This window comes from Solanum pennellii, chromosome 1, assembly GCF_001406875.1.
Source record: "Solanum pennellii chromosome 1, SPENNV200".
NCBI classification, from domain to species: domain Eukaryota; kingdom Viridiplantae; phylum Streptophyta; class Magnoliopsida; order Solanales; family Solanaceae; genus Solanum; species Solanum pennellii.
The window spans coordinates 108,745,044-108,886,585 of NC_028637.1; the positions used below are offsets into that span (position 1 = coordinate 108,745,044).

Genomic DNA, 141,542 nt, shown 5'->3' on the forward strand with positions numbered 1-141,542 from the left:
GTTTGGAAAATAACTACTCTATACACCAGGGTGTCAGGTTAGGCATAAAATTATATGCTAAAGACTTTAGCCACACAAACGTTCTATTATCTTCTCGCTAGACAGAAGGACGATTAATTTATTTAAATATATATATTTTTATTCGTTTCATTTTATATGATACATAGATATTTTAATTGTTATTATAAAAAGGAATAGAGAAAACGGGAACGAGTCCAATCAGAACTCAGAAGGTAGGCCTGTCTTTTTTTGTGTTGTGGTGGACCTTTAATCATGTGATACATATATATAGTGAAATATAGTAGTCCTACTATTGTTTTTTTTCAAGTTAGGTAAGTGGACATATCTACTTTACTCTTATCCATTTTCATCCATCAATTTATTTCATGTCCTTCAACCATTATCTTATACGAGTTGTTTAATTTCTTGTTTGAGGGGGTGGTGGTTGGGTATGTGATGATTGAGGTTTGCACGAGGACAACTCGTAGAGAAATGACAAATAAATAGATAGGATTAAATTTTGACTAATTAAATATTTTTAAATTTATTAAATAAAATTTTTAAATTGAGTCTAATTTTTTTTTTAAAAAAAAGTAAAAAAATATGGATTATATAAGTGTCCAAAATTATTATATGAAAAGACAAAATATCATCAATACAATACCATCAAGACAAAATACCATCGATATACATATGGGATTACGAACACTCTACTTTCTAGGTTTGATAACTAGCTAGAGAGTATAGTGTGGACAAGAAAAATGAGGGCTTAACATCAAATAAAACAAAAATTGGATGAGTATGTTTCGATCTGTTATTATAATAATAAAAAAAAAAGATGAATATTGACTCTAACTCAATTTGAGTGTGAGTTACGCTTATTATTGACTTTAAATTCTAAAATCTCTTTCTTAGTTACTTTTCTCATTATTATTGCTTCAATTTTTCTGTAATTTACCACTAGTTTCAGATAGTCGTCAAAGAATTCTATTTGCTGTGATTTGGTGTAGTGTTTGTTACATCGATGCTTTCGTTGCTCGTACTCCATGATCGACGGAATCATTTTTCGAAATTTAGATCCAACATAATTATCGAGTAGTCATCAAATACATCACACCTTGTTATATATATTGAACTTATTCTCTTAGCATGCATGTAGTATGCATGATGCCCATTTTTGGAGTGACAATACTATAGCTAGACCAAAATAACGTAACGTAATGTAACGTGTTACACTAACAAAATTTTTAAAAGGTAGAAAAGAAGCCACTTTAATTTGTACTTGTAAAATTTGTATGTTGGAGAATTTAATTTGTACTTGTAAAATGTGTAGTGTGTACTATATTACAACAAGTACTTAATAATCATTACATATATACGTCCTCGACCTCAAGTGGACCAAACAAAGATCACGATATGTTACTCTATTAATTTTTAGAAAAGAAAAAAAAAACAGGAAATTTAATGGAAGTAAAAAGATGAATTTAAGGCGTGAATAGTTGATTTTTCTTAAATATATTATATAAATACAAAGCAATTCTCTTTAGGATAACAAAGTTTTTTTGTATATACGTACGGATTTTCTTTTGGCTACTTGATTGGAGTTTTTTATATTATAGAATATAAGAAATGATTATTTATAATAGTGTATTTTAATTCATAAATAAATATGTATATTTAAATTGAGATTTTCTATGTATTACGTATAATATAATTAACATTAACCAGGACTGCAAATAATGTAGAAAACATAAATTCATGAAGAACACAAACCTTAATGATTATGTACGATTTGTATGCAAATGGTGTGATCACGGAGAAGAGTTTCACTTCGGATTAAAAAGAATTCTCTTTTCATGAGTTAATTTTTAAAATAAAATAAGATTTAAATTTTATTTATTTATATGTTATCAGAGTAGGACTTGTACTGTTTACTTATGTTAGATCCATTTATTAAATTCTCCACACATCATCAAATGTCCTGCCTTTAATATAAGACACTTCGATCAATATTTTTTGTTTTAAAAATAAAATGAAACAAACAAGAAATATATGTGACAGAACTAATTATTGAACAACGCAAAAGAGAAAAAAAAGGAGTTATTTTTTTTTAAAGTTCAAGTTTGTATAAAATTCAACTATTGAAATCTTGAATAATATATATATATATATATATATATATATATATATATATATATATTCACTGTTTATAACATATAAAGATGATAGACTGATGTAAAAATAGTTTGATGATAATGTTGTATTATTTTATTTTATTTTTTTGCTTGGCCATTAGCTATTGCATTATTTTCTTTATATATAATAAAGGTGCTCTTTTAAGTGAATAGCTTACGGCATTTATCAGTTGAAAAAACAATTAGAACCAAGCTAATGGTGGGATAAGGTGATCGAATGTACTTTTAATTTATTCTAATTGTCTGCAGATCAGGTTGAGATGATGAATATTTTATTAAGTAGAAAATAATTTAAGTTGGAGATTAATTCTTTGTGGAATGCAATTTAATTTAGACCACTTAGGCCAGTTGGACTGCTAGCAGATATAGATTTTAAAATTTAAGTCGGTGGATAAATGAAATACTATTACTACACCTCATTACTCATTTGTGACAATACTACAAGATGTAAAATTCACATATACACAAAATAAATATAATAATATATAAGCAAATATTATCTGAAATTTTGGATTAGAGAAATTGTTCCAATAAATTCTTTGTTAAAAGAAAAGGTTATTCACGTAAGGTTTCAAGAAAGAGGAATAAAGATATTAAAAATATCAAGATACATATGCAAAACAAAATGATGTACCAAATGATAAAAATATATCTTTCATAGACAAATACATAATAATTCAATATTAATAAATTAAACATATGAAAAATAAATAAATCATACAAATAAAATTGAAAAAAACATAATTTTATTGATTAAGATAGCAGGTACTATTTTGTTGATCTCTTGATTCTACTCTCCTAGAATTTATTCATGATTCGAGGGCAGTTAGTGGCGTATTTCTCGAACTAGGATAATTTAAATTTTGACCTCTATTTATGAATAAATCATCAATTTGTGGAGTATTCGAGATCTTAATTTCTTTATGAAATATCCGAGATGTCTTTTTAATACCCTTTATATAGGCATAGAGATTAGGGTTGAGTAGCCTCCAAAAATATTTATTTGAGTTGAACACCAATTTGTAGAGTTTCAATTTGAAATAAACGCATCTTATAGAGTCCCACAAAATTTTAATATCTACAGTAATATATATATAAAAAAATTAGTTCTTTCTTATTTTGTCAAAAGTAAGAAGTAAAAATAAGAATAAGACAAATATCTAGATCATAATTGTTACAAATCAATTGAACTAATTAAGTGGATTGTCCATTACATATTCATGAATTACTTGTATTCATGTATGTATATTTTCAAGGTGATATGATCCATTATGGATAAACATGTATTTATTAATTTGGTAATCTTTGAGAGTGATATCTCAAACAGTATAAATAGAGACATCACTCATCATTTGAAGTACACACTAAAAAAATTCCTCTTCTTCTATCTACTTCTCTTATCTTATTCTCTTTATAATTATATTCTTATACCTTAATTTTATAATAATAATTTTATTTTTTATAATTCTTGCATTTTGTAGTTGGTCAAAGGAAAGCAAAATAAATTGGAGATATTAGGTGCATGAAACTCCCCAAAAGTGATCATTTAATAAAAGTATTTGGTCAAATAAGACGCAAGTCAATGTGCAAACGTGTGCACAATTAATGCCAAACGCCCAAAATAAAAAGGTAATCCCACCTTCATTAATTTAACTTAATTTTCCCAAAAAGTAAATCAACTTATTATTCTTACCCAAAAACTATACTCCACTTAATTATAACAAGTCAACTATATTTAATTACGAAATATTACTACTAATTTTAAACTTAATTCTTTCTCAAAACCAGTTTAATAAAAGAAAATAATTATCCAAATAGTAAGTTATGAAAAAAATGATCATTCTAAATAATAAAATGTAGGCCAACGTCCAAAAGGTCATTAAAGGTCGGCGCTAGTGTATGTAATATATTAGTCCCAGCACAGCAACAAAAGAAAGGTGTCACATATTGTTACTGTTTTTACATTAATTAATTATTACTCCCAACTGGATAATGATTTTAACAACAAAATTGCTTGGACCTAAATTCATCTGTTCAAAATTCGACATGTGTCTGCTTAGTGGAGCAATTGCTTTATCTTTTTTTTTTCCTCCAATAAATATTAAATACCATCTTTTTACCTCTACCTTTCCAAAAGTTATAACTTTAATGGTATGTTCATTTCTAATGTTTTCGGTATAATCTCATAATCGTAACGTAAGAAAATCTATATATCGGTACAGACAAATTCATTGTTAAAATTGGATTACAATATGGAAGTGGTTCAGTTCTACAGCATTTTCGATACTTTAATATTGTAATTGATTGTTTTTTTCTTTAAATATATTTTTATTAAAGTCAACAGCTCCGGATTAAAAAAGCAATAAAAGGAGAAACGTAAAAAGGGAAAATATATAGGGAAAGACATATGATTTTAGAATTATTAAAATCGAAGACACGTGGCCTGATAAGGGGGCATTTCATGGAAATTTCATGATTCTGAATTAAATATAGGTTATAATACTTTTCTTGTGGTTCCCTCTCTATCTCTAGAGATTTTGTTACTATGGTTGGATGGTTGTTACAAATCATGAAATAAAAACATATCCAATTATATTGTATTAGTTTGATGATAAAATGGTTGAATAAATTGTACTATCTTTTATTATTAAAAGTATGGATTTATGAATAATAAGGTAATTAAGTACATCAAATTCATCATTACATTCGTTTTATATTATTATTATCTCATTTAGTGGTACAATAATAAAATTTAAGTACCAATTTAAATACATATTAGATTTACATTAATAATAATAACTTTTTTTTCTTAATTTATGTGATATAGTGTGATTGTTTACGAAGTTTAAACATATATATATTTTTAAATATTTTATAAAATAAAGGAAAAAGGATTTGATATATCCTTCAACTTTCTCATTTGGATCTGATATATCTCTCGTTATGAAAGTGACTCATATATACCCTTTTCGTTATACAAACGGCTCACATATACATTGCCGTTACAAAATGAGCTCACACATACCCTTCATTTAACGAAAGTTTAAAAATTAGTTTTAAATTTATATTTTTTTACTTTTAATTTTTTTAAAAATTATTTAGAGGTATATATGATTTTTATATCAAAGTTCAAGGTATATTTTAATTTTTCATACATAAATTATTTTTTTACTTTTTTTATTATAATTATTTGAGTTTTTTATTCTTATTTTATTTTTTTCTTTCATTTCTTAGTGTAAATAAAAGATTTAAACTATTTTTCTGTCTATATTATAATTTAATTTTTGTATTCAAAGAAAAATATTTAGCCATTTACAATAAGTTCTACAAGAATATTAGTGAAATATAAATAAATTTAATTATCAAAATAATAATTCTAAATTAGTCATTAAAATTAAAATAAATTCAAAAAAAATATATTTAATAAGAATTAAATTTACTCACATGAAATTATATTTTTTAGAAAAATAATAAAAAATTAGATTAAAGTTATTATTTTTTTCATTTTCATTAGAGGAAAATGATATATGTTAGTCATTTATATATAAATCGAGATATATATGCATCACTTTGAGTATATCAACTACAAATAACAAAGTTCAAATATATATAAACCTTTTCATAAAATAAAATATATTTTACTTTTCATTGAATCAGTTAAAAAAAAATGTGTCACTTAAATTAATCAACTAAAATATAACAACCATTTAAGCAAGCTGTTAACCTTAAAGCTGGGGTATGGGGGGTGGGGGTGGAGCCCAAAAATGGTCCTCTGCTTTGCTGGCTTGAAGCTCTCCATTGTTGGTTTTTAATGGGATTTGTCTGCTCTATGTGACCATAGTTTTCAGTCTGTGGCCTAATTGAACTAATAATACTACTTCTCTCTCTATTTGATCACTCTATTTTCCACTATTTTCTTTCTTGAATCCTCAAAGAGAACTTTGAGAAATACAAACAAAAAAGATAACTGTTGAATACCCACTTTACTTTTCCTTTGATTTGATTTGATGGTTTCACAGATCTAAACCCCTTTTCACTTTCAGATCTTCAAAGGTGAGTTTTTTATTTCCCTTTTGAACTTATCTTATTTATATTCACCTATATTTTACTATAGGAAATTTGGCTAGTCAAGAAAAAAACCATCTTTTCTTTATCTTGTTTTCAGTTGGTTTTAAGATAGTATGTGTGATTCTTGAAATTTGGGTAGTCAAGAAAAAATTGCCTTTCTTTATCTTGTTTTCAGTAGTATTATTTTTTTCTTTGCCAAAGTCAGACCTTCTGGATTCAAACTGTCTGACCACCATATTGTGCTATATTGAATGACTACTTTGAAAGTCTTCTGTTTGTATTTTTGTTGAATTTTCCATTTTTAGAGTAATTTATTGTCATGTGTGAAACATTATAAGTACACCACAAATCATTTCTTTAAATTCAGTGTTAAACGGGAGGTGGCTTCTTGGTTTTAAGATTGTAATACTTGCCAATCTCATTATTTCCCTTTATCTTACTTTTGTCATTGGTATTGTTGGACTTGTAGTATTATATTACAACAAAAGCAAAGTTGAGATATTTATGAGCAAACTTAGAAGTGAGTCCTGTCAAATGTGGAGACATAATTGGATGGTGTTTTGGATGAGATGAGGGATGACATCTGGATTGATGAACTTCTTGAGGGCCTGTTTTCAGCCAGGGGCTGATGGACTTGTTCATACAAGTTCTTCAGATTCCGTTGGTCGTCAAGATGGGCTTTTATGGTATAAGGATACAGGACAACATGTAAATGGAGAGTTTTCTATGGCTGTAGTTCAGGCTAATAATCTACTGGAAGATCAGAGCCAAATTGAATCAGGGTGCTTGAGCATGCAGGATTCTGGACCATATGGTACTTTTATTGGAATTTATGATGGACATGGGGGACCTGAAACTTCAAGGTTCATTAATGAACACCTCTTTCAGAATCTCAAGAGTGAGTTCTTCTTACCAATTTGAGTGATAGCTCAGCTTTTTACTCCCTCCGTTTCAATTTGTTTGTCGGGTTTTGACTTGATACTGAGTATGAGAAACAAAGAATACTTTTGAATCTTCCGTCTTAAACTAAAGACTTGTAGAATGTACCAAAATGTCTTTTAATCTTGTGGTCTTAAATGGAAAGTTTTAAAACTAAATACTTGTCAAAAAATGTAAAGAGTATTAAAAACTTGTCCAAAAATGAAGGAGATATTCTTTTTGAAACGGACTAAAAATAAAGTAGTTCAAGCAAATTGAAACGGAGGGAGTATATCTTTTACAGCTAAAGAGGTTGAATTTTTAACTGTTTCATCCCTGTCTACATTTGATATCTTTCAAGAATGTCCAAGTCCTAGAAGAATATTAAGTACCATTTACCTTTCATAGACTACTGTTTAAATAATCAAAAGTCTTAAGTGTGTGTGTGTATATATATATATATATATATATATACATATATATATATTGCTATATCAGTTAGGTAGTCATTTTGAGGGAATCTATATTTCTCTGTGGAATAATAAATGTAGTGACATGGATAGTGAGGATTCATATAGCCGACCCAACTTGCATTTGATTGAAGCATATTTCTTTTTGTTGTTTATTATTGTGCGGAATTTCATGGGCTACTATGTATGGTTTTTGTCCCTTTTTAAGTCTTCACTAAATGGCTTTCTCCAAATTGTGTAGGGTTCACATCTGAGCACCAGTCTATGTCTGTTGAGGTTATTCGGAAAGCATTTCAAGCAACAGAAGAAGGTTTCCTCTCTGTTGTGACTAGACAATGGCCGACGAAACCACAGATTGCTGCTGTTGGATCATGCTGTCTTGTTGGAGTTATCTGCAGTGGAACCTTATATGTAGCCAACCTTGGTGACTCGAGGGCAGTCTTAGGGAGACTTGTCAGATCAACTGGCGAAGTTCTCGCGATTCAGCTCTCTGCAGAACACAATGTGAGCATTGAATCTGTAAGACAGGAGATGCAATCTTTGCATCCAGATGATTCACAAATTGTAGTTTTAAAGCACAATGTCTGGCGTGTCAAGGGGCTTATACAGGTAACTTCTATTCCATTTTCCTTAGCAGTTTCTGTTTTATGTTTGCTCAGCGCAAAGTACCGATTTGATGTTATTATTAATAAGTGTTCTTTCAATAACAATATACACATTATGTCTATTACTAATTCATACCACACTCGCCCCCTAATCATTTATGCCTTTTTAGAACTTTAGGATGGGGGTTTCCTATGTCCTTGTATTTTCCTTTTCTTGGGAGATGTAGGAAACTGCCATTCAAGTAGCCTATATAGTACTATATGTTTTTGGTTCATTGACTTTGAGTTATGAACATTTCTTTGCTTTCATATATAGCAATTGAGCTTTTGTCTAAGAGTGACACAAAGTTGAAAAGTTTAAATCTCGAGGTTTTAATGGCAAGCGATTCTTTTTGGAAAGAAAATCTATAAACAAGATTATCTGAAGAAAGCGAAATAGCAGATTCTTGGTATTTACTTGACTACTTCAACTTGAGAAATGAATGGATAAAATGAAGTATAAAGAACAGAAATCCCAACAATTTGAGCGCAAATTACATCCCTATCATGAAAGTTTCTCAATTACAATAATCCTGGATTTTCCAAAACTCGCAGATGCATTGCTCCTTCGCCTGATACATAAGTTATGTATCATATATGTAAGTTATTGTATCAAATACGTAACTATAAATTAGATTCATTCTAATTTTTGTTTGAAATAATTGGGGTTATATATCAACAATAACATTTGTACCAGGTACATTGTACACAAACAAAGTTGTAATGTATATGATAGAGGTGGAGTGATGTATTGGATGTTAAGAGAGAGAAGGAAAAAGGAAATTTTTGTAATTTATTCAAATGGTAGGATTTTTAGAGAATATATTTTCTTAAGTCATGTAATTACGTAGTTTTCCCTAAAAGAAACCGTTAAAGGAGTATTTGTAGAACTAAACGCTTCCTTTTCACCACTTTATGCGGGGGGAAATGGTACCCCTTTCTGTGAGATGATAAACGTGATATCTTTTTGGTAGCACAAGTAATTTTACTGGTTGTATTTATATTTACACGTGTAAAGGGATATTTGTCGTTGTTTACGGAGAGTCTTCATTATTCTTTTCAGTTTGATTTCTTTGACTCTGTGACTTTGTGATATTTAGCAGCAGATATAGTATCTTGCAAGTATGCCCAAATGCATAAGCAATATGAATGAGATTAGCAGACCTAAAATATTTTAAAACTTTTTAATCAATTAGTAAGAACAGCATTTGTGGCCCCATCATTTTTCGCCTTCTCCTAGTAAGTCGGCAGCGACAGTCCGATTCGTATGTTAAATATTATATTCGTGCTCTAGGTTTCTCAGCTGACATTTGGAACATGATTATGTGTCTATTCCTGAATAATCAATTTTTTAGTGTTATTATACTGCAGCCATGTAGAGCTGGCAGAACAATGAAATGGTCATTGAAGTAATAAACATCAATCACCAACTTTAAGTTTTCTGTTAATGTGGTAAGGTTTCTGTTGCAGAAACTTTCATATCAAAACAAGTTCATGATAAGAAGGATTACGACCTTATCCAAAAAGCAAAGTAAGATCGCCTTTGCACTCACACAGGAATACAAAGAGAATTGCCCGAGAGATACTTATGACTATAAATAGTAGGGAAAATTCAAGAAAATTAGTTACTGCTGGGTGACTTAAGGGTCCTTCGTTCAGTTACACTTCTTTATATCTTAGGTGTAGCTCTAATTAGACGTTATATATCCTCTTAAATTTTTAAAATTCCATTCATATGTATGGAAATTGATACTCTGCCTTTTGTTTCTATTGTAGTACTCTAGTCAGCTTAAATCGTACATTGTATGAATGTCTCTCGAACAAGGGAGCCTACCCTCTTCGGGGATGTTGGCATAATTTTTGGATGGGTTAGAATGGAAATATGAACCTCAATTTATTACATGCTAAATAAATTGCTTTTTCATCACAATCTATATATATATAAAAAGCATTCTTAGGAGCCGTCATGACACTGAGTTTCTCTCCTTGATGGAGCTTGCAACTAGACCTTAGAGAGCTAGATTTATTTCTCAATGTGTTGCAGATCTTCTGGTAAGGTATTTCCTGTGCTAATAAATGTTCTAGACATTCATTAGCTGTTTCAATCTTTCAGAAATACTGATCTTTTGCTTGTTAATTTAATGGGGTAGGATACTTTCTTTAGGAAGCACATTTAGTAAGGTTGTGTCTTTCATGACTCAAAAGAACTTTGATCTGCCCTTCAGGATGACTGAGTACTTTATTTTGCAGATTTCAAGATCCATTGGTGATGTGTACTTAAAGAAATCTGAATTCAACAGGGAGCCACTGTATGCTAAGTTTCGCCTTCGAGAACCATTCGGAAAGCCCATATTGAGCGCAGATCCAGCAATTTCAGTGCACCATTTGCAACCTGACGATCAGTTTATCATATTTGCATCGGATGGTCTCTGGGAGCACCTAAGTAACCAAGGAGCAGTTGACATCGTACAAAATCACCCACGAAATGTAAGATAATATCTACCTCCATCATGCTTCATGGACCTGTCTAGTGTTTTGGCTATTCTCTACCTATAGCGAAGCAGTTTTTTTATTCCTCAACTGTTGTTGGCTCTTTAATCCGTTCATTTTACTCATTGACATCCTGCTTCTGTCTTTGGTAACTGGTAGTGAATAATCTAGTGATGCAGTTGCATTAGAATTGATTACATTGTATCTATGTTTCTTTTAGGCAGGGGAAATTCATTATCCTATCTCCACTGAAATGCGGAGCAATAGTGTAGTAGTGTCAATTGCATGAATACACTCCAATTTAGTCTCTATTACTTTTATAGTGTAGTGTCGTTTTAGTCTAGATATTTAGTATAAAAGCTATGTGTTTCTAAACTCCTTGAGAAGTTGGAAAAAAAAGAACAGTTGTATCAAAACTTAAAAGAGGCTTCTTTCGCCACTTGACAGGGGATAGCTAGAAGGTTAGTGAAAACTGCACTACAAGAAGCAGCAAAGAAAAGGGAAATGAGGTATTCAGACTTGAAGAAAATCGATCGTGGAGTTCGTCGACATTTCCACGATGACATTTCAGTAGCGGTTGTGTTCCTGGACTCGAACTTAGTGAGCCGGGCTAGCTCTGTGAAGAGTCCTAATATTTCTGTTAAAGGAGGTGGCATTAGTTTGCCTACAAAGACTACCCCAACATAAAGTTGGTGCAACTTTATGAAGCTGTTGTTGTACTAATATGTATGTTGTGAATACCAGGTAGCTTCAAAAGCAGGCCAACAAATTTTTTAAAATGTAATCTAACTGAGACTACTACTTGCATTTAGTTCCTCTGCCTAAGAAAGGTACTGGAAAAAAAAAAGTATCTTTACAAATATCAGTTGACTTATTTCCTTCTTGTTTCTATTATTTCTCAGGTTGTCCACCTTTTTCTTTTCCTAATTTCATTTGGCTTTTGTATAATTATATATATTATTATACTATAATTTCATTTCTTTTATCTTTTGACGGGATATTTTGTTTTGTAAAGAAGCAATATTGGGATTGTAATGTGGGGATTATATTATGGGAGTTAAATAATGACAAAATTATCAATAGATACTATTATTTTTATTGTTAGATGTTGGATTTGTTGATGTATAGATAAATTTTAATTTTGGCTGTTCTAGGATATTGGAACAATTTTGTCATTTGATTTTTTTATTTCAGCAATTATTGTTGTTCTATATGGTATTATTTGCTATAAAACTAACATCACGAATTCACGATTATAAATAAAATAATGTTGGGATTGTTTATACTTGGTAAAATTTTTAACCAAGTACGGAATAAAATAATTCTAGTTATTCTTGTAAGTTGTGACTAAGAACCAATAACCATATGTTTCTGGCTGTGGTTTATAATCGAAAGGTGGATATGCGAAAGAGGTAGATGTAAGTCAAAAAAAGTATTGAGGAGATAATTAGACATGAGTACATAACACATTTGCAGGCTCTAAGAAGATATGGAGGTCAGAGATTAATAAGGTAGAAAGACGATAGGTTGTCAAATTGTCGAGTGTTGTTTAATCATCCTTATATATTATGTTATTATCACTCACGTACTATTTTGTTTTTCAGTTCTATTGTTAAATATTGTTTTCTTTGTTTAGATTATCGTAATATGTTTTATTGCTATTGTTACTCTTCTCCATGACCATTTCACCATAAGTCGTAAATTTTCTTACTTGATTTTATTATGCTTTACTTGAATAGATATGGAGGTAAGACTGGTCTGCACATGTAGCGTTGTTATAATAACTCTCTATAGGCCAAAGATGGGTGCAAAGTCAATATACTAGTGATAAGTTCAGCAAAATTTAACTTCAGTTCAAAAAAATTATATTTATATATGTATAAATAATTTATTCGAAGTTCGATAAATAAAAATAATTATAATTTAGTATTTATAAATTAAAAATCCGAATAACAAGTCTGGTGATGGTCAAAGACATAATTTTAACCAGGACAAATGGAGTACTTTTAGAAAAATATAAGTTAAAATTAAAAACACTACTGTCTTTTGGAATAACTTTAATAGCAGTATCCAATTTTATTTTTTAGAACTGAGAGAACTTCTTTATTGTTTTTTAAAAAGATTAAAATATATTACAAATTGTCAGACAGTCAGGCATATTCCCCCTACCACAAGAAGACGTTCTTCATAGTATGCAGTAGTCAGTCAGGTTAAAAAAATGTAAATAACTTAATACTATGTTATATTTTTGTAAAAATCATGTCCATTAAGAAATAAACAAATAACTTTGAAAATTAGTCAGGTGGTAAGAAAAGCAGATTTATAAGATTATAACTGAAAACACATATTGTATTATTTTTTTTATCCTTATTTTTAAGCATTCTTTATGTTATTTTTCTAAAATGTAATAAATCAAAGGCTCAATTATCAACAACTCCATGATGGTATTTTTCTGGTAAAAGAATGATTATTTTACTTGTTTTTATGGCTGACTAACTCCTGTAAAAGCCCCTACTTTATTGTTCTTTTTTTAATCTACTTATCCAATGGTTGTAAAGAAACGATATTGACATGCGTTGTGATTCAATACTTTCGATGCCATTATATTGATCATCGAAATAGTACAATAAAATATTCGATTAATTTAAATTTACATCAAATAAATTTATCGAAAAAGTAAAGTGACATTTACAGTGAAGTTATCTATTTTCAAGTACTATCAAATATCAGATTTAATTAAAAATAAAAAACATCTTAATTGTTTCACAAAGTGTTTTTTATAATACTCATGACCATGATGATGAACAAATAGTAGATAGATAAAATGCTCAATAACCACTTTGGGGTGCCTTTTACAAATAGCTATTATCACGAAGTTTCAGAATATATACATAGATTTCATGAAAATATTCTATAATTTTATATGTCAAATTTGAATCTCTATAAAACGATTATTCTTAATCACGAGAATTGAAAAAAGTATACGGTAAGATGAGATATCATACTTTTATTATTTTGTTATATTTTTAACATATCCTTCATGTGCAAGCCTAATTCTTTTTCATGGGTCAAATGCGTAAAAAATCTTTTATGATCTCAAGACCTCTGATTATTTTATACCATGTTCAAGTGTATTACCATCTTAAACTATCAAAAAATACATTTTCATTATTCAACTGTATTCTCAATACAAGTGACGACCAATCAATTAACCGCTAATATCTAAAATATTAGTCTCATGTTGCTGAAGGAGTAAGTGATGCCTAGTGGACAAAGTGTCGAATGCAGTTTGGTTCAACTGTTCAAACAACAAAAACGGTGCAGATTCGGTCAATGTCTTCTAACCTTGTTCTCGTATAAGGTGTAAACAAAAGTGTGTACTTATTTTATCTTAAAAATATATGAATTGTCCTTTAAAAATAAAAAAAACAAACAAAATACTACTTCTATCATACAAATAGCCACTTATTAGATGATTACGAACTAAAACATCTCCCACTATTTTATTTCATAGATCTAAAATCATGCTATTATTTTTAATTTTTGTAATTTTAAATTATCACGTGAAAGATTGAAATTAATGAATTACTAAATATATATAAGTACGATTCTTCTTTAAACAAGTTTTAAAAAAAAGTAAACACATAAATTGAAACAAAAAGTTTATATGTATATTCAGTGTTCTAATTACCGATATATTAGTAGATTTATGAGCTTTGAAACAATATTGAGTTTGATTTTAAGATTTATTTGGTCATATATTTTGAAGTTGAAATTTGAAACTTTGGACAGGCTTATAGTAACAATTGAAGTTTTATATGTAAAAGTCCCAAAAATTCAAAACTTTCATTTAAAACTCAAAATTTTAAAATCTTATCAAATTTCATGACCAAAAGTTAAAAGACTCTTAATTTACTAAAATAGACAAATGATAATAAAAAATTACATACTCATGTCAAGTAAAATGAAATAAAGAATGATCCTTATTTTATTTTATTTTACAAATCAAGTAAAATGACGTATAATTTTTTTTCTTATATACGAGGTACATTTCAAAAACGTCATAAAAAAGTGAAATTACAAGTACATTTCATTTTGTCAAAAAATTATTTTTTTAAAAAAACCACAAACTTTTTTCCCAGATAACAAAGCATCCACTATTAAATGAAGGCAAACGGTAAACACTTCCCGCTAATATTTTAGACTCATTTATAATGCACCATTCCCAATTGCAAGACATTACTCCATAAAAACGACAAGTAAAATAAATGAATATAGTAAATACAAAAAAGAAGGTAAAAAACAAACTCCAAAATCGAATAAATTAAGTTACCAAAATTAATAGTAGTTGAACGAAGGCCGTCAAAGTTGAGGATAAAATTGTCACTTTCTGTTTACTGAGAATGACAGTGCATAAGAATTAAGGAAATCTAGTAATTAATCCCTACCTAAGAAGCTGACAAGTGGAAAAAATAGTCATTATCTTCAAATAATTGCAAGATTAGCTCTTTACCTGGAAGATTGAATAGACTATATTACCCTTTTTTTGGAGGTTTGACCAAAGTTTGACTCCTCTATTCCCTCACTGATTCACTGACTCTCTTCTGTCTCTTCTCCCCAAAAAAACCAAAAAATCTCTGCTAAATTATGGCAGTGAGAAAGAAAGAAGCTAATTTAGATTCTAAACCGACGGACTTCACCCACAATTTAAATGATAAAGTAAAAATTTTTATATACTTTTTTTTTTTAATTTTACAAGTATGAAATACTCAACGTGTGAGTTTTGTACATGAACAATACTATACTTTTGACCATACAGTCAAAAATATTTATACAATTAGATTATAAATATCATAAGTACTATTTATTAATATTCTATAAAATTGAAGATAAAATATTCATTACCTTGCTATAAAACATTTTGATTATTTTTTGCCAAACACAAGAATACTCTCATCACTCTTCCCTTACCTCGAGCCCCTACCATCTCTTCTTAACTCACCTTTTGATTTTTTTTTCTCTCTCTGAAATCTCTCCTACAGCAATTTTTGCTCTTAGAAAGAAAAAAAAAATAGAGGAAAAAAACATCCTCTTTCACTGACACAGTTATACTAAATTATTTTCTCTCTCTTTTTCTTGTTTTGTTGTTTGAGAATTTTTCTTTGTTTGCAGAAGAAATGGCTATGGCTCTGCTGGTTAAGGCCAAGTGGGTATTCCCAATACTTGCTTTTTTGCCTAAAAACCTCTTTCTATGTTTCAATGGGTTGTTCTGAAACCATTCTTAAAAGGGACATTTTTCGACTTGTTGTTTCTCTTTACAGTAGAATCTGTGTTCAAAAAAGGAACTTACTTTAATCCCTTTTCATCCCCCCACACATCCCTCCAAGAAAGCACCTTTTTTCAAGAATCTCCTATTTTTTGCAAAGCTGAGTAGGGGGGGAAGAAATGGGGTGTGTTGCATCCAAGTTAGAAGAAGAAGAAGAGGTAGTATCCATATGTAAAGAGAGAAAACAGTACCTGAAATTGGCTGTAGATAGGAGGTACACACTGGCTGATGCACATTACAAGTATTGTCAAGCATTGTATGGAGTCTCAGCAGCTTTAAAACTCTTTGTTGCTCGTCATTCTACACCTACTTCTCCATATCTCATCACATTCCCACCACCTTGTTGCCCTTCTTCTCCAAAAAAAGAGAATGTGGTTTCAAACCCCTTGTTTCTTCAGCAAACACCTTCTGAGCCAACCCAAGAAACTATTTGCTGTGGGCCATGCAATAAATCTACAGCAACTCCATCAGATTCTTCTGAGGAAGAGAGAGAAGAGAAAGTTATGAAACAGCAGCAGCAGCCACAAGGTTATGGCTATTATTACATGGAAATGCCTCAGATGATGCATTCACCACCAACAGATTTTGGTTGGGATTTTTTCAATCCTTTTAATAGTGTAAGGCCAGAGATGATTAGTGGGTATCATAGGATTTCTGAGGAGGATTTAAGGGCAGTGAGGGAGCAAGAAGGGATTCCAGATTTAGAAGAGGAGGAAGAGGAAGATGAGGATGAAATGAAGGAAGAGAATAAGGTAGTAGCCACTAAAGAGAAAGAAAATGTGGAGCAAAGAGAAAATGGGACTGAAGTTGTACAGCAAGCTGTACATACTGCTAATATAAACCAAGAGGACCAGAAAAAAAGTTTGACAGTCGTGGATAATCCATTACAGGGGAGGGAGTTACTTGAAGCATTAACTGACATTGAAGACCATTTTGTCAAGGCATATGATGCTGGAAAGGAAGTATCAAGGATGTTAGAGGCAAATTGGGTACATTCACAGCCTAATTTGGGAGAACCCAAAGGTAAAGCATATCAAATTACTATCTTTTTCTGAGTGAGAAATTTCTTTTTGAACTCCTTCAACAAAGTCGAATGTTTCATTGGATTACTTTTCTTGAAATATCTCGTTTGCTTTAGGTTTGTGTTCCTCTTCACTTTTTTTTTTTTGGCTCGACTACTATTCCTGTTAAGAAATGCTGCCACTGGGCTTACATGATAATCTTTTGCTTTAACATATATTGGCTTCTTTAATTGTTTTTTGGTTCCACTAGGAAATGCTTAGAAGGATTTGTTGCAGTTTTGTCTGTCTTGATAATCTTTTTCCTGGAAAAGAAAGTGGCATCCAGTTGTTTTTGATAAGGAACTTTTCTCCTCTTGAGAAGGCAAAGGCAAAGTGCAAAGTGATATCCTATTGTTGAAACTCTAGCGTAATAATTTGTCGATCATATTCCTATTATGTTCATGGACGTTTTGTGAAGGATTGCCAAGTCTATTAATTATCCCTCATGATTTGCTTCACAATTTCTCACACTAAATTGTCAATTGTGGGTAAGAGCATAGTCTTGGGTGGTCAGTGTCGGTAAGAGGTTGTACTGTTGATGAGAGTTAAATTGCTTAACTTATCTATTATACCTTACTATTGCGGACTAATTTTGAGATTTTCAGGTTTCATTATTTTCTGAATTTGTGCAATTATATCATGTATGCAGAGAACTCAACAAAAATCATCCCAGCAATTACTTGGAAGTCTCCTGCATCTCGTTCGCCATCATGCAAGAGTCTTGTGGCGTCTAGTTCCAAGAGTTCTTCCACATGGACAGAATTCAAGAATGATCTATTTGATGATTATGGTGGAATGGGTTCTGGGAGCCATTTGCTGACGCTAGGAAGGCTGTATGCTTGGGAGAAGAAGCTGTATGACGAGGTTAAGGTATTCACATATTGGCCAAGCATTCTCTTATTAAATCCTTAAATCTATCTTGCTCGCTATGAGAAGATACGTTCTTCTGCAATGCTTAAGCCTAAAACAAGTCATATAACATCTTGTCATAAAAGAACACTAAGAAGTCTGCCTCAGAATTTACATAAATATGAGTAGCTAATTAAACTTTGAGATCTCTGTTATGACCACCAGTTGGTGTTATGGGACCTGGGGCATCTGTATTTGTCTGTACATAAGTTGGCATATGCTATCAATATGTTCTAGTACTTCTAGTATTAGACTGATGTAAATCCTACGGTAGGACCATTCTTTGATTTTTTTCTTGGACTTCCAAGGATATCTACCTAAATTGGGCTATTATTAGAGGGACACTAGTCCACATGGTTAAAACTATGCATCAATTTCGTGCTACGGCTTTACTACTGTACATTTGTCAAGTACTGCTATTATTTCACTCTTCATTGATCATTTTGGATCAGTTCCTTACATCTAGACTACCTTCAGGCTGGAGATAGCACTTGGAAATTATATGAGAAGAAGTGCAATCAACTAAAAAATCATGATGCCAGAGGAGATGAAGGACGGACCGCAGACAAAACCAGAGCAGCAGTAAAAGAATTATATAGCAGGATCCTAGTCACAATTCGAAGTGCTGAGACCATATCAAAAAGAATTGACGAACTACGAGACGATGAACTGCAGCCTCAAATCATTGAACTGCTTCAAGGGTAAGGAAGAGTTACCTGGGTAGCAAACTATCACTTAATACAAGATCTTCATTGACTTGACTTTTTTTTTCTTTTACCTTCTTTTGTCTATTTGATACAGTATGATGAGAACTTGGAAAATCATGCTGGAATCCCATGTGATCCAGAACAAGATTATATTCGACGTCAAAAGTTTCACCTGTCCTACATATGGAAAGTTCTGCAATGACTCTCATCGGCTTGCCACAGTCCAGCTTGACGTTGAGCTTCAAAATTGGTGCGCTTGCTTCCAAGATTACATTGCTGCCCAGAAGGCTTATGTGGAGGCACTCCATGGATGGCTGTCCAAGTTCACAGTCTCTGAAGTTGAATTGTACTCCAAAAGTAGGAGTTCAATTCCAGCTTGTCGAGCTAATGGTCCTCCACTTCTCATGATTTGCCACGATTGGTTGTCTGCCATGAACAAGTTGCCAGATAGAGCAGTTTCTGTTGCCCTTAAAGGCTGCGGAAAGGATGTAAGAGCTTTGTGGGTTCAGCAGGGAGAGGAACAGCAACAAAAGCGAAAAGTTGACAGCATGTCCAAAGAATTAGATAGGAAAACACTGGCGTTCCAAAAGGTAGAGAACAAGCTTTATGAGTTCAAGCTCACAGACCGAAGCTCGGAGCTCGAAATTGATCATAGAGTTGAGTATCTGAAGGAGAGGAAGGACTTGCTGGACAACTTCAGGAAAAGGGTAGATCTAGAGAAGGAAGAACACCAGAAATGCATGCAAGAAACTCAGAGGATCACTCTGAACGGCTTTCAGACTGGTTTTTGCAGAGTTTTTGAGTCTATAACAGAATTTTCCAGTGAAGCACTAAAAATGTACAATGAGCTACTAAGCAGTGGTGAGAAGGCTGAGTTAATTAACCCGCCATCCATAGAGAGCTCCCAAGCTGGTGAAGATGTCAAAAGATGACTTTGGCTGGTTTGGATTTCCTTATTTAATGCATAGAATTGAATTGTTAGTTTGTATATTATGGTGCCATCAAAGCAGCTCGCTGAGATGTAGTCACTTGTTTTCGTGATTTGAGTTTCTTCAAGATCAAAGGCCAGATTTCATAGGACAGTTTTTAATTCCCCTATTCTGGGTTGTTCTGTCAAAGCTACAGAAAAACTGAGCCCGTACTTATCAATCATCAAGCACAGTTACTGTAGTTTTTGGCTCAAAGCCAGTTTGTGAAACCTTAGAAATCACAGGTTCAAATACCGCCATGCCATCTCTCCAAATAAAAAGGAATAAGTTACTAACTTTTAGCTAAAAATCCTTTCCTAAAAAAAAAATAATAATAAAAAAAAAAAATATATATATATATATATATATGTACTTCATTATTATATGCATGGATTGACAGCCGAAAATAAAACCTCTATAGCTTCAAATTATTAGTCATTGAGAATACTATGAATAATTTAAGTCTTTTTCCTGACTTGGCCTTCGCATAATATCTAACCTTCGACAGAGTTTAAATGCATTAATTTGAAGAGTAGCTAACAACTGCACTTCACTGCAGGAGTCCAAGCCTATTATAATCAATGTACCCTTCTGTGAGAAAATAAATACGTCAAATTCCAATTAAAACACAGTAAGCCACAAATTGATATCAGAACAAACTAGGGATTAAAATACCGTTGATAGAAGAATCAAAGCTGAGAATCTATACTAGCTTTATAAAACAAATATCAGAACTTCCAGAGTTTTAGTAACATTCTTTTGTACATTTAACAAATTACTGGTCCTAGATAAGAACAAGAACCTGCGTAGGCAACAAATAGCCATAGACCTTCTTACAGTAGCAGTTCATACAAGCCTTTGAGTTACCCTATATCAGATACAACGAGACCAGAAATTGCGAGAAAAGTATAAATTCACTCACAACCGTAGCAGGAGTGTGTATACCCAGTAACGGGACAATGTCTACTTGCAACCAATTTTCTACTGCTGAACCTACCACTGCACCAGCGACCAGCCCACCAATTGTTATGACGCTTGCTTTCCCTGTTTGCAAGTAAAGTTTGAGTCACTTTTTTCAGGGAAAGCCAATATCTAGTTCTACAAATATTTTTTTGGCAGAAATACAGTTTAGATGAAATAAAACACTAATCGGAATCATAACTCGGTACAAATCCATTGTTGGTATTTCCAAAGTCTCATTTGCATTATCCAGAAGCCAGAACAGTACTTCCACACAAATCAACTCCTTCAAAATTTCATTGGCTCTTGTGTGGCTACTACTCATGTCATTGTCATATGATATATAAGGATTATATAAACTTGTTTTCAATTAAAATAAATAAATCATGGTCTCCACTCTCCACAACCTTAGAATGATTTCCACTTCAGCAACATGGAAAATTTGTATAATGTGATCTTCCCTACGTATAATGTGATCCTTTTTTTTTTATATTTCTTCAAATAATTGTACTGAAACACTTCTTCAGTTCATAACACTTGACGAACCAGTGTATACATGACAAACTTCTTCCATATTTACATTGCATGATACGTATTCCTAATTCTCACCTTAATAACTCTCATCAAATCAAACCATCACGTAGTTTTTTTGTATAACAGGAAATATTCAAGTAAGTCTTCATCAAATAGTCGACAACTTCGATTTAATGGGAGTATTAAGGAGTTGAAGACCAAAATGTTTGTTCATTATCAACGTGATAAAAGACATGGATCCATAAATAATTAGAAGAAACACATTCAACTATTGACAATAATCCAGTCCTATTAATTAAGAAAAAAAATGATTTAGCAACACAGGAAAATCTGTGAATTATGTTCATAATTGTTGATGAGAAAGACACTTCTTACACGCCAAAAAGATTTATGGATACTAGCATGAGCATTGAGTCAAGTCTATTTTTCTCACAAGGTTAGAAGTTGCAACTAGCTCTGGCTAGATCTATGAAATGCATATGATAAGGATTACAACCCGAGCTATGGTTTTCTTGAGGGTAAGTTGAAATTGTGAAAGCTTAAGTGATCCAGAGATAATGCTTAAGATTCAGTTAGTATGGAATGTCAATGAGCAAACTTAACACGTATATGGGGGGCTATTATATACTTCAACAAACAATTTGGTCATTACTTTTGCATGACTGCAATCACATACTAATGTTTATATTTGGACTCTCAAAATGCAATAAATCTACCTAGAAGTGAAACAAAGAGAAGCAATGTATCTTCCTTACCCAACTTGACATTTTTCTTGGTCATGAAGTACAAGGTGGCCCCAAAGCTCGTGGCTAAGATTAGTCCAGGAACATCAGCTCCATATGATACTCCTAAAGGTGTTGAGGCTCCATTAACATATGTTAAGACCATTAAGGCTCCATAGACTCCTGCTTGAACACCTAACTCTTTAGAAGCTGGTGCTTCAACTGCGACTGGTGAGCTCTTGACAGTCGTCTGCAGCCACTTGGGCATTGATCCCATCCCAGAAGCATTAGCAGCTTTAACATCAGCAAAGCGTACACTACTATCCACAACTTTTCCAGATCTTCTCTGTGATAGGCTTTGCATGAGAAGCATATCATATGCCGCCTCTACCTGAAAGTTGTTGAAAGGTTCCGCTTCTTATAGTCAACAACACATATACATATGGCGAAGGAAAAACACAGAGAATAATTTGCACTTGAAGATCTATTCTTTTCCTTCAACAATTTGACTATGCTTATTTAAATATCTGCACCAAGGCGAATTTCAAACAGCTGGTCCCAAAAATCCAATTCTAAATAAGTTGGTACGTATCATGAATCCTCTAGTCATTTAATTTGCTAGAACGTGCAGAACGGATGTAAGGTTCTTCATATATCACATTACGAGTGGTTTCAGACGTAGGTATTATTGATTGATTGATTAATTAATGACTACTTAACATGAAATAACAGCTGACGGCAATTGCTGCAGATACACATATGCTTTTCCAGTATATATACAACTAGTATCAACAAAACAAAGCACTAAGAATTTCAAACAGCTAGGAGTTCCAAACAAATACGATAAGCAGGGAAGCTACGAAGTATATAGTACTTATAAACAACAATTCTACCGGAATTGAAGAAAATATAAGCAGAATTAACTGTAAGACCTGTGCAATTGTATCTGGATCGTCTTTACAAGAAGAGATAATAGACTTTTTCGCTCGAAGAATATCATCGAAGCTAGCACCCTCAGTGACACCTAGCAACTTCAGGGCATTCTCTACCGACATCTCGAAAGGAGCCGAATCATCAGCTCTAGAACCTGCTTGAACGGCGGGGTTCAATTTCCGGCGGTGAGAAGTAAACACTAGCCTCCTCCGCCGGAAACTATCGGATTTCGGAATTTTCGGCAAATGAGCGGAGATTGGAGGGCGGCGGATTGGATTAGGCCGGGTTGAACCGGCCGGGTCACTGCTAATGATAGTACGGTTGGGTCGAACCGAGAGAGATGTGGCCATATTTTGTTTAGGCACAGTGAATATCTAAAGGTGTGACAAAAAACCGAGCGTACAAATAAGGAAACCAGACGTTTTGACGCAACGACAGTATGTGTAATATGTGGCGTTTCTTGTTAGGCAACTGGTGATGTGTAAGTAAATTAAGTAATTGTTATTCTGGTCCACTAAGTTAGTGTTTATTCCGTTTGAAGGATCACCAATCTAGTACTCGTACTTTTTGGAGTCAACAAGTTAAATGAGATTGAATTCTTAAATGCTAAATAAGTTTTATACGATGATTTTGTCTTGTGGCATAAGGTGCACCGTTAGCCACTTTTAGAGTAATTACAATTTACATGAAACATCCATAGTGTTTAACTAATTAATTTTAAAAAAGTTAAAAATCAATTTAACTTTTAATAAGTATAGGTGTTCTTTTAAATGTATATCAAAATAAAATAAAAAGGAATTTTCATTATTAGGACAAGTTATTTTGAAAAGTTGAAAAAAAAAATATAAATACTTTTGAATTTGTACTAGTTAAAATGCAAATTTGACACATGAACGATACGAAAGATGATCAATAGTAGATTGAGTATAATCAAAATTAGCTCAACAAAAATGGCTCTAGTCAAAGTGCAAGATTGACATTCCCTATGTAGCGTTCTCATTTCTCTAGGTCTAGGTAAGTTCTCAATTCACGCCTAAATACAACTCAACAATAATGATTCACCTTGCTCTCGAGTAAAATGACGGTTAAGTGGCTAGTGATCGACGATAAGCCTTACAAATCAACTGATTCCACATATTTGTGAATTGTGATCTACTTTGACAGCCACATATTTATAATTGTGACAAAGTTAACATGCAAATAATGATCATTGCAAGCAGTTAAACTTATGATAAACCCTACTAAAATTAAGGTACATCCCCCTATCCCACTCCTCTGATAACCAATGTGATATCAAAGCATTATGTTGGCGTAATATCACAAATATAATAAATTACACAAATATAATAAATTACAGTTGAAATAAAATGAACAAAAATAGATAAATAAATCTTTAGGCTGAGACACGAATATCTCGCTCTCTTTAACGAGATTGAAGCTCATTGCGACGTAATTTACACCGATCCAACAATAATATTCTTGACTTGTCCTCTCCAAGATACAACAGCCCAATAATATGTATAACTCAAGCAATTCCAGATTAGTTGAAGAATCCAAAGCTCCACAAAAAAAACACCTTCATTCAACATATAATACTCTCTTTTGTATAAAGTGAATATAGTTGAAGATGTAGAATATATAACTCTCTCTTTCACTAGTACACTAATCTGAACATAAGCATAGTAAAATACTATTTATCTTTTTCACTCTTTTTTTTTTTTTTGTACTTCTCTTGTTTTCTCTTCTCAGCCAACACAAAGGAAGACCACATTGTTTATAGTTGATGGATTCTTCATTGCAATGGATAGGAAGATAGTTGTTAGTAAATTTGCTAAATGAATGGCTCAAATATTACATAAGTTACAAGACATAAATATAGAATAATGGATGAAATGAAGAGTTGGTGGTTATATAAGTTACCAAAAACTAATGACCACTTTCTTCCACAATTGATGAGCGTAAAACGACACAAATGTAATGTCTATCAATAAACATAACATAATATATGATGTAACATACGATATATTTTTATTAATATTAAAATGTCACACCAAAATATTACAATTGTATCAGCTTAACATTTGTAATAAGCAAGCAATCTTATATTTTTCTGGTTACAATTTTTTGAATGTTCCATCAAAATAATTCTGTATTTTTTTATTCTGCTACCTTTATAAGCAAGTTCTCAGTAGCAAGAAGTTAATATTCGATCATTACAAAATGCTTGTCTTTGACCTTCAAATATAAATTTAATTGCTAATATGAGTAGATCAATCGAATAATTAATGGCCCATTTCTGATCGTTTATTATTTTTGTCATGTTTCGATTTTTTGAGGGTTTCCAAATCACAGCATACCAGTCCAAATTAGTTTTAAGTGTTAGAGGAGGGCACGGCTTCTTGTTGGCCCCGCGCGACAATCATACAACTAGTGTCTCACCATTTGATTTCAACAACACATTTGGATTTCGGCATTTATCTCCTGCTACCACTTTCTTTTTCAATTAAAAATTGTGCATAATTTTGAGAAATTAAAATTTATTTATTCAATAAACAGAATTTAAACCTGATTTTGTAATTAAATTTTTGGATTTGTACTTAAATACTTCTCAATTATCAGTTATCAATAAATATATGTGAACCAACACGTGAATCCCGTGACGATTTCTTCTTCTTCTTTTTTTAATAATTATTCATTATTTATTAATACGATTAATTTAAATTTTTCTAAGTAAATTCATCATACAACATATTTTCATGTTCAGTATCCAAAGTCCGAACATCACACTCTCTGATGCAAGTAATACCTGTATTTATTTGTCTTTAATTATTCACATTCAATTTATTAAGATTTCATATTTTTTTTCAAAAAAAGGTTTTTATGGATATGAACAAATCAAATCTATAAAAAAAATAAAACTAATTCATTACCTACAAGTTTAGATAAATTCAATAATGTTTAGTTAGATGAATTCAATAATTTTATGAACAAAAACAAATAGATACTTTGTTTTAAATTATTTGTCTTATTTTATTTATAATTATTTTTAATAGATATATCTGTTTTTTAATTTAATTTTTTGCGATGTATTTAGAAATCATATGATTAAAATTTTTTAATACATTCCTAATTTAATATTAATAAATTCAAAAATTTACTCTATTTTTTAAAAAAATTTTCTTAAAAAATAAACAAATTAAAACGAAGGAATATGTAAATAAACAAAAGGGAAGTTCACGGGTAACAGCTCGACTCATGTAAGATGTTGATTTCCCTATCACAGTATTAACCCATCTCACGTTCTCATATATTTTCTATAAGAAAAAGTCCCAATTATTATCTCTGCCATTAGATCTCAATATCGTTTCTCCACGGTCCACCTTGCTCTCTCTCTGAATTTGTGATTGAGAAGAAGAGGTAACTCAGATCCATTCTCCAATCTTCTCTTTTTCATTCTGCAATTCGATTTCACCGAAATCCGATTTGTTTTTTTACTCACATCTGGTTCTAATCTGCTGATTCTGAGCTTACTTGTATGCTTTACTGTTCTTCCATCTCACTGTTGACTTTTGTGTTTGCCTTAATTTGTTATAAACTTTATTGATTTTTTGATGTTGACTGAAGTAAATAGATGTGTTTTCTGGACTGTTTGAACTGCATTTCTTCCTTGGCATTTTGATTACCTCTAGATGTTTGTGATCTGACGATCAACGATGAAATATTTGTCTCATTTTCTAACTTGTTATTTAATTGTGACATTCAGGTTAAAACATGGGTTCTGCACCAAACAGTATTGAGATGGAGGAGGGAACCCTGGAGGTTGGAATGGGTAAATTTTCTGATTTCTCCAAGCCATCTGTTTGCTAGACTACTAGTATATTTGGCATTGAGATGATGTTATATGTGCATCATGGCTATAATAAAACTTGTGTAGAAAATAACACTTAAAAAATTGATGATAAAAGGTTATTTCTTGTATGATTATATGATACTATGTGAATATCTCTTACTGTTGAGGTCAACGGGATTTTGTAAATTCAGATGCAATTTTTTTTAGCTTTTCTGTGTGGTTCCAACTTTATGGGATGTCATCCAGGGGACAATTCATATTGTACTTGATTTATCCAGTGGATCATCAAGTAAAAGCAGATGATTTTGCAGCTCTGTTTTTATTCATTGGTTTTGTTGAACTCAATGCAATTCTAATAACCGATGTTATATGGAGTGAGTTGGGCCTCTAAGACCCTATATATCCACAGGATCACTGTCATTTGAATATTAATGTTTAGATGATTTTTTAAGAAACGTTGTTGTCAAGATTAGTTCCACACATGAGGCACTAGTTGCTTACAAAAAGGATAAAATAAGAGAAAATTGTCTGAAATGGTTTGACTACGTTATACATATACTTCTGAATGCATCGCTAAGTAGGTGTGATACTATGATTTCTGTTTGTTCTTTTAAGGAAGAACTACGCTATGGTGATTGAAGGGGTTAAAAGTGAATAAGGGTAGAGCTAAAACATATGAAGGTTCACTAAAGTCTTACAATCTTTTGAAATTTATTTTGACTTAATGAAGGACAAGATGTGGTGGTAGCAAATGATTGGCACTAACTAGTAGAGATTTAATGCGTAGTTGTTTAAATACTCTTATATCGGTCTAATGTTTGTCAGGACTGTTTGGTATTGGAACGGAACAGGTTCCTATGGTGTGGAGTGGATATTGAGGCTTCACATAGCCAAACTCAACTAGTTTGATGTTGTTGCATTGTTTTTGTGTTATATATAAACTCTTAAATTATTATTTCTGCCAGTTAAAAGTTTGTTGGCAGATTTCTAACAGTATGTATAATTGCAGAATATAGAACTGTCTCAGGTGTTGCTGGACCATTGGTCATCCTAGACAAAGTGAAGGTAATTGTTGTGTGCTTTGATAATGTCCTTTTCTGTTTTTCCTTAGTGTCCTACTTTATTGTACTTATTTGTGTTGATGAAACTGGAATATTCATGTATGATCTTATCAGGGACCCAAGTATCAGGAGATTGTTAACATTCGTTTGGGAGATGGAACTACCCGGCGTGGACAAGTTCTTGAAGTTGATGGTGAAAAAGCAGTTGTCCAGGTTCTTTGGAATCACTTTTGCTGATCTAGTTGTCTGCAATTTATAATGTGCTCCTTTGTGTTTAGTATTTTTATAAGGTAGTGCAATCTCCTTAAGCACAGTCATTTTTCCTTCTTCCCAGGTTTTTGAAGGAACATCTGGAATTGATAACAAATACACAACTGTGCAGTTCACTGGGGAGGTACACAGCAGCTACTATTTGTTTCTAGACTTCATTCATAGAACCCAAATATGTAAATCCTGGTTAACAAACCACGCTCTGAAAATTTCACATTCTCAACTTTCTTTAGCCTTTAATTTTTTCACTTGCATTTTCATCTTTTACGAACTCCTGTATTACAGAAAGCAGTCAATAGTAAGCATGAAAATGTTTGCTAGAGTAATCCTGTATTTGCAAATGGAGAAAATAATGAAAAACCAGATGGATCCTAAGATGGAGACAAGTGGATTTTTTGTATAGTACTGGATATGTTTTTGTGTGGTGCTATCATTTTGTATTTGTGCTATTTACTAATAACATCAAATATGCTTTCAGGTCTTAAAGACACCAGTGTCTTTGGATATGCTTGGCCGCATCTTTAATGGTTCTGGCAAACCAATTGACAATGGTCCTCCTATTTTACCCGAAGCTTACAGGGATATTTCAGGCAAACACTGAGCTCTGGATAGTCCATTATTTTTGTTTTTTTATTTGTGATTTCTCTCTAACCTTATCATATGTGTTATTTGTCAACCCTAGGAAGTTCTATCAACCCTAGTGAGAGAACATATCCTGAAGAAATGATACAGACAGGAATTTCCACAGTAGACGTCATGAATTCAATTGCTAGAGGGCAGAAGATTCCTCTTTTCTCTGCTGCTGGTCTTCCTCATAATGAAATTGCAGCCCAGATCTGTCGTCAGGCTGGACTGGTGAAGAGGTTGGAAAAATCTGACAACCTTCTTGAGGTTAGTAGTTTGTCATTTTTCCACCAATCGTATCAAGTTCAGCTTGTATGTGTATTATCCGATTATTATAATGGAGTTGTTTAAGTATATTGATAACAGAGGTCTGCTACATTCCTTGAGAGTTGAATGGCCTTTGAAGATTGTGCTTCCACCTAGCTAAATGTTTCTGACTTTTGTTTGAAACTTTACCACTATCATGACTTGATTGGCTTACATTTGCTGCATGATCACCAGATTATGTCCAATTGTCACAAGACCTAAATGTGTGTGCACATTTCTCTTTTTCTTTTTGCCTTCTCATGGAGTTCATTAACATATAACTTGAAATCAGTCGCATTTGTCTTCCAAATTAACTAGAGCTTAACACTTAAGAAAGTTTAACTAGTTAGTTCCTCGTGTGTTGCTTCTCTAATCTAACAATGAACAGCTGGATAGGCGCTTTTATGTATCTCTGTTCAGTATGCATTTTGGTTATTGTATGCAAATTGACGTAATTCTCACTTTGTTTGCTTGATGCCAAAGGGTGGTGAAGAGGACAATTTTGCCATAGTCTTTGCTGCTATGGGAGTCAACATGGAAACAGCACAATTTTTCAAACGTGATTTTGAGGAAAATGGATCTATGGAGAGAGTGACACTTTTCTTAAACCTGGTAATGCTTGCATTTTTTTACATGAAAAATAGTGATATTTCCTTTTGTGAAAACAAATGCAGCTATTGAAAGTGAATTTCAAGTGTGACTGGAATATTATGGTTTTGCAGGCCAATGATCCTACTATAGAGCGTATTATTACTCCCAGGATTGCTCTGACAACGGCAGAATATCTAGCATATGAATGTGGAAAGCATGTGCTTGTAATTTTAACTGATATGAGTTCATATGCTGATGCTCTTCGTGAGGTATTGTTCATGAAGTGTATCTTGCAATCATGATTCTGTATTTTTGGAGCACTTTTGGACCTTAAAATAGATTCAAATGGTTTACCTGTTGTTACCTTTTCTGGGGGACTTCTTTTTCTCAGACTTCTGGAACCATAAAACTATAAATTGTCCTACAGGTATCTGCTGCCCGAGAAGAAGTGCCTGGAAGACGTGGATATCCTGGTTATATGTATACCGATCTGGCAACAATCTATGAACGAGCTGGACGTATCGAAGGACGAACGGGCTCCATCACACAAATTCCGATCCTGACCATGCCTAATGATGGTAAATCACAAAATCCTAGCCAGAAACAATTTGCTTTTGTTACTACTTTGCTTTCTTATATATATATTGATGGATCTCTAATTCTCTTATTATTTGAACAGATATTACACATCCAACCCCAGATCTTACAGGTTACATCACCGAAGGACAAATATATATTGATCGACAGCTTCACAATCGGCAGGTATGTTACAAGTCTCCTGAACTGACTACTTACGCACACCAGTGAAGGGGAACTATTTCTGAATGTTAGAGGAGATTTATAAAATGAACTATTGTTCAAACTAATATAGGAAGTGTTTGCCTTTTCAACACTCTCTCTCTCTTGATTTGCTCCTTTTATTTGACTCTTGATCATTTTTATTTGATTCTGGGATCATCTGAATAAGATTGTGCAGAACCTGAGATTTCATACTGAACTGGATTACTGCTTAGTGACTCAGCAGAGCTTGTGATAAAAAAACACATTCATTTTATGATTTTGCATTACTAGGAGGATATGCAATTTTGCGTTACTATTTTTAAGAAACTAAAGCTAATGTAGTCTAAAGGTTTTGCTTTGGGATAAATGACCCATTGCTTGCTGAGGCAAGTTATATTCCTCGAATTGACTAACCAGCAAGTCACAGCAGTGGAAGGTTCTCTTAATTGAGATTAGCTATGAATAAAGCTTATGAGTGTGGATGTTTGGAATATCTTTACATTCTGAACAGTGTTTGGCTTATGAACAGAAAAAAATATCTAATGATTGATTGTCTTTCCTGTTTGATTTAACAGATATACCCACCAATCAATGTGCTTCCATCCTTGTCTCGGTTGATGAAGGTAAGCTTATGGATCTGTTTAGATATCAGTATTTCACAAACTGAGAGGACACGAAACATGTGAATGTTAATTTACCCTTAAAACTTCTGCAGAGTGCCATTGGTGAGGGTATGACTAGGAGGGATCATTCTGATGTGTCCAACCAGGTAAGAATTTTTTTTAGTACTGATGTGTTTCATCACTGTTCCTTCATCATCATATGTTCAGTAAGATTGATAAATATTTCCAGTAAATGATGCTTAATGTTAGTAATTTAAAAAATTTCAGCTGTATGCAAATTATGCTATTGGCAAGGATGTCCAGGCAATGAAAGCTGTGGTTGGAGAAGAAGCACTGTCTTCTGAGGATCTGGTTTGTAACTTGAGATAAATTAGTTGAGCTTTGTTCTGGCCCTAATATCAACAACTTTTCACTAATTAAATCTTTCTTGAATAAATCAGCTTTACTTAGAGTTTCTTGACAAATTTGAGAGGAAGTTTGTTAGCCAAGGAGCCTATGACACCCGCAACATATTCCAGTCGCTTGATTTAGCTTGGACACTCCTTCGCATCTTCCCTCGTGAGCTTCTCCATCGTATCCCTGCAAAGACCCTGGATCAGTATTACAGCCGTGATGCTTCTAATTGAAGGAGCCAGCTATGTACTTAATTACCTGTGTTGACTGCCTTGGAATGAGCTTGATGATACATATGTGGTTTTCCTCGTTAAATTAGGAATCTCCTTTCAGCTCAACAATAAAAGCTCTCTACTGGGTTCCCAGAACCAAGGTTTTCCGGCATTTGCAAGACAATTATATTCTTTTGAGAACCAGTTAAGTCGTGGTGTAATTTATTGTGTTGTGTTATCTGCAGATATGGCAGGGTTTGGGTTCCTTTTAAGATTCTACATCAGTTGGGGTTTCTAGGAACTACAAAACCCTTGTTATATATTGTGCTCTTTTTTTTTTTTGGTTTTATGTTGGACCGTGAACTAATTCTTTGGCATCTTTTTGAATAATGCTGCCTTTTGTGAGCTTCTTTTTTAATAATGGCAACTTCAGTTTAAGATATTTCAGGTAAGCATAGAAATGTACTTATCCTTAATAATGGCAAATTAAGTCAAATTCTGCATACCTGAAATTGCTGCACTTGAAGGCTTGTGCACGCTCACTGTGTATGTCTATTCTGCATTGGATTTTTTACTCTTTCAGACACCTTGTTTGTGACATAACCTACAATGCTGAAACATAGAAGTGAATATCATCTGATCCTCTTTATACTTTGCTGCCTGTGAGGTATATAACTCACATCTTTATCCAAAATCCGGACAGGTATTCAAACGTCAAATACCTTGTCAATTTCTAAGAGGTCGGGTCCATCATATTTGATTGAAGTATAAATCTTTTGTAATTTGAAAATTTTGAAGTCGAAAAAAGAAATATTGTTCTGGACATGCATTGACTGTAAACCAAACATTGATCGGCAAATAATGCCTTTATTTTGCCTTCAATTGTTGTTTGCAACGGTACTTTTATTTCATTATTTCCCAAACGCGTGCTTACAATATCAAGTACCAAGTGAAATCTGTTTCTCCAAACAGGCGCTAGGAACACCATATTTGCTGGAGCTATGACAGACAGACAGACAGATATTGCTCGGATAGTTTAAGCAACTTAAAAAGAGCTGTATTTGCCACTAACCCCTTGGTTTAAAAAAATCCATAAGCGGTCAATGTGTTTCTCTTTTGGTGTGTGAAATCGTGTGTCTCAATATTTATGGGATAATGAACACTATGAAACAGAAATGGTACTCGCGATTTGACCTGTCAGGGAAAAAATGCACCCAAAGAACTTCAATAGCCTCAATGCTCTGTGCAGTTGGTGAAAGTCCCACGCAGACTAGTTTTTCAGGCGAGGAAAACAATAGATTCAGACATGTTCTCTTCGTAACAAAACCTCAAAATTGATGAAGCATAACACAATGTATTACAGTGTTAATTCAGAATTTGGTGAAGAGATAACTCTACAAACCAAATGTGAAAATACAAACGGAACTCTCCCAACTCATCCAGCTTTTGAAGTTCTCTTTACAGATGGTAACACAACTGAATCAAGATCCCCTGGATAAGGAGTCCACAACCCTAATCCTCCCCTACTCTCTTTCAAACCACCTGTTTTATCCTTCTTGAATTCATCCAAAGATTTTACCCACTCTACTTTGGATGAATGTTCGCGGGTATGATTGTGCAAAATAAAAATGGAATTATACTCACAATTAGGGAACATAAAAAATTTGAACAGGCCTCCTAACCTATAGACAACATATCCAAAGCTCAACTGATCTCTCGGTGTGAAGAGATGAACTTCATTGAACCACAAGCAACTAAACAAGTTACTCAGTGCGGTATGTTCTCGTATGATAACAGCTCCTTCTGGAATATCTGCAATTACCAAAGAGTTTTCACTATAATGAAAATATATGAGAAAAGACTAACAAGAAAGAATTGATGTCCTGGAGAAGATGACAATCCCCTCTTAATGATTGGAACATACAGCAAAGCCTTTAGCTTACCACTAGGAGTACTTTTCTTTGGATTCCATGGTTCCATTCCCTCGTAGCGATATATCTTCATATGAAGATCAATCAACGGACGAGCATATCGTTTTCTCCTTTTATTCGCATCAGCCTCTTCATACACATTGCGGTGATGCTTGTGCTGAGCAATTGCAAATGTATTCTTCTCACGCCACAAGTATCTTCAAGTAGCCATTGTCTATGTTAGACTACTCATGCTCAATCAAGATCCAGTACTTTCTAAATAAAGGAGACTTTTCTTTGTTTGGTTAAAATTTAACAAAAGGAGATTAACAAGACAGAAATCGATGTACAAGTAAAAACTGTAGCAGAGTAGGTATCAGGCAAACAGTTCTACTGGTTTAAGGCTTAGCAAGTCCTGAATCAACCCATTATTACTTAACCACATACTCTTCCAGTTCCAATAATTTGACAATCCACGCAATCAATTTCATCCAAAAGGAGAAGGAAGGGGGGAGATAACCGATAAGGAACATAAAAGCGAGAGCAACATAATTGGGCCTTAACATGAGGTACCGTCACTAGTATATTACCTTTCAAGTAATAGCAATGGGTCAACTATCAGCTCCATTTTACCATCAATCCAGATACTGTACTGTGCTTGAGGAAATAATCTGTGGGTTAATATTTTGGGGACTTTTCCATTCCTTCTGGGCTCATCATATGGAGGATGCTTCAATAGAATCAAACGCCAGATACCAACCCATTCTCCCCCGTCGTTGTCCTCTCTAACAGTAACATTTTTCTTGATGAACTCCAGGGATACTTCATCGACAACCATAAGAAAGCAAAAGAGCTTCTGAGAACGTGTACTTATATTTGATGGCTGGTGCGGTGTATCATATCCATCAAAAATACCAGAGGCAACAACAAATCGACATTTCTCGACAAATTTGACGTCTTTCTGAGCCATTTCTGCACCACCATTTCGTATAAATCCACAGTGCACCTACAGATGAATATATCTCAAAGATATGAAGCAGTAAACTCAAATTGTTCTCGACTCCTGAGAATAACAAAAGGAAATCAAATCCTCAAGAGTTACGAATAAGGGTGCCCTGAATGTGTAACATATTTCATTCCTCTTTCCTAATAAGCTGCATAATTAATAGAATAATAGCCACATTGACTTGTGAGTATGGTAGTCTTTTCCAAGCTATATTGTTAATGTTATCAGTGGGGAATGGAGCACACTTATCTCATCATAGTTTATTGATTACTATATGAAAACACATCTCAAAAAATAAGGTGTATTGTAAAAAACCTAATTTGAACTCGAACTGTAGTAATATACCAAAAGCTAAAGGTAGATTTTATTTTCAAATCATTGTTCACTGCTCCTTATATGAGCAAATTTGGTCTTTACCAAAAGTCTAAAAAAGGAGTGGCTGGACCTAAATGCAACAAACAGGTACAGAAACAGCTGAAGCTTAAAATTAAGTTAGATTAGACGGTATGTTTACTTACCTTCATGGTTGGTTTTACTTTAAAGCTCTCATCTCTCTGTTGCCATGTTATATGTCCTCCAAATAAAGGTGGTGACTGAGATCCATTGGTTTCTGTAAAGTCCTCCATGAAGTAAGACAGTGATTGCACAAATTTTTCGGTGGATCTCTTTTGTGGAATGACAATCTTATTCGGGTCATCTGCTACAGGAATAGAACAACCTACACAAATACAAGAGATAAAAGAGTAACCTTAACATTTCTCCTATACATTTAATACAAGAATTTGAATTTACAAATTGGGAAACTCACGATGTGGAGGTGTCACAAGTCCCAGGCTCTGTATTGCTCCATAAATTACACTGCTTTTGTTACAAAGGGCTGTTTGAGACGTAAAATGCTTAGGTTGCTAATTAACTTCTGAAACAAAAATTGGCAGTAACAAGATCATACATACTACTTCCAGCTTTAAACATCGTGGTTCCATTAACCATAAAGTTAAGAGAACTTGTGAAAGAGGGTAATGTTTTGTGCATATTCAGATTTCCAGGTGCTAAATATGCTAGGTTTTACAAATGGGTTTGAAAATGATTAACCACATCATCAAAAGTAACTCGAAACAAAAACATAAGTGGATGCTACCATAAATATGGCAGAGGAAAAGAAAACAAGAAGGTGTAATGCAGTTACCTGAAAAGAATGCGATAGACGACTGGCAAGACCAAGCGTGGAATAACAATGCGGTTAGAATGAGCAGACCCCAAATAATTCCGCCCACAAGAACCAACCGAATGAAACCCCTTTTCCATATAATTTTCATAGGAGAGTCTTGGTATGACTTCCCACTTGCAAGGCCTTCCTTACCATCTACATTCACAACAAAAAAAATCTTCAATTTCAACAGAATGTAAGACACCATTTATCATAATTATACCATACTGATTTCCAGTTCAGGTTCAATAGTTACTACTCTTGAAGTGCCACAATGCAAGACACCCTTTATCATAGTTGCACTAATTTCATATTCGGTTTCAACAGCTATAGATGCAGGACACCTTAGAATAAATTTCTCTATATTACTTTAAAAATTTCGAAGAATTAAAAAAGATTTAACAAATCAGTAAGTCAATATTTTGGTTTACCTCTAGATTGAAGATAATTACGGTCTGTCCTTCGGCTAGCTCTTGAAGAAATGGAAGGCAGGAAATTGCTATCCATACTCAATACATTATGAGGGTGATTAGAATGATGCACTGCCAAATCTTGCAAACGCATAAAAAATTAGAACCCCATATTCGAAAACTAATCAAGATTAACACTTTCTTGAAATGGGTTTTGAGTTTGTTACCTTTCAGTTTGATAAAAATCGAAGATAAGCAGCTTTCTTTAACCAGATTTTGTGTCAATCAATGGCGTAATGTCGAAATTGAAACAAGAAGGGTGATTTTGATACGATCTGGAAATAGCTTGAATTTGAGTTGCTTGCTTAGGTTGTACGCTGGGCTTTGGATGGGAGACGCAGTTATTAATTTATTTATTCAATGCGCTTCTCTTGAATTAGAATGAGGATGCCGACAAATCTTGTTCAAGAGAGCATTAAAACAATGTCGTTTTACGGTAAGGCCATTATTTTCTAAATTTGTCACCATATTTAATTAAAATATTTTTTATTTCATTTTTCATATATATAAAAAATCTTTTATTAATAATAAAGGTATTTATTCAGAATAAAAATTAATTCAAATATCTAAATGAAATATATTGACTTATTTAAAAGACGATCATGTATTAAATTTAGAAATTATATATTTTTTCAAGGAACTAATCACTTCGCTATTGAGAAAAATATAATTTATATATAAAATAAACTTAATTTATAGTTCTATTAAAGATCAGAAGAAGACAGTTTGGACATTCATAAGATTACTTTAGTTCTAATCATAATACATTTTTGTAGTATGCGGATGATTAATAAACACATACTATTGCTTTATAAAATAGCATTATATAGAGCAAAGTTGATCAGTATAAATAAGGACAGAAAAAAATGACAACGAAACTCATTTGATGTTAAACATAGGTTGACAACAACTAAATTACTAATCACCAGATAGTGGATACAGAGAGGTTGATTGGATCAACTTGTTTTCTTTCTGAGCAAAAGAAAATTAGGAACTCAAAAATCTATTAAAACAAAGAAGAAAAGGTATTTTTTGGGCCAAAAAATAATTCTTTGATCTTGTTTAAAATTTACCCAAAGTTCATCTATTTAATGATTTCACCTAATTATATCTATCATTTTCCCTCATTAAACACAATCATGTTTTGGAAATGTATATTTTGCGGTAAGCCAATTATTTATATAATATAATTTTTTAAAAGAAAATATTGTTACTTATATTGCTGAAGCTTTCTAACTAATTGCAGTAATTGGTAATTATGCTATTAATATTTTTTGTTGAAATAATGTGTTATGCTTTTTAGATAATGTATTATCTATTTCATTATAAACATAATAATTTTGTGCTAAAGTGTTTTTATATAATTTTAAAATTTATAAGTAAAAATTATATTCATTTTATTTTTATAGAAAATGAAATATATTTTAAAAAACTATAATAAACAAATATTTGAAATTATAATCCGGACTCTGTCCCAAATCTCTAGGCTAAAAAGCTTAATGACAAACTTTTGATCCAAATGCTTTCAAAACTGACAATCTAAAAAAAAGTTAAAAAAGTAAAATAAGAATTCCCTAAATTAGCAGTAATTATTGTTAAACCCAAAAAGTTTTACTGTATCTTTTTTTTAAAAAAAGAAAATAAATGTAAAAAGAAGGGAATAATACAAGTCGGACAAAAGGGCAGCTCTAGTCTCCACTACACACATACGCACATGTCTCGGAGGCTAATCATTGACCCACACGGTCCCTTAATTGCGTCACACCATAAAGGCGTAAACCCTCACACACCTGATCATACTTCCTACAAATGCCCCAAACCCCTCTTTTGAAAAACACAAAAGCCTCCTCGTCTTTTTCTCTCTGTAAAAAACTCGTCGGAAAATATACCGTTGCTCCGATCACTGTTATCGGAATATGGCGGCGAGTGGAACATGGCAGCCACAAGAACAAGGTTTCAAGGAGATCTGTGGATTGTTGGAGCAACAAATGTCTCCGACTTCAGATAATTCTCAGATTTGGCAACAACTTCAACACTACTCTCAGTTTCCAGATTTCAATAACTATCTCGCTTTCATCTTCGCTCATGCCGAGGTAGTTTACTCATTATTCTCAATTCTTTTTTATTGATAATTTTCTTGGATTTTTACTGAATAAATTCAATTTTAGGGGATTGATTCCTTTTTAGTGAGGTTTTTCTTGTATGAAGCTTGCTAGTTGAACTGGTTATGATTTTATTTTTTCCTTATCGAATTTGTCACTATGTGAGCTGAATTGACTTTTTAGCAATGTGTATTGAACTTAATTTGTTGCACAAGTCATCCTTAAGTGCTTTCTTGATAATGAATTGATCTTTGGACATTACTGATGAGACTTAAATATTGTGTTTAGTTTCAAGTCTTCTTTATGGGATATTGTCAGTTCTTTCTCTTTATTTCATTCCTTGATATTCTATAGGAATTTAACTTTCTTGGTTTCCAGCATATTGTTAATTTTATAACAGTAAGAAGATGGCTTGTACTGACATGTGATTTAATGTATGGAAGATGGTATTGTGCATATGGCAATGGGGATTGGTTTTCGCCTAAACATGCTATGATATTTGGAAAGCTTCAGTTTTTTCTCTCTCTCAACTATCTGGTTGGACTTTATAACAGGGAAAGTCAGTTGACATTCGGCAAGCAGCTGGGTTGCTATTGAAAAATAACCTGAGATCTGCATTCCAAAACATGCCTCTTGCTAACCAGCAATACATAAAATCAGAGTTGCTACCTTCTCTAGGGGCAGCAGATAGACACATTAGGTCCACAGCTGGAACCATCATTAGTGTTCTTGTACAGATAGACGGAGTTGCTGGATGGCCAGAGTTGCTACAGGCACTTGTTAGTAGCTTGGATAGTAGTGATGTAAACCATGTGGAAGGAGCCATGGATGCTTTATCAAAGGTAACGTTTTCTGTTATTTATCGGGCATTTCACTTAATAGTATCCACAGTACAGTGGACACAGTGTGAACCTTGTTGACAATGTCTATACTGCAAATTGTTGTACAACTATAATGAAAAGTAAATTCTTTTTCTTCTGTTTAGTGTTTGTTACATGAGACCCTTATGATTGCTAAGTTCTATTTGCAGCATATGTTGTAAAGGTAATGATCTTTGTCTCTCCTTACATTGTCAGCCAACGTGGTCAAAATTGCAAAAGTGGACATCTGTCATATCTGTGTCTTATTCATACTTATACTTAATTGGCACGCTGAACATTTTTTTTTTAATGCAGATCTGCGAGGATGTCCCACAACTCCTTGATTCTGATATTTCTGGATTATCTGAACGACCCATTACTGTTTTCCTTCCAAGGTTTCTCCTGGTAAACTAATTATTTCCTTATTATTATTTCCTTATTTGTCCAGATTTTGATTTGGTTGCTTATTTTATCATATAGTTTGCTCTTAATTTGTCACTCAATGCTGGATTTATAGTATCATTCTAACTTGATCTTTCAATGAACAGCTTTTCCAGTCGCCTCATGCTTCTCTCAGAAAACTGTCATTGAGTTCTGTGAATCAATATATAATGCTGATGCCTAAAGTGAGTACCATCCAGTTGTTTCCTTTCTATTGCCATGCGCCATTTTCACCTCTGTACTCATTTGATTAGTGTCTGTTTTAGATTTTGCATCTATCCATGGATAAATATCTTCAAGGCTTGTTTCTTCTTGCCAACGACCCTGCTCCAGAAGTGCGGAAATTGGTAAGGGACTGATGTATATCTAATCAGCCTGTTTGATTTCTCCTTATTGGTGACAAATTTGCTTTTTGTTGTAATTTCCTGCTTGTGGGTGGTGTGACTCATGCTTATGAGTTGCATCTTTAGAGTAAAGTGATGCACATAATAAGAGATACCATTTATATCATTCAATTTACAGCTATTTATGACACTTACAGCAAGTTGGATCGACCTTGTAAGACTGAACTAATTCTGTCAGGAAATTTATGACTTCTAGTTCACAGATCATGTATCTAATGAACTTCTAATAGCTAAAGCAGTTCTTTCTAGTATATCTGGAAGATGGGCTGTTGCTTTCTGTGTTTTTTCTGATCAGTCTCTTTCTGAGTTATTTAGCTTGGTTATAAGATGGTACATTTGTAAGTCTATTTGCCCCCAAGGCTTAGCTCAAGTGGCAAAATGTGGAAGATTTGTGGCTTAGGTCGCAGGTTCAAGCCCTACACCGCGAAGCCTGGTATTTAAGTGGAGATGGGTAAAGGGGTGGGCCCATTATTCAATGACTTTAGAAGGTTGTGATTGTCCAAAGGGTGGGTCACAAACAGATTTCTCGATTATCAAAAAAAAAAAATTAAAAAAAATTCGCAAGTTTATTACAACTTAGATGTTTTCCGTGTTAGTCTATGATTTCCATGTCAAGTATGATGAGAGTTGGATATTTAATTTTCTGTTAGTCGGCTGGGGAAGTGTTTTGCCCGATGACCCGATTCTTCTGCTTCTTATCACTTTTTTCTTTATTAATTTTCTCTACAAAATGCATGTTTGCAAACATTATCACCTGCAAAGAGGTTTTAGAACTCTTTCTCTGCGATGTTAATTACACATTTCACCATTGTAGAGAGTTCTCTTTTAGTGTCACCATTTACTCAGTTTGCGTTGTTCAACAGGTTTCTGCGGCATTTGTTCAACTAATTGAAGTTCGTCCTGCCGTTTTGGAGGTGCATCTCTTTCTACTCTAAATTGTCTCTATTCTCTTTCTCATATCTCTTTTCGGCTCACACTTGCTTTTAGGTATGGACAATTGTTCCAGATTTCTAGAAGTTATGAAATTTTAAATAATGTAGGAAAATGCCAAAGTACCCCCTCAACCTATGCCCGAAATTCCAGAGACACACTTATACTATACTAAGATCCTATTAACCCCCTGAACTTATTTTATAAGTAATTTTCTACCCCTTTTAGGCCTACGTGGCACTAGTTTGAAAGAAAAAGTCAACCAGGGTTGGGCCCACAAGATAGTGCCACGTAAGTCGAAAAGGGGTAGAAAATTATTAATAAAATAAGTTCAGGGGGTAATAGAACCTTAGTATAGTATAAGTGTGTCTCTGAGATTTTGGGCATAGGTTGAGGGGGTACTTGTGCATTATCCTAATAATGTATAATAAACATTATGAAGAAATAGGTTTTAACCACATTTTTTTGGAGAACGGGAAATAAGTTCTTAACTGTGTAACGATTTGCAGTTTTTGATTGCTCATGGTCTTGTTCTTGTCTTCTCTTTGTCCTTTAAATAAGTAAATATGTCAATGAACTGCACCAAGAAGGTCTAGTTATGTCTTATTGGGTTTTGGGGTCTGGATGCAAAATGCAGCATCACTTGTGTGCTGTCAATCAATCAAACAATCAACCATGCATCATTTTCAAAATAGTTAGTGTTGTCATATGAATCCTATATATTAGGACACTGTGTGGAAGTTAAATTCATTGTGGAAGTATTACTTGTATATGATTTGCAATAATATTTAAAAAAACTGAACAGTTTATCAGCCTTTTTGTGGTCTTTCCTTTAGAGTAACATGGAACATACGCTCCTCTTTTTTTTTCCATGTTCTTGATCAACTTTTGATGCTTTGACACAGCCACACTTGAGGAATGTTTTGGAATATATATTGCAAGTCAACAAGGATCCAGATGAAGAAGTGGCACTCGAAGCTTGTGAATTTTGGTAACTCCCCTTGATGCTTCTTTTAAAATATCCATATTTCTCACTGGCATCATATCATGTCAAGCGGGGAAAGAAAGAAGTTTTGTTTGGATGCTTTAGTAACCTTTGCCTTGAGAACAATTTATCTTTCAAAATTGTGCAATAGATTTCATTTCTCTTGTTGGTAAAATCAATGATAGAACCATAGAGATGGTTCTTTAGTTAACATGATCTGGGAAGCTTTGATGACATGTTTATGTACTTATGTTGTCTGTAAGATTTTACAGTCTTTGGGTAATTGTATACAGTGTCTCACTTTTCAAAGCATGCCTACGTTTCATTTGCTTGAATGGACCAGAACTCAATCTTCAAGTTTATTTGTTCCAGAGCTATGCAAAATATTAGAGCCCGCATGAGCCCCATGCATTTTCAATGTGATATATTTTGGATATAGCATATTGTTAGATAAATGTTAGCTAGCGTGGGGAGTAGGCAAAGAAGTTGAACTAGACTATTGTAGGAAATGTTTGACAAACAATAGTTAAATCATTTTATGATACTAGGAGTAAATAGAAAATTTGACAGATGGAGAGAGAACTTACAATAACTACGCCTTAATGTCAAACTCATTGGGGTCGGTGATAGCAATCCTTGATATTATTTTTGGTCTCGTTTTATTCTAGTAATCAATAATTATATGTTATAAAAAAATAGGTATTCGCTGAATCTTGTCATATAATCTTTATGTAATCTTGAAAGATATTTGTCAAGCGTGGCACTTAGCGTTATTGAGCTCAAAATGACTAACCTCTTTATCGCGACTATTAGTATCATTTATACAAGTACTTCCCTTTGATGGAGGGGGAAAATAAATTAGTTTGTAAACCTATAAATAGGGAGTTAAGGAATAAGGAAATACTTATTTGGGAGGGAAGGACCAAACAAATTGTTTTAGATATCGGCAAAGGGCCAAATATACCCTTGTACTATAGGAAATAGTTTAAATATACCCTACTTATACTTTTGGGCTAAATATGCCCCTTCTGTTACACTTTGGGGTTAAATTACCCTTATGACTAACAAAGGACACATGGACGACTAAGATTAAAAGTACTATTTAATTTAAAATAAATCAGATTCGGATATAACCCGCCAGTCCCAATAATTTGACCGGGCCTAATCTATAACATTGACCCACCAAATTTATCTTTAATACAAAGAAAGCTAATGTCCGGTTGAGTTTTCTCCGGCAATCAAAGAGGGTCTGCAAACTGGAACCTATTTATGCATGTCTAAATTCTGCATTTTCTTCCTTGTAAGGATTTAGGAGAGGCAGACCAGATTGAATGGTTGTATATTATAAGAAAGAAATTAAACACAAAATCATCAAATTTAGTAATTAGGGATTCAAACATTCAATTCATACTTATGAAATCAATGATGAGCATGCCATTAGAACAACAATAATGAGTTCTACAATAGCTCTCTCAGGCAGTTCCCGGTATCGGAAAATGGGTCATCAAACTGATAAATTCTATCAATTCTTCAATCCATCAATCGTGGATTTTGAAGCTTCAATATCTGTTGAGCATCGCAAATTTGTACCATTAAAATGAGCAAAGAAAGAATCAATCTTATTGTTAGTGCCATGCCCCAATTTTAATTTGCCAAAGAAGACTATTCAGCTCTTTACACACTAGTATAATTATATGAACATAAGATTAATGGACAAGATTTTTATCCTACAAACACGTATGAGGCTTGCAGTCAATTTTCAAAATTCAATTGTCTTTATGCCCAAATCAGAGGAACACAATCGGATATTAGCTTTCTTTGTTTGAAAGATAAATTGGGTGGGTATGTTATAGATTAAATTGGGTTAAATTATTGGGGCGGGACGGGGTTTATCGGAATTTGATTTATTTTAAATTAAATAGTTCTTTTAATCTTAGCCGTCCATGTGTCCTCCCTTAGTCATAAGGGTATATTTAGCCCCAAAGTATCACGGAAGGGGTTTATTTAAACTATTTCCAATAGTCCGGGGGTATATTTGGTCCTTTGCCGTTTAGATATTATGGTAGAGGGATAATGAGTTTAAAAATACTGGTTGTTTGAAGTTTGATCTGACGGCACTGCTAACCTATTCAGTTACCTTGTAATATGAAAGTGTAGCATAGAAATAATGTTAGGTATGACCATTTTACCTTCTAAGAAAAGCAATAGTGTGGTAGAGCTAAAAAGGAGTTCCCAAATCCCACCTAAGGGATTTTATTTTTCATTATATGAAGAAAGTGGAAAATGTCACGTCACCTAAGAATCTCACCTGTTAGAACAAACGGGTTGATTTTCTTGAGGTTGTCTAGTTCTACCTGTTATATCTTCCTCTTTTCGTAGTTGGGTTCATAAATGAATTATGCTCTTAGGTGCTTGCAGTCTTTTGCTTTTATTTTGCTTTGGAAAACTCTCAATTTCTGGTTGAGAATTTGTTGATTTTGTTGAAGTGTTACCATTTCATCTGAAATGTTGAACTGGTAGAAAGATCACACTTTTATTTTCTTAATCATGTCATCAACACACTCTCTCACCTGCGGGCCTGAACTTTTTCATGGGCCAAACACGTGAATATTTTTTATAACGAGTGGTGGTAAGACTCGAACAGATGACCGCTGCTTGCTTTGATATCATGTGAAAAAATCTTGAGCCTAACTCAACCTTAAAAGCTAGTTCACGAGGGTAGGATTGCCAAGAACATATAAGGAGATCACAACTCATTCCCGCAGCCAATGTGGGACTTGACACTCCCTGATCACCCAAGATTAGACCACTGGAGCGTGGCCAACATAATACAGGGGGCTAACAATTAACATTGAGAAGCACAACGACAAAGCCATGTGATACCAATGCTTGACCATCTCATCTAAAAGCTTAAGTTGTTAGGGGAAATAGATTTTTGTTTATTTTAATTATATTTTGAACAGATTGTGTATTATGTGGGAATCTTCTGTCATGAATTTATTTTACTTGTCAAATATGATTTGATTTGGGCTTCATTGACAGGTCCGCATACTGTGATGCTCAGTTGCCACCTGAGAACTTGAGAGAATTCTTGCCACGATTGATTCCGGTATGCTTTATTCACGGGTTTTTGTCTGTTTGTTTCCAAAACCATATGGGTATATGGGTCTTTTGTGAGAGCATATTCTTTTGCATAAGTGTAATATTTCCTGCACCACTTTTTAGGTTTTGCTGTCTAACATGGTTTATGCTGATGACGATGAGTCACTTTTGGAGGCTGAGGTTTGGTGTCTGATTCATATTTAGATTTCAAATAAGTACGAAATATTATGTTGTGAATTGTTTTTGCTTAACCAAACATTATTATGTTATTGCAGGAGGATGGATCTCTGCCAGATCGTGATCAGGTTTCATTGCCATTTCTTTTCTTTTTTTGCTGAAAAAGTGATGCTTACTTTTTTGGAAACTCGAAAATAATTACACTGGAAATCATTGTGGACAGGACATCAAACCTCGATTTCATTCTTCACGTTTTCATGGTTCCGAGGATGGTGAAGACGATGTATGAGTAGTAACCAAAGAATTTCTTATCTAATGCTCACTTTTGAATGGCCTTTGACACCACTGTTATTCTTTCTTTTCTAATTATAGGATGAAGACATTGTAAATGTGTGGAATTTACGTAAGTGTAGTGCAGCTGCTCTGGATATTCTCTCTAATGTGTTTGGTGATGATATTCTACCCACTTTGATGCCTGTCGTTCAGGTGATTAATTATGTTTAATATGAACTCAGCTATCCTTTCCCTTCTTTCATTTCTATCTGTGTGCGTAAAGAAAGGAAATTCTTCACTCAGGTGCGCGCTCCTGATGTTGATTTATAGTAATTCCTTGAAATTTGTCAAAATTTATAGGTTTTATGTGTCAATATTCTATAAATAAATGATGTTTGTGAAAATAGTATAGTTCAATTTTTGTTGGGATCCTGCATCTGTGGAATAAGGTGTCCTTGGTCTCCTTATATATGGTCTTGGGAAACTCTCCCCTCACGAGCTAGCTAGCCTTTGAGTTGAGTTAGTCCAAGGTTCATTTCCTTAAGATTCAAAACAAAGGGAAGAAAATATTGTCATTTATAATGTATCTGATCTCATCATATTCATTGTTGCTAGCCATGACAATGGCAGAACTCTTCCTTCTTAGCCGTAATTCTCTAAGAGGATCAATATTGCATGAATCTGAAGAAGTAAGTTTTATCATCTTGGATGAAACTCTGGTCATACTAGTGATGAATAAAGGAAAGAAGAGAAACTAGGAACTGAAGTTATTGCCCTTTGACCTTTTGTGCTAGTAGTTCACTGTAAATGGATCTGATATGCAGCACTTTCTTGTATCTGAACAGGCTAAATTGTCATGTTCGAATGATGAAGCCTGGAAGGAAAGGGAAGCAGCTGTGCTAGTTCTGGGTGCTATCGCCGAGGGCTGCATAAATGGACTTTTCCCTCATTTATCGGAGGTAAACCTATTATTGACAAGCTTCCTGTAGATGAATTTCATATTAATGTAAGAGTTAGTGCATAAAATGTGTGATATGTTATGTAATAGATTTTGTCTGTGATATGCGCATATTGAAGAAACTTATTTTCTATTGTATCCTTTCATGCTTTTCATTCTTTTTCTTTTTTCCATTCAGATCATTAGCTTTCTCATCCCACTTTTAGATGACAAGTTTCCTCTAATACGAAGCATTTCCTGTTGGACACTGTCCCGCTTCAGCAAATATATTGTTCAGGTTGGTTATTAGTGTTCCTTCTCTAGATCAAAGCTACACTATCATAGTTGTGATTGTATTGGCCATCATATTTGTGTAGAGTCTAGCAATCCTACACCAATCTTTCTTGGGTCAAAATTCTTCTCCACAATCGTATGGTATGTTCGGTTTCAGGGTCTATTGCCGTTCTCCTGAAGAGATGTAGTTGTAGCAATGTTTTGATAGTTCAGTTGTAATAGTGCATGGATATAGCTATATCAACAAGAAAATAGTTTTCATTAAGATGTCTGAATATTAAGTTTAATTTATTATTTAAATTCATGTTCAATTAAATTTATGTTCAATTAAAGGAAGAAGAGAATTTGGTTTTCTGGTGAAAAATATTAATCATTGAGATTCAGCCCATTTGTTTCTTTTTTTAAAAAGCCTCTTAATCGGTCTTAATGAGTCGGAATGAACCAGATCTATAACAAAGTTTTAATACCATTGAGACTATTAAAATAATAAGGTTTCTTTCATAAACAAATTCTCTTCTCCCTTTCTTCTCTTTTGGGCAAGTCTCAAGTTTCTTCCTCTCCTTTTCCAACCAAATACCATTTTTTTTCTTTTGAATAAGTAAGTTTTCATAATCTTTTGCAAGTATTTATCTAATATTTTTAATATATGCAATACTCTTGGGTGAATTGATATTTATGAAGAACTCTTCTTGCCACAATTCGTTTGCTGTCCAAACTTCTTTGGAAGAAGTTGTCATTGTTTCTTGAGAAAAAAATGTTTGAGAAAGTAAATAAATCATTTTTTTTCTGGGGTGGGTTATAATCTTATTCTTGAAATAAATTATGCACATTCAGATATTGAAAACAAACAATCTTAATGATTTAGTGTTCATACCTACAAAGTACATCTTAATATTCAAATGTGCAATCATATTCTGACACCTTAATCTTAATGAAAACAAATGAGGCCTTAGATGAACTGGCCAATGTGCTCTTGCATATCTGACTAATATTGATGCCGTGATATTGAATGGTATTCTAGTTGTGTGCTTTCCTAATTATCAAATAATGATCATATATACTAAATTTAATGTGTTAGGTTGGGTAAGTTGTCCTGCATTTGTTCCTCTTAAGAAAAAAGTTATCTTGCATTACTTTCTCTTGTCCGACTGTTGAATTTCTATTTGCTGTTTGAGTTTTTCTTTTTTTACCTTTTTTTTAATCTATGCCTCTGTTTGATTGGAAATAAATACTTTTTTTGTGATATGCTAGTGTCACTAGATAATTTCTTAGTCTTCCTTCTGTATGTTTGACTTTCTTTTAGGGCACTGATCATCAAGAAGGGCGTGAACAGTTCAACAAAATTTTAATGGGTCTTCTACGGAGAGTATTGGATGATAATAAACGAGTGCAAGAAGCTGCTTGTTCAGCCTTTGCTACTCTTGAAGAGGTCGTAGTGATAATCTGTTTGTGATATTCAGCTTCTGCATTATGTGTTAACTGATGGTTTACTTTTTGTAGGAAGCTGCGGAAGAGTTAGCCCCATGCTTGGAAATCATTTTGCAACACTTGATGTGTGCTTTCGGAAAATACCAGGTCTATTTGTCTTCTGAACATTGGTGACACCATATTGTATTTCCATTTGTTAACAGTATGAAATTTTATGTGTTCGTAGAGACGGAACCTTAGAATAGTGTATGATGCCATTGGAACGTTGGCTGATGCAGTTGGAGGGGAACTTAATCAGGTTGGTTTAATCATGTAGCTCACTCTTTCTGTTTTATTTAACGTGTCAGTACTCCTCTTAATGATTTCAAGTTATATTTAAGAAATTTTGTAAGTTTGTAAGATCTAATATTTTCCTTTTTTATTCTTTTTGTTGGCTATGACAGCCCAAGTATCTTGAGATTTTAATGCCCCCATTAATTGGAAAGTGGGAGCAACTCCCAAATTCAGACAAGGATCTTTTCCCACTGCTCGAGTGCTTTACCTCAATTGCTCAGGTTGATTTTTTAAAATTGAAACAAAGTATATATTTTATGTATGGTTATTAGTATGAATGCGCTTTTGCGTGAATATCTTGACTTATTGTTATTTGTGAGCCTTTGGTCTGATGTTTCTGCATCTTATAGTTTCTGGACGGCAAAAATTGGTGCATTAGTTTGTTATTTGTCTTCTTTATCTGTTTTTGTTTTGGGGGGTCAGTTGGTTGGTGGAGTTCTGAATTTTAAGTATAATATGGTGGGTTGGTTGGTGAAGTTCTGAATTTAAAATATAATGGTCATTTACTAGACAATTGGTCCATCCTATGTTGAAGTGCTGCAAACTAATTGAGTAGTGGACCTCTTGCTTCTCTGATTTACACTGGCAATTTTAGCTTAAGATATTATAAAGAGATTTTCTATATCGTTTATTTTGGATGCTTCATATGACTGCAGTATTTTTGTCAATGATGTTATTGAATGTTACTAAGTTCAGTCAATGATGCTGTTGACTGCAGTATTTTTGTCAATGATTCTTCACGTACATGAAGAACCTGTTCGACAAAATTTGGAGGTTTACATGCTATTTATATGGCTAGGTGGATATTTATCAATCTGGTTACCTTCTCTCCAGACTAAGCTTGATACTTTTTTAACTTCTCATTATTTGGAGGAGAACTAACCAACCTGTGTAGTCCTGAATCTGCTGGTCCTTACCTTCAAATTCTCGAAGAATACCTTTTGTTTTATTTGTGTAGCACTGTATGTGACCATGCTAGACTTTGTACTGGATAGATATTTATTGCTGAACAAAACTACATATGCAATTACTGTCAGAAATAAGCCTCTTAGGACTATATATTGTTGTTAACCATTCTTTTATTTCAGGCTTTGGGTACTGGATTTGCACAATTTGCTCAACCGGTATTTCAGAGGTGCATTACCATCATCCAGTCACAACTAATGGCAAAGGTATACTATGATACCACACTGCTTTCTGTCACTAATCTGACCTCCTTTTCATTTTTCTCCTCCTTATGTGTGTTTGTGCATGTACATGTAGAGGCCAATACTTTATTGGAAAGACACCTTTGCACTGTTTTGATTATATGTTTTAAGCATCCTCCCAGGTTTCCTGCATTCACACGATTGCACAGACCCCCCCCTCCCCCCCTTGGCGCGTGCGTAAGAGCAAGCCTTGGAAGTCAAGACTGTAGTTTTGCAACCTTCTTGAGTTTGTGTTTCTGTAGCCTTTTCCCTCTGTATCTCTATGGTAAATTATGTTTGAATTTTTGAATTTGGGGAAATCATCTTCTTAAGTTTTCTATTTATTTTTAAATAGTATGTTGTAGTTGTAACTTTTTCGAATTTGGGGTGTCGCCTTTCAACTCTTAACATAGTTCATATTTGCATTTTATGGCGACAGTACTGGGGAATCCTCTTCTAAGTCTTAATAGGCAGTATGTTCGTTCATATTCTAATATGCTCTCTTCTCTGTCCACTTTTACTGAGTCTGGTTGCAGGTTGATCCTGTTAAAGCTGGACTCCAATATGACCGAGAATTCATTGTTTGCTGCTTGGACCTACTGTCTGGACTTGCTGAAGGTCTTGGCAGTGGTGTTGAGAGTTTGGTAATTCCTTTTCCTCCAAAAATGATGCATGCGTTGAGTTTCAAGTTGCTTATATCTTTTCCAAGTTGAGTTTCAAGTTTCAGTATGGTGATATCAAGATGCATGGCAAATTTTAACCTATGCTTCAATATGGAATTATTTTCTGTAGGTTTCGCAAAGTAATTTAAGGGATTTGTTGCTTCAATGTTGCTTGGATGATGCACCTGATGTGAGGCAGAGTGCTTTTGCTTTGCTTGGTGATCTTGCGAGGGTAAGTTTATGTGTAACCTTCGAGCTAACCCACTTCATATGCGTCAGGCTATGTGTGAGTTTCATTAATACCGGTCCTAATAGGGTCAGCGTTGTGATATCTGTTGGGAAAACGGAATGGCTTGGGAATGCAGTGTTTCTTTTCATTGCTAACATACTTTTGCTTGTTTGCATTTAGGTTTGTCCTGTTCATCTGCGACCTCGGTTGGTTGAATTTCTTGATGCTGCTACTAAGCAACTGGTATGGTATACTGTTCTCTTTTTTGACGTGTTTTCAGCTCTTTGATTCCCTGTCATTTACTCGAGAGATGCTCTTACAGCAAAACACTTCCAAGCTGAAGGAAACCATCTCTGTGGCCAACAATGCATGTTGGGCAATTGGAGAATTAGCAATCAAGGTAAGTTTGACAGATTTGGTGCTTTACAAGATCATTTGATCAGGATTAGCTGAAGTAATTGAATGTAAGTAGAATTTAGTTCTGCATGAAAACATCTACTATTTATCAAAATAAAGAGAAACTTAAGGAAGCAAAACACAAAGGAAAACCTTTTTGTGTTCTGTAATCCCAATTTCATATCTGATTATTGTCATTTCCCCTGATTGCAGAAGTGGTTCTAGTGTCAGAGAAGCATCTGTTCTCTCGTGGTCTTGTGACTAAAATCACGTGGGTAGATGATTCAATTGAAAAGATAGTCTTTCTAATCAAGTAAAAAAAACTTTTATTAAAAATAGTAATAAACCAGTATACTAGAAATATGTAAAAAACAGAGAGCCTATACTATCTAGTCATTTAAAACTTGAATCATTCCTAGCTTTTATATCGTGTGAAGCAAAGCATATGAATAATAACATTCAAGCAGTCAGGGTATTATGAATCATCTTTGTTACTTATACATATAAGGTTTGGAGAACCATACCATCACATAGGCATATTGATAACTCCATAAGGTATAACAAGAACACACAGTTCTACAGGGAAGGGATCACCTTAACATACTTGTTTTATTGAGAGGTTGAATAACATAATTCCCATAGATAAAGATTCATAAAAGATATGAAACGGAAGGATGTCAAGATAAAAAGAACATGACACTTAAGGAATAAGGGATTTTGAATTCAACAGTTTGCCTCTTACATACCTCAATTCTGTACTTAAAGTGCACAACAATGTTCAATCACCATTGTAACTTTAATCCACAGCTATATATGCCAAGTAGGACTAGCATTAGTAAAAACTCTCATGTTTAGGACGTTTAGGCATTTCGTCAAACACGTAGTGAGCCGTAAGCCTGAAGCTCTACAACCTCCATTAATGGTGTTTCTTCATCCCAAACTCTTCTCCTTGCCAACAAAAGACACTATAATCATATATTTATATAAAACAACTTCACCAGCAAAGAGTCCAACAATTAACATACTCTATTTCTTGTTTCAATGGTCTCAAGGCATTGAGTGGAACTCAGGGGATGGGTCCTTCCCAGATACACATTATTATAATTATTTGGAGAGCAGACTTTCCCTTATAGTAAGGAACATATAAACCAACAGGCTAAAGAATATTTTTTTTTGAAAACCGAGAAATCAGTCTGTGACCCGCCCTTTGGACCAATCACAACCTTCTAAACTCGGTGGATAATGGGCCCGCCCCTCTACCCTTCTCCACTTAAATGCCAGGCTTCGTTTTGTATGGTGTGGGGCTTGAACCTGAGACCTAAGTCACAAAACCTCCACCTTTTGCCATTCGAGCTAGGCCTTGGGGGCCAGGCTAGAGGATATTTTTGTGGCAGACTGACCGATAAGTAATACAATACTGATCTGGCGTTGATATTATATTGAAATTTTGATACCGATTGTGAAAAATCCTGCATAAGCCATTGGATAAGTGCTAGGTTATATAAAACTCAAAATCAAGTTCACGTATGCCAGTTTATCAAACACACAGGGTGGTGAATTCCTTAAATTGAAGTTGGTGGAGGTGTAGCATGCAACTTGAGACATCCAACACAAACAAAATCTTGAACAACATACATAGGTGACACATCTTTTCAGCAGAATCTTTATCCCATGTGAAAGAGGTTACTAAACAAGCAATTTCTCATAGAATAATTTCCCCAAAAATATATCAATCAACCTCTTTCACAACAGATTGAAAAATCACTTAATCAAGTGGAACATATACTGATACCCATACTAGCATAACAGGGTCTTGTTGAATTTGGCACTGCTGCCTACTGGTTATTATCTGAAATTGATTCTTATATTGATAATGACGTGGAGCTGCAAAATATATATTTGTGATTGCACTGAACTTTTTGCCTTAATATTTAAGGTGCAAGTTCTCTTCTTTCAACTGTGTTTGTGCTCATTGTTTTGTGCCAACTAGATTCCCAATAGATAATATGCATTTTCATTTTTTTTTGTTTTATGGACTACAAATGTGATGTTGAACTTTATAATTTCAGGTCCAAAAAGAGATATCTCCAGTAGTCCTGACTGTAGTCTCATGCTTAGTACCAATCCTTCAACATGCTGAGGTAATTATCTGTTTCCTATCTACGATTGAAATATTTTGGGATTGGTGGTTGATCCCGTTTGTTTTTATATGCATAAAATGTATGTATGTTGTGCCTAAATGTATTGTGTTTTGTTCTTCTCATTTTATACTTGGTTCTAAGAAGGGTCTCAACAAGTCACTGATAGAGAATAGCGCAATCACCCTCGGAAGACTTGCATGGGTTTGTCCGGAGCTTGTGTCACCACATATGGAGCATTTTCTGCAAACATGGTGTTTTGCTCTCTCTATGTAAGTTAACTCGTACTGCAACTGTTCCATTCATGGTGACTAGAAGTCCTGCATGCTCATGCATTGAAAACTTTAGAACTATAGGCTTTTTTTGCATGAAACAGAGAGTAGTAATGTGGTCATGCTGACCAAGTTTGACTGAAGTGTTCTTATTTGGCTTACTCTTCTCCATATATTTGATGGCAAGACTCGAAACACCTCCATCTTAACATTGTCAATCTGAAGTTGGGTTGCTAATTCCTGAGACGCACGCTTTGGCAAATTTTTTATCAAGTTTGCCGAACTCCAAAGTAATATTCCCTTCAGTCCCTTTTATGTGTCATCTTTGCCAAGATTATTGTCCAAAATTTGTCACTGAAGAAAATCAAGAAAGCATTAATAATATTCTTTCCAACTCCACCCTTACTATTCCAAGAAGGGCCATATCATCATTAATTACCCAATTAAGAAAAAGACGGGAATAATTAAGTCAAATTACAGCATAAAACATATGATTAATGCTTATCTTTCTTAATGGGTATGTCAAAGCCTTAATTGACAACCAGAAGAAGTATTATACCTTGTAAAAAAACCAGTGGGAGTATTATTTTAATGATTGATAATACCACATGGTAAGAAGTAATAACATTTTCTTTGAAGCCGTGGTATATGTTTTTGTTTTTATTATTCTGTAATACAAAAGGATGTGCATGTTGAAGGTCTTAGTGCAAATGGTTGAATGTCATTAGCTTTAATAGTGTTACTTTTCTTTTCAAGAGCATCAAGTTTTGAGAGGAAAAAAACATAGATAAAAGGTGATAGTATCTTCGGCACCCATTCTACGTTGCTGTATAACTAACACATTAATTTGTCAAGCTTTTGATAAGAAAAAAACTTCCTTTCACAATGTGAAGCTGGGATCTTCTCTTCTCCTTTCATAGAACTGAATGTGTCAAAACCCACCCATTCCTGACTCTCCTCTTGCATCAATATTGATCAACATATTACAATGCACAAAATGCCTCATTGATGTCCTTCAATTTGTTCTCACTTTGTGGCAGGATACGTGATGATATTGAGAAGGAAGACGCCTTTCGTGGTTTATGTGCAATGGTAGTTTCGTCTTCTGATATTGTCTCTTCGGTTCAGATCACAAAGAACTGACTACTGCTAAATTATTGTAAATTTCCTATTATTGAAAGCTATAAATTGCTGTCCTTTTGTTGGACCACTTATGGATGATGGCATCCTGAAGCTGAATTAACTTAGGACAGTGCACATGATCTTATATCAACTGTTGAAGAAGTCCCGCAATGGTTAATATATGGCTTTGACAATCTCTCATTTTGAGCTAGCTTTTGGGGTTGAGTTAGTCTCGTCATCCATTTCTTTACATTGTATCAGTGTAGGACACAACCCAATTCTCATTCACGATGTTGGACCCCCCCATATTAAAATTGCCCACACTTCAAATATCCATCCATGGGGTGACCTGCGGGTTGAAGAATTCCCACATCAGTCAATAATGGGATGGATGGTCTCTTTATATGACTTGGGCAATCCTCACCTCTTGAGCTAGCTTTTGGGTTTGAGTGAGGCCAAAGATCCTTTTCTTTATACTAACCCAGATTTTATACTTGATGTACTTCATTCTAAAAAATGCAAGAAGTTGTCATAAATTGGAAACAAGTACTTGTTCTTTTCTAAAACCTGTTTAAAAGTTGTAATCTAACTGCAGATGTGTCTTGGTTTTTCATTTTTATTCAGGTAAAGGCAAATCCATCAGGTGCATTAAATTCACTCGTCTTTATGTGCAAAGCCATTGCAAGTTGGCATGTAAGCTTTCTGTTTCTGTATTTTCAACTGTGGAAGAGAAACTCCGATATTTTTTTTTCTTTGTTATCCTCATGTTGTGATCCTTCTCAGGAGATAAGAAGTGAAGATCTACGCAATGAAATCTGCTTGGTTTTGCAGGGATATAAGCAAGTAAGCGTTGCCCGATACTGTAATTGTTTCTTTTTCATCTGCTCTAGACGGGTATCTTTTCATGTCTTATTGCATTTTTACTCAAGAATTTGTGAATTGTTCTTGCTTTGTAGCACAGAGTAATTCTTCTTCCTTTTATCTAAACAAGGAAAACAATTATGGAGAGTAATTGTTCTACACATTTTTTTGTTTCTTTTTTTTCCTCCTTTTTACTTTTTAAGTTGCTTCCTGCCAAAAGTTCTGGACATCTTGTTAGTTTCATCTGGAGATGAACCAGGTGAAGAAATGGAAACTAAGGAAGACCAATCTCATTTTTCTCACTAACTCTCAGTGGTATAATTTTTAGGGTATAAAGATGTCCAATGTATTATTCTGAGCTTGGTCGTTACCAGTTTAAAAAAATGTATAATTTCTGAGCTTGGATATATTGTCAGATGCTCAAGGATGGTGCTTGGGAACAGTTCATGTCAGCTTTGGAGCCCTCAGTGAAGGACAAGTTGTCAATGTATCAAGTTTAGTTCTTTATTGACAGAGTGGATCTCCCAAGTTTCAATGCATGTTGTCATCTCGGCTGTATGACACTTCACATCTATGGATCTATTGGCTCTGTGTTGGTGTCACTCTTAAGATTGTTATTCTTTCCATGCATGTTGATCAAACAGTCTTGGGTTCAATTTCATCCAGGCAACATTCTCATTGAAGATTGAAGCTATTTTTATTCTTTCAAAGCTTCAGGGCTGCAGGTTTTGGGCACAACAGTTAGCTGGACAATTGGAGAAGCTGAGGTTTGACAAATTTAGTGTACAGGTGTGCGATGCAACAATTATATTTGATTTTGTTGGTGTCTGTCCTGAAGGGGCGAGATCCTAAATCTTAAGATAATTGGGTGTGAGAATTTTATATTGGGTTGAAGAGCAACTTTTCCTGATTTTATCTTTCCATTATAAGGTCCCATTGTTTGATTTTAGTCTACGATATCATAGCTAGATGTCTCAGAATTTGTTGATCCACCTTCTCATCTGGAGGTTTGAAAGTGATGGTCCGTTGGGAGGTATGAATGATCTCGATGGTGGGCGAAAGAAATAATTGTTGTCTGTACTTTGTGGTTATTGGTAGAGAGGTTTAAATTTTATGTATCATTTTAAAGAAAATATTATGTCATTTTATCCTGCACTATTTTTTAGTTACCGTCTAAAGGAAGATGAAAAAATATTTGATAGTTATAACTAGAAATGAAATGCGAAATTCAAAGATGCTGTATTGACAATTCTGTGTGTTAATTTTTTTAATTGAATTTTGTTTCTTTGAAATATGAAGTATCACCCCTTTATTGAAATGTGTTACATCGTGTATATCGCTGTCTCCATATGGGAAAATGTCTTTAGCCATAGACAGTAAACTGACATGAGATTGTAAGATATTTCCTGGGATATTCAATTGTGCTAAGTCAGAGGACATGATGCTGTGGGGAACACTCACTATCAAGGCCTCTTTTGTATCTGTTAATTATGAAATGCATTTACAGTATGTTCTCTTATCCATTGCTGCATTTTCAATTTTTTCCCAAATTTCTTTTCTTCTCATCTCTTTTATGCGTTCACCGGCTTCTTGGATTTCAAGCTGTAGAAGGCACTTGGAATAGAGAAATGGTGCTAGAGCTTCCAGCATTCCCTTCACATTCCCCGTCAATTGTCTAACACTTTTGCTCCAATGTCCTTGCAAGTTCTTCTCCATCCCTTCCACTAGAACTGGAAAGACTTCTTCCATTGCTTGTGATAACATCTTCCAGAATTGCTCATTGTTCCACACATACAATGCGCGTTCAGCAACCTAAGATCAGAACCATTAGTTTACTCCAACATCATCTCTTACATAATTGAAATCCAAGAAGTGTAGGTTTGGGATGATAAAATGGCTTCTCATATGGATGTGATATCAATTCTTAGTACTTCAAATCATCATAGAAACCACCCATTTGCAAATATTATTAATGAACATTTGAAAATTGAAGATGAACAATTTTTCTAATGGTTAATCTTGAATAGTAAGCCAAGTCCAAAGAACAGTAATTTACCTGCGAGTTCCAACTGTTTAAACACTTGGTAATTTTGGTGCACAAAGGCAGGGCAAGTTCCTTATACAACTGTGGATCAACAGTCTCCACAAGTTCTTCCAGTTCACCAATAAACAGAACTTCCTTCTGGCAATTTGTGATTGGCCAGTACTTCAATATGCCTCTTATAACAACCTCACCAAGCTCAGGCTCTTTTTGCACAAACTGAGATACACAATAAGCCAGCTGCCTATGATAAACTTGCATCCCTTTTGGTTTATGCAAAGGGACAAGAACTCTATTCAAGAAAAACTTGTGTTCTTCTTTCAAAGGAACACTAAATCCATTTATAATTGTGCCCCATATTTCAAGAAGCTCTCCAATTCCAGGGTGCCTTTGATCAGTCTCGAAAACATAGTGCAAGAATACATCATGCATAGTCTTTCTCATGAATGGTCTGTAGAATGTTAACTTTGAATAGATTCTGTGGAACACATTCTTCAAGTTGTCGCGTTCTCTTTGATCTTCAGATTGGAACAACGTGAGGAGACTAAGGAGGAAAGCATGGTCTATGTAGATACGAAGCGATTCAACACTTGTTCTACTGACAATCCTGAGGAAAATGTCGTAAACTATTTGCAAATGTGGCCAGGAGGGTGTTGGATTGCTGATAAGATCATCGTCATCCAGTAATACTGAGACGGCAGAATGAATTGGTGGGGGGAGAGGCCTAAAAAGATTAGATGACAACATTATGAAAAGGGGTGAAAGTACTTGATCATCAAGTGGTTTAATGATAGTCTTGATGATGGAAAGGAGTTGGATGAGTTTTAGCCTCTTCAAATCTTGTAGTGAAGGGGATTCTTGTGGATCAGTGAAAGAACAGTAAGATATTAGAGAAAGCATTTCCTCTGTCTCAGAATCAAGAAAATTTGTCATGTTCCTTGAATCTAAAAGGAGTTGTTTTAGAGTTGTGTTTGTTTTTCTTGGAGAATTTTTTGGGCTAAATGTTTTCCTTGGGGAGTTTCTTGGGCTGTTTCCATTTAACCCACTCATTGTTCCTTTTGCCACTTGGATGGAAAAGACTTTCGGAATAATCGATCTCTCTCGATGAGTCGATGTCAGTACTTACCTCAAAAGAGTATTTGGAAACAAATGTAGAAGGTTGGAGTGAATGGTTAATGGTTTATTTAAACGCACTAATTCTTTCTTGGGTAGTGTAAAACAGGAACAAGATATACGATGTTTAAGAGGAAAGACTCTTGGAAATGTCCGATATTTAAGAGGTTTCTTGGAGTGAAGACAGATAAGGTGAACTTTGTTCTTAGCTCTATAGGCTTTTTATAGATACTGATATCTCATCACTTAGTCATCAAACTAACTATGCATACAGTTGGATATTATTTTTAAAAATTTATATAATATGTTATCTATCAACAAGAATGGCACCAATGCAGTGAGCATTTCGTAGTTTAGGACTAACCATTATGCATCTTGGTGTGTACATCCATCTAACCACCCCATCTCCCATTTCTGATATGTAAGTCAGATGTTTACTGATTCACACACTTGAATACAAACCAAAGTAGACTGAATTGTCCACTCTGCCATGGGTTCAAGTTGAACATTCTAAATTGTCCCAAATTCAGCAAAAGTGAAAAAATACAACAAATTCAATGCTTCTAATATCAAGAAAAATACTACTGTAGTTCCATTCATCACTTTAAGCCTCAACAACCTGATGATAATTGGTCTGTAGTTCTACAAGATCAGAGCTAACAGAGAAACTTAACCATTTCTTCTTGTCACAATAGATTAGACAAGGCTGCATAATAAGGCCAACAAGAATAGCTAAGAAACTGACAATCATGACCTTAAATGAACATAGGGCTATAACAACAAGAAGAAATAATGTTGGTGGCAGACAAATTAAAATTGAACCAATTGTTCCTAGTGGAATCCTATAAGGTCTTGATGCTGCTGGATATTTTATCCTTAACTTGACAAAAGATAGAAATTCCAAAATCATTCCGAAACAGTTCATAAAGTTCTCAGCAGCCACAATTTCTTGAAAACTAAGGCAAGACAGCAGCACAACAGCTGATGCAGAAAACAAAATACTGATAAAAGGGGTTCCATAACGCGATCTCTTTGCAAAAAAATCAGGAAGCATCCCCCGTTCTGCCATTCCCAAAAGCTGATATGAGTCACCACTCATCTCAGCTAAAAACATTCCCATATTTGACACAGCCGAAGCCCCTTGAACCCACAATCTTAACCATACTCCTCCAATGATCTTAGCAATATCCGAGAAATAACCATCACTCCAAAGATCACGATGCAACGGAACAGCTCCTGTGCCAAATAAAAGAGGGAAAAAGTAACCAGAGACAACTAAAGGAAGTGCGTAGAATAAAGCCTTAGGAATTGTTTTGCCAGGATCCTCCACTTCCCCTGCCATAGTACTCACTGAATCCCAATAATTCAAATTCCAAAAAAGTGTATTTAGATACAATCCCCATTGTACATTTTCTAAATCCACAACAAACCATCTTGAAGGCTCCAACTTAGGAAGCGCGATAACTCCCATAATTAGAAAAGGAAGGAGAGTAAATATCGCTAAAACTGTAGCAACCCAAGCAACAATAGTTAAACCTCTATAGTTCAAATATGTAAGTGCAATAACCAAAGCAACAATGGCGATTGTTCTTGGTAGACCATTTGCCAATGCTGGGACAGAAGATTTAATGTAGTCTAAAAATAAAACAGGGTACAATGCGTTATCAACTACACCACTCATCCATTTCACCCATCCCAATTGAAATCCCCAATACGGACCAAACGACTTTGAAACCCAAACAACATATCCTCCGTTTTCGGGGAACATAGTGGATAGTTCTGCAGTTATTAGAGACTCTGGAATGCTCCATACAATAGGAAAAATTAAATAGCCAACAAGTGCTAAAAATGGACCGGCTGCACGGACAGTATCTTCAACTCCAAAAGGACCACCAGAAACACCATAGAATATAAGAAATGTAAGAGGAACAAATGAAACCTTGGTGAAGTTCGCTCCTCTAGATATACTCGAATATTCTTCTGCCTCCATTTGATCACCTCTTTGTTCCTATGTAGCGTATCAAATTATGAGTTTTCAAATGACACATCATTGGCCTAAATTTGAATCCCTGCGAAACTCAACTTACAGTTAAATATTTATAGAATATCAGTATTTCAGCAAAAAAAAGCTGTAGGATTAAGGGATGAGTTCTTTACCTGGGAAGATAGCAGAGCAAAGTCAAGTATCAGCAGTATAGTTATCTGAAAAAGAAAGAGAAAATTTCTTATTCTTGTCAGAAGCACGGAGGGGATCGTTGAAGAGAATAGACGGTGGATATTAAGTGCTGGGACACGTGTCAGTGATCAGGGGAGGAACATTAAATAAATATCCTTGGTCTCCAGATTATAATATCATATAAAGATTCCACACATGTTGAAATTTGATGAATTGGTTGATAACATTACACGGTGTGTTCCCTAAAGTGTTAGGTGAACTTACTTTCATAATTTCTTTAAGAAAAAATGAACTCAGCTTCAAAATAAATTATTTATGTTGTTCATCAGATGCTAACATTTATAAGCTAGTCAATTTTTGAATGTATACCTTATTATGAATATCAATAAGTAAAACTTGTGTCTCAAAAACAACATACTTAAGTTATAATTTTTGTTCGATTAATTCAGAAGGTTCACTATATTAATATTGAATATAAATGACTAACCTCTTATTAACTTAATTAATTTTTATTTCTTTATAAATAATAACAATGCTAATGTTTTATGTCATTTCAGAATAGTAACTAAGAGTAATAATATTATTTTTATGTATATATTTATGATCTCTTATTATAATTTAATTTTATTAAGAGATCGTTTCTTAAAATCAAAATAAATAATTAAATTAATGGCATGAATTGTACTCAAATCATTTATCTATTTTCTCAGCTGTTTCCCAAAACTAAACTTGGCATAAGATTCAGTTTGATTGGACAACTGGCCCACTTCAAATGGGTCTTTCAGCCCATTCTTCAATATATATATATATATATATATATAATAGAATTTGATGTTCAATGAAGAAAGAGGAGTAAGAGAAACCGGCGATTTTGAGGTGAAAGGTAATAAATGTTCGTCTCTACTCTATCGAAACTTCGGCAGGTGTTATCTTCAATTCGTTATCATTTTGATGTATATATGTTAGTCATTAGAGTTAATGAAAGACTTGATTGATGAACATCTACCAGTTGTTTGAAGAAATGCCTCAGTGAATACCAACTCTCTTTTTTTTTTTAATTTTAAAAGTAGAATTTTTCTGTGATGAAGACCACTAATAAAATAATTGGCCACGAGTTTTCTTGATAAAAATGCGTTCTAATTCTTGGAAGCTCACTTAGAGGTGTTCTGTTGTATTATATGGATGGAGAACTATTGTTAGGCTTTAGCTGGGCAGACAATGAGTATTGGATTGCCTCTATGACCCGAATAACATTGAAATTTTCTTTAATTACTGATTAAAAAATCGAGTTTGTTTGTTAGAAAATTATGAAATTGAAATTTTAAGTTCAAATACTAATCAATCACAACCCAACTTTGCTTGATTCACAATCCAACTTAAATTTGCATTTTTAGTCGATTTTGGTTTTATCTTGAAATTTGTGGATGGAAAAACTCTCTTAATGGAATTTGTTGCATGCTAGACTGTATTGGTATGGAGGGAGTATGTTCAATTTGTCTGTTGCATTCTGGAACCCAACTTATCTATTTTATGGTATTGTACTAGAACTAATACTCTGTCTAATTGATAAAGGTCAGGGTATGCTGAAACTAGTTTCTGAAATGTTGTGCGCTCGAGGAGGTCAGAAGATGAGGTCTTTTCTATGTGCGCAAATTAGTGGCTTTCATACTTCAAAGGTAAAATGATTTTGCGTTGATGCTACTACTTCATGCAGCCTTTCTATTTTCATATGTGCATATATAACGTTGGCAGGAAAGAGAGCGAACGAACGTTCTTGCATCTGTCTTGTTGACTTGACTGGTTTTCCAATAGGACATGGCTATTTAAATCTAAGCTAAACCAGTTGTTACTTTTGAGGTTTTTTGTTTGTTTTATCCACTGGTGTGTTTATTTATTGTTTGAACAAAGACGGTCTTTACGTAAAACAAATGCTGAATATTATGGTAGGACTGCCACAAATTACACAGGAATTAGTATAATCTTCTTGTTTTCATACAAAGCTTGTTGAATGAACTCTATCTTATCAGAGTGTCAGTTTTCATATTGAGATAAATGACCGAATTAGTCAAGAGTTAATTGTTCTCTAGAGAGTCTAGACTCTTAACAAATAAACGTTCACTGACATTGTCTCTCCTTCCATCCCAAGTTTAATTATCTAGTTTTGCAAGTTGCATATAATTAGAGATTAAATAAATTTGAATAGTTTTAGATCTCTAATATTAGAGTCATGTACAGATGTGTTTGGAAATTGTTGGACCATGTAAAAGTGAAACAGTTGTTGTGAAGATCTCACGTCAGGGATATGATCGAGCAGTATTTAGATCTTCATTAACACATATCTAACTGAAAAGCTGTTCTATATAGTGTCAAGTATCTGGGAAGGTATTCTGTGATGATAGAATCAAGTAACTGTGAAAAGGTGAAGCTGCAAAGGTAGGTTCTTGAGAATGTTGGCCATTTCTAAATTGTAAAGAATATGTGGCAATGCATATTATAATCTACTGGAATAATAATACCTTGGACGTAAAGCATTTTGAAGCAACCACCATTTTGTTGAAATAAACTCTTTATTGTTGATTTTCCTAGTTGAGGAGTCGGTTGGTTTTTCCTCTGTTGTGAGGATGCTTATATAGAAAGGTACTTGTAATGTATATATGTGATTGCTTAGTTGACAAAAAGAAGACAATAAAGAAGAAATTACATATTTTTTAGTGCTAACTGTGTGTGATATTATACAAGGTTGTTGGAAATTGATTTACAGGCAAGATGAGTCGATGAATTTGGGATTTAGAGAAAACTAGCTCTATTAAAAAGTGCTGACCTTATGCATCTTTTGTGTGCTGCTGTTACCTTTTCTCCTTCACCTTTGTATAATAGACTTAGCAGACATGTGGTGCAGCTTGAAATAGTGCCCCTTGAATAAGTTTTTGCTTTGCTTGGCAGCCTGGTTTAGCACCTAGAAGCTTTTTCGGGGTGGAAGATTTCGTTGATGATGACAATAGCCGTCCATACACTTACCAGAAGGGGAAAAAATCTAAGAACCCAAACAAGCATGTTTCTTTCAAGCAACGGACTGTAGCATACATGGAACCGTTCACACTTGATGTTTTCATATCAAAGCGCTTTGTTTCAGCCTCAATCACCCATAGAGTTACATGCAAACAGGTTGCAGTAGCTGGTACAAACTCCAAAGATATCAAGGCAGTGCTCAAATCACGAAGTGATATTCCTGCATGCTTGTCTGTCGGACAGATTTTGTCCGACAGGGCAAGAGAGGCTGATGTATACACTGCTTCTTATACACCTAGAGATAGGGACAAGTTCGAAGGGAAAATTAGAGCAGTTGTTCAGTCCCTCATTGATAATGGTATCGACATCAAAGTTTATCTTGACTGAAGAAAGGTACTATCTCTCCCATTATTGTATCCAAGTATATTTAACCACCTTAAAGTAATGTACCCTTATTGCAGTCTACTTGGTATTTCTTTTAGTCTGAGATTGTCATAAGCCCCTCTTTGTGGAGAAGGCTGGCATACTCACTTTTTTGTTTTTTCTGACTGATTGGTCCAGTCTATGCCATCTTTTCTAGAGAAGACCAAGTAGTGTGAATCCTTGACCTGGATTGGATATATGTATGCCCTAACATGGAGCTGAGGAAACCTATAATACAGGCTATGGATACTCCAATCTTGCTGTGTATACTCATTGTACATTTACATCTTTCGTTGTGCTGTCATCTTAAGAAGCTCCGAGGACCAACACAGCTCCGGAGCAACATCGGGGGCTTACTTGTGCACCCCCCATATACACTTGTACGTATGGCTTTTTCTACGACTGTTGAACTCGATTTGGAATTTGTGTTTCTTTAATTGAAAAAACGTCACCTAGGGTTATAAATATCATGTGAGGAAGAATGTAAATTTAATCAGGAAGACTGGACTTTACAATCTATAGCACTTGACTCGAGCTTATAATCAGAATGAGCTCATATTTTCAGATCTTCATCCCCAGATTTGGAAACCAAAACAATATTTAGTGGAACAAGAAAATCGAGATTGCCCCTCAAAGAAGTTATTCTTGTAAAACTTTTCTTACCTGAGACAAAATATTAAGATCAGCCATTTCTAAACTTGACCCATTTATATATATGGACTAGGCTTTGATGGTTCCATCAGTGGCTCAAAATAATAATTAAAAAAATAAAATAGAGGTACCACAGTAACAACAAATTCAAAAAACAAACTTAACTTTTTGGTTCTTGATACAAATAGAAAGACCATCTGTGAGTGATGACGATAGTGAATAAATTACAAAATAATTTTTAGTTTAAAATTGTTCAAATATGTTTTTCTTGTTTGATTTTGATGGCTTGACTAAATGAGGAGATGAGATCCATACTTCTTGATAGAGTCTAACTCATTGAGAAAGAGTATACGTACTCATATGTTTAATGATTGATAAAAACAAAGTGCTTGATACTTATTTTAAAGTTTGATCAATTATATTTGTATCGAAAATTTATTTGTCACTTATAAAGAAATTTTATGGAAGGTTCGAATTCAAAACCATAAGTTAGGAATTTATGATTCAATTTTTGGTTAAAAGGAAATGCATAAAATCAAAATATTGGAATCAATGGTATCTATGAGAATTGAAATAGAATCACATAAGAGTAAAACATTACTCAAATAGTTGATTCTTTCTGTTATACACCTAATTTAGGTAGAAATAAAATACGTATACGCTCTATAATTGTGAAACCTCATTTTGTAGGACTAGTTTTTATTGTAGCAATCATGTTCTCAAAAATTGGTACGTTATATACTCAAAAGGTATGTTTTCAAAATTGGGATATTATGTACTCAAAAAGTATAATTGTACTTTTATTCCTTAAACCATTATAGTAAATTTTATTTAGAAACCCTGTATTATATGAATTTAGCCCATTTAAATTTAAATTATTTAAATGTGAATTTTGATTTCTTTATATGGAAACGTATTATATTTGACTTATTATAGAATTGTATTATCGGCAAATATGTACTTTAAATTAAAACAAACGGAGGAATAATTATGTGATGAAACAATTAATAATTATGATAAATTTAGGAATACTCACCAATAAAGACAACAAAGTAAAATTCGAATTCATCAATAAACTAAATAAACAAACCATAAATAGTTAAATACTATTTCTTTTTGTCTTAAATTATCTATCGTATTTATCTATTATATTTTTTTTACATGCTCTTTGTGAAAACGTTAATAAAGAGAAATTTTCAATATTTTACCTATATCAATATTTTAATATATCATCTCTCTTCATTATTATTTTTTCTATTGAGGCGTTTGTGCCCTCTAAGAACAACCATTAATGATAAAATGACATCAAAATAATTTATTTTGTATTGAAACCATAAAATGGCAAATAATTGAGAAAATTATTTTTGATGGGTTAAGATGAGAGAGTCTAAAGAATTTTAGTAATTTAGTTGATTCTGTACATTAACTTTCATTTTGTCAGTGTTAAACTTTATTATTATTTTTTTTTTTGAAGAAAAATTAAACTTTATTATTTGAGGTAGCTCAAAGATAAGTCTAGTAAAAGGTTTTGTTTTAGGCCTCCAAAAAGTTGAGGCCCGAAAAATTATAATTGAATTCAAAGATTTTAATCTCTTGAGATAATATTAGACATATATATATATATATATATATATTAATTTATTTTATTTTACTTTCAAAAAAAAGTACTATCAACTTTTTATCATAAAAATTTATGAACTTTAGATTAAACAACTCAAATATTTATACAAATATATAATTTTTTGTTGTAATAACTTCCATGGGCCAGTAGTGAAAACAAATGACCAACCTTTTACTAATTAGAATGATTTTTTTATATATAAATAATAATATTACTAATGTTTTCTTTCATTTAAAACACTAATTAAGAACAATTCATATGTAATAATAAAAAAAGACAATTTTGAATTATATTTTTATGATTTGAACTTCCTTTTTAAAATGATCAAGTAACTTAAATAATTAAATTAATGACAGGACCCTGCTCAACTCATTTATCTATTTTCTTAATTGGTTATTCACACTTGCAAACTTTCCTAGTAATAAAAATAGATTAAGTTATTGACTTAAAAAAATATTTGATTTACTTATAGTAAAGTGGTCTAAATTTGTCAACCAACAAAAGCTGATGTGTCATAATTATTTCATTTACTCCATTGGTCTTGACATGCCTTCACTCGCCACCTGTCCTCTTTTAATGAATTTACCCTTTCACATTGAACGTGGCCCCACTTCACCTAAAACAATATGCTACTTCAATCCCTTTACTCGTTCTATACTCGGTTCTTGTTATTTTAAAATGAATTTGACGCTATATCATTTTATTTAAGCTATTTTCATGTGAGTATAAAATTTTCTTTAGCAAAATATTGATTAATTGTTACTATAATTTTTTAATTTTAAATGATATTGACGTTTAACAGTGAAATTTCATAGAAATAATAAAATTACAAGTTTAAATTAAAAAATATATTTTGTATGAAAATTTAAATACAAAGAGTTTATCTTATAAATTGTTTGATTGATAAAATAGAACATATAAAAATATTCTTAAGATTATTTTATATTTTTTCTTAATATAAAATAAAAATAACCTTCAAATTAACTAATATTCATTATTAGTTACAATCTAAAATAATCTCATAATATAATAATAATAATAATAATAATAACTTATAAAGAAAATGTTTTGATGATGCCAAGAGCGTGAATAAAGAAAAACTGTTACTAATAATTTAGAATATTCTAATTTGGACTTTCATTTAAATTTCATATATATAAAGCAACTCTTCATACCCATAGAAAAATTCTCTCTACAGACCAAAATATAAATTAAAAAAAAAACAATGGATACACAACTCATCTAATTAAAAAGAGATGTAAATATTTTTCCTAATTAGAATTGTGTTTTATATGGAAAACATAATCTGTTGGTACTATGGAAGGTAGTTTAATTAAGTACATGTATGATCCTATAGAAAGAGGCATTCTCCAATTCCAGTTTTGTGACGTAGAAATGGTGAGTATGGAGTCCCTAACCTATACCAGCTTGAAGGATCTGTTGCCTGAGTCACCACCGTCGATTTGTTCTCCCACATATGGCCGTAAAGACAGCTGGCGAGAGATTCCGATGAAGGACCCGCTATTACAGCAGGCGGCATGGGCATATCTGCAGCCCACGGCGGTGGTGGAGGCTGATCAGTGTTTCTCTGAGAAAATGAAGGAAAAATGCTTTGGCTTGTTTGATTGCTTCAGTGATGTCATTTTCACCATGTTTAGCGCTCTCTTTTCACCGGCGGAGGAGAATCGGAATGAACAAGATACAATGGATGGAGAACACATTTTGATTTAGCGGCATTTTATGTGTGACTGGGCCGGGTGTTAGGTTGCTTAATTCATGTATATACCTACCTACCTTCTTCTTCTCTCTCAAAAAAAGAAAAAAATCATAGCATTGATTTACAGAGAGATATGATATGATTGTGGCTGAGTTGATTGATTTGTAAACGTTCCATTTATTGCTGAGGATTCAAATCTTTTCTGTTTTATCATTTTTCCTTTTCCCAAATTTGAGAATAGAAATAGTCAGTATATATGAAATTGATTGATGAATGTTGCATCTCAATAGAGAAGTCAAACAAGTTTACGTTTTATCAAATATAAAGCAGCTTGGTACACGGAGACTGTTTCAACGGATTAAACCTTCTTTCACGATTTTCTCAAATATGTTCAAAAAAATAAAATAAAAATCTAATGCTTACTAGGCAAATTAATCTAAACTGTACGTATATTGTTTCTTGTGGTCTTGTACTTTAGAGGTTTTGAAACAGATAATAATGTGTTTATTATTTCTTGTCATCATGACATTAAAAAGGAGAAGAAAAATGAATTTATATACTCTATTCATTAATTATTTGTTGGAAGCCAAGTGTTGTTATTTGGTTTGAAATAGAAAAGTGACACAAGTAGGTTTCAGTTTTCTTCTTCAGCTGAACAAATAGTTTGTTCGTTACTTTTAATATAATAAAATATTTATGTACACACAGATCAATATGGTGACATAATATATGATATTGTTTTTTTTTCTTGATTTCGTGTCATCAATTCTATCTTAGCTATTAAGACGTTCCAGTTGTGTGTTAAATAAATAAATTGCAATAGGGGTTTTGGACACACCATGTGTATATTTTTGTTTTTTCAATTCAAAAGAAATGTAACAAGGTTGCTTTTGTTTGATGGATGAGTTAATTTATCATTTTCCATTGCTGTCCTTATGTCTGAAAGTACTTGAAATATATATGACGCTCAAATACTTGCTTTGTTATGTATTATTTGAGCTTAGGGTTCTTTGTATACTCTATATTTTTAACCAGAGCTCTAATAATTCTAACTAACAAATTAAAAACAGTGGTGATTTGTTATATACATTTTGTGTGCTTCAATCTAGAGTCTTATCAGCCAGAATAAATGCAAATTAATAAATATTCCTTTAATCTGCAAAATGTTGGTTCTCCTCAACCAGCCTGGTTGAGAAAATGTAACCAAAGAATAGAAATGGATTGAGAAAATGGCCAGGCTGGAAACTGGAACCCAGCTTTAGCCAGTTATTATACTTTCAATGACTTAATGTTTCTCTATCACATAATTCAAATTTAACGATATTTTTGCACATGTATATATCCTTGTCACTAATATTTATATTTTCTTTCACATAAACTCAGATCCCATATATGTCGATTTGGGCCTAATTCATATCCTATTATGAAGCAGTGTTTTTTGTTGTATGGGCCCAATTCATTACCCAAAAAAACTAGTTCATAGGTATCCAAATTTTATCTAGTCTAATACCATATGGATCATATTAGGTTCAGAATCCAACCCAAACTCTAAAAAGCTAGCTTAAAAGAAAAGCTAGCTTAAAAGGGAGGAAGATGAGGTTTAAGCTTTACAAAGAGCCCAAAATTCTTTTCTTAGTCCGATGTGGATCATTTTCACAAACAGTTCCATTTGGTAATATAATTTCATTTGGCTAAATTTAATGTTTGTCACAAATTGGTTTAGCTTCAGTATCAAGAAATAGTGTATACATAATGAAATATTGGTTCTATTTACAAAAATGGATAGAAAGACAACCAATATCAACATATATATATTCCACTCCACCCAGTATATGGGTCCGTTCTTATAATGTTAAATGGCAAATGCATATAGTCCCTGATGGACAAAACAATGCAAAATGTCAAGATACAATTATTAGTAATAGCAAAATCATTGTATTATCTGAAGACATTATTGTCACCTTATATATATATATATATATATATATATATGAATCTCACACCAACCTTATACCTTAATCCTAACACAGTGATAACTTTGGATATTTACTGGCTAGTACTACAGTATTATATATATCTATAATAATTGATACTTCTTGTATCTTTCTTCATTGCCATTTCGTAATTTTGACACATACTAGCATGTGGTGAGACGAATTCTGAATTTAAATTTGATAGTTGTTTTTTTTCTTTTTAAACTCATTACGGTTTTAAGATTATGAATTCAAATTTCGATGATTTCATGTGCACACCTATACATATATATATATATCTTTGAAAATTCTATGTTTAATAAGTTTTAATGACTCATTTAAAAGAATAAGACTAAACCAGAAGCAAGAATGCAACCAAAAGGTGAATTGCGCAATGAATTTGGGAATGTTACATTAAATTTTAATCATTTGACCATTCCGTATATTTGTTGTGTATTAGTATATAGATATTTAATATAAAGTACATACATTTTGTACATATTTTATAAAGTAAATAGAATGGTTCAAGCCCACAATCAACCCATATTGTGTATAGTATATGCCTAATTATGAAGATAATGTAATGACTCAAAAGTATTAACCAAAAGTCCATTATTTATAAAACTTTAATTAGACCAAGGACTAGTCACCTTTTTCTAAACAAAATAAAATATGAGGCAGGAGATTACAAGGTCAAAAATCAATTTTTTATTGATAAAGTGAAAATTTGAATAGCCAATAAAATTTTTTGATTAATTTGTAACGTTGCTTAGAAAATTTTAATAGCAATGTCATAAAAAGAATAGCATCAATAGCCATGTAATTTGAATTATGATGAAACTTTAGAAGAGAAGCCATCGGAAATCTAACATTTTCATTATCCAATATTTCACAATATATTATTCCTTTGGAAATTTGTACCTTTTTAGTAGAAAATGAAATATATATATGTAATTAAGATCAATTAAGGAATCAGAAGAAGGTAACACATTAAAAATCTCTTCGTCCTTCGACATGCTAAAAACTAAAGAAAATGAATATCATGCTAAGCATACTACTTAATGAGAATATAAATACAATCATACGTAGCAAATTTAAGCGCAAATAAAATTAATATCAGGGAAATAAGAAACACACAAAAAAAGAGCACTACATAAAAATGTGCAACTCTTTTTTAGTCAGTAATTGTAGAAAGTAAGTCATATGATTTAAGTACAAAAAAGAATATAGACTAAAAATGAATGATAAAAAAAAATGATACATCAAACATTCCATATTAACATGTCTAAGCTTTAAATAAAGAATATGACGTAGACAATCTATCATAATGCAAATATTAGTTAAAATCTGAACGAATTGGTACAAAGAAAAATTTAGTGTTGCTCCAAAATGAAGGAAAATTAATGAATGATTAAAATTCCTCAGGGATGCTTTGAAGCATGGGCATCCAAGAAGCATTGTTTCTCATCTTAATTTGATTGGCTTTTCTAATTAACTGCCTTTTCGTCATGAAATTCATGCGTTGTTCCAAAGAAGAAGAAATTTGGTTTGATATATTTTCATTCATATTATTACCATTTCCTAACGCTTCAACAATTTGCTTTAAATCTTCTTTTTTGACCACAATTTTCATCCTCACCACCTCCCCTTCATTTTCTTGACTTGAAAAATCCCTACTTTTACTAACTTTTGCAATTGCATCCAAAATATTGCTCATCATATTATTAGCTTTTTGGCTTCTTGTTCTTGAAACTTTTGATTCTGATGATCTTTTCCTTGGCCACACACATCTATCTTCTCCAAACTTCACTTCCATTTTTGTGATGAATATGATTAAGTTGTGCAACTTATATATAACGTGACGATTTGATAGGAATAAACAGAAATACCTATAGAAATATTCAAAAACAAGAAGTCGATACACTGAAAATTAGTTTAATACTAGTAGGTTATACAAGTACAGCACATTCTGAGATATCCAAATGCATTTGACTTTGGAAATGATCATCTGTCAAACGGGTACAAAGTCCATTACGTGTATAGCCAATATACATTCAAATGTGAATCAGAAGATGCTACCCGATGAAAATAATTCTATTTCAATTTTGTTTGTTTTATTTCGATTTGAAAAAAAAATTATTTAAAAAAAAGACTTTAAAATTATATATAAAGATTTCTTTTAATTTTGCATGATTGAAAAACCCTGCTAAAAGTTGCTTTAAAAAAAATTAAGCTAAAGATATATTGAATATTTAATCTTTTTTTAAAAAAAAAAATTATGATATTTGTTGCAAAAAGAAGCTGAAGCGCATCTTCATTTAATATTTAAATTAAACAAGTGTATATAGAATATGAACAAAGTATGAATAATTGGATATCCCGTAATTTGACGGTTGTTAACCGAATTTACTATATTTGGTGTTCACCATATACAAAATTCAAATTCACGCTGCGAACACCATTTTAGTTTAGTAATATGAATGTCAAAGGGTAAAATAAAATATAGTGGGTTGACAATATATTGTTGAACGAAAAGAGTTAGTTATGAGAAGAAGTATTATTGATGAGATGGGATGGGTTGTTATCCTAATTGATAATGTAATTATAAGCAACGCCTCACATGCAAATCCTAAAATGGCGGTGCAGCTACCAATTAATCATTACGAACGCGGCTGCCCGCCCTACCTTTTACTTAACTTGAACCGCTACATCTGTTATGTTAAAAATAAGGAAAAAGGGTCTGATATACCCTCAATTTTGTCATTTGGAGCTGATATATCTCTCGTTATAAAAGTGGCTCATATATGTCTTTATCGTTATACAAACGGCTCACATATACCCCTGCCGTTATAAAATGGCTCACATATACCCTTTATTTAATGGAAGTTAAAAAATTAGTTTTAAATTTATATTTATTACTTCTAATTTTTTTAAAAAAATTATTTAGGGGTATATATGATTCTTCTATCAAAGTTCAAGGTATATTTTAATTTTTTTCATACATAAATTATTTTTTGACTTCTTTTATTATAATTATTTGAATTTCTTATTCTTATTTGTTTTTTTGTTTCATTCCTTAGTTTAAAGAATAAAAAATTAAACTATTTTTTTTGTGTGTATTGTAATTTAATTTCGTATTCGAAGAAAAAATTTGGTCATCTACAATAAGTTTTACAAGAATATTAGTGAAACATAAATAAATTTGATTATCAAAATAATAATTATAAATTAGTCATTGAAACAAAAAAAATTCAAAAAAAATATGTTTGACGAGGATTAAATTTACTCATATGGGATTATATTTTTTAGAAAAAAATAATAAAAATTTAGATTAAAATTATTATTTTTTTCATTTCCGTTAGAGTAAAAGGGTATATGTGAGCCATTTGTTTACAAGTAGGGGTATATATGAGCCACTTTCATAACAAGGGTATATCAGCTCTAAATAACAAGGGTATATCAGACCATTTCCCCTAAAAATAATTATAGTTAATAATACCAAGAATAAATAAAATATGAATTGTGTTCTGATTTTGAACTTAATAAATATAATAGATAAGTGAAAATGAACAACGGGTGTAAAATAGTTTCTTGCGATAGTCAACCTATTCATGTATTTGTAGAAGATATGAACATCATACATTTGGATTGATTATAAATATTTATCAATCATTACTTTTTCTGTTCACTTTTATTTGTCATATTATATGTTTTGAAAATTAATTTAATTAATTTTTAAAGTTAAATTGGATTAAATTAATTCGATTTAAAAAAAAATATTCAAAAATTGTATAAAAGATATTATAAATTGCAATATTTTTCATATCAATATGATAAAAAGAAAATATTAGTCAAAGTTTTTATAGTTTCAATCTAAAAATAGAAATCATGACAATTAAAAGTGAACAAAATCGTAAATATTATTCTATTTATTCATATTTGTGTGATGTTATTTAATGTATCACAACATTAAAAAATAAGAGGAAAATCATTGAAATTTAAGATTCAAAATAAATCAGATTTATATTGCTATGAATCATTTCAATAGAAAGTTTAAAAAGATGTTGAAATGATAGAGTGAAAAACATAAAAAATTTTGCAAAGATTATGTGAAATACCGTAAATTACAACTTAAAATATTTGAAAATCATACAAATTTGAATTGACTCTCCAAATTTCATACATATCACATAAATTGAAAAAAATAAAGTAATATGTTATTTAAAAAATTATAATTTTATTTCATTAAATTACATAATAATAGAAATTGTATTAAATTGGTATAAATACATGGAGTAAGTTTTTTCTTAAAAACACTATAAGTGACAATAATAAATACTTAAAAGTATTTTAGAAAAAGAAAACTACTTACTCCTTCCATTTTAATTTATTTAAATTCTTTTGATTTGATACCAAATTTACAAAATTTGAGTAAAAGATTTTTAAATAGCTTGATTGTTATTTAAGGATACATAGGATACATCAAAATATTTATTGATTTTGTGATCAAAGTTTGGAGTATATTCTATAGAGGTATAGATGTGATTTTTTCATCTTTACGAGTTTAGTTTTTTCCATATATATCATGTATTTTTTACTATTCTGTTTTCTCTATTCCGCAGATTATTCCGTAATTCTAATATATTGTTTTATAAAAATATTATATAATTATCATACCAAATTAATGAGATATAGTTTGATTTTTTAAATTTCAATGTATCATACAATGTCCATCTCTAAGTGATTGTTTGGTAGATTAATATGAAACAAATTGTTTATGTATTAATTTCTGTACAACTAATACAATTTTTTTTTATGGGAGATAAGATATAAATTATTCATATATAAAATTAACAATTTAAAAATTAACATTTAAGATTAAATAACTATAGATTAATGCTATATAAATAATTAATTTCTACAGAAAGAGTTACCAAACGAGGCCTTGTCAATAATTAGAATTGGAAAAGGCTGAGCATGCAGTAGTTATGTCCACATCTTATTATACCTCCACTACTCTATTTCGTTTTGGCTGTCACACTGCAAAATATATGACTTATTTCTACTGTTACCCTCAAATCAAATATTGTGTTGTTTTTGCATTACAATATAACATAAGTTATGTCTAGTTTTTTTCTTAGAAAATTTCATAAATTCAATCTCTAGTAATTAGAAATAAAATTAATGAATTAATTAAAACGAAAAAAAAAAATCTATTTAAGGCTACAATTAAATGAATAAATATATCTGCACAATGTTAACATTCTGTCAGAATCTGTTCATTCAATAATTTTTTATTTATATTGATTCTTGTTTTTAATGACACAACTTTAAAAGAATAGATGTAACGTGAAATGCTCTTATGCCCCTAATTATTCCACTTGGGAATTGAAATTACTGACTTGTCGTGTCATCATAAGTTATAACGCCCAACTGTTTATACTAAATTAAAATTTTATGTGTGTAAATATGAATTCTTTCGAGTATTATTTTACTATTATCAATATTCCATATAGTAACAGACAAAACATAAATTATTATACGTTCACATCTCATTTAATTGATAATATGAACTTTTTTTAACAGCTAGTAATACTGACGAAACATAATAGCTGTTATTACTATTTCAAAACAAAAAAATAACAAGTACAATTCAATTTGACCATCAAGCCACTATGTTTATTTCAATAAATTAAATAAATGCTTTTCATGCAAATTTTGGTGATTAACATTTAAACATTGATAGTAAGAAGAAATATCTCGTTGATGATGTCTTCCCACTAATCCAAGTTTTTTCTGTCAAAATTGGCTGCTAGAGTATATGCACAAACTGATTCAAACGGTTAAAATGAACGTTCATTCTATCATTTATAAATTATACATAATACATTGTGCATCCATCCAAATGTAACAGTACTTGGATTGACAAGTAGACCACTTTGCTTGTACGTTTATTTTCATGGGATTTCACGAGAGATGTAAATTTGAAAGCTGTCACGTTTTGGAATTTTCCTTTAAATTCACAAAGCACGATGTTAAGTTAAAACTTGTGCCAACACCAACACTAACTCGACAAAAAGAAGATAGAGAATATAATTCTTGTAAAATTATGTCAAATAAAATATTTAATCGACTATATATAGCTTCTTTTTTTTTTCAACATATAGACATTGCGTTAAAAAATAATTAATTAAATATCCTAAGTATTATATATGCCGATGCGTAAGTTTCTGTAGATATTTTTACATATTGGAGCAATGAACCTAGACACAGTGATTAATTATTGACTATTTGATTAGTCAAAGTATATGAATGGATCGATCACACAACACTTAGCTTTACCATTAACAAGAGTAGATCGAGATTTGAGAATTGTTTAATAAATTATATTAACCCCGCCCAATACATAATTGGAGGCACATGCCACCAATATTAGAGTAGTAACTTATTACTTGGTGAAATTAATATTACTCAACAAATATTCCAACTTTATGTATCACATAAATACAAATAACACAGGCACAAAAATGCCTGCAAACAACTCATAGCAGCAGGCTCATGCGTAACGTGCCCTTATTATTTTATTTTTTTAAAAAAAAAAATAAAATACTGAAGGGTGATATTCGGGTACATTAAATGAAAAAAAAAGTATTCCAACCAAATCAGACTTGGTCTGATAAGTGGAATTCTCTTCAATAAAATTTAAATGGAAACATACAAATGCTCTTTATATTTCAATATATAAATATAAATGATTAAAAAAAATATCTTTCATGAGTGAAGATTGATTAGCTAAAATGAAGAAAAAACTGAAAAGAATCAAATGAGTCAATAGTGACAAATTACTTTTGATTAATGTTTTTAGTGAACTTACTTAAAAGAAGAATACATCATAGTCTAAAAAAATCATTTATTTCAAAACAGAGGAAGTAACTCCTACCACAATACAAAGAGAAATCTATCTATATTAATTATATGTGTAACCATTTGAATATGTGATTTCATCTTATAATTTAAAATTTTAAAATTTTTTAAAAATTGATGAAATATTTTATTTAAAAAAAAACATTATTATCTACTTTTTTTGTGATAATATGAATATTTGTTATAACACAAATAACATTGACTATGTTCAATTTTATCAAAGAGTACATACATATTGGTAAGATTGTAGTGAATAATTTGTTACATTATTTTGATTTTGATAACTTATGAGATTATTATATTTATATAAAAATACAACTAAAAATCTAAATAAAATTCCAAGTCCCCTTCTTAGTTTTATCTCATATGGACCAACGAGCCTAAGTAGATAGATTTAGTTAGGCTTTTAGAGTGGTTAGCGTTGTATTAATTTTAATTTTAAATTTAATAAGACAAGCCTCTTAACTTGTTAAACATTTTAAGTGAAAGAAAAGATGTTAACTTATAAAATTTTGTGGAGCTCAGATTCTTCAGCAATTTGAAAACCATATACTGAAATTGCTGAAGAAGTCTCCGTCGCAATCTAAAAACTATCGACAGCTTGCATTATACTCAAATTAGTCATGATCGAGTAGTATGTGACGCAACTATTGTATTTGATAAATGATATCTGGACCACAAGCCAGAGGGAATAATGAAAAAGTAGATGATACAGCTAACAACATCACATGCAATGTCCTGTCAAATTATTAAGTGCCACATAATATGTGCAGAAGTTCCAAAATATACGACAACAATCTGAAAGAAAAAATGTCTGATCAAATGCACTCACTAACAACAACAGAAAGCGTGTAAATTGCTGCTGTAAATAAAGATGGATCTTTTTTCTTTCTAGTTTGTTGATTATAGATTGAAACAAGAACTAAAAGAGATAAGATTGGAAACTAAACTTGAAGCTACAAAAGAGTAACAAAACAACAATCCGCTCAATTAAATAACAAAAAACTAAAATGGAAGGAAGGGACAACAGATTGAAATTAACCTCCATGGTCAATCTCTAGAGGCAATAATTTGGGTTGGGTTTTTACTCTGCTGCAGGTTTTCTGCAGAGAATCATATGCATTGGAGAGAAAATGCCCTTTTCACCACCTTGAGCTAAATAATCAGCAGTCACAAACAGCATCTCGTGAACATCAACCGTTCCTTTTGGTGCTATTCCAAGAAATGCAAGAATTGTGACCAAAATGTGGTTTCTCCAGTAGGCAACTCTCCCCATTTTAAGCCTTGTCCACCATGGATGTGATGGGGGCTTCGCTAAATCCTTCTCTTTCACCACTTCAAAACCCACTTCCTTAGCAATTTCAGCAATATCCTTGTAGGTTCTCAAACCTGGCAGAGCATCACCCCTTTCAATTCCATGGATAATCTCTACATGTTCAGGGTCTTCGGCTTTGTACAATTCCGTTGTAACCCATTCATAAGAAACGTACAGGGATCCGGGTTTTAACACCCGGTAGATCTCCTGGTACACTTCTTCAAGCTTAGGAGCATGACATGTAGCTTCAATTGAATAAACACCGTCAAAACTGTTGTCTGCAAAAGGCATTTGCAGGAAATTCCCGCAAACAACTTCGCAAAGTGAATCAAGCCCTGCTTTTTTGTTGTGCATCCTGGCTCGTTGAACCTGATACTCATTAATGGTGATACCAACCACATTAGCTTTAGAATGGGCAGCAATAGCCCGCATCGGCCCGCCCACACCACAACCAGCATCCAGAATGCGGGCCCCGGGCTTCACACCTAATAGATCGACGGCCATTTCCTCGTGAATACGAGTAGCCTCACGGTTAGATTTACCAGGAAGAGAAGGGGAAAAGTGAAAAGACTGACCCCAACCCCATTCGTAAATATCAGTAACCAGATTATAGAAAGTATCTACGAATACAGGGACTTTATCGGCGGTTTCGATTTCCTTAGGCCGTCGGAAGAAAGACCAGTACTGTTTATAGTTGTCTTGGACATTCTCTTTATCTATGGAGCCTCCGGTAAGTTGGACAGCCCGTTTACCCTTAACCTCGGCGGAACCAAAAAAGCAAACGAACCAGTAAAGTCCGCCGGCGGCGACAAGAGCGACGGTACAAATGAGAGTGAGAGAATCCATTGGGGGAAGCGAAAAGTAGGAAAGTGAGAGAGCGTACTAAAGGAGTGGCCTCTTTTTATGGAAACAGCGTGCGGACTTTCATACACAACTAGACGAATATTTATTTCTTTTATATTATATTCCACATCTCTCTATTTAATTTTTTTTTTTTTTACTATAACATTTACATTTGACCATTATTTTTGGAAAAATATGATTACATTTTAAAATTACTCATATGCGTATTTTATTTTTATTTTCCACATCTTTTTATTTTTTGACCATAGAAAAATTTATTATAGGTGAAGTTTGATAACGCATTTAACCATAATTATTAGAAAAATATTTATTTTTTTATATTAATAAACTATTAAAACTGCTCATAAATTTATATTATTATAATGAATATGTTATATGAAAAATTATGACAATAAACATAACTAATATAAACTATAAAAAGAGAGGCAAAAACAAAAACAAAATATCATTGATTTGAATACAAAAAATATGATTACTACTTATAACTGAAAGTTACTTCGGAGAGTAATCCCATATAAATGTTTTATAAATATGTAAATAATTATATAAATTTATACAGCAAACTCTCTATTTTTTTTTTACTATGCATTTGATCATTATTTTATTAAAAATAAAATGATTACATTTTAAAAGTACTCATGTTTTATTTTTGATAACTCTATTTTTTTAGACAGTAGATTTTTAAATAATTTTTATAATTTATTATAGGTGAAGTTTGACTACGCATTTAACCATAATTATTATAAAAAAAATTTATAATTTATATAAATAAGCTTTAAAAACTATTCAAAGCAATCATAAATTAATATTATTTTATAAAAAATATGTCACATGAAAAATTATAACTAATATAAATCTATAAAAAGAGAGCAAAAACAAAAATGAAATATCATTGACTTGTATACAAAAATTATTATTACTACTTATAATTGAAAGTAGCGAAAAAAGATAAATATATCCTCGAACTATCGTAAATGGTATATATATTCATCGTTATATATTACAGATATTGATTTTCCTGTCATCCAAAACTAGAGCATATATACTCTTTATATTAACGGACATACACGTGTCATATTCTTATCTACCGATCTGACATCGAATCGATGGATAAAGTTGCGCCACGTGTCCCTATTTAGTCTTCCTGTAGAGTAAATGACATATACACTCTAGTTTTTGGATGACAAAGACACTAATGTATCAAAAGTATGACAGAGGAATATCTATGACAGAGGAATATCTGCATGTCATTTATGATAATTTAGGAATATATTTATCTTTTTTTCCCTCGGAAGTAACTTCTCAGTACAATTTCATATAAATATATATATATAATCATATAATTTTTATACAACAAACTCATAGTTAAATTCTATTCAACATTGTTTTTTTCTGTGATTTTCAAACTTTGAATTTTCATATAAGAGAAAAAATTAATAATGATATCTCATTTTGTTGTGATTAATGTTTTTCTTCAGTTTTAAAGGGACGCGCATGGTGTCCTTTTGTCTTTTTTGGTTAAGCACATAAATGACATTAGATGTCAAATTTTAATATTAATGATATTTACTCCGTTGGATCCTTGTTACTCTGTCAATTTTCTATTTTTACTTTTTTTATTAGTCTATTTTGATAAAATTATGAAGAGAAAATACACTAAATTTCTCTTAAATTAAACTTGACATCAAACTTATTTTAATATTTTAAAAAGATATTAAATTGATGAAGTTGTGCTTACATGGCTGTGAAGTGGCACTTATATAGCTATGACGTGGCAAATGAAAGTGATATTTTACTTTCAGGATTGTATTTTATTCAATTAAAAGATAATAAGAAAGTATTTAATTGTCCGTATAGTTTAAATGCTAAAGTAAGTATTGACGTCAAATTGAAGGGAGGTTGGATACATCTTCTCAATTAAGAAAGAACAACTCTTTTATTTATTATATCTCAATTAATTATTTTGTAAAAGATAGAACTTTTGAAAATTTTAAATTTTAAATTTATTCACTTTATAATTAATAGAGGTAAAATGATAAAGCTTACTATGTCAATTATTATTTTCTTAATAAATATGTTAATAAAAAAAATAGACAAATAATTAAAAATAAATAAGAATGTTATATAACTTTATTTACGAATTATAACATATCTTTTACTCTTACACAGATTAACCTTACTTTTCTTACCACAAATAGCATCAACAAACAGGGCCACTATCATAACTTTGTTTATACAATTTTGGTACAACTTTAATACTGATTATTCAAAGATTTACCTATTTATTTCGGTAAATCACCACCAATCCACTTATGATTTATATTTAAGACAATTTTCAAAATTTTGATACTATTTAAATTAGTTTACATTTTTATTTGTTGTGGAATATTAACTATCAAATTTATATTAATGTATCATATCAAATGTGAATTTTATTATATCTATTATTTATATTTAGACAATTTTAATACAGTTCAAAATTTCACCTCTTCTTTCTCATAATCATCATTTTCAGATCATTGATTATTTATATTTAATACTATACAATGTTTTAGAACTTCCCCTAATAGACAATTTTAATATTACTTTAATATAAATTTAATCAAATAATTATTAAAGTTAAAATTATGCAATATGTGGTAATAAAAATAAAGTAACACTTGCAAGTGTAATTAATGAAATAAAAATATTATTTATAAATCCTATTATTTAGTATCCATTTGTAAAAGTTTTGATATGGGTGACAGCTTGTTGATGTGGAGAGATAAAGTATTCTCTCATCCCAACTTCTTCTTTGTGAAATTTTGATTTACCAACATTATTTAGGAAAAAAATATGCTATGCCATATTTTAGATTTTGTATATTTTGAAAAGAAATTTATAAATTAAATTAATATAATACATGAGAAATTAAAAATTAAATTATCTAAAAATTATTTGAAAAGTTTTATAAATTAAGCAATTCTTTTTATATCAATAATATTATGAAAAAGTATAATTTAAAATAGGGAAAAAATATGAATTCCCCTTTAAATTTGTATCGAAAAGACAATTACACATTTTAACTATTATGACGATTTATTACATATTTTTATTACTTAAAGTAAATTTAATACCACTCTGATATGTACAACACTACTCTGTGTATATGGTGTACAGCGCCATGTCTGCGCCATGTATTCTTTTTATGTCTTTTTTGCTTTCTTTTATTTATTGCTTAAGTTTTATTTTATTAATTATGTTTTACATTAATTAATTTTTAAATAATTATTAAAGTTCTCAAATAATTATGTCTTCTTCATAGCAAATTGATAAAAATTATTTTAAATAACAAAAATGTATAATAGATCGATATGATAAACTTTTTTATACTAATTTAAGGGGAAATATATACTTTTTTTCATTTAAAATAATAGTCATCAAAGTTCAAAGTAGTTGAAAATCTAGAGAAGCAAATATCGAGAAATATTTTGTAATGTATATATTTTTTTTGATCAAATAATAATATTTTTAAATAAAGTGAATAATCATGTGCCCAGGTTAGTACTTAAAAATAACATATATATTTTTAATTTGCATGATTTTTTTTTTCATTTTAAGGCATTTTGATAAATATTTTATAACACTATTTCCATTGGATCTCTATTGAATTCAAGATTTGTTACGAAAGAAAATCCAATTAAAAGTAAGCACTAAGACGACTTTATTTAAGCAATTTGTTAAACACATCAATTTTTTTCTCATTTCTAAGGGGTCGTTTAGTTCGAAGATAAATAATATAGGAATTAGTAATACTTGAATTAATAATGTATAGTTTATTTTTATCAAATCTTCGATTCATTGTTTCCCATTTCATTTTGTTTTTGGTTTAAAATTTTATACAAAAATTTATTTCCAATTATATCCTAAAACTATTATGTAAGTGGATTAAGGTAAATAATTGCCAACACTATTATTTTTTATGACCTTCTAATGAGCTATGAGAAGAACAATTTTGTTGTCATGTTTGATTTTTTTCCTTTTTTCATTTAATTATTTGAGGATAAATAATTGTCATGTTAATAAGTTGATCACTTACAAAATATCAATTTTCAATTTAAAGAGATAAACTATCAACTTTTAAAATTAAAAAGACGGCAAACAACAATAAATAAACCATATACATTTAGATATAAAAATTGCAAGTTGTAATTTTTATATGTATGCAATTTTATAAATTGTTATATATATAAATATATATATATATATATATATATATAAAATATTCAATTAACATTAAAAACGTCATGTGGTGATATATTTGCCTTTTTAATTAATTAATGTTAAACAATTCATATTTCGAATATCGTATTAATTATTTGTATTGGATTTATTTAGTAATAAACAACTTTCTCTAATGAATTTGTAAGCTAGTTTATTCAAATAAATCTTATTAGTACAAATATAAAACATAAAATCAAGAAAATAATTAAAATGATTTTACAGATAATTTTATCTTTACGTAAACTTATCCAATACTATTATATCTTATGTATTACTAATACTTTCAAATGGAAGGTATTAGTAATACATCTTATAATACCATGTAGGAGATATAACTAATACATGATTATACATAGACCTAAATTCCTACCAAACATAGTACTAAATAATATCATACACCTTACATTGACTATTTGTTTCAAACGACCTACCAAATGACCCCTAAACCGTCCCACGAAAATTGAAGATGAAATACCTACATGGAGGATATGACAATTTCATTTTGTGAGAAAATAAATATTCTCTTGTCTCAATTTATTTGACACATTTTGAATTTTAAAATTTAAATAAATTTATATTTTAATTGTAATTTTTCATATGATTATCTTTTAAATATTTTGAATTATCAATTATCATAATTTATATTTTTTACGTAGTTTACAAACATATAGATTACATTTAAAAAGATGAACATTACATGCATAAATTTTCGGTCTAACTTACACCATTTGACACTGAAAAAAAATGAAAATTGTCAAGTCAACAATTCTTGTCCACTATATTTTTTTGAAATTTCCAATAATATTGATCCACTTTATAAAATTAACCGGTAATTGGTGTATAATAAAATTATTTTTTTAATTGTATTTTTTAAAGAGAGATTCAATAATGAAGAGAAAAATAAATCATGTTCGAAATTCGAATAGTCCACTGAAAGACAAATGTATGTGATCTGTCTTTATAAAATGTAAGATTGACAACTGTTAAGATACTTTGTTAACTTTTTTCAAGCAAAATTATAAAGTAGATCCACTATCTTTTTGTTGTTACTTTTTCTTTTATTATTTTTTAATTAAAGTAATTTTATGGTGCTTTTGTACTTTTGGTATTTATCATGATTGTACGGCCAAACATGCCGGGAACACATCTTCTTTATTGGCATAATATATATATATATATATAATAAATAATATAGTGAAGTTTAATTAAAGTGATGCGTATTTAATTTAATTTTTATAACATAAAAATAAAAGCAGTTTAAGATTAAAACAGAATAAAGTTTACATGCTCTTATGAGTTGCAAATTAGTGAATTTTAATGGTAAAATTAATTGATAATCTCGACTTTTTTCTAATAGTAGTTTGATTCTCCATTTTTTTCTATCTTTCTCATTTTCTTTCGCTTACCCTGATTAATTCTTCTTCTTTTTTTTTTAAAAAAAAAAAAATTTAGAAAGAGTTCGAACGATGGCCAAAATCGTTTATTGATGAATTATTAGAACCTTAAAAATAAAGTTTTTCCTTTGCCTATCACTCTACAGGGGACCAAACAATCCTCATTATTACTCCTATTTTGCTGATTATTGCAAAGTTAGGCTGGAGTTACCTACGTAGAGTGTTGAGTCTGTAAGTTTGGCCAAGTTTAGTACTCCCTCCGTTTGAATTTTACTTGCCATATCGATTTGATACATTCATTAAAAAATATAATTATTGAATAATAAATAGTAATAAATATTTAATATTGAGGATAAAATATAAAAAGAATTATTTTTTTTTTGATATATCAAAAATGACAAGTAAAAATAAAATCTATTTTAGGTATAAATAAAAAGTAATAATGGACGAAGGTTATATTCTTTCCATTCACTTTTCCTTGTTACTTAATTCTAAAATAGATTTTCATTTTTATTTATTAAATTTGACATATCATAATAAAAAGACAATTATATTTTTCATATTTTACTATCAAACATTAAGTACTTATTCTTAAATTAAATAGAGATAATTTCATAAAATATCTATATAATTAATTAGCTTCCCTTTTTGGGATATTTTTTTCCCTTTATGAAATAAACGTGTTATTAGCCCGTCCAAAACAACAATAGATTGGGCAAATCACATTTTCTTTTTTGTAGCTAATTTTGCCACCTCCGCTAAAATGATTACTAAAAAGATTGTTTTCTCCACCATTACTAGTATTTAGGTCCCCACAAGATTATTATGTAAATGGAAAAATGAATGGACTTCCAATAAGCCACCAGCAAAGGTCCAATTCCAAAACCCAACTTCAAAAGAAGACCATGGGAAGAGGGAAAGAGTAATGTATTAGTGAGTTCTGAAAAATTTGGGATTATTAGAATTTGGAGAACTTTCGGGATAAAATGTAACTAGGTCTAAATTGTTAGGAGTATCTGTAATTTATATTCTGGGAAAGCATGAATAATTCAACTAATATGTTGATACTAAGTAGTTCCCACGTAAACAAATTTAAAATCAAATAAAGTAAGCAAACATGCAGAATGGATGTATTATAGTCAAATAATAATGGGTAGTTCAAAAGGTTCCATTATAGTGCAGAACATGACCTAATTCATCCATGTATAACGTAGTTAGAAGTTCGTGGGATTAGAGTACTAATAACAATGGGAATGTTTTGAATATATATATATATATATATATATAAAAATATTATCACTCAGATAAAGCTTAATCCATTATCAGAAAATAACATAAATAACCCCTTAACTAAACTATAGGAGTAGGTCTAAAATGGTTCCTTAACTATACACTTACCAAATTTAGTCCTTTAATTATATAAAAAAAATTCAATTTTGATTCCTTAACTACGCACTTATCGATTTTAATCCCTTCACTGCAAACTTATCGATTTTAGTCCTTTAAGTATTCAAAAAAAATTATCAAATTTGGTCGTTGTCCATTTTTTTTCAATATATATAGCTTAGGTTTATATTAATGGAAATCTTCGTGAAATTAAATCTTTAGCTCATTTTTAAGTTGTTTCTCTTTCCCCACCCTTTTTCTTCAAACTACTCCTATGAAAGAATGATAACTTCAACTATTCAAAATAAAATTAATGAGGAAAGAAGATATAAGTCTTAATTTTATTCAATGGAGGATAAAATTAGGGAAAGTTACACGGTTAAACAAACTTATACTACTTAATTACTCATCATATCTATAGTTTGTATAATTATCACTCACGACTAACATTAGACATTAATTATGTGAGTTGACTTCGAGTTTGTATAATTAGTCACATTTTTATATGTATAATTCGCCAGAATATACAAATGCATATGTATAATATACAATTATCTAACCAATATACATATACAATTCACCTCTCTCCCACTTTTTGCCCTTTCTCTCTTGCCTCTCTCCTCTCTCTCCCAGTCTGGCTCGCCTCTTTTCTCCCTGTAACATGCAGCTACGAATTGTAATTATCAAACTATAGCTATGGAGAATAGTTAGACCATTTTTAGTGGCTATACGTGAAATTAGTTTCCCAAAAAATCAAGCATATACTTGTTGTTAATGACCTGAAGCTGCACTTGAATATGCTAATCAGTGCGGATTTTATTTAATTTACTCAAATTTCTTTACATAAAATAAAATGAATAGAATAATGAAATTGATCTATTTAAAAAAATTTAAAAAATTGCAAATCTACAATTTTATAGATTTCAATTTCTGAAAAATTAAACAAATTTTGTTCAATAAAGTCATTGGAGTACAACTTTTGAACTTAACGGGTAATATCTTTTTCTTTTTATGATAAAGTTTACATATTCAAGTCATTAGTGTTGGGGTTTAGCAAGTGTGAATGGGAAAAGAAAAGAGAGAATATGAAAAGTGAGGGAACTATTTTGGAGGGAAAATGAAAAGTCATTTGCAAAGTGCAAATGAAAAGTCATTTCTCCCATATCAGCAAAAGAAAGGGAATTTGTTGTCCTTATATAAGGAAACACTTCCATTACTTCTTAAAGAGCTAAGAAGAAGATGCCCCCTCGCGCGTCGTCGCTCGGCCTCGGCTTCGGCAAGTGATTGATTGATAAATTTTTTGGACAAAATTTATTTAATCAGTTTTTGTTAAATCAAATAAATCCTGTTAATATTATCTCTTATAAATTTACGGGTAACGGTAACATTCTGAAAAGTTGTTACTCTTTCCGAAAAGTCTTTACTTTCCGAAAAGCCGTTATTTTTCTAACAGACATTTTTCCGAAAAGTTATTATTTTTTCCAAAAGACACAACTTTCTGGGATAAAACGGGTCTGAACAGATTTCTCTAAACAGACACATTTCTTGCTGAAAATGGCTATAAAAGGAAGTCAATTTTTCGATTTTTCAAACACCAAAATTTTCCTTCTCTACATATATTTTTCTCTCAAAAAAAAATCAAAGTGTCGATCGACTGAGTCTGTGTGACTTGTTGCTGTTCTGAAGTTCGCTGAAGTTAAAGAAATTTGAGGTATCGCTATTTCTTTAACAGGTTTAGTCCGTTTTATCTTGGGAGAAATTAATCCATAACCTTGGGTACAGTGAGGGGATTAAATTTCTTAACGACACACAGTAATTTCTGTGGACTCGGAATATTTCTTGTATTTTATGTATTCTCTGCTTCATCTTATTTCTGTTTCTGTTTATTGGTTAACCTTATAATTACAGGTTAATATAACAATTAGTAGCAATAATATGCTTCATTTTATCATCTATTGAATAAAATTATGACTTATATTTTATTTTCCCGTGAATTTTATTTTAAATCGTTGAGGTTAAGGTTCTTCGCATAAGGTTAATTTGAAGAAAAAGTAGCGGAGATAGAAAAACAACAGCAAAATTGCTAAAAGATCTAATTTCTCGAGACATGATTTCCGTTAATATAAACCTAAGCTATTTGTTTTCAAAAAATGGACAGAGATCAAACTTAATAATTTTTTATATAATTAAAGAACTAAAATCGATAAATTTATATATAGTTAAGGGACTAAAATTGATAAATATATAATGTATAGTGAAAAGACTATTTATTTCATTTCACCAACTATAAGGCATAATAATTGAACTTCCAACAAAGAAATTGTCAATTCTATATTGTTTGTAGATAAATAAAGGTAGATGAAGAGTTGAAGCAGAGGAAAATATGGAAAAGATTAGCAGTTTGAAACACTTATTTGTGACAGTGTTTCTCTCAAATTTTGCATTTAATGTGGTGACTCCAGCAATTACTGATATCACTATGGATGCAATTTGTCCTTCTCAAGACAAGTGTTCTCTTGCTATTTATCTTTCTGGTTTCCAACAAGCTGTAAGTAAATAGACCAATTTCATTATTGAAAAAAAATATACTCCCTATGTATGATTAATTCATTGATGCATGATTGCAGATTATGGGATTGGGATCAATGTTGATGATGCCCCTAATTGGAAATTTATCTGATGTTTATGGAAGGAAAACTTTGCTCACAATTCCAGTCACACTCTTGATTTTTCCTTCAGGTAATGCCCAAATTTATAATTAATTTGTGTCTGTCTATCAAAAATAATAAACCTACCTTTTTTTTTTCCTTCAAGTGATAATGGCATACAGGAGGACCACAAACTATTTTTATGCTTACTATGTGATGAGGACGTTGACTGGCATGCTCAGTGATACTGGCATTCAATGCATCTCCATTGCTTATGCGGTAATATTATTTTTATGTTAGCTCAAATTATTATTCATTCTAAATTTTGAATTTTGAATTTTCTTCAGGCTGATTGCATGTCAGAGGAGAATCGCGCTTCTGCTATCGCAACTGTGGCGGGTGTAGGCTCTGCTGCATTTTTATGCTCTAACTTTGTTGTTCGTTTCCTTTCGACTGCACAAATATTTCTGGTTTGTTTCACTCTTATATAACTCTTTTGCTCTTTAGTAAGTATATGTTATAGCTAGGTAGTAGTAATTTGTTATTGGAATGAAGGTGTCATCAATTTCTTCATCAGCTGCGCTATTATACATGACAATGTTCCTAAAGGACAACATTAAAAACAACTACGATGCTCTCAATCAATCCATATTAGCCAACCATCAAAGTGACCACTCAGAGGGAACAACATTTCACCAAATTATTAACTTGCTCAACACTAGGTAATATGGCTGCTCTTAATGACTACTACCTTTTCTTTTTCTTATTTATTGATTGAAATCAATAATTCAACCAAATTTTATTTCCCCTTTTTTCAAAACAAAAGACTTTCGTTATGCATTAATAAAGGATAAAGCTTAGCACCATCTTTTGGTATCTTATGAATTATGATATTGTTGTTGAAAATATCATAAAGTTATGGTATATAATATTCCTATAGCTTAAGAATAATGATATTGCTGTAGAAAAAGATACAAAGTTGTGGGCTAGGATTATTTTATCTCCTAAAAAGTTTGTTTGATAAAACAGAAAAGGGACTAAAATGCTCTTTGATTATTATAAATGGTATAAAAGTATTTTTTATTCACTTATTGGTTTTAAAATAATTTTTTTATCCACTTATTGACTTCAAATACCATTGTTATCAACTTTGAGTTTAAAATTGACCACTTATTTAACGTTTTTAAATTTAAACTATTTAAATATTTTTTAAATATTATTTGGTTATATAATTTAATTTATAATATAATTTATAAGTCAATCCACTACCCACCCATTATTAATTAAACCCACCCAATTAATAAACCTGTCTCATGTCCCATTATTAATGCAACAACATGAAAGCTACTGTCAGTGAATGTTTCTAAGAATTTGAAGCGAAAATGTCTATAGAAGGATATTATCATACATTCAAGTTCTCAATCAAAACATTTTATAATTCAAATGTCTACATAAAAATTACCGAAAAACTTTAAAGTCTGACTATGTTCATATTAATTGTTACGTCGTCTCAATTATGTCATGATACTTAATGGATAACTTTTTTTTTAAAAATAATGTATTAAAGTTTAATATCTAAAACAAATCATAAATATCTAAAAATTATATTTAAAAAAATTGCATGAATTAATTCGAGATGTACTACTTATTTACCTTTAATCATAAATTTTGAATTCAAGCTTGAAAGAGAATCCTATTGAAAGTATCATCCTAAATAAGTGGCTCAATCTAAATTTAATTGGGGATTCAATTAAGACTCGGATAATTTTAGATGTCATTTCAGGAATATGTAACTTCGTCGTGTTTTAGTAATATTTAGGACGATTTTGATATTAGAATTGATTTATTAACTGGGTGGGTAGTGGGTTGATTTATACGTGATACTAATAAATTAAATTATAATCAATAGCATTTAAAGATATTTAAAATAATTTAAATTTGAAATTATTAAATAAGTGGTTAATTTGGAGCCAATAGGTGGATGAGAAAGACATTTTAAAACTAATAGGTGGATGAATATTTTAGGCCTTTTCCGTTCATAAAAAGTTTGATGCGACAGATCGAGATATTAATAGTTTAGCCCATTATGAATGATCTGTCACTTGTTTCTTAAAAAAATCATTTAAAAAATCAATCAATTAATCAACTGTTGCTTAATTTCAAATTAATTAAGTAGAAATTAAATGAAAGTGTACATATCTATAAAATTGAGACGAATTTTATTTTCTTGTGCATTTTTCTCATATTCATTTAATTAAATTTTTATTTTTGCAGTACCACACTTTTATTGGCAACATTTATTTCAATCTTATATGGTCTTGGCGAGGGTGGAATACAATCTCCATTTCTGGTAATTCTTATCTCTCTAAAATTGTCAATTGAATATATAATTTAATTAATTACCTTATAACTAACTTTTTTTTTTGTATTATTATATTGTAGTACTTCTTAAGGGCTCGATTTCAATACAACAAAGACAATTTTTCTATTCTAATGCTTATTTGCTACGGCGGGGCAACATTTTCTCAAGTACACGTTCAAATTCATTAATCTTTTTTTTTTTGCAAAAAAAAAAAAAAAAGATTTTAATTGTTCTCATAATAATTTTGTATTTCCTTGGAGCAGTTAATCTTATTGCCCAAGTTGGCTCGTATAATCAGAGAAGAGACAATACTTTCCTTGGCACTCATAGCTGGTTTTAGCAATGTATGCATCTTTTTACGAATTTATATACTTTTTTTTTAATTCCTGAAATATATTTTCCGATATATATATATATATATATTTAAAAAGAATATTTTCAATAGAAATGGAGTACCAAACGTACTCAAAATCAAATGATTATATAGTCCATCCAAACGTAACTTGAAACTATGGAAAACAAGTAATTGACCCATATTTGTATATATAATTTTATATTTTGCAGATGCTAATAGATAGCATTGCATGGGCAGCTTGGGTAAGTTAAAGCTTTTGAAATTCACATTTGATTCTTCTTCTTTTTTTTTTTTTTTTTAAATCACAATTTTTCGTGATATATTTCAGGTTCCTTATGTAGTTGCTGCTTTGTTTCCTATGTTTTTCTTCCTAGCAAAACCAGCTGTAAGTTTTCTCTTGTATACTTCAAAAAAAAAGTCTGATTATTTGATGATTGATTTCATAATAGTTTAATAATTAATGATAAACGTTTTTTCTATAATAGTTACAAAGCATTGTTTCAAAACAAGTTGGGTCAAACGAGCAGGTATACAAGTTTAAACTTCTAGACATTATCTTAAAATATTTATACAATATCTAATTAGTTAAAAGATAATTATACGTAACTATCCATGTAAGTGAAATTAGTGACATATATATGTACACGATTTTTTGGTGATAGGGAATTGCTCAAGGGTGCCTTTTTGGCGTAGGTTCCTTTGCAAACATTCTCTCTCCATTTATATTTAGTCCTTTGACAGGTAATTTCAACTATATTAAATTAATTTGATCTGAATTTTTAATATTTGATGTCAAACTAACAATATTCAATTTATAGATCTTTTCTTATCTGAGAGAGCTCCATTTGATTATCCTGGTTTTAGTATGTTGTGCATCGGCCTTGCTTGGGTAAGCAATTAATTTAGTTTAATATACAAGTGATATATATGATAGTATAATAATATTATGGATACATTAGTGAGTATTGTGCAACATTAAGGATGCATTTCGTCAAATGTTTTGTGCAGTTAATAGCAATTATACCTAGCATGATGATAAGCTGGTTTGGTACTACCTATAATTCAAGACACAAAATCAGGGATGTCCTTTGCTAGGAGGCTTAATTTCAACAAACTGTATATTAATTTGTATATCTAAAATCCATTTTATACACCAATAATGTATAAAAGTGTTGATAGTAATTGATCATCTCACATTTGAATACTCCAAGTTATAGTATTTTATTCATTCACAAGCATCAGGAGAAAAAGTCAACCTCCACATTTCAAGATCAAATGTCAATCCAAAAGTTTGTAACATATTAGCACCTATTACAGACCTCTTGCGACCTGAACTTTGAAACCCCAAACAATATTTTTTCCTATATACTATCATCACTTGTTGTTGTTTCACTTCAAGAGGTATTCCACTACCTTTAAAATAAAACTTTACAACTGGAAAATTATCCCAATTAACAAATTCACCTCCCATAATATAACAAGTATCAAATGAAGTTGGTGAACTTGGATCCAATTGCATATTTTTAACTTGTGACCTAAATATATCCCTAAATTTGACATAAACATCCTCAGGAAATGAGGTAACATAGGCTCCTGTATCAATAAATATGCCACCATATTTATCTGGCCCCAAATCCCAATTAGATGGATCAATAGGAACTTCCCTATTATTAATCATTATTTTTTCCAAGTTTGATATGTAGTAAAATGAAGGAAACTTGTTGTTCCTCATCAGACTTGCCGTTATACCTGTTGTTAAAATAATAAATAAACAAACACCATATATATTTAGTTTCTTAAACTCTGTGTTAAGTTAAAAAAAAAGAAGGGAATACTGACCGACCTGTTTTCCAAGGAGTTTCGTGAAAGGTAAGTGTAGAGGACTTGCCAGAAGTTGGAGTAGGAATGCAAAAAGCAAATACAGTTGCACCAATTTGTGATGGTAATGAATATGTCTCAAATCCATTTGTATATAAACCACCACCAACACCAGCAATTCCACTAAATAATCTTGGAAATTTTGTATCCCCCTTAAATTGATTTTTTCCACAACCAAATATAATTCTTGCATAATCTAATATATTAGAAAATGTTATGATCTCGTAAGCCATAAATCCACAAGTAATTGTACTTCCATAATATCCATATTTTACTTCATAAAAGCATTTTGTTTCTTCTTTAGAGCAATGAACTATACTACTTCCCGCGATACAAGTTGCACTCTCTTTCACACAATCAATTTGTTGGTAAGTAGTGGATTCAGTTGAATAATATAAATCGTCGCTCCTTTGTTTGTAACATTTTTTTGGTTCACATGGACCACATTGCCACCAAACGTGACGACTTCCAGTGTCAACAAGTAAAAGTTCACGTTGTAATTTTGAGCCAATCCAAAGGGGGACTACAACTTCACCTTGTAAAGGATAGACTACTGTTTTTATAGGGTAAACTTGTGCAAAATCTCTGCTAGAATTTTCATAAGATAAATTCACTGATCTCTCCATGCATCGAGCAAGACGAGCATCGAGTAATGAGTCATAATCCTTGAAGTCTGATTTTTCAAATACATCGCGATGATAAATGGGAAGACTGTAAGAATATGGTGAATCATAAGAAAGATTGGAGGTATCAAGAGACATGAAATTTTTTCTGGCTTGCAAAACGGATGTGTAATTGAGAGAAAGATGAAAGTTTACATTTGATGAAACTGAGATGTTTGAGATTATGACAAGTAATAGTGTCACATAGAGGAAATTTTCCATGTTTGAAACTTTCTTTTTTGTTGTTGTTGTTGTATATTATGTGCATAATTTTTTAGCAGTTATATAGAGAAATATATATTTTTTAAATTTGCTTGTATTAATTCTATTGAATCTCCTAAACTAGGAAAACATTGATAGAGAGGATAATGCCAAAATTTATATAGTTAACTAATAAGAGTTGATCCTTTTTCATTCGTTTTGAAATCTGATGAAAGGAGTAAGTCAGGGAAAAAATCAATGAAAATATAAATGATACATTTATAATAGGGATTTCTTACAAAAAAAATATACATAATACATTCTAATACGTACAAATAATAATTACATTTCATAGCATATATTTTGGCATTCCCATACACACGACTAATCCTTTTTTTTTTTTTTTTGCAATAGTGCTTATACAACATTATACAATTGCAGTACATAAATTTGTATATAAGTGTATAAGAGGTGCTTATACCCACTTTTGAAATGTTCAAATTTATACAAAATTGTGCTTGGTCTCCTATGAACTTCAACTATGGAACTCGTCCATTTCTTCTCAAATAACTTTAAATTTTGAACTACAACTTTGAAAATTGAAATAATCACAATAAAAAAAGAAAAAATTCAAAACCAATTTGAGAGTTTTCAAGGTTTTAAAAACTCCAACAATAGTGAAGCAAGATGAGCATTGAGTAACTAGTCATAGTCCTTAAATTTGGATTTGTCAAATATATCCGATGGTAAAGAGGAACATTATAAAAAGATGAATGATAAAAAATTTACCATTTTGAAACTTTGATTGCATAATATCTGCTTATTTCTTTAGCAGTTATATAAACTAATAATTTCTTCAGATTTGCTTGTATTAATTCTATCTATGAATTAAAGGCTCACAGCAAAGCTCTTCTCCATTTTTTTTTTCTTTTCAACACGAGGCGGCATAGCACATTTAGGTTTTTCTATTAACAGAGTACCTAATTAAACAAAAACTAACTTCTTTCATGTCAAGTTGGTGAAAGTTCGGCTCCACGCCTTGTAATCCCCGTCTTTTAAAGAGCAAAGATTAGACCTGAAAAGGGTAAAAACATTGTAGGCTCATCCCCCCAAAGCACAAATATAAACCTGAAACTGGATCAAATCTCTCCATCTATCCAAAAACAAAAATCAATAAGAAAAAAGTTTAAAAGAGAGATATCCAGATGTACTTGACACCATCCCTGCAGTAAAATTCAATAGATGTATGAAAAATATCTTACCTGTCACATTAAGTAAATTAATAGTTTTCCGAGGGAAATACACTGCGTAAGCCCTTGTTTGCAGCATATTCCATAGCATCCATCAAAGAGAAGCGTAATAATCCAAGGAATAGACAACAATTAATACCGGCTCAATTTATAAAGAAACTTGCGAAGTAAAAACAAACATCAAAAGTTAAAAGATATTGATTTATTCAGTATCTTATATATGTACACTTACTAAACATGTATTGAATTAAAGTTGCAACCAAACCACTCAGTCAAAAGAGTCTTGACCACTTGTAGTATCTTCACCATCATCAGAAGAATTGTCACTATTTGCATTAAATGTCAAAATGAGTTGCAGAAGCTCCCTTCCAACCTCTGAATTTTCTTCAATGCTCCCCAGGTTTGTTCTTTGTCTTTGCTGGGAAAGTAATTGCAACATTAGGTCCTCTGGAGAAGCCATGTGATGCATCCAACCCCTTGCTTTAGGTCTCTGCTGGAAACACAAAGTGCAAATTCATCAGCACATGTAACAGGCATAATATCATCTTTCACGAGAAGTATCGTAATCCATGTTACTGTTGCAACATCATCATTCATCAATGTCATTTTCATTGGAGTCATCATCATCACAACATGAATCACTGGGAGCATCTTGGTCATTATCTGAGGAATCGTCAAAATCAGGGTCCCCAACAGTTTCAAAGAACTCAACACCATTTCCATCATCGGGTATATCTAAAAAATCAAAACCATCATCATCATCATCGTTGTCGTCGTCATCATCATCACTATTGTCATCATCCTCATCATCCATACCATCGGAGAAAACATCTTCATCTTCATCCATATCACTATCATCTTCATCCTCATTGTCACTACTACCACCATACTCATCGTCACTTCCGGTATCAAAGAAGTAGATGCCGTTATCTTCCGCACCGCCATAATCGAATAAATGAAATGGATGAGGTGTTGAACCCTTAATTAATAGAAATATTTGCAGTTAAATAGAGCTACTTATGCTTCCATAAGACAAATAGCATAAATTTGCCATCTAATATCATTTTCTTGGATAATATACTAATCACATGCACGAACTTTATCACACCCAAGAAACGGATCAGGACCACAATGGATAACAAGCGACTGTGTCAGTTCAAGATAGACCCTTTTTTGAGATATTTGACTCTACAGTGGGACACAGATAAGGTATTAACAAAAATACATGTCCCAAGTTTTTTCTATGACATACGAAATGTCAATATAAGACTTATGGCATAAATATAATGATGGAAAAATGCACAAATATGGATCAGGACTACACACCAGAAATAGGACAAATTAGCTACTCCACTGATGACTGAACTACCCAAATCTTTTTAAAATTTCTGGTTTCCAGATTGGTGATCCTGCTTCGCCTTCCTCAGAAACATTCCAAGTACCTCTAGTTAGGTTCTTTCTTGTTCTTTTTTCCGGTTAAGGGAGACCACATTTACTTTTGTGGCTTTCTTATTCTAGTGATGTTGCAGGAAAATCCCCAGAGTACAAGGGTTGAAAACAGCCTTACATTCATCTCTTATTAGAATGATCAGAACAAGATGGAAATAAGTTAACTATAGTAAGTGTCTTAGTTCAATCCTTTGACACCTTTGAAGTCAAGTTTGTGGGTAAAATCCAGTTTGTTTATAACTTTAGGTTCAATGCACTTAATGAATGTCTTATATTTAATCATTCAAATCTCATTCATTAAGTCGGTTTGTTTTCAAGGTCTAAATTTTAATTATTTAGATCTTGGAGCCTGTTTGACATCGCTGTTGGGAGGCAAAAAACACTTCTTTTAAAAATTAAGCAGTTGGCAAAGCAGTAAAAGTGCTTTTAAATGGAAGCGGAAGCACAAGAAGTTTTATCTGTTATTGGAAAGACGCTAAAAATTTCTACTTAAGAAAAGCAGAAACAGAAAGAGAATAATTTTTTTTCAAGCCTAAAATATCCCTTCAATACATAAATATCTACCAATATGTACATTTTAATTTAATTAAAAAAAAATTAAAATAGATATTTAAAAACACTTCTATGGAAAGTCATTTTCAAAAAGTACTTCTACAAATAAGCAGTTTTTAGCAGCTATGTCAAACACGCTCTTAATCTATAACAAAGTCTTGGGGGTGTTTGGATGGGCTTTTTAAAAGTGACTTGCAAGCCCAACTTTTGGCTTTTCACCCTTTTTTGATACTTTTTAAGTTACCCAAACACTTCCAACAACCATCAATCACCACCACCTACCTTCCCACAACCACTATCCTCAGCCCACCCACAACCACCATTAACGTCAATCACCAAAACCAATCATCATCACCATTAGCCACCATTTGCAATCATTACGACCAATCATTATTACATCCACTATCACAACTGATAATTACTACAATTGGTCAACATTATATATCGTTAACCGTCATCATCACTCACCACCGCCATTAGCCATCACTATTATTTCACAGCTAATTATTAGCCGCCGTTAATAACCACCAATGTCAATCACTACACCATATAATACTATCCACAACCACCCCATCAGTCGACTCCATCCAAAATCGACACACACAATCACCATCGTAATAATCACCAGCGCCAATTGCCATGTACAAATTTAAAATATTATATTAATATAATATTAAATCAATTTAGCATTTTATTTAAATTTTATATTTATTATTTTTCAAACAAAGACAAATTTTATGCACTCAAATGTTGAGAAAATAAACAGTTTAATTATTCAGTATTTAGATCTTAATGCAACATTTGAATATTCAGATGCGTATTCAGATTCAGACCTCAAAATCTGAATGTACATCATGTGCATTCAAATTTAGACATTGTAATCTTAATGAAAACAAATGAGATCTAAGTGAAATAAGGGATGCAACTGAAAAAGAACCATTTAAATTTCAGGATTTGATAATTCTACTAATTTCGTGTTTTGATATATATTAGGTACGAAGTTTGAATATAACAATTATGGACCATTTGTCATATGGTAATATTCCAAATAAGTAGCAATCTGACTAAATGTTGTGTGATTACTAGCTTAGCTGTACGTGATCAGGATAGGTAAGGCAGCTGAAATCAAGGAGGGCTTGCTAATGGATAATTTATTTACCCCTACTGTCCTGGGAAATGCCTTAAAAAGGTGAACCAAATTTATTAAGTTTCAACCAAAATTCAATCTTGTAGCAAGTGATTGCCCGGGTCGGTGTGTGATCACAAAAGGTGAAGCAACCCTTCAGATGCTCTTACACTTGCCCAATGATAAAATCATGAGATATTGAGCACAATTAAAACATCTCCCCCTTCCAGCGTGCATCAACAGAAGTGACTCTTGTATTAATTCCAACAAAATTGTTAAGACGGACAAGCTAAAGAGCCTACAATAAATAATCTTATGTGCTTCATAATTGAATCTTTATTTTGATATCACGTACCTTTTGAATATTTGTAGGTAAAATTGCTCTTTCAGTGGCTTTTGGAGTCCATATTTTTATGTCATTCTCAATTCCACTGCTGGCAAGCATCGCGGTATGAGGATGGGACTCAATGCAGTTCACTACATGCTTATCTGCTTCCATAACACGAACAAGATCCCCACCCCTTTTCTTCCATATGAAAATTCTACCACAATCTGATCCACTCACAACATATTCACACTTAGGCCCAAAAAAGTTCACGCCCTTAACTGTTTCAGAGTTTCTGTGCCCCTTGTAGACTTGTGGACCAGTGTTTACTCCAGACTCCATGACAATTGCAGATTCATCAGATTCGTGATCTTGGCCCATTTCGCCCTCATCACTTTCATTGTACAATGGCGATGTAGGGGATGGATCAGGTCCCAGCCTCATGTCCTTTGTGAAAAGATAAATAAACTCTTCATTATATGAAACAAGAAGCTCACTCTGGTCAGAGAAAGCCAAACCTGTTATCCCCACATTCTCATCACCAACAAGATGTGGGGGACAGAAATAGTCAACTGGATGGCCAAAATCAGTGGATCCATCCCACTTATATTTGCGAATGTCGAAAATTCTGGCAAATTCATCTGATCCAGCAACAGCAAACAAATAGGGTTTTCTTGGATCTATCGTAATCGCATTTAGATGAAGTACAGACATATATCTCCTCATCCGCAGGGGTTGGCAAGTAAAAAGCTCTGTAGCAGTGTCTGTTCTCAAATCTATCTGTAAGAACACATTGAATCAAACCATTTAGCCATACAATGCTCAGACGAAAAGAATCTGTGAGGAACTTAAATAACGTCCATACCTACTTGTCAAAGTCTCAATCTCTTGGTATTTCAGTGTTCTAGTTTTTCTCTTTTAATTCTTTATTCCCATCAAACCATTCTGTTTTGAGCAATCATGTACAACAACATAAAGGACATTATATCATTATTTTCCTGCAACATATTACTCCTAAAGAGTTTGATTATAACTATGTTTTTTCATATAACCACTGGTGTCCAGGCTAGCTTGGACACCTCACTAAGTCCATGAGATACCTACTACATCCCACCAGTACAAGTACCCCTGCCAAACACAAGTATCGGATAACTCTACCCACAAAAATTTGGACAAATGGATAGAAGGCACCTGGAGTTTATGCCTCCGGGACCTAGTGTTTTTGCCTCAATTAATGTTCACATATATATATATGATTCCCAAACAGAAGAAGGATGACGTTGTTTTGTATATGAAGGATAGGATTAAAAGAAGCAATCCTCTACAATTTTTCAAAATGAGGCAAGTAAATAAAATAGATCCACATTTATTGATTCTCAGAATTTTGTTTAAATTATTTAATTTTTTTGGGCTCTATTTTTACCATGCGCACACATGAATGCAAATTAGTTTCATAAAATGTGAGTATTCAAGAGAGCTTAGTCCATATCTTCATACACTCTCCCTGCGTCACACTATCCAAGGCTTCCTATCCCAAAGAAAAAAGAAAAGAACTTTCAAGAAAACAGTGAGAAAGGGAAGGACTATGGAACTACCGGTAACTCACATGTTGAACTAATCCATCTTCTCCACAAGTGTAAACAATATGGGGGCTTGCAGGTTCAATTGCCAATTTGTGAGCTCGCCCTTGATGTTTGGCCAGCAACTTTGTTTCCACCTTCCCATGTTCTAGAATCTGTGCTTGTCTCACCTGCATGATTGTTATCGTTTAAGTGTAAAATAACAATGTCTTTTTTCTCACTGGATGCAGTGGCAGAAGTGAACTATAATCCTTTTGTGGTTTCAAAGTACATCAGCACCCCCCAAGAAAGAAATAAGTGCCCCCTTTCAGGAGGAACAAGGATAGAATAATTAAATGTAAGGCAAAGATAGAATACCATATAGGAAAACAATGACCTACATGAAACATCTTGAAGAAAGAAACCAACAAAAAGTAGCTACCTGTCCATCTGCAGCACAGGTAACAATGCTTCGATCATCAGTGTATGGCATGATTTTTGCTTGAAAGACATTGTTATGATGACCTGAATGGAATGAAAGTGCAATTTTCCCAGTTTCCCAGTCCCAGAGTATGATCCTTCGGTCATCAGAACCTGATATGACTATATCACCATCAGGGTTGAAGCTAACCGTATTCACACAGCCCCGGTGCTTCTCCAGCTTCCGGAAGACATCAAGCCGGAGCACAAGATCCTGAAATAAAAGTTACTACGGTCTTGGTTCTGAGACATCACTTGGAACATAAATAGAAGACAGCAAAAAGAATCTATATAAAATGAAAATAAGCTCTTCAGCTGAGGTCATATTCAGAATAATTTAGGACACAAACACTTAACAACCACTCCACCCTTGGCCAAGTACACCTGGACTAATTTATGGTCACCATCTAAGTCAGTGCAACAATTAAGCCAATTGATTCTGTATCAAATTCACAGTTCTCTCTCTTTCTATTTCCTGATGAAATGGATATTTCAAATTTTCTCAAGAGCGCAAAACTAAAGAAGGGAAATAAGGTAAGAGCTGAGAGAATGCAAAACAACCTACTCTGCCTGTCCTAAGCTCCACTCTGTGTAATAACTAATAACAAATGCTGCACAATCTATATCCCTAATAATAATATGGTCAACTAAACTAAGGATATATGCATGGATTGATGCAAAGCAGCAGAAACAACAACTATAAATCTATAATGATACGATGTTATTGTCTTAACAGCAATAAAAGTAATAAATAGGGGAAAACACTTTTCACCTTAACATCTTCAAGGATCCCAAACTCATCCAAACAATCAGTAAAAGAATAACAACAACATACCAATCCCACAAGTGGGATCTTGAGAGGGAAGGTAGAGTTTGTACGCAGACTTATAGAGAGGTTTTTCCATTTTTTCCAAGCAGTTTGAAAAAAAAAAGCAGTAACCACAATGAAATAAGGTGAAATAGGACCAGTAAACAACATAAAGAGGAAAGAGCAATATACGACAACAAAATAATGTGATAATCAAAGCACAAAAAACACAAGTGATAATCTAAATTGAAAGAACAAGAAATTACAAAAAAAAACAGTGAAAGGATAATAACCAAAAAAGTCCTGGTATATCATAGAGGTAGGAGTAAAATTTACGAATAACCAGCCAAAAATAAATTGTGACTAGTTCACCTTGACATCATCCAAGGATCATAAACTCATGTAACTATAAACAACAAGTGCAGAGACAATAAGAAAATTCACTTTATCATACAACTCCAGCTAACAATAAATAGAACTGCATCAAAACTTTCAAGAGAAACAGTAATGAATAGAATTGCATCAAAACTTTCCAGAAAAATACTAATGAAGAAGGAATTAGAAGAAAGTACCTCTGAGGCACCGAGACGGTGGGCGAAATTTCTGGTAGAGAGTTCACCCACTGCCCGTTTCCAAACATCAACAACTGCACAATCGATGCTACTTCTGGTTGTTTTCCGCATCATCGCGTTCAGAACAGAGTGAATTTGATGGTTCTTCTACTGTTTATATAAATATAAATTACTGGGGAGTCAAATTCTACATGTAGACACGAACAATGGCAATCGGATTGATTGAGATTAACTTGTAAGATCTCGCCGCTACTATACGCTTTGGTTCTTACTGATTGTATTTTGCAACTGCGACAAGGGGAACGAACACTGCACCTCCCTTTTACTTCTCGCCCAATTTATATTTATTTTTCCCCTCTTTTTACTCCTCAATAGGATTTTGAGTCTATTTACATTTTTATTTTATTTGTACCCTATTTTATAAATGGGATATTAGATCATCGGATATAAGTATTACGTCCGAGCAACACTGTAATGCCGGAAAAAAACCCTTTATTATTGTTTAATGGTGTAATGGACGTAGGACATGTGCACAAATTAATATAGGAGGTTGTCATATTTTCTTATTTTTATAAAGATTTTTTGTTAATATATTAATTTATTTTTATACTAAATAACATTTTTGAAATTTAAGACAAAATATTTCTTATCCTAAAAATTTGATTGTTTTTTAATATTACATATATTTGTTTATCTTTTCATAAAAGTGGATTTAACTCTTGTGTTCTTATGTAGAACTATGAACAATGAATCAATTTCAAGAATTCAAAAATTTCACAATTTTTCTTTTATGCTTGTTTAGTTTTTAGAAGGATTTAAAAATGTTAACTAAAACATAAATAACATTGATGAAACACTAATACATAATATTATTTAGTGTAAGAACATTATTATTTGAAAAAATAACCAAAAAAGAAATAATGTTTTAAATCTCATATTCATTTGTACGCATGCCTATATCTAACATAATTGACAAAATAGGGAGTAAAGAAAGATATCTATTCCACGTAATCCCTATTTACTGATGGACGTTGGTTAAATTCTCGAGGTCCGCCATGACTCACCAAATATAAAAATAGTATGCGAAGCTTTAGTCAATCGAACTATGTCAGTCGATGTGACACGTGTTTATAATTTACGAAATTTAAGCTAAAAGTAACACCACAGAAGCAAACTTACCTTTGGAAAAGGACACTTTACACAGGCCAAATTCAAAATATTCCTTTGGAAGAAATCAAGTATTACATTCTGAAATTGTGTTTTATTCGTACCATTGGTCAATTCAAGTTAATTGGATGCTTGTGTTTCATTCTCTTTTCATCTTTTTATACGTAGGAGGAGCAACATCTTTGACTTGCACAAATGTGCCTAATTGGCAAACAGGGTGGCTTCGTATCCATTTTGTTAATCCTCGCCAATTCCCTCAACTGCTTTTAATCGTCGAATTAGTATGCAGTTGTGTGGAATAATCATCCTCTGGCGTTTTTGCTAAATAATCATTCTCTAAGAGCTATTTGGTTATCATATGAATGTCCGGGGGGTTCCAAGTAGACGGACATCAACTTCAGCGATTGTAAGTCCCACTGAGCAAATCAATCAGAAAGATTTGCAAGAATATGTCCTATCTCTCGAGTCTTGATGGCTTCATAAGAAAACCAAAAGTCATTGAGCTCCTAATGTGAATGAAGCATTCTCGAGTAAATCAAAGAGAGGGCCAAAACCAAGTTGCACCATCGATTGCTCTTACCCAACCAATCAACCAAGATTTCTACTGGAGAATCTTCTTACAAGAATATATTCATACTGACTACTGAAAGTGTATTACAGCCTGCCAGCCACTATTAAACCACATCCTCCTGTGTGCAAGAAAGGTAAGATCCATCAGCAGAATTTCACATGTATATTCATAATTTCCAGGGCAATAAGTGTGACAAGCCACTTCAACTAGTTTCTCATATATTATCCAGAAAGTTGCTTCACAAAAAAGAACCCTTGTGCTCAAGTAAAATAGTAGTAAATCACGCAAACAACCTAATGCACCATATATCCATTAATTGCAGGTTACCTATAATAAAGCTATACTAGAGCAAATGTATAAAAACGAAAAATGCAAATTACAAGCACTTCTTGCAGAACTTTTACCACTTCCTCCTCAAATAACTGAAATGTGTGGTCCCAAATCTTTATCTTTACTAATTTGTTCTGTTTACACCCTAGGGTGTGAACTTTTGGTTCTTATGACTGAATGAGTTGGATCATTCACACTTTCAGAAACTACGCAGTAGAAAAAATTAACTTTCCGCTAAAGCACCCTAAAGCAATCAGTCAGATCAATTAGGTGCAAACAAAAATCAGACAACCAGAAGTTAAGCAGTCTAAAAATTCTCAAGCAGATTTGTGAAAACTGGAAGTACAGAAGTGCTAATAGAACCATGTGAGGAGGGGGTTCAAAATTCACCTTAACGTTCTTTGTGTTCTTTGTTCAAATCCTAAGCACTACGTTTTTACTTCATCAGAGAAACAAAACAAAGCAAAAAAAAACAATGTGAGGTGCCTCCAAAATGTTATCATTTCATGCACATACATGCTCATTGAATGATCCACATGGACACGAAGAGCACTAAACAGAAAATTTGAAAAGTCAGAGCATGTACTTTTTCTCATTTTCAGAAAAGTAAATGGTTTACTTACAGACCGTGTCTTCCCAAAGATGCCTGACAAGGTCACAACCAATTTTCCAGAACTCGATGCTGCAGGTTTTAACTAATTTTGCAGAAATCAACGAGAACATAGATATACATATTGCAAATAATTAGCATCACAGTGGTTTAAAACCACGGCATCCACCATATATACATCTTGCCAAGATTTTTATGTGAAACAGCTTCAGCAATCAGACGACGAGCTTGCCCTTCAACAGCAAGAGGCAACGATGGTGCAGCTCCAACACCAACAACAATTCCTTGCAACCGTGCTTCTATGTTACTGATTGCTCGCTGCAAATTTCAACTAAATTTAGCAGTTATGTGAAAAATATTACAAGAAAAGTACAATTAGAGCAATACTTAGTAGAAAGAATCCTTGTGCTTAAGGCAACTAATGCAATTTGCCCACTCAAGCCAGTTTTTTCTTGTCGTAACACATTATACATATAACCATCTTTTGTAGGCATCACCACAAGAAATTGTTGTCTTACTAACTTCAACACAAAAGGTAACACTTAGATTAACTAGCAGAAGATGGCTGTGGTGGGAGGACATGGACCACTTTCTTATGCATTGTCCGGCAGCATCACGACTGTAGAGGGAGAAGATTTTAAGATGGTTTGGGATAATGTGCCGGCTACAGTGAAGGATGCTCGATTGAGCTGGGCCTTTAGAAGACATAGGATGAAGCACGGCGTGGGATATTTCTCTGTCAGCGCTTATCTGGGTTGTTCAAGGAGAAAAATATAACAGCCTTTAAGGGAAATGAGGATATCATTTTTGTACAGTTTTATGATGCTCTCTTTTTTTTCATTAGCGGGCACTTCTATAAAAACAAAAGAAAAAAAAAGATTCTGCAGTGGGTTACACATCAGGTTCTAACAAAAGTATCACAATCCATATCCAGGTATCTTACAAAAACCCAGTTCCTAACTAGTCTACTTCGAGAGATAACTAAGGAAATCTAAAACTATATACACCATATGCATACTGCATATACATTAGGAAGATAATATATAAGAATGTTACCCACAATAAAAAAGGAAACGAAAGTCAATTTCGCCTATCAAAACTCATTAATTTCATTTACCAGAGATAAAAGCATAACGAGAACTGTAGCACAACTATTAAGGACAGGGATAAAAGCTCCAACCTGTGCATGAGGATTTTGGACCTCCACCCCACTAGATTTATGAGATTTAGTCCATTCCACCAGAGGATCATGGATGAAAGTTTCAAGGACACTCATTAGTGTCTCTCTATGTGCCCGTAATACAGAAAGTGTGATCTCGCAAACCTTTAGGAAGATTCCTTCATAACCAGTAATGCCCAATCCATCAATCATGTTCTGCATGTGGTCAATGTAACGAGTAAGAGAAGTTGGTCAAACCTACTTTTAAGTCCATTTTTGACTTCTTGAAGCTTTTGACATATACAAAATGACTTAAAATAGTGAAGGAGTGTTTGGCAAGGTTAAAAATGACTCAAAATAAGTTAACCAAAAGTAGGTCTCCCTCTACTTTTTATGATTTGATTTGAAGTCATTTAAATTTGACTTTTTATTTTTGCCTTAAAAGTTACTTTTTTTAAACCAATCCAAACGGGCTCTTAGTCATAAAACATGAATTTTCCTACCAAATTCAAATCCGATATGATTATCAAGATGAATTTCAAACTTCTCACAAATGCTAATATGGCAAAAGATTGTTCTTCTCTTCTTCTTACCTGTGTTAGCCTGAAAGGCACCAGTTCAGGTTTCTCTAACTGCAAACCTTTGTCAAATAAACAGCTGAAATCAACATGAACACAGTCACCAGTGGTTGAATCAAAGAGGATATTTTCGCCATGCCTATCTCCAAGGCCCACTATATGACCAACCATTGACCAAACAGCAGTAGTATGAGCATATGCAACCCGAGCCCGGAACCAAGCAGCTGGTTCCGAGAACATGTTCAAGAACCATTTATGGAAAGCTGGAGGGAACATTGGAAGGATTTTGTTCTTCAACATTTCATCTTCTGGCATTTTACCCAGGCACTGATCATAAATACGCTTAACTTGAGGGTTTGTTTTTTGTCTATCAAATTTTCCACAGCTTATGTAGATGTCTTGGAGTATTTGTCGAAGCCCACGGGTATGAGGAACCCACTCGACCATACCACAATCTTCTGTCAGTGGTATCACTGCAAATGTGCGAATATAAAGCTTCCTCCTGCGACTTTCAGAGCACTTACATAGCAGACGATTAACCATGGCATTGAATTCCATCATACGTGCATCTTTCCTAAGATCATCCTTGGGTTTGCAAAGGAATGGGCGCTCAATTCCATCACTTCCCAAAAGAATAATCTGCAAAACACAAAAAAGGAAAAAGGGGATTTGCTCAAATATGAACAACATAATACAATGAGCCTTTGCAAAAAGATCCACTTATTCATAATATATGCTCTGCACAATCCCACAGGGCATACTCTGGGTGCTATGGAGAGAAATAGCTAAGGAAGCATAAGACCAAGCATCAACTTAAGTATATCTGTTTCTTCTTTTTGGTATAAACAAAAGGATACAAATAGTATATATCAACTGTTAGACTTATTTAGACGGAAAAAGAATGTGAGACTTTATTTGCTCGTTACCCAATTTAACTTTATTAGCTACTATCTAACAGCTTTGGTGTATAAACTTTATAGGGCATCACATTAAGTATTTATACTAAGTTAGCTATGCTATAATTAAAGAGAAATTACTCGTCCGGGTTGAAGCATTACAATAGAACATTAAAGAAAACTGGCAAACTTTTAATTTTGATAGGTAGGAAAGGGAAGAATCTTATTACTGGAAAAAAGCAGCACCCAGGTGGTGCTAACAGTAGTGATCATCTTCTTCACAATGTACTTTCATTTACATTTTCACCAAGAAGCCACAAGAGAGACATTTGTAGTTTGTGTACGTTCTCAACTTTGCTTTCGAAGCTTCTAGATTCCTCTGCTTCCAATCTAGAGGACTTCACATCATAAAAGAGCAGCCCGGTGCACTAAGTTTCCACTATGCACGGTGTCCGGGGAAGGGTCAGAACACAAGGATCTATTGTACGCAGCCTTACCATGTAGCCTCTTGCAGAAATGCAGGGTAAAACTGCACACAATAGATCCTTGTTGTTTGGCCCTTCCCCGAACCCTGAGCATAGCAGGAGCTTAGTGCACCAATCTTCCCTTTTCCAATGTGAAGTCCTCCAGACTGGAAGGTAAGGAATCTAATAAGCTTCGAAAGCGAAGTTGAGAACATACATAAACTACAATGTCTCTCTTATGGATTTTTGGAATGGAAGTAGATAGAATATTGAAATTTCTTAGAAGGAAGAATATCTTCAGAGAAAATTAGATGTAAAGGCATCAAGAAGAGAAGGCCTTACTTTCTTTGGTCTCTGAAGCGAGGAAAGAATATCAGCCTCATCTGCAATTCCTGTTATTGTAGGAAGGTCTGCTGAATAGAAGATTTCAGATGTAATGTTCTCAGGTGTATTCACATCATATGTAGGTAGATTGACTGTCAGGGACTGTTGGGTTGGCATGATGATTTCCACTGGCATCATCCGCTTCAAAGCACTAAATTCAGTTGAAATGTTGATTGTTCTTGCCTTTGTTTGACCAGGATGGAAACATAGCTTGATTAGATGATCAATGAGCATAGCAAACTGCGCAAACAAAGAACTAACACTTGCTTCATTGGATTTTCTTTTTGCGGCATTTATAATCTCTGCAGCAGCCTCCCTTCTTGAAGGAACCGTAGATTTTGTAACAGCTGCCATTGTCCAAAGGGCCTGTTGAGGGTATTTCCGGAGAACACTTGTTATTATGTATTTCACCAACCGAACAATTTCTTCATTCTGATGGCAAATTCTGGAAACCAGTTGAGGGAGAACAGTTAGCCACTGATATGTTGGAAAATCATTTAAACAACCTCGCATGATACTCAAAACCTGCAAAAGAGGAAGAGTTAAGAATAGAATCCAAGGATATCAGCCTCACAACACAAAAGAAAGCATATATGTGTACACCTTCCCATGGATTGTTTTTAACTCTTTATTGGCTCGAGAGCTGCTTATATGATAAACGCTACCAAAATCAAACCACAGTGTCAACAATCTAGGAAGGGCTTGGAAAAGATTCCTATGACCCCTGTGAAGACCCTTTGCATAAAATAAGAGCACGTCAGGAAGATATGACCACCAACTCCTCTCAGTGTTCATATTGGTGGCAGTAACAAGGGCTGAATTCGTTGGGACTGCTTTTGAACACGTCTCCTTATCATCCTGCCGTTTTCGAGCATCAACAAGTAGTTCATCACAGTATTTTGCCAAGTAAAAGTATCCTTTTTCCCACTTGGGCTGTAATTCCTTCACCCTAGAGTACAGACTAATCACATCTTCCTTCTGCTTTTGACCAGTGTAATGAATCCACCTTGAATAGAGTAGGAGAGTTTTGGCAACGCCTCTATTCTCGTTGGAAAACTGAGTACCACAAATTAGAGGTTGTGGGTTCAATGGAACCAATGAGAGGCTAGTGATTGATGATATTGCTGCAGAGCCTACAACCTCAACAGGCATATTCAGAAGGGTCTGTTGCAGCTCAGCAATGGCACCATCAGCTCGTCTGGTGCTCCACAGAAGCTTAGCCTTTTCCATGTGAACATTAGATGCACCTGAAGCCTTGGCTTCTAGAATTGCTCGACTAGCTGTCTCGTAATGACCAGCAGAACGACAGAGTTTTGCATATTGAATCCAGCACTCCCCAACTTGAGCATTAAGACCACTTGCACCAAAAACTAATCTCCGAAAAGCCAAGAGTGGTTCCCTAGCCCAGAGAGATGGTTGAGTGAGTTTGAGCCGATCTTCCCAGCTTTCCATTAGTTTTGAGAAATCTGAATCACAGAGTACGAATGATTTTTCTAAGAAAGACTCACCACCAAGTAGAGAGCTATAATCCTCTAACTCCCGCAGCATGTGCAGCTTGACTACAAAGGGGTAAGCTCTAGCATAAGAATCCATGCCCGCAGCAGCCAAAGGAGCAATCAGAGCTTGTTTTGACAAAGTGATTCTCTTAGCAACAGAGAACTGATCTCTCTTCATTATTGCTTGAAGAATTTTAGCGACATCCATGTCAAATAAAGCATTACTCTCAGAACTGCTACATACTAAACCTTCTTCATCAGCCCCATTAAGGTATTCATCCATCAAGTCCCACCTTCCAAGCCTCCATGCGGCCTGAACACCTTGCATACACCAAGTTTTCTGGTATTTAGGTATTCTAGATATTAATCCATCAACATGGGTGACTGTGGCCTGCAAATGACACATGTTCAGCAAGCAGTTGACAACATCTGAATGCCTCTGGACAGAAGTTGGTTCCATCTGCAAAGCCTGCTCACAAGAAGTCAATACTTCGGCCCAGTTTCCTGCTTTCTTATTTATCAATAGATGATCTTGCAAGCTCTTTGACTTGCGTAAGGAAGCAAATCCACATAAGCCATCTGGCTCATCCAACCCACTATATATTTCCATCAGAAATGAGATGTCTTCATCCTCAAAGAGACCACTCTTCTCAGAGGCAGGATTAAATGATCCTGACTTCTCCCGCACATGAGATTCAAAGTACAAAAGGGACCTTGCATAAGCTTGGCATCTGAAAGATGCCCTTGCAAGAGTCATTTTATGAATTGCAGCCAAGAGCTCTGAAACATGTTTACATTGAATAAGCACCTGGTCAGAATCACTTGACAGATTGATGGTCTTCTCCTTCGACTTGAGAGCTTGTTGCCTTGAACTGGAAGTTTGAATAGACTGGGAAAGTGAAAGTTCCTGTTGTACATCATCCACCCATTGACCAAGATTATCAAGAAGAGTGAATACAGCTTGAATGCAAACCTCGTTGTGCCCTGAACTAATACCGTTAACAACATCAGTGCTATTCTCTGATGCAGCAGCATTCAGAACAGATAAAATCTCCTCTGTTATGCCACAGCGTGCCTCTTCAGTACCATCACATACTGCATTGAGGACCAAATATGGAAGAAGATACATTGCTATTTGCATATCATGACGGACTATACCACGACAGGCATAGAAAATACTTGCTCGAGAACCTGTTGCATGTGCAGTTAGTTTCCTAATCCAGAAAAATATCCATCTTCTAAATGACATTGAAGGGCGATAGATTGGACCAGAAGATGTGGAATCTGACACACTTGGCAGCTGAAATCTGGAGGTTAAGCAAGGGGCTATAATCTCCTTCACGTAACTAGAGAAACGATTCCACAATCTCTGACCCCTTCCCTGCAATTCAGTGTACTTACCATCCACCACGGATACAGGCAACTTCACCAGTCGTTTCCCTCTTGTCTGTGAGGTAGAAGCTACAACATTGTCATCAAGAGATGCCTCACAGCCTGCAATCTTTAGTAGTTCCTGAATTGCCAAAGCTGCAGAATCTTGAATAATGGTGTCAGGAGCAGCCCTGAAGGACCGGGCCAGATGCTTATGAATCAACTCAAAAATTAAATCATCATCTGAACAAGCAATTTGGAAACGCATGCTTGAAAATCCCTTGACTTTTGAAGGATCTATTGCACCAAGTGCTCCAAGACAATCTGCACATATCAACTTCAGACGCTGACCAACCATTGTTCTTGATTGCTCTGCACATCCTCTAAGCAGAGATGTGATCAAAGCACTCATTACATCCATGTTTGCATCTCCTACCTTAGTAATTAAAGCCATGATATCCTCCCTCCTAAGATTGAGTAATTTACTCAACTCAGATGCAACCATATACCTGACATTCAAATTTTCATGATCCAAACCATCAATAATATCCCGCAACTGATCATTCAAGGTCATCATACCACGTCCTGCACTTATCATTCTGTTCACCCTATCTAAAGCAGGAATAGTAGGCAAAGGAGGAAACTCCCCAATGTGTTCCTTTAGAATTGATTTATTCTGAAGTACAAGTTCTTCCAAGATCTCCACAATTTTATTCAAAGGAGAGGAGGAACTGTCACTTTCTCTCTCCAGGAACGGAACCAGAGCTGCAAAAACTTGAGAAATCACATGCTTCGTGCTAGATGGTGATATCTGCGCTATCTGCTTGATGAAAAAATGTAAAACAGAAAGACCATCATCCTGAAGTGATTCCTTATTAATAGCCTGCATGAGAAGAACCATAAGTTTTGGTACATAAGTGCTAAGATGGGAACCCATCATACTTATCAGCATCTCAATTCGCTTGATAGCTTGTCTTTGCAGTGATATATCCTCAGCATGCAGCATTTTCCTATCAATGCTGTTTAGGAGACCAACAAAATGATTCCTTAAAAACGCAGGAATATCATCTTCACCAGTTAGAATCCCAGAAACTTCTTTTATTACCTGAGGCACCTTCATTAACCTGTGAAATTAGCAACATCATTCATACAGTGTAAACATGACAGTAATTTTCATGACTTCTGGAATATAGTTAGCTACTTTCTTTTTAAATAATCTTGATAGTATTTTTGTAAATGAATAAGATGCCTTGTCCCTAGTGGAGAAAGGTTATGAATGCTACATATAGAGCACTAAAGTTGTTTCTAGTACCTATAGAGTGAGAGTTATCAGGAATTAATGGGAAGATTTCTGAACAGACATATACCTTGAATAGGGAGATGGAAAAAAGACAATTTTGGAAGGATACTTGCTCGGTCACATTTCTGTGTAGGAAGAAGTAATTTCATGATCTTTTCAGATTTTCCACTTATCCAGACACTACTATAGCCCTACAGAACAGTGGAATAGGAAAGCCACTTTCAGCAGCTGCCGTCAAGATAAGGAGCTTGAGAGTCTGACTTCTTTGCAACAGAAAATGGACAGAAGGTTTCTCAAAGGCTGATTCTATTAAAACAAAAGGTGACAGAAGAGGGAACATAGTTCTAAGGCTTGTTCTCAGACCTTGCTAGAAATGAAGAGTTTCTCTAAGCCTTGGTCTTGGCATTTTTTCTAGAGAAATAGAGCTGTTGAAAAGGGGTTTATGTTGTGAAGAAGATGTTTCTAACGTGAATTGGAGGATCATAATCATCTTCCCTTACATTACATGGTGGCAATGGGTTGTGGGATATATTGCTAACTATTTCTGGGATACAGCAAGCTATTCCTAGATCCAGAAAGTTCATTTGAAAGATATTGCATACTAGACAACTCTGCATCTTTCGGATTTATGCATGTAAAGGAACCAGAGGTGCCTTGAGGAGTAGCTGATGAAAGCAAATATTTAAACTAAAATGTTGAACAACTCTTCTTTTTTTTGGTGTACTATAGATGTTATAATTGTAAGTGATTGTACATATGTTGCTAGACTTTACTAGTTCCCTTTGATTTTAACATCGGAAATAACAAGCACTACCTCAACTGCTGGTTTTGTTAGTCATATCCTTACTTTACCCACACGCCACACACGAGCCCAAAGGCTCAAATCAAAAGAGGAAGAAGTAGTCGGGAAGGAGCTGTGAATCCGTCTTTAACATCATCCATCATTTGCAACTCAATTCCTTTTGGGGGGCCAAGCAGAATGGCATAGTACAATTAACTGATGACACCATGATAGTAATACTAGAAGCTAGGACCTTTACGTGCTTTAGATACTTTCAATTTGTGATTCCATCTCCAGAAAGAATAACCCACTAGAAAAAGGTAAAAGTTCAGAACTAATCCTACCACACCTCAGCTGCTCCTACCACCCCGAGAGAAAAGCTAAAATAAGTGAAATAAAGAAATAAAACAGGCTGAACAGCAAAATAGAAAATTTGAGAAATAAAGAACAAAGGCCAAAAACCGTCTCTTTAGCAGAAACTAGAATTTATACTTCAAGAAACTCAACAATGTAAGCTTCTTTGTGCTTTCTGACTATGTTACCTTTTACTTATCTCCATTGACTCGTCTTCATCTGTGAAGCATACGAGTTCATCCAAAAGAGCAGGAAGTGCAGCAGCAAAAATTTCCTGTTTGTCAGAACCAGTCTGCTCGTGGTAGAACTGCAGAACAGCGAGCAATTCTTGGCCATCGGCTCGATGAAGAGCATACGCAAGTACTTTAGGTAACCAATTAACAATTAGTTGCACCATATCTGTATTTAAGCGCTTGGCGAGCTCATATAAAGTGAAAATTGCTTGTTGATTGTCCTGCTGAGTAACAACCAACTTTGGGAGGACAACGGGAACCATTCTTTTGACAAGTTCCTCAGTATCAATGCCAAGAATAGCTGCCGCAAACTCTTCAACCATTTTTGGTCGGCTAGCGAGTCTTATAGACAGGTAATCAAATAAGTCATTGCGAATATGAAGAAATCGAGACAGGATTAATTCAAATCCTCCTCTAAGATGAAAGAAGCAAGACTTTATTATCAACCTTGATGCAATTATTCTAACTGTCACATGGGGACTATCAAGCTGATCAATCAATAAAAGAAGAGAGAACATAAAAGACTGACTCTGCACATCAACCACTTTCATAATCTCAGCTGTAGCTTCTAGAAGAGTTGCGAAAACCAGAGGATCATCCGCTGTTTCCATAGCGTATTTTATTTTGCCAATGAACTTTTGCTCTTTGGATCTGTTAGCAGCCTCATGGACATCCTCATCCAAGAACAAACAATTCAGAATAGGCTCCTCAATGAAGAAACTAATCTGTTTAGAAAAGGATTCTCGGATGGCCTTTTTCCCGTGAAGGAGTAGGAAATCAACACATTTTAACCATTCAGATCTTGTTTTAAGAAGAATACTTTCAGTTCCATGGAGGAGTATTCTCTGAAGCACACCTACACAAGCTAATTGAACATCTTCGGATGATTCATCAAAAAGAAGACGGAAGAAGATGGATTGTAAATGAACATAATCATGCTCCGTAGTAGGCTCTTTCTTGTGTATGTCAGGAAGATGCAAAACAGTTGAATTTGATCGGTTTACAAGTCCAGCATGCATGTCACACTTTGAACACCAAAATCCTCTCACAAGGTCATCCATTGTCATATTTAGTCTTATATTACCCTTTGGCAAGTAAAATTTGCATTGGCATTTCCTAAGTACACCAGTTGTACAGGATCCATGAAGGCACGCCAAATAACCAAGACACCCCGGGATTACTTTGTTAATTCGACCATGTGCCTCTTTCTCCAAGATCCTACAAACCAATATAAAAATAACTAATACATTAATGATATGGCAGGATTGCTTGACATTATAGAGACGGACAGCAGAAAATTTATGAAATACTCCAACTTTATTTGCACATCCATATGCATAAGCTTGTATGTCAAATTTGATATGAGCAGATAAGTACAAAACCATGTGACAACATATAACTTACCAAATTAAAAGACCCCTTTTGACTGTAATATAGAGCAGTCTTTTTCATACAAATATACATTAAAAAATAAAGTTTTACTCACTTACTCAAGCCTCTTGAAAATGTGATTCAGTAAACCAAAACCAGACCACATTAATATCACTGGCATGGAAATGACAGCTTCAATCTTAACATCCTCGGCGGTATCACGGAGTCCCAAGTCCAATATATCAAGATCATTTCCACCTTGCAGTAAAGGCCCAATTTTAGACAGCACACACAGAGAAAGGATCTTTGCCTTCGATGATGAGTAGGTATCAGTAGATTGAGATCTGGTCCATGGATGCCTTAGCAATGACTGCACAAGTGCTAAGTTGCCAACCTTGGTCTTGAAATATTCACTCTCACTGGGAAGGGAGCCTAAATAGATTTTACATATTAAAAAAGAAAGACAAACAAAATAAAGAAAGAAAAAATGCAGTTAATGGAAGGTTAATACTTATCTTTTCATTGACTCAGACACACCTTCTTAGTGGAAATCACAAATAGCCATACAAATTTAATTGCTATGGAACAAAGCAAGTAGATTTCAGCTGCCACAATTCACATTTAGAAAACAAAGGTATCCCCAGTTATGTTGATAATGACCATAACGACCACTTATGTTGATATGTGCAGTAGCACTAGCTAATTCAATAAATGGAACACAATGAGAAGAAGCAACGGAAAAAATTATCAAATACTAAACCGATAACTCTTATCTGCAAACAGCAATGACGTCACGACCTAAATTAGAAACTGATACCCACTGCAATTGCTTCACAGGGATGATATCGCTTTAGAATATGAACTGGGCAGTAAAATTTGTTCTGGCAGAAGTTTAAGAATTAGTGCAAAATATGCTGCTGCTTTAAAAACCAACAAACTTTGATATGTCATCTTCGAGAACTTTCAGCATCGAAAGAGCAAGCAAGTCAAAAAATGTCAGTCATTCCAATTTCCCAGAATTTGAATACCAGTACAAACTAACAGAACCAAATCAATCAAAATAGCCAATTAGGGCATATGATTGACTCACATAGACATAGAGTAACAAACTGAATAGACATGAAGTTGTTAACAAAATATGTTGGAACTCTTATTTCTCACTCGACCTTGGTTTTAGAGGCAATGAATATATTTTTTCTTGAGAGATTATAAACAATGAAGTTACTGGAAGTGCTGAATAAATTAGCATAGATCTAGCATTTACCTGCTATAATCAATAGGTTGTGAATTGCTTCTAAAAAGAAAAGTAAATCAATAGGGTTTGGAAATTTCTGATTTGCCTGCATGACAATGACCATAATTATAGGGACGAAGGAGTGCATAATTCAAATGAACAAGCATAACTGACCACCAACCTCTTCACACACCCAAGGGATCCATTCAAAAATCTGGCGGAATATTTTAACTGAAAGTTCTGCTTGAGGATATCTACAGAAAGCAATACAGAGTGTACTAAGAGCTGTCAATGCAATTTCTGGGCCCAAAGAACTGGATTCCTGACTAGGAGGCTTTAGAAGTTCAATAAACAGAGTCAATGAGTTATGCATATGATCAGCATATTGTTTCTCCCCCAAAGAGCCAAATCCATAGCTAAGCTTAATCACATCTTCATATTTTATACTGGAATATCGATTTTCATCATCAATTTTCAGATGTTTGGCATTTAAACTCTCCAGGTCTTCACCTGGTCTTTTCTCAGCAGCCCTTGGATTTTCATGCACGTCAGGTAAACCTTTTCCACCATTATTAACACGTTCATCTCTAGTAAGACCTGGAAAGATCCTAGATAAAGCCACTTGAAAGCACTCAATTAAAGGCACGATAGGTGTGGGTGAGTAAAGCAAATGTATAAGAGATTCAGGTCTCCAGATATGAGGAGGGCAACTCTTTGCAATACGAGTATAGGCAAGACATAAAGCATCCTGAAAAAAAAATTAACTATTAAAACAATTAAATCACAGGGCAAAAATCAATTCATTTAGGTTGCTTAGACTATACAAAAAAGAAGTTAACTTGCTAAAGACAGATATACAAACAGAAGGAAGAAGGAAGAAGGTTCAGTGCACCTTCAGGTCAAGACTTCTTGTTTTAAGCAACGAATGGGGAAAGATATTTACTAAATCAGCAGATGTCGATCTAACGATGTCATCAGGACAATTGGTGTATAATACATGAAGGCATCCACCAATGGACGAATCATAAGCTGTATTGCTGCAGTGAAACAAGGGATTATGTGCAGACACAAACAATCAAGCAAGGAGAAATTTAGAATAAACAAAGCAAATGGGATTTAAGACTTAAAATTTCAATTCGAACTCCCTATCTATTCAGAAAATGGGTCAGTGATGGCTTCAAGATTTTGTTAAATGCTGATGCTGCTCTTCAACAAACTTGATTGGAGCCAATACCATTTCTACTGCAAATTTAAGAGATGTTCTTAACCATTTCTAGAAGAAGTTTCCATGAAGTTGCTGTGTGATTGCTAAAGTGTGTTGCTATGGAAATGTGTGAATCCTGCCAAGGTGAAGCTTCACTTGGTTGGTTGCTAGGAAAAAATATGTGACTCATGAGGCAATGCAGAAGAGAAGCATCAACATAGTATCCAGATCCCTTTCTGTAAAGAGGCTCTGGAGACTTAACAAACATCTATTCATGCATTGTACGGTAACTGCTCAAGTGTGGGCTCTGTTTACAAGCATAGCCAATGAATACTGGCCTATGCCAGAACACACTTCTGACCTCCTTAGCTGCTGGATCAAAAGGGGAGGCAGCAAGAGTCAGAAAAGATGGTGGAGACCAGTTCCATGATTATATGGAAAGAAAGTAATCAGAGTATTTTTTAAGAAAAGGAATCACAATACAGAAGATCAAATGGAAAGTAATCACTACTCTAGGCTTTTGGTGTAAACAACAGGATATAGAAGAGGAGTTCCAAGTAGTGGACTTCATAGGTTCTCTGTAAGTATTTCTTTTAATATTTTCCTTTCTTGTAACAGTTTTTGGAGGTGGCCAGCATAGTCCTTAATGTTGAGGAATACAAAAATTAACCAGTTTCAAAAAAAAAGAAAAAAGTGTCGGATGATAGCCTCAACCTAGATCAAGAAACACTTCTCATATGCTTAAGTGCACAAACTAGCAGAAAAAATATCCTATATCCCTGAATTGAATGGGGAAAAAAATACACAAAAGGATTTCGAATTTGTACTAAGCATAGAAATCAAATTGGCACATCTCCTTCTTTCCTTTTTTTCTTTTCAACATAAGTGGCACGTTCTGCTGGTATCCCATTTTCACTAAACCAAATGCAGAGGAGAGGAATAGCAATACTACTCAGATTAGAGGAGGTTCACCCTTTTCCCCTGCAGCGACAGAACTCCAAAGTCAAAGTTAAGTAAAGGTACCTGAAGACTGGAAGCCCATCCTCATCTCCGCGTAATATGGCCGTAATCAATTGAATCAATCTCTCAGCAGGAATGATTTCATGATTCATAGCTGCTCCAGTGATTCGTAGAAAGTCAAAACATGCCTTGATTGAAATTTTGACAAGGAAATTATCAGACTAAAAAAGCAAAGAACAGAGAATAAGGCTCAAGCTATGAATAACTACAAAGCATGTTATGAAGATTGCTAGCTATAGAAGTACCAACCATGTGTACATCAACATCTCCGAAACACAAAAGTGTACATGCAGACAAAACAGATGAGGTCTCAAGGAGTCCTTCAACATATAAAGTTCCTTCAGTTAAACATTTACAGAGAATCTTGATGGAAGAAGAGGCAAAAGGCTGCCACCTTTCTTTGCCTTTGACATTAATCAGAATACCACTGCCATCGGAAGGTTTACAACACACGGGGAGATCACTTAATATCGTTGTTTCATGGTTGCTCCAACCTCCACCAAATGATGCGCTGAAACACCTCAAAGATACTTCTTGTGATTCTGTAAAGCTTTGTTTATCACATAGTGAAGCAACATGAAGAAGATCTATATGAAGAAAAAACAAGTCAGGTAATAGCAATCAAATGAGGAGGAAAGTGTCTGCCATAACATCAATATATTTGTTGTGCAAGTGAAATTCTAGAGAAATTTCATGACAGCTGGAGCATAGTCATAATCTAGAAACGTAAAACACGCATCTCGCTAAATTATGATAGAAGCCAAATACAAAAATCATTTAGTAATCTACTTTTTTTTTTCCATTTAACTCTATCTTAGACAGGTAAAAATATTGTTTGACAAATCTCTTCCCATGTTACTACTTTAGATCATCAGTCATTATTTGCATTGATGTTTTCTTGAAGCTCCCATTAACCTTATCGAAATAATCTTAATGTACATATGAATAGTTTATCCCCCAAAGGTACTACTTCAGCGATTTGCTGACTCTAGTCACACTGAAACTTTTGTTTGATTATCTACCACTAATCCACATTACAATTCATGGATCTACTGGAACTATTTGAAAACAATTTCAATGTGTACCTTCAACCACCAATAAAGTGTCCATAAAGAATTGTCGATAAGCATCTCGATCTCCGGTACGAAGTGTAGATAATAGGGCTCCAACTGTTTCAATAATCACTGCATGCCTGGAGCTGGAAAATCAGAATGGGCTGTTACTCTTAGCTACATGAAATTAATTTGAGGTAACTCTCATAAAACTTCAATTTAAACTCCTTATCTCGTCAGCATTTTGACACATGCAAAAAGAGACAAATGGGCTCTCATCACTCTCGCAATGAGGCTAACAGCACTTCTGCCATTCTACATGTTTCTTAGTAGCAGATAACTAAAGCTCTAATATCTAAAGGCCAGAGTAACAGATTCAAGTGAGCATTTTTTTTTAAAGAGGTGATGTCTGTGTGTCTAGAGTTGGGAAAATCAGACACAGAGTAACAAACTTAAGCAAGCTTGCTTTTAACAAAAATGATGTCTCCCATAATCAATTCAACTCCCTATATCTTCAGTTGGAATACACAAGAAAGGAAAAATGGCTCTCATCAAAGATACAAATTCCAATGACTAAAGAGGCTACGTGTTTCTTAGCAATAAATAATGCGAGTTTATCACAAGGCAAGACTATCAAACTCAAGTAAGCTCTTTCCTATCAGTTATGTCCAGACCTTTGGCATACCTCCACTAATTCACTTGGCAACCTTCCAATACCACGAGAACGTAGTGGGAAATGCGTTCAGAGTTATAATCACTATTCAAACCTAACATCTCCAGCTACTCAAGTATGGAAATGTAATGTTTCAAAGCAACTAACCGGAAAGCAGGCTCTGCCAAAAATGGCAATATGCGTCCTATCACCGGAAGAACAGCACCAGCCTTGCCATGATAAAATACTCCAGGAAAGTTCTTAGCGGTATGTGCTATGAGCTTTAGCACTGCAAAAACCTCTCTCTCATTCGCTACAATATATTCAAATAAAAAGGAAAAATCAAAATAAGTTACAGATAGATATCGAGTAGCAAGAGAAAATTCTAGAAGAAAAAGAGAGACCTGATGCAGATGGAACGACATATGCATTGAGAAGATTGGGAAGTACGGCACGAAATCGGACCTCCAATGCGTCGTCGTTTCGGATGTTTGGAGGTGTGGATGATGAAGCTGCTATGCGTTCTCGAAGTTCGTGAACTAAACTCGACAGATTCGCCATGGACGATTTGCTTCACTTGCTTCCCTCCTTTTTCAAACACACTTCTGCTTCTGTCTCCCCTAATTCAATCGGATTGACCCGATTCGTTTTTCCGGGTTGCCTGAGTTTGTCGGATTTGGAGGGAAACTCATATCAACCGTTTTAAACTTGTTTGCATATTCTCAAGTACTCCATCTAGGTATAAATATAAATCCAAATTTTATATTTCTATCATTCATTTGAGTTATCGTTTTGCTCATCAAGAAAATAACAAATTTAATTTATAATTTCTCTTAAATATTGTGAATATTGAATTTAGAGTTTGAATGTAATAGTTATTTTTTGCGAAAGCGTATTTTAATTGGGGGCGGAAAAAATAAATTTACTTAACCAAATATTACGAAAATATTTTTTTAAAAGAAAAATTAAGACATTTGGCCGAAGAGATAAAATCTTTTTGTACAAAAAAATTAACAATTTTTCTACCGCTAAAAAAGAGCTACGTGCGATAAAAAATAATAATATTTTCAAGATAAGAATATGATTTGAATTGGTTAAATCTAATCACATGTGAATCTAGATAATTAGGATATTTTCTTATCCTAATTGAAGTATTCTTCTCCTTTCAAACAAATAAAAATGATTAAAGTATTCTATTTGAAATAGTATTCGATTTATATTTATACAATTAGTTGAATTATTTATACTTGCATATTTTTATTTGGTCTAATGAATTTGCTTTTAAAATATAATTCGTTGTTGAAAAAATCGTACATGTCACTCATTATTTATCATTACTTGATCTTTTCAATTTAACTTTTCTTTACATTTTATTCGTGATGACAAGTACATTTATAAGTAAAAAAGTTTAAAAAATTGAAATATTCACATATTCGGAAGGATACACATTTTAAACTTTTTTTTTACATTTTATTTATGATGACAAGTAAATCTATAAGTAAAAAAGTTAATGAAATTGAAAAATTCACATATTCGGAAGGATACACATTTTGAGGGGGTTTATGTTTACTTTTTTTCCGAGATCTTAATCAGTACTCCCTTTGTCTCTATTTACTTGTCCATATTTTTTCTTTTAGATGTTTCTATTTACTTGTCTATTTTGACAAATTAAGAAAGGACAATTTCTTTTCCTATTATACCCTCATACAAACTTCTTGAAAATTTCTAAGTTTTAATTCATCCTTTTTGAAGCCATATTTAATAAGGATAAAATTGTAACTTCACTATGTTAATTATTATTATCTTAATATGCCTGTTTTTTCTAAAGTGGACAACTAAATACTGACAGAAGGAGTAATATATAAATATTTATTTTTAAATACAATTCATGTTGGATCAAATATTTTTTCTAAAGTAAATTTATTGGTGATGAAATTCACCCATAATTGAAAGAAAAATCACATGAAAAAAATTAAATTTATCACATATAACTTTAGTGGTAGATCAACAAAAATATTTATCTAATCGATATTCGCTATTTTCATATTTGTAATTTGTATTGTAATATTTACAAAACATTAACATTTAACTTCATATGATAATATTATTCTTTATATGAATAATTTTTATTCATGTCAAATAAGATATGAGTCATGTGTTTGCAATATATAGGTAAGAATTTTATTTTAAAAAATTGTTTACTGGTATGAAAATTTGAGTGTTTTAATTTAAAATATAACTAATATATATATATATATATATATATATATATATAAGTAGGTAATCGTTCTTTTTTCTTCTAATGAAGATTTATAATTTATTTTGTCTAGAAATTTCAATATTGTCTTAGTAAAAATAAAATCATAAATATTAAAAAATACGGAGCCCCTAAATCAATAACTATTTTTCAATTCACTATATAATTTTGAATCATGGTCCCAAAAATATTTAATATTTAATTATTTTGTTCAAAAATACACTTATCTAAAACATGAAAACTTTATTATAGTGTAATAAAAGGTGAAACTTCTTCAACAAAAAACTTCATAGCACTTTGCTAGAGTTGGAAATTTCTCTAATTGGTGAAATTATAGCACCATGGGCTACAATTTGATGAGCTTATTCCAATTGCAACACACAATCATGACTCATGAGCTTGAATATTGTTTTTGAGTTCAAAAGAGGAGTGATGAAGAAAATAATATTTTTTTTCTATTTATGCTTATTTCAACCACCATATTCACTCATGGTATCTATTTTAAATTTTTTTTATAAACATTCACAATTCTAATTTCAAACTCTAAAAAAATTCCTAAAAGTTTGATATTATTTACGGAGTTTGAACTTTTATAAGTTCATAATTCATAAATTGTTTTGCACTCTAATATATTAAGTTCAAATTCTATAAATCATTGACATTTATTGTGCTCTATTATATTGTGCTTTCTACTTGTCAAAAGTCGAAATCTAGTAATGTATTAAGGTAGTAACACATTTTATTTAGTATTATATTTATCAGATATTATTTTTGAGGCTAAATTTTAATTTTTGATGACTATCTCACCTAATTTTCTCTCTAAATATTTTAGGCGTAAAACAAACTAGTAGAGCACCACTTTACACACCTCACATTGCCCTTGCATTAGTTAACCAAGTAACGTATGAATAAAAACATATTTTCCCTCTTTAACTTTGGCCTAAAACTTATTTGAAATTACTAGCCTCCCCCTTTAGTAGCCCTGCATTAAGAATCCGAGCAGCATATAAAAAAAAAATCTAAATTTTTCAAGCAGTCGAATAACTTGTTCAAAGAATTGAAAGCAAAATTTTTATTCGACTATTGGGGCATTGGTCAGTGAAAAAAAAACAATCTGTACAGTAAGAATAAATAAGGCTAAAAGCATGTTTAAATTAGGTGTAACTAAAAATATCACTGCATCAATATTCTGTATTTGCATCAACTCAGTGATGCCCACGTCTAAGCGATGAAAAGAATCCTCCAGATGCCTTCTCCTTGCAACGATCTGCTTTTTCATGTCCAACCTGATTGACATGTCAAGTGTTACCGAGATAATATACAGACAGCTAAATTATTAAAAATCTCTTAGTGTGTGCAGGGAATTTGGAAAAATTATGAAACTTGAAAAAAAAAACAAAAAAAACAGGAGTATGATAAATGAAGAAGCATGTGCGCAAATGAGGATTGTTATTGAAGCAGGGACTGCCAACTCTGAAGGAGTTCAAAGAGAGTGAACTCTTTAATGAACTACAATTTATATTATCAAGCATGAGTTGGTGATTGACAGAAAATAATCTTCCACCCCCAATAAATCCCAAATCAAGAGATGTATGTACGGCTACATTTATCGTCAAGGACAACAAATAATTGTTAACTGATCAACGTCAGAGCAGAAAACACATACCTCTTTTGCTATTTGCTGCAAAATATCGACTATTGCAGAAAAGTCAGGTCTGGATGTTGGATCTTGCTGCCAGCATGTGTCGAGCAGATCAGCAAGTTTAGGAGGAGTGTGCTTGGGTATAGTTGGTCGCAAACCCTGGAAGCAGTTAGAAACTTAATGCCATACCATTTGTGCATATGCATTTCGACATGCATGTGATGAGAAAGCAATGTGCAATCAACTAATATAGTCATATGACGTCAAAGAAAATCAAATAACAGAAACATTACCTTCTGGACCACTCCAATAGCAGCTTGCAAGGGGGTTAAGTACTCATATGGAATCTGGGTAAAACAAAGCAAGTAAACATAGGTATAAACCAAGAATACACACAACAAAACAAAGGTTAATTCAAAATTTTCCAATCACATATTAGTACCTTTCCTGTCAGCAACTCCCATAGCACAACCCCAAAACTGAATACGTCTGCTTTGTGATCATAGGGCTTGTGTTCTATTACCTTCAAGAAGAGAGATGCTGAAATAAGCCAATGCAGCTAGTCTAACCATCCAATTAGTTTTCCTATTTTGGAGAAACTCCCGAATCAGAAAGATCTCACGAATATCACAATAACGAAATTTTTTTTCCCGAGTTTCTATAACCCTTCCCATTCTCCATCTAGTTTAACTGCTATTTAAGCAACTTCAGTGACTCTTAGAATGACACAAATGTTATACCAAATTAAATGGAGTCCTTAACACCATGGGCTTGCCTCGAGCAGCCTTAATCCTTGATCATCGCTGCATGTACCAACTAAGCACAACCTCGTTAAGTTTCATCAACCACTACTCACACCTAGGAGGAAGCTATACCTAACAAATGTTGGACTTTCTTGCCTTGTAACAACCAATGAAATACCTCACACTTATACAGCCAAAACCCTAGCCACCACTATAGTAAACTTTAGAGTTTGAATTCACAAATCAACTGCGCAGAGAGTTGATATCCAGTGCTTGTAACCACACCACTCCAGTTAAACCAAAAAAAAACCTGATAGGTACTGCATAGTTTCAGCCGCCTTTAATTTCAATGATGGAAATATAACAAAACTAATAAACTGTGTTTTCTTCCCAATTTAAGCATTTAAGGTTAGTTTCTAACTATGGGCATACCTCAGGGGCCATCCATCTGTAAGTACCGGTCTCTGCTGTCATGACACCGGTTTGTGCCTTTACCCTGGCAACACCAAAATCAGCCACTTTAACGACCTGAAAAAAGAAATTAGGTAAAAGATGATAAGCAACTGACTAACTTAAGTTATATTGACCTTGACTAAATTGAGTATAATTATTTTTGGGCATCCACTTGTGAAATATAAAGCTGATAAAAGGGTATATTGGTTAATTTAACACTTAGACAAGCATCACCGACTGATTCTTTCAGTTGAAAATATAACATGATCCACATATTTTCCACGAACTTCTAGCAAATTATTGATTACAAACTACTGTCATCTAATTTTAGACAAAATATTCCACCAACTGAATTCACAATAGCGCAGTGTGGATGAAGCACTAATTACTACAACAGCATTCTCAATGAAATCCCACAACTGGGGTCTGTACACAGACCTTACCTCTACCTCATAGAGGTAGACAGTCAGTCTTCGAAAGATGAAGCACTAATTACAAGCCAACAAATTAAATCTATAATAGAACCATGCATGCCCAAAACACATTTAATTAAGCCTAGGTACACTGAACAAATGTTTTCACTCAAATTAAAAGGAACTTTAAGGTAAAATTAGTTGAAAACAAAAATATCAGTGAAAGGTTACAGGATAAATGAAAGATTGCAGCCTTAATTTGGCACTATTGAACTCGAATGTTATGGACTGAATTTCAAGGTGAAGCTTAATTAAAAAATTACAATGTAATAATCGAAAGTCTGGATAAACCAAAGGAAGCAATTGCATCATTAATTCATTTTGCACACTTTGTCTCCAAAATCAGACTCTGTCTGTAGGGAGAAGTGAAGTCCTTCTACAACTGCAGACATGGTGGTAACTGAAACTACATTTTCAATTACAGCATGTCAGACTTTTAGACTCAAAACTTGCTTGTATTCTCAAATGCTTTCTGGAAAAGCAATATATTTTTCATGAAAAAAATTTGAAGTAAACAGAGGTGCATCATTGATTCACCTTGAGCAGATTAACTGTAGGCTGATAATAAAATTTTTAGCAAATGTCCCAAGTTCAAGTGGACCATTATTGCTTAGTAAAAAGTGAATAAAAAAATGTAATCAGAGGTATTTAAAATATGCAGATTTCTATATCCTTGGTGACATAAGCCTCTTTCATGTTTTTGGCCCTTGAATACTAGCCAATGGTTATACATTTGCGCAAAAGAAAAAGGAAATCAATATTTGTAAGCAAATTTAGTTAGACATGATCAAATAGACTAGTATAAATTGATGAATCATTCATATACCACAGCAACTGAAATTTACAATAATACAGCACACAAAGTATATGGTTTTCAGTCTTAACTGAAAAGAGCATCTTACTTCATTTTCATCCATCAGTAGATTGGCGGCCTTCAAGTCCCTATGTATAATATTATTTTGATGCAGGTAGTTCATCCCTTTGGATACATCAATCGCTACTTTAAGCACAGTAGGTAGTTTAAAACTGCCCCTTTGTTTATGTAAATAGTCATATACACTTCCCCCAGACATGTACTCTACAACCAAAGAAATGTAAAATAAACATATAATAAGAAACTCAGATTGCAATAGATGAAGTGGTTTTGAAAACAGTAACAATTCAATTTTGAAACAATTCTGCCAGTTGAGTGGACCTGAATTTGACATTTAATACCTGTTACTATACACAAGTTGGGAGGGCTAGTACAAGCCCCTATGAATTGCACAACGTTCTTGTGACGAACTTTTCTGCAAGTACAAATATAACACAGTATCAGAGGAAAGATAACCACTTGACATGGTGCATAATCTTCTATTTGTCCTGAAAAGTATAGGATATTGGAAAGTGACAATATACCACATTGTCTGAACACAGTTTAAGCACAGAGAAATACATCAAAGATAATAGCCATAAGTTCATAGGGAGGTAAGCGGACAGACCTCATGATATACACTTCTTGGGCGAACTCCGTCTGCAATTCTGTGTTCAAGCGCTCAGATTTTAGAATTTTAATAGCTACTTCTTGACTGCAGTATGTACCTTTATATCTGAAACAAATACCTAATTAATTAAGTCTCCAGGAAACGCAAATGACCAGATGAATGATTTAGCTCATAACAAACTTACAAGTCACCATATGAACCAGATGCAATCTTGTATTCAAATTTTAGTAGCTGATGATCAATTTCCCAGACATCAATGCCATCAAAAGGTATTGTCAAATGGTCAAATTCACATTTGATCATGTCTTGTTCCTGCTTTTTTAGTGATTTTGATGGGCTAGGCCATGATTTCTGCATGGAGCTACCCTTGTTAAATGATAAGTACACAAACCTTACATACAACTGGCAAAAAAATATATTGCTCAGAAAGGAAAGCAAGGAAAGACTTATGCTAGTTACTGAGGAAGTATCATCATTATGCAAACAGCAAGATGTCCGCTCTTAGTACAGCTTCTAGTATATACCCAAGAGATAGGAACGATAATTAAAAAGTCATCTACAATACGATTCTATAAATAAGATTGCAAACTCATGACTGCTCCTTTCCCTGTTCAGGGATTTCATGTCAGCATCCAGAAATCGATAGGTATGGACACAAACATAAAACTGAACCTGATTGTTAATTCTGGGGACTCCAATCATGAACAAGCCACTCTTTATCTATTACTCCATTTCTTTTAAGTAGATGTCCAATAAGATCATGAGGGTGCCTCGATAGCAAGAAATCTGGTATTTTCTCTCTTATTGAACCCAAATATATGAAAGTACTAAAAGCATGGAGCTTGTAGCTAGCATTTCACAATTTAACGGGGAGCAAAAAGCAACTGTGGATCTCTTTACACATTATTTTATAATTGATTTGTGTAACTAAACTAGATTTTCAGGTATCCATATATCTTGTGTAACCAACCTTTTCTAGATGTAACTACATTGAAAACGTAATTTAGCAGCATACATAACTTGGGACCTAAAAACAATTGTCTCAACAAAGAAAAAAAACCATAAAACATTAGTAAAAAAACAACACAATGCTTTAGTCCCAAGGAGTAACACAGCACGTTTGACCACACAAATTCTATCTAGCATGATACAACTTTTTTTTAAAACTTTTTTTAGCATGATACAACACTTGATCGCCAGGAAAGAATATTTGAAAATAAAGGACCCGGGCACTAAACAGCTTTAAGAAAGTCTTAAGGTTCCAGAAGTCATTATAATTGGAGAATGATTCTATTTTCAAAGAATCATCCGTCATACATAGTTGGATTTAATTAGTGTAATGAAAAAAACACGAACAGAAATCTCAGAATATCAATGTCATCGTATAAAACAAAATAACAGGAAAGTACCTCCGTTCTCGAGATTTCCCTCTCTAATGCAGCTCGAAGTTGCACAACTTCCTGATAAGAAATGAGATCAGAAGGAATAACAGACCACCCCCACCATGCTCTAAAAACCATGGAAGATGATAATGGAAACAGAAATTTAAACCATGTATACATAATCTGTCACTTCCTGATATTAGGTCAGAAAACATAACAGACATGAATCCAGATCAAAGTGACCTGGTCAGTAAATGAGGATATAATGTCAGATACATACCTCATAGGGCCAACCATCAACAACAAAGACATCTAGGGAGTAGCCATCCACAGTGGAAAAGGCATGTGCTTCCTGGATGTTCAGCCCAAGCTCAGCTAGTAATGAAGTTAACTGTCATATTCAAAGGTTCATCATCGTCTCAGATTTCTTCTTCATGAGATATAAACTTATAAGAAACACTACTTGTTTTCTAGCAATACCAATCTTTTCTCATCACACAACCTAACAATACCAAGGACAACTTTTTATGAATCATAGTGCGCAATCAAAAATGATTATATCTGCTTTACTTGTGCATCTCAGATCATGCTACATTTTGTAATCTGTATTAAGATGAGAATAGTCTGTTTCATGAAACAGATGGAACACACAAAGCCATGCCCGTACGTCTACAAATGTAATATATCAAGCACATAATGTATTGAAATAAATTAAAAGCATCAATTACCTGGCTGAGAAGTTTTGGCTTGTCAACCATTGAGAATGTTATTTCATGCATTGGCCTGCATAGTTAATTAAATTTAATGCTTCATACTCATCAAAGCGGCATGTAGAAAGAAAAGGGAAAGAAGTGAAAGTGCTTGAGGATTTTGATGCCAACATTGTCAAGTTTGTGATAGTCATACTTGGACATCACAATAATGACAAGACATACATAGATTTTGGGTGAATTGGGTAGTTTTTTCAAGTAGTGTTGTAGGTGTCCTCTCTGGTTACCCTAAAATGGGTGCTATAAAGGATAAATGTAGTTGAAGAAACCAAGAAAAAGTGTAAAATCTCAAAATAAAATTATAACAATGATAATTGTAATGTCCGGACCAACTGGCATGCACCTCAACTAATTCTACTAGATACCTGCCACCTCCCACCAACTACAGGTATCATATGGAAAGAATCATCTATTGTTTTTCTCTCTGCTTGGATTTGAACTTGAGACCTCATGGTTCTTAACCACTTAACTGACCACTAGGCCATACCCTTGGTGCTAAAGATATCAAAAATTTTACCGTGAAATATTTGCACAAGTAGGAGCAGCATCCTCATCTTGAACTTCAGATTTGATAACTTCGCTAGCTAGGGCTTCAAGATTAGGAGAAGAACCAAAGGCAGGTGGAGGATGGATGCTACACATAAAAAGGGAGGTAATTATTTAGCATAGTTAATGACAACTAAGAATTCAAAATTATACTGAAGGAGATTTAAACAATGGAAAGGGGATTCAATTAATCACTAGTCACTAGATAGTCAAAAAAGTAAAATTACCTTCTGCTAATTTGCTCCTTTGCAGAGCTCGAATAAACAGAATCTACTGAGTTTTCATCAGGAATGGGAGCAACCTGCGTGATGCCAAGTTCGATTCAATCCACAACTAGCATAAACTGGGATCAATTAGATACTGAAGAAGCAACCATAAAATAAAATACAAAGGCCCAAGATATCATGGAGATGCATTGCACTGGTGAACTACTTGAAGTGAAATACATTTAATACATCCTCCTTAAATCCAAAAAAGACATATTTTAATGTTCACCATATCAAAAGCAAAAACAGCTATATACAAGGTGTTATTTGCAAGCTTGTGAAGCCTCAATCTCCACAGACTGCTTACCTGCACCAACCGGACTTCAAAGGCAGGTCTATTAGCTGGATCATGTGCAAGATGTAGTAATCGCTTGTGTGTGAGTACATCTTCTGCCCTCTCAATATTCACATCCAATGCGTACCTTAAGTTTAAAAAAAAAATCAATTCATTGATCAATCAATTTTGGCTGTGGCACTAGTAAATCGCAACATTGTTGCCTGAAAGCGAACAGTACTGAACTGATTATCGAATTCATTTGGTTCAACGAAATCTTAAGCGAAACAATGAGTGATATTTTTCGACTTGTAAAAACTTGATGATTAAATATGATAAGAAGATAGGAACTAACGAACAAAATTCCTAAAATCTCTTAAAAGCACAACAAAACAAATGGGAATGGACAACTGCACTCAATTATGTTCAAACATACATTGAAGATCATAGGTAAAAATAGTATCGTCTATATAAAAAAAAAACAATATAATTAAACCGTAAATGATGAACGGAGTAACGAGGAGTGAGAGAATAAAGAGGTAAAAGTTATACTACCGAGTAGGAAGGCGATTGAAATGAGCCCAAAGTTCATCGTCAAAAGCAGATTGTAAAGTGTCGTTGTTGTCAGATTCTTCTTTAAGCCTCCGAAGAACCTCATTGTAAACCTCCAATTTTTTCCTATGAAAACGACCACTGGAAGTGGCCGAATCCACCACTCTACTGCCACAACTCTCGTTATCCTTTATTGCCATTTGAGTCGCGGTGCAGTTTACGTAAAGTGAATGAGATGAAAATTTCAAAATTCTATATGCATGTTTGTTGAGTGGTTTTTGAATCCAATGAATGTAGGTGAGCTGACCCGGAGGCGGAGAGGGGTTTCGTGTTTTCTTGAAAAGATAGATGTAATGTAACCGCGGCGCATGTACAGTCAACTTGACGTGGATTTGCTTTATCTTCGCCTTTTATATAATCTTCCTTAAGAAATATTCTCACCTTTCACAATAGAAACTCTATTTAACTCAGTCATGATTAAACCCACCCACAACAACTGGTACTACTGAAGAGTAATAATAAATAATACTTCTACCTCCCTTTTAATTTATTAAACTAAATCTTTGAAAATAAAAATACTATAGAATTAGTAAATAAATATAGCAACATATTAAAAGTGTGGGTGGGAGGGACGGATTAGAAAATAAAACGGAACAGATTACGCATATTCCCCGAATATTAGCTGGCCTTTTAAGTTATTTCTGTTATCTTTTAGGATGTTTTAAACTTTTCTTTTACTGAATTGGCAATTCTATCGAAATCCTCCTTCTATGAATTATAATTATGTTATTGTTATTGCATATTAGCTGGGCTATTAAGCCAAAGCTCACCGCAATAATAGCCAATCAGCGTTCCACAAACGGGATCCACCGTTGCTAATAACATCAATGTGTAAAAATCTTTTGAGACGAACAGTACATAATTAAGTAGGTACACTTTATCTAAAATAGTACAACTAATTTACACGATAATATGGTTTATATGGATAATAATACTTGATACAAAGCTTGTCTGTACAATCAAAGAATAAATGATCTTATATTAAAAAGGTTGTTTATGAATATATGGAAATAACTATATTAATTGAAAGAACTATATATATACTCTTTAAAAATTATTTCATTTCATTAAATAAAATAATTTGATAAATCTTTTTGAAGAGGGAGCTAATCATTTTGATAATATACCAGAGCAGTTTCAGTAATACATGAATTATTATATTTAGTACTACGCTCATCAGGAAAATGTTACCTATTAATAATTGTTTTAAGTCTTTTATTAGAGTATTTTTTATAAGAGACTTTATAATTTTTTGCTCGTGAACTTTTGGGTTGAAAACGAGTTTGCCTGCAAATTAAAGACATGAAATGTAGATATGAGAAAGCGAGGGATCCTAAATGATCATTTGCAAATTGTTGTTCTTACTTTGAAAGTTTATTGTTCTAATTTCTATCGAGTCATCAAATCATGAACATATATAACTCGTGTAAATAAATATATTGAGTCATTATATTGTTTAATTTTATCAAATATCGTAATTGTATAATTCATATTATATTTATGTTTTTAGTACAATATAAGCTAACTTGAGATTGAAGCTGAGCAACTAATTTAAATTTGAAGTGCATTTTTTCGTAATAAGCCTTAAATAGAGACTTACTAAAACCTCCTTCTAATGATGAGATTAATTTCTCTTTTTTAAAAATAAATAAATTGACTTTCAAAAACAAAGTGATTGTACTCAATATTTCATTGTTGACTTTTGGCTCAAGGAGAATGGTACTCTATTAATAATTTTGTTTATGGAATTAATATTAAGGATATAAGATTTTCCTGTTTGAGGGATTACATTTGATATCCATGCATGCACCTACCTTAATTATAGTTATTTTATGTATTTGTTTTACTTTTTCTTATTTGTTGATTAATTTGGCTCTCCACCATATACACGTCATCATTATCTTTTTGACGATCAAATTAGGCAAAATTCCTATTTCAGATACTCCATTGTGATTTGTTAAAAGTGTAAGATCCTCCATTAACGAGTCAAATTCCTTTTTTTTTTTTTAATCATCTACCTTTTGAACTTCTTTAACATCTTTAATTTGAAAAATCAAGTGCAAAGTTACTAGAGATGCAAAGAAAAAAAAAAGGAAGAAATGTCTCGATCGATATTATGAGATTTGTATTCAACTTGCAATTTTGTTTTGTATAAAATATAAAGGAGCCGTGATATGTGTGGTCTTTAATCTTAATTAATCATATCATTATAGAAATATATATTGTAATTAGAATAATTCAGAATCCGCCCATGGCATTAAAGTGGCCGACCTGATTGCTCTAACTCTAGATGCGCATAAACAAATCGTATAAACCCTAGTTATAGATTAACCAAATGAAAAATTCAATATAAATATTACTACAAAGTACCAATTCATTGAGTAATTTAACTTATCAGTGTGTCATAAATATATTTAATTAAATAATATAAGAGCGTGACAAATTAATAAAATTTTGACTTTTTTCCTACTTAGTTTAGTTGAGCGAGTGTAATTTAATCATATATATTTGAAATACTCGTCGTTACCTTCTATGATGATTTGAAATTTATTATCGTAAACACAATGTATTTACCAAAGAATAAACAAATTACTATGAATGCTTTTTCTTTTTCTTTTTCCGAATAAAACCGAAAAAATATAACTCAATTTGTTTAATTGTATTCTCAACACACTTCTCATGTGCGAGCCTGATTATTTTTTATGGGTGAAAGTACGTAAAAATTCTTTTTGTTTCGATCTCAGAACATCTGTCTGCTATAATATCATGTTGAAGTTTGTGACCATTTCATCTAAAATCTTAACCTGTTAGAGAGAGAGTGCACACGTTATTATTTAATTGTATAGTGATAAAGAAAAAGAATGAAGTGAAAAGAGTATTTGAAAGTGGTCATGTTGTTAGGTTATGCAAATAATTATTAAAAGACAAGTAATATATATAGTAATAGAAGTTGTTTATCATAAATCACAAAATCAAAATCTTTTAACTCTTGTCATGTGAAGGAGATAAAAGGGAGAGGAATACTGTGAAATTAGGTCTTAGGTCTAACCCACACCCCAAAAGCTAGTTCAAAGGGAGGAGGATTGCCCAAGCCTTATAAGGAGGCCGCCCATCTCATTAACCACCGATGTAGGACTTTTGTCATTCTTTAACAAATACGTTGCCAACAAACAATATTAGTTATTAGGAGAAATAAATGTGTTAGGTGACCTTTGGGATTAAGGAAAGGTCATTTTATTTTAGTTAATATAAGCGGAGAGCTGCAGCCGGGGCCGGGCGGAATGGCGGCTTCCCCAAGTAATGCTTCAAATCGAATCTTATCCAACTCCATCAATCAATAATTTTATATATCCATATGCTTACGTGGAATAGAGTCACATATTCATTCATCCCTCTTCTTTTGATTTCATTAAAACTAGACTTTGGATGTTTTTCCAACGTGCTATCAATTAGCTGGGGCTGCTTCCACAAATACGACCCCACATTTAATTGTAATAATACAATTTACTCCATGTTCCGATTTAAAATTTGAAGAACCCAATTTGAATTTCAAAAAATTACATTTAAAAGTTTTTACTATTTCTTTTCACAACTGTGTGACAATTAATATTTGAACAAATATGATTTGAAACTTGATATTTTAGAATTTTCAATTCACTTCTTCGATCGATCACTAGTTATGCCACCCCTTGGTTTTGGTACTTTAATTTTAAGGCTTAATATATTAATAAACTTTTAATACTTGTCAATATATTTACTTTTATACTCAAAATATTTTTTATTTCGTTTGATCACATGATGAAGTATTATTCATGCTGGAGTAATTATAAATTTTCAATGTGTATGTTTGAGCTGTAATAAAACAAATGTTTGAGCTGTAATAAAACAAACAGAAGCAAGGACCACATTATATATATATATATATATCCACATTTTGATGTCATGTTTCTTTGTGGGCAAGTCATTTATTGTCCACACAATGCTTTCACCAGATTATTGGAAACTCACAACCAATAAATTGAATTTTAGTTTCATATGCTTTTGACAATCTTGATAAGATTACGATAAAGAAAATTTTTCCAGTAATTTATTGCAGGGGTCACATGTCTCTTGCGCTTATAAATGGTCCCTCTAAATTCAATTGTTTTGAATATTGATTTTGCATAGATATACATATATATATCAATCAACGAAAGAAACTAAAGTCATAATGTGATCATCAAATTTTGGATAGCTACCTTGGATATTTTTATCTAATCTTTCAAATCTCAATAATTCATTAAAAAAATTAAAGAACCACATATATATATATTCTTTTTTTAAAAAAGCATACACGTTTGGAGCAAGCTTGTTCTCTTTAATTTACCTTTTCTTGTCGCACATATGGGAAGATTATATCAATATTAAAAGGAAGAAAGGAAATGTTCTTTGACAAAATTAGACGTTGAAATAAAGAAGTTTTAGCAATTATTAGTACTTTATGTTTAAACCAAAAACATATTTTCCTTCTATTCTTTTGATAAAAGGATTAATAAGTTACAATTTCACTGTAGTGACCCTGCCTTCGTCATTTCCTCCCTGCAGCTAAGGTAACAATTTCGAATATATATATATACATACATATATATATATATATATATATAAACCTAAAAACTTATAAATTTATTAATTATTTTTATTGTGCTTTTTTTCTTTCTCAACCGATTAAAGCCAAGGTAACAATTTGTAGTTGATCATTTATTTCCATTGGGTGTACAATTATGTCATGGCTCGACACCCTCAACATAACAAGAAGGATGTAATTCGTGTATATGTTACGTCATTGAATCTAGACCAGTTTCTTAAGTTCATTGAATGTAGACATTATTACTACAACTATCATTTGATTTACAATTATTCACATTATTATTAACTTAATCAACCAATTAACTACTACTACTACTGCTTGTACTCGACAAAGGAATCCAAAATCCTGCTTATAATCCAAATCTTATATTTTTTTTGGTTCACAAACTTTAGCTTCACCAATTCGCAACTTGTAAAAGAGTCTGAAAGCTACTTATTTTTTATATAAAGCTAAGAGAAACGGAGAGGACATTATAAGTTTCAATAGTCAACCAACTGAGTAATTAAGATTCTCCAGAAAAAAAAATATCAAATCAGTTCTTAAAAATGGAAGTAAACAGTTTATTTTGTTTATTTATTTTGCAATATTCGTATGACAAATACTGAGAGACCACGTAGAGTAACGAATAGTGTCTACATCTAATATTTGTCTTTTTTTCTGAATCTGGACATGTAGCTATTTCTTTGGTAGGATAATATAGGAAAATGGAATTGAAAGTAATTATTGTTTAGAATAATATGAGATATCTGCCCTTTTTATTTATTTTAGATTATCTGAAATGACAAATGCCCTGCACAAATTAAATAATACATTAAATTAGAGTTGTTATAATCTTGAGAGGTCAATGTACTTGTTGTCGAACGATAACTGGTTAAGCTTTGAGCTTCAACGTTGTACAATGTACCATCTCAAATCGGAGTCTCCCATGTTTGGTATAAAATCAAATATTTTTCGTAATTTTTTTTTTTGACAAACATATGTAGATTTTTCCTTTTTTTTTTCTGTTAATGTAATTAAAAAAATGTATCCTAAAAATATTGATATATAGCCTAGACAAATAGTAGGAGAGGCGAGGGTAGGGTGTACGGGGTAGTGAATACGAAGAGGATATCATTTGTAGAGTTTTTTTTTCCTACTTCTGTTAGGAAAGTCATCCTCATTTTTTTTAAGTAACTTATTTTTCTAGAAAAAATATTTCTAATCATCTGAACATGAAAAAATTGAACTACATTTTTTCTCTGTACCAAACACACCATTTCTATTTAGCAATTAAAATTTTAGAAAAAATCGAAATTATTGTATCTAGTGGTGTACTATTTATTAAACAAAGGTCGCTATAAAGCTATTGGAAAGCTAAGAAATAAGGAATTGGAGTAGATGTAGAAACAAAAAAGGAATAACATACAACTGTATTTACGATATATCTGTTAAAACATTGTAAAAAAGTTTTTGGTATTGTCCTTGCCATTTAATTAATTGTAAACAATTAGCACATGCTCAAAGTGTTTACACCCAACTATGCAAATTTATAATTCAGTGATGTGTACATATTAATTAACCATGATTAAGTAGTAACAATTTCTATACAAACACATAGTTGGCGGGTAAGTTTTTATTGATTATTTCACATTGTCATATCATCTTGAAAAGTTATGTTATTTTGGGCAGACTTTACGTTATATTTTAAAAATTCTATATTTTGTCCACACACATAAAATTTAACTTAATTTACCCAACAAAAGAAGACCAAAAACACCCCTAACCTATTGGGAATTTGGCTTAAAAATACACTTCTTCCACTTATTGAACCCTCAACTTTTTATTACTGTATATTTTTGGGCTAAAAAATGCCACCACTAAGGATGCCCATGCAACCATCCAATATTCCCAAGTAACTGGCACTTGCCATGTGATAGGGTCCATAGGAAACATGAACGAGGTCAAGGTTCCACTGTTTTTCCAGTGTCATAACAGGATATCCTGCCAACCATGTTATCATCAAAATGCCATCCAATTTGTATGGATAGGAACCAAAGCAAGCAACAAATACAAGGATAAACAGAAAAAAAGATATGGCCAAATTGTAAAACAAAACAAGATATATGTACTTGTGGACAATTTCACATTCTCACCTTGTAGTAGATGATGCTCAGCATCATATGTATGCATAGTGTTTGAGCTTGTTCCCACATCAAAGCTTTTATTTGAACAATTGAACCAACCATTCGAACTGATATACACCAACACACACATTCAGCATGTAAAACTGATTGTTACAAGGGTAGCCCAAGCCATATACATAACAGGCAAATTATGGCAACCTATAAAACACTCAGGAATCATGATTTGCCATACAATATTACAACAGTAAAGCTAAGTAGGGATGTAAAATCATAACATTTATACAAAACTAGAACACAGCTAGATTTATAACACATTTATATAAATAAGTTGCCATCTTACAGTCATTCACTCTGCGTTGTTTTCTGCTTCTTGAATGTCTTCATCATCTCCCTCATTTTCTCCTTCAAGCCATTGTTCCAACTCATCAACTTCATCATAGTCATGCATATAGAGATCATCTGAATTATCCCATTGGCCAGTCATTCCCAGCTCCTCCCCATGAAAAGCTATATGCAGAAACGGTCTATTCCTGGATAAAGTGTCCAGCACATCCCTGCTGACACTACTAGATACTCCTAACCATCTCAATCTCGGGAAATAAGGTTTCTTTAACCATTGGAATGAAAGCTGAGTTATACCTCCACAATTATAAAGATCCAACAGCCGTAAACTGCTCCCATACCATCCTTCTTCATCAACCTTCATTGATGCTAACACCATAATTGAAGTATCACTTATCAACGGACATTGACGCATTCTAAGCTCAAGTAGTGGAATACGTCTTTTTGCAAGCAAAAGTATACCAGCATCAGATAGGTTTGGAATGTTTGACAAGTCCAATTCTCTCAATTCACAAATAGAAGATTCATCAAAGAGAAAGGAAATACAATTGTCAGTTAGTCTCTTGCACCCTCGTATGGACAATGATACCAGTGAACGCATTGCTCCTTTTGATAAATGGGACAATCCCATATCACTAATATCAGAACCATCTATCAGTAAAGCCTTCAATTCAGAAAGGTTGCTTATGGTTTGAAGGGCTTCATCTCCAATATTCCTACAGTCCCTCAAGTCAAGAACACTAAGATTTCCATTGGAAACCAATCGTGCAACGCCATGGTTTGTTAATAGATTACACCACCTTAAACTGACATGTGTCAAAGTAAGTGAAGTTGCAGCAATATCATGAAATACAAGATCAGTCAAGTGGGGTCCATGATAGATCCTCAGCTTGAAAATTTTCGAACATGAATGCAAAATTGTTCTAAAACCTGTGTCTGTAACCTGACAAAACCCACCAAGACAAATACTTTCCATGTCAGAGCATCTATCAGCCATAAGAAGAATACCGAGATCATTAACTCGCTTGAAGTAAGCTGGGAAAATCTCTTGACTTCTCACCAACGACAAATGTTTCAATCTCCCGTGCAGATTAATTTGTTGTATACCTGCATTGGTAAGATCAAACGCCAATCTTGGTTCCATAATAGGCGAGTCTCGAAGGTCCAAATGTGTCAAACAGTTGATATTGTTAGTTATTGTGCTGATCATGGTGTCAGTAATATAATCCACTGAAAGGCATAACTTCTGTACGCCTGGTAATATGGATGGCCGAATATGCTCAATTGACTGATAAGGTAGCACAGGCGGGCTAAGCAATTCTGTCACCATTACCGAAGAAATGTAGCCCATTTCAAGAGATACCAGTGTTGCAGGGGCTATAGACCAAACACGAGCAAAATTGTGCCGCAAAAACATTGAGACATCAAACATCAGGATCAGTGTCTACAAAGCAAAAGAAGACAGTTAGCACAAACTGAACCATTAGAAGCATAACAGGAACTGCAATAACCTCCGACCTCCTAATTCTTCCATCCTAATTGCAAGAAGAGGTGGGTGGTAATCAAAGACCAGTTGATGAAAATAAAGGATGGTTCAGGGAACTTTTGCCATATGCTTTCTGTGTGAGTACTTTCAAGTATCAGTTTTTTTATTTGTTGTTTGAACTTGTAAATTTGCTGAAAGCTATTTAGAAACAGAAAGAATGCATGCACCACTCCCACTCAAATCTCTACAAATAAGCCAATGTTCAAAACTGCACGACTTCCATATAAACCAAAAATCAGAACACAAATTTTGATTAGTTAACAGGGAAATAGATCCGAAACAAAAAGAGTTGTGATGAAGGAAATAAGGAGCATAGCGGATCAACTTACAACATAGAGATTTCGATGTGATGGTAGGCTGGAGTTCCAAAGAGAAAAGGACCGAATCAATGATAAAATAATTGGCAACGAAATGGATATGGAGTTGCTCTTCAGTTTCGGAGAAATATGTGGTTAAACAGATTTATGAAGGGATCTCATTATATCAAAGTGTAAGCCCGAGATTCATCAAAATCAGTGGTAATCCTAGAAAACAACCTAGGTAACATTTCCAATATGAATCATTTTGAAGCCTATGTTATCTAAAAGATCTAGCAAAATTATCAATCACAAAGCTGCCAATAAGTTCACCATTTTCTGTTTATGGAGGAACAGAAAACAAAAGAGCCATGCTACTCTATATAAACTTACCAGTTTATGTGTCCCACCCGCAAGGTTTTGGCAAGTGGGAGAGTTAAAATTCCAAAAACTAAAATAATGTAACTGCAATTAATTTGTGGTGCCTAAGAAGACCAAAGCTAGTATCTGTGCCAGTTTGTACGCGCCTTGAGCCCTCGACTAATTCCACAGGGTATGTGCTAACCCCCACAGAGGTGCGGAGCAATTCTGTTCAGCAAGGCTGGCTAGACTGAGACAGATTGGAAGAAATCACCTAGCATTTTTTTCACGCTGTGATTTGAACTTGAAATCTCATGATTCCCAACCTACTTCATAACCACCACGCCACACCATTGGGTGAAAAAAAATGTAGTTATGTGAGTTGTGAGATACTTATTTCCCTAAATACAGTGGAACAACGGGTGATGAAAAGGCCAGTGGAACAAAAGAATAACTCCTCCTTTCCAATGTATACATAGTTGAGGTACAGAGTTATTTTGCAAAGGTTAAAAATGAGCAGCCTTCACAAAGTCCCACAATATCTACCACTTTATTTTTTATCAGGATCTACCATTCTATACTAAAAAGCAAATCTATAATTGATAATTTTTTTGTTCCATTTTAGCAGTGCTGTGAAAGGCGATCGCCTCGTCGCCAATGGCAAGAGGCGAGGCGAAGCGA

General features: G+C 32.9%; 16 protein-coding genes and 1 long non-coding RNA gene across 28 annotated transcripts in view; 6 read left to right on the forward strand and 11 right to left on the reverse strand.

The window, feature by feature from the left end:
- The first annotated feature begins 6,020 nt into the window (after positions 1 to 6,020).
- LOC107007943 (probable protein phosphatase 2C 46) lies at positions 6,021 to 11,889 on the forward strand. The gene is made up of 5 exons (XM_015206805.1): positions 6,021 to 6,248; positions 6,733 to 7,161; positions 7,893 to 8,260; positions 10,546 to 10,782; positions 11,233 to 11,889. The coding sequence occupies exons 2-5, from the start codon at positions 6,840 to 6,842 to the stop codon at positions 11,470 to 11,472; spliced, it is 1,167 nt and encodes a 388-aa protein (XP_015062291.1). The 5' UTR covers positions 6,021 to 6,248; positions 6,733 to 6,839; the 3' UTR covers positions 11,473 to 11,889.
- Positions 11,890 to 15,334: 3,445 nt separating this feature from the next.
- LOC114073988 lies at positions 15,335 to 16,439 on the reverse strand. The gene is made up of 2 exons (XR_003574504.1): positions 16,303 to 16,439; positions 15,335 to 15,422 (listed from the first exon to the last, which is right to left on the reverse strand). It is a non-coding gene; the product is annotated as an uncharacterized LOC114073988 (long non-coding RNA).
- On the forward strand, positions 15,586 to 19,958 carry LOC107032321 (nitrate regulatory gene2 protein-like). The gene is made up of 4 exons (XM_015233916.2): positions 15,586 to 17,134; positions 17,822 to 18,042; positions 18,559 to 18,782; positions 18,883 to 19,958. The coding sequence occupies exons 1-4, from the start codon at positions 16,231 to 16,233 to the stop codon at positions 19,718 to 19,720; spliced, it is 2,187 nt and encodes a 728-aa protein (XP_015089402.1). The 5' UTR covers positions 15,586 to 16,230; the 3' UTR covers positions 19,721 to 19,958.
- A 479-nt stretch (positions 19,959 to 20,437) lies between these two features.
- LOC107032340 (protein CHAPERONE-LIKE PROTEIN OF POR1, chloroplastic) lies at positions 20,438 to 23,344 on the reverse strand. Its single transcript, XM_015233937.2, has 3 exons — positions 22,905 to 23,344; positions 22,006 to 22,363; positions 20,438 to 20,800 (listed from the first exon to the last, which is right to left on the reverse strand). The coding sequence occupies exons 1-3, from the start codon at positions 23,253 to 23,255 to the stop codon at positions 20,625 to 20,627; spliced, it is 885 nt and encodes a 294-aa protein (XP_015089423.1). The 5' UTR covers positions 23,256 to 23,344; the 3' UTR covers positions 20,438 to 20,624.
- A 2,817-nt stretch (positions 23,345 to 26,161) lies between these two features.
- On the forward strand, positions 26,162 to 32,057 carry LOC107032330 (V-type proton ATPase subunit B 2). The gene is made up of 15 exons (XM_015233925.2): positions 26,162 to 26,322; positions 26,669 to 26,734; positions 27,765 to 27,820; positions 27,931 to 28,029; positions 28,151 to 28,210; positions 28,565 to 28,676; positions 28,769 to 28,977; positions 29,500 to 29,628; positions 29,739 to 29,876; positions 30,035 to 30,185; positions 30,287 to 30,369; positions 30,963 to 31,010; positions 31,103 to 31,156; positions 31,278 to 31,361; positions 31,451 to 32,057. The coding sequence occupies exons 2-15, from the start codon at positions 26,677 to 26,679 to the stop codon at positions 31,634 to 31,636; spliced, it is 1,467 nt and encodes a 488-aa protein (XP_015089411.1). The 5' UTR covers positions 26,162 to 26,322; positions 26,669 to 26,676; the 3' UTR covers positions 31,637 to 32,057.
- Positions 32,058 to 32,933: 876 nt separating this feature from the next.
- On the reverse strand, positions 32,934 to 36,608 carry LOC107028687. 2 transcript variants are annotated; one of them, XM_015229968.2, is made up of 8 exons: positions 36,376 to 36,608; positions 36,170 to 36,280; positions 35,718 to 35,894; positions 35,340 to 35,408; positions 35,050 to 35,249; positions 34,116 to 34,531; positions 33,559 to 33,743; positions 32,934 to 33,427 (listed from the first exon to the last, which is right to left on the reverse strand). In XM_015229968.2, the coding sequence occupies exons 2-8, from the start codon at positions 36,243 to 36,245 to the stop codon at positions 33,051 to 33,053; spliced, it is 1,500 nt and encodes a 499-aa protein (XP_015085454.1). In that variant the 5' UTR covers positions 36,246 to 36,280; positions 36,376 to 36,608; the 3' UTR covers positions 32,934 to 33,050. The 2 variants fall into 2 exon arrangements, with proteins under 2 accessions (XP_015085454.1, XP_015085376.1); XM_015229890.2 differs by having other exon boundaries at positions 36,170 to 36,289.
- Positions 36,609 to 38,011: 1,403 nt separating this feature from the next.
- LOC107005163 (transportin-1) lies at positions 38,012 to 56,590 on the forward strand. Of its 2 annotated transcripts, none has more exons than XM_015203679.2 (29): positions 38,012 to 38,301; positions 38,865 to 39,152; positions 39,486 to 39,575; positions 39,719 to 39,796; positions 39,878 to 39,958; positions 40,879 to 40,929; positions 41,851 to 41,936; positions 44,973 to 45,039; positions 45,156 to 45,212; positions 45,308 to 45,337; positions 45,433 to 45,492; positions 45,582 to 45,695; positions 46,328 to 46,441; positions 46,619 to 46,717; positions 48,017 to 48,142; positions 48,214 to 48,288; positions 48,368 to 48,439; positions 48,585 to 48,695; positions 49,563 to 49,646; positions 50,198 to 50,305; positions 50,454 to 50,555; positions 50,733 to 50,795; positions 50,875 to 50,952; positions 53,018 to 53,089; positions 53,231 to 53,358; positions 54,399 to 54,450; positions 55,105 to 55,173; positions 55,264 to 55,323; positions 55,758 to 56,590. In XM_015203679.2, the coding sequence occupies exons 1-29, from the start codon at positions 38,125 to 38,127 to the stop codon at positions 55,839 to 55,841; spliced, it is 2,676 nt and encodes an 891-aa protein (XP_015059165.1). In that variant the 5' UTR covers positions 38,012 to 38,124; the 3' UTR covers positions 55,842 to 56,590. The 2 variants fall into 2 exon arrangements, with proteins under 2 accessions (XP_015059165.1, XP_015059174.1); XM_015203688.2 differs by having other exon boundaries at positions 53,234 to 53,358.
- LOC107005174 (serine/threonine protein phosphatase 2A 57 kDa regulatory subunit B' beta isoform-like) lies at positions 56,061 to 58,899 on the reverse strand. The gene is made up of 2 exons (XM_015203700.2): positions 57,398 to 58,899; positions 56,061 to 57,153 (listed from the first exon to the last, which is right to left on the reverse strand). Exons 1-2 carry the CDS (start codon positions 58,430 to 58,432, stop codon positions 56,830 to 56,832), a joined length of 1,359 nt encoding a protein of 452 aa, XP_015059186.1. The 5' UTR covers positions 58,433 to 58,899; the 3' UTR covers positions 56,061 to 56,829.
- Positions 58,900 to 59,039: 140 nt separating this feature from the next.
- On the reverse strand, positions 59,040 to 60,797 carry LOC107012042 (probable polyamine transporter At1g31830). 2 transcript variants are annotated; one of them, XM_015211769.2, is made up of 2 exons: positions 60,653 to 60,797; positions 59,040 to 60,564 (listed from the first exon to the last, which is right to left on the reverse strand). In XM_015211769.2, the coding sequence occupies exon 2, from the start codon at positions 60,483 to 60,485 to the stop codon at positions 59,100 to 59,102; it is 1,386 nt and encodes a 461-aa protein (XP_015067255.1). In that variant the 5' UTR covers positions 60,486 to 60,564; positions 60,653 to 60,797; the 3' UTR covers positions 59,040 to 59,099. The 2 variants fall into 2 exon arrangements, with proteins under 2 accessions (XP_015067255.1, XP_027767660.1); XM_027911859.1 differs by having other exon boundaries at positions 59,040 to 60,503; positions 60,653 to 60,783.
- Positions 60,798 to 61,414: 617 nt separating this feature from the next.
- Positions 61,415 to 64,667, forward strand: LOC107012207. 2 transcript variants are annotated; one of them, XM_027911863.1, is made up of 4 exons: positions 61,416 to 61,563; positions 62,244 to 62,347; positions 63,615 to 64,073; positions 64,242 to 64,667. In XM_027911863.1, the coding sequence occupies exons 1-3, from the start codon at positions 61,503 to 61,505 to the stop codon at positions 64,065 to 64,067; spliced, it is 618 nt and encodes a 205-aa protein (XP_027767664.1). In that variant the 5' UTR covers positions 61,416 to 61,502; the 3' UTR covers positions 64,068 to 64,073; positions 64,242 to 64,667. The 2 variants fall into 2 exon arrangements, with proteins under 2 accessions (XP_015067471.1, XP_027767664.1); XM_015211985.2 differs by having other exon boundaries at positions 61,415 to 61,554; positions 63,615 to 64,667.
- Positions 64,668 to 77,788: 13,121 nt separating this feature from the next.
- On the reverse strand, positions 77,789 to 79,235 carry LOC107007757 (24-methylenesterol C-methyltransferase 2-like). The gene has a single exon (XM_015206520.2). It carries the CDS (start codon positions 79,148 to 79,150, stop codon positions 78,074 to 78,076), a length of 1,077 nt encoding a protein of 358 aa, XP_015062006.1. The 5' UTR covers positions 79,151 to 79,235; the 3' UTR covers positions 77,789 to 78,073.
- Positions 79,236 to 88,461: 9,226 nt separating this feature from the next.
- Positions 88,462 to 92,804, forward strand: LOC107013992 (hippocampus abundant transcript-like protein 1). Its single transcript, XM_015213868.2, has 14 exons — positions 88,462 to 88,759; positions 88,839 to 88,950; positions 89,026 to 89,138; positions 89,207 to 89,329; positions 89,415 to 89,581; positions 91,134 to 91,209; positions 91,302 to 91,388; positions 91,485 to 91,565; positions 91,786 to 91,818; positions 91,905 to 91,961; positions 92,062 to 92,103; positions 92,239 to 92,317; positions 92,395 to 92,465; positions 92,585 to 92,804. Exons 1-14 carry the CDS (start codon positions 88,595 to 88,597, stop codon positions 92,669 to 92,671), a joined length of 1,293 nt encoding a protein of 430 aa, XP_015069354.1. The 5' UTR covers positions 88,462 to 88,594; the 3' UTR covers positions 92,672 to 92,804.
- Positions 92,805 to 92,931: 127 nt separating this feature from the next.
- LOC107026490 (protein ASPARTIC PROTEASE IN GUARD CELL 1-like) lies at positions 92,932 to 94,372 on the reverse strand. The gene has a single exon (XM_027911873.1). The coding sequence runs from the start codon at positions 94,336 to 94,338 to the stop codon at positions 93,385 to 93,387; it is 954 nt and encodes a 317-aa protein (XP_027767674.1). The 5' UTR covers positions 94,339 to 94,372; the 3' UTR covers positions 92,932 to 93,384.
- A 1,305-nt stretch (positions 94,373 to 95,677) lies between these two features.
- On the reverse strand, positions 95,678 to 102,861 carry LOC107008363 (DDB1- and CUL4-associated factor 8). Of its 4 annotated transcripts, none has more exons than XM_015207371.2 (5): positions 102,439 to 102,859; positions 101,021 to 101,272; positions 100,626 to 100,769; positions 99,050 to 99,799; positions 95,678 to 96,060 (listed from the first exon to the last, which is right to left on the reverse strand). In XM_015207371.2, exons 1-5 carry the CDS (start codon positions 102,550 to 102,552, stop codon positions 95,836 to 95,838), a joined length of 1,485 nt encoding a protein of 494 aa, XP_015062857.1. In that variant the 5' UTR covers positions 102,553 to 102,859; the 3' UTR covers positions 95,678 to 95,835. The 4 variants fall into 4 exon arrangements, with proteins under 4 accessions (XP_015062857.1, XP_015062858.1, XP_015062856.1 ...); XM_015207372.2 differs by having other exon boundaries at positions 95,678 to 96,057; positions 102,439 to 102,858; XM_015207370.2 differs by lacking the exon at positions 95,678 to 96,060 and adding an exon at positions 96,150 to 96,546 and having other exon boundaries at positions 102,439 to 102,858.
- A 752-nt stretch (positions 102,862 to 103,613) lies between these two features.
- On the reverse strand, positions 103,614 to 121,358 carry LOC107016704 (serine/threonine-protein kinase ATR). 3 transcript variants are annotated; one of them, XM_027911883.1, is made up of 16 exons: positions 121,070 to 121,358; positions 120,834 to 120,978; positions 120,047 to 120,159; positions 119,211 to 119,548; positions 118,965 to 119,089; positions 117,630 to 117,774; positions 116,919 to 117,485; positions 116,768 to 116,843; positions 115,623 to 115,935; positions 114,088 to 115,350; positions 109,201 to 112,588; positions 108,556 to 109,122; positions 106,869 to 107,492; positions 106,297 to 106,491; positions 105,134 to 105,434; positions 103,614 to 104,294 (listed from the first exon to the last, which is right to left on the reverse strand). In XM_027911883.1, exons 1-15 carry the CDS (start codon positions 121,224 to 121,226, stop codon positions 105,267 to 105,269), a joined length of 8,184 nt encoding a protein of 2,727 aa, XP_027767684.1. In that variant the 5' UTR covers positions 121,227 to 121,358; the 3' UTR covers positions 103,614 to 104,294; positions 105,134 to 105,266. The 3 variants fall into 3 exon arrangements, with proteins under 3 accessions (XP_027767684.1, XP_027767681.1, XP_027767685.1); XM_027911880.1 differs by having other exon boundaries at positions 105,130 to 105,434; XM_027911884.1 differs by lacking the exons at positions 120,047 to 120,159; positions 120,834 to 120,978; positions 121,070 to 121,358 and having other exon boundaries at positions 105,130 to 105,434; positions 119,211 to 119,281; positions 119,356 to 119,500.
- A 2,619-nt stretch (positions 121,359 to 123,977) lies between these two features.
- LOC107008519 (serine/threonine-protein kinase STY46) lies at positions 123,978 to 132,006 on the reverse strand. The gene is made up of 16 exons (XM_015207593.2): positions 131,511 to 132,006; positions 130,989 to 131,103; positions 130,643 to 130,716; positions 130,387 to 130,503; positions 129,828 to 129,882; positions 129,380 to 129,490; positions 129,127 to 129,177; positions 127,902 to 128,068; positions 127,715 to 127,822; positions 127,449 to 127,522; positions 127,136 to 127,311; positions 125,740 to 125,835; positions 125,007 to 125,087; positions 124,858 to 124,911; positions 124,589 to 124,723; positions 123,978 to 124,208 (listed from the first exon to the last, which is right to left on the reverse strand). The coding sequence occupies exons 1-16, from the start codon at positions 131,705 to 131,707 to the stop codon at positions 124,128 to 124,130; spliced, it is 1,692 nt and encodes a 563-aa protein (XP_015063079.1). The 5' UTR covers positions 131,708 to 132,006; the 3' UTR covers positions 123,978 to 124,127.
- A 6,361-nt stretch (positions 132,007 to 138,367) lies between these two features.
- The window catches only part of LOC107007755 (F-box/LRR-repeat protein 10), a 7,628-nt gene continuing 4,453 nt past the window's right edge, over positions 138,368 to 141,542 (reverse strand). Inside the window, exons 4-5 of one of the 3 annotated variants that reach the window (XM_027911885.1) lie at positions 138,658 to 140,103; positions 138,368 to 138,515 (exon numbers count right to left, since the gene is read on the reverse strand). In XM_027911885.1, the coding sequence (XP_027767686.1) occupies positions 138,664 to 140,103 (1,440 nt within the window). In that variant the 3' untranslated portion in view covers positions 138,368 to 138,515; positions 138,658 to 138,663. Of the gene's footprint in view, positions 140,104 to 141,542 lie in introns of all 3 variants that reach the window. The other 2 variants (XM_015206519.2, XM_015206518.2) reach the window with 2 other exon arrangements.

Coding starts and splice junctions, on each gene's coding strand:
- LOC107007943 (XM_015206805.1), top strand. CDS start 6,840: ATGACATCTGGATTGATGAACTTCTTGAGGGCCTGTTTTCAGCCAGGG. Junction 7,162..7,892: donor CCTCTTTCAGAATCTCAAGA/GTGAGTTCTTCT, acceptor CAAATTGTGTAG/GGTTCACATCTGAGCACCAG. Junction 10,783..11,232: donor TACAAAATCACCCACGAAAT/GTAAGATAATAT, acceptor GCCACTTGACAG/GGGATAGCTAGAAGGTTAGT.
- LOC107032321 (XM_015233916.2), top strand. CDS start 16,231: ATGGGGTGTGTTGCATCCAAGTTAGAAGAAGAAGAAGAGGTAGTATCC. Junction 18,043..18,558: donor AGCTGTATGACGAGGTTAAG/GTATTCACATAT, acceptor GACTACCTTCAG/GCTGGAGATAGCACTTGGAA. Junction 18,783..18,882: donor ATCATTGAACTGCTTCAAGG/GTAAGGAAGAGT, acceptor TATTTGATACAG/TATGATGAGAACTTGGAAAA.
- LOC107032340 (XM_015233937.2), bottom strand. CDS start 23,255: ATGGCCACATCTCTCTCGGTTCGACCCAACCGTACTATCATTAGCAGT. Junction 22,364..22,904: donor ATCCAGATACAATTGCACAG/GTCTTACAGTTA, acceptor AACAACTTTCAG/GTAGAGGCGGCATATGATAT. Junction 20,801..22,005: donor CAAGAAAAATGTCAAGTTGG/GTAAGGAAGATA, acceptor ACTTGCAAACAG/GGAAAGCAAGCGTCATAACA.
- LOC107032330 (XM_015233925.2), top strand. CDS start 26,677: ATGGGTTCTGCACCAAACAGTATTGAGATGGAGGAGGGAACCCTGGAG. Junction 28,030..28,150: donor GTGAAAAAGCAGTTGTCCAG/GTTCTTTGGAAT, acceptor CCTTCTTCCCAG/GTTTTTGAAGGAACATCTGG. Junction 31,011..31,102: donor CCTTGTCTCGGTTGATGAAG/GTAAGCTTATGG, acceptor AAACTTCTGCAG/AGTGCCATTGGTGAGGGTAT.
- LOC107028687 (XM_015229968.2), bottom strand. CDS start 36,245: ATGGATAGCAATTTCCTGCCTTCCATTTCTTCAAGAGCTAGCCGAAGG. Junction 35,409..35,717: donor GTCTATCGCATTCTTTTCAG/GTAACTGCATTA, acceptor CGTCTCAAACAG/CCCTTTGTAACAAAAGCAGT. Junction 33,744..34,115: donor CCATTGCTATTACTTGAAAG/GTAATATACTAG, acceptor GGCTACTTGAAG/ATACTTGTGGCGTGAGAAGA.
- LOC107005163 (XM_015203679.2), top strand. CDS start 38,125: ATGGCGGCGAGTGGAACATGGCAGCCACAAGAACAAGGTTTCAAGGAG. Junction 39,797..39,877: donor ATATAATGCTGATGCCTAAA/GTGAGTACCATC, acceptor TGTCTGTTTTAG/ATTTTGCATCTATCCATGGA. Junction 48,289..48,367: donor GTGCTTTCGGAAAATACCAG/GTCTATTTGTCT, acceptor ATGTGTTCGTAG/AGACGGAACCTTAGAATAGT.
- LOC107005174 (XM_015203700.2), bottom strand. CDS start 58,432: ATGAGTGGGTTAAATGGAAACAGCCCAAGAAACTCCCCAAGGAAAACA. Junction 57,154..57,397: donor TAAACAGTTGGAACTCGCAG/GTAAATTACTGT, acceptor TTCTGATCTTAG/GTTGCTGAACGCGCATTGTA.
- LOC107012042 (XM_015211769.2), bottom strand. CDS start 60,485: ATGGAGGCAGAAGAATATTCGAGTATATCTAGAGGAGCGAACTTCACC.
- LOC107012207 (XM_027911863.1), top strand. CDS start 61,503: ATGTTCAATGAAGAAAGAGGAGTAAGAGAAACCGGCGATTTTGAGGTG. Junction 61,564..62,243: donor TGAGGTGAAAGGTAATAAAT/GTTCGTCTCTAC, acceptor TAATTGATAAAG/GTCAGGGTATGCTGAAACTA. Junction 62,348..63,614: donor GTGGCTTTCATACTTCAAAG/GTAAAATGATTT, acceptor TTTGCTTGGCAG/CCTGGTTTAGCACCTAGAAG.
- LOC107007757 (XM_015206520.2), bottom strand. CDS start 79,150: ATGGATTCTCTCACTCTCATTTGTACCGTCGCTCTTGTCGCCGCCGGC.
- LOC107013992 (XM_015213868.2), top strand. CDS start 88,595: ATGGAAAAGATTAGCAGTTTGAAACACTTATTTGTGACAGTGTTTCTC. Junction 89,330..89,414: donor CGACTGCACAAATATTTCTG/GTTTGTTTCACT, acceptor ATTGGAATGAAG/GTGTCATCAATTTCTTCATC. Junction 91,819..91,904: donor GCATTGCATGGGCAGCTTGG/GTAAGTTAAAGC, acceptor GATATATTTCAG/GTTCCTTATGTAGTTGCTGC.
- LOC107026490 (XM_027911873.1), bottom strand. CDS start 94,338: ATGGAAAATTTCCTCTATGTGACACTATTACTTGTCATAATCTCAAAC.
- LOC107008363 (XM_015207370.2), bottom strand. CDS start 102,552: ATGATGCGGAAAACAACCAGAAGTAGCATCGATTGTGCAGTTGTTGAT. Junction 99,800..100,625: donor AAGATGGATTAGTTCAACAT/GTGAGTTACCGG, acceptor GTGTTCTTACAG/ATAGATTTGAGAACAGACAC. Junction 96,547..99,049: donor TACCTACAAATATTCAAAAG/GTACGTGATATC, acceptor CTATTAATTAAG/GGTTCAACACCTCATCCATT.
- LOC107016704 (XM_027911883.1), bottom strand. CDS start 121,226: ATGGCGAATCTGTCGAGTTTAGTTCACGAACTTCGAGAACGCATAGCA. Junction 120,160..120,833: donor TTGGCAGAGCCTGCTTTCCG/GTTAGTTGCTTT, acceptor CTGATTTTCCAG/CTCCAGGCATGCAGTGATTA. Junction 119,090..119,210: donor GAGATGTTGATGTACACATG/GTTGGTACTTCT, acceptor ATTTCAATCAAG/GCATGTTTTGACTTTCTACG.
- LOC107008519 (XM_015207593.2), bottom strand. CDS start 131,707: ATGGCAATAAAGGATAACGAGAGTTGTGGCAGTAGAGTGGTGGATTCG. Junction 130,504..130,642: donor AAGGAGCAAATTAGCAGAAG/GTAATTTTACTT, acceptor TTTTATGTGTAG/CATCCATCCTCCACCTGCCT. Junction 127,312..127,448: donor CAACTTGTGTATAGTAACAG/GTATTAAATGTC, acceptor CTTTGGTTGTAG/AGTACATGTCTGGGGGAAGT.